General features: G+C 42.9%; 7 protein-coding genes, 1 long non-coding RNA gene, 2 other non-coding genes and 1 pseudogene across 17 annotated transcripts; 6 read left to right on the top strand and 5 right to left on the bottom strand.

Annotated features, from left to right (window-relative positions):
• The first annotated feature begins 6,899 nt into the window (after nucleotides 1-6,899).
• LOC129865297 (phosphate carrier protein, mitochondrial-like) lies at nucleotides 6,900-14,914 on the top strand. Of its 3 annotated transcripts, none has more exons than XM_055937958.1 (8): nucleotides 6,900-7,010; nucleotides 7,423-7,580; nucleotides 9,537-9,667; nucleotides 10,140-10,319; nucleotides 10,580-10,761; nucleotides 11,439-11,611; nucleotides 13,729-13,839; nucleotides 14,388-14,914. In XM_055937958.1, exons 2-8 carry the CDS (start codon nucleotides 7,439-7,441, stop codon nucleotides 14,546-14,548), a joined length of 1,080 nt encoding a protein of 359 aa, XP_055793933.1. In that variant the 5' UTR covers nucleotides 6,900-7,010; nucleotides 7,423-7,438; the 3' UTR covers nucleotides 14,549-14,914. The 3 variants fall into 3 exon arrangements, with proteins under 3 accessions (XP_055793933.1, XP_055793934.1, XP_055793935.1); XM_055937959.1 differs by lacking the exon at nucleotides 9,537-9,667 and adding an exon at nucleotides 8,570-8,694 and having other exon boundaries at nucleotides 6,901-7,010; XM_055937960.1 differs by lacking the exons at nucleotides 6,900-7,010; nucleotides 9,537-9,667 and having other exon boundaries at nucleotides 7,443-7,580.
• Nucleotides 11,009-11,241, top strand: LOC129866122 (small nucleolar RNA SNORA53). The gene has a single exon (XR_008761480.1). It is a non-coding gene; the product is annotated as a small nucleolar RNA SNORA53 (small nucleolar RNA).
• On the top strand, nucleotides 14,006-14,188 carry LOC129866124 (small nucleolar RNA SNORA53). Its single transcript, XR_008761481.1, has one exon. It is a non-coding gene; the product is annotated as a small nucleolar RNA SNORA53 (small nucleolar RNA).
• A 3,890-nt stretch (nucleotides 14,915-18,804) lies between the features above and the next one.
• LOC129865293 (L-lactate dehydrogenase B chain-like) lies at nucleotides 18,805-39,669 on the top strand. 2 transcript variants are annotated; one of them, XM_055937954.1, is made up of 8 exons: nucleotides 18,805-19,201; nucleotides 36,466-36,605; nucleotides 36,894-37,011; nucleotides 37,231-37,404; nucleotides 37,650-37,823; nucleotides 38,150-38,267; nucleotides 38,660-38,783; nucleotides 38,939-39,669. In XM_055937954.1, the coding sequence occupies exons 2-8, from the start codon at nucleotides 36,477-36,479 to the stop codon at nucleotides 39,104-39,106; spliced, it is 1,005 nt and encodes a 334-aa protein (XP_055793929.1). In that variant the 5' UTR covers nucleotides 18,805-19,201; nucleotides 36,466-36,476; the 3' UTR covers nucleotides 39,107-39,669. The 2 variants fall into 2 exon arrangements, with proteins under 2 accessions (XP_055793929.1, XP_055793928.1); XM_055937953.1 differs by lacking the exon at nucleotides 18,805-19,201 and adding an exon at nucleotides 27,354-27,482.
• LOC129865296 (uncharacterized) lies at nucleotides 23,052-27,135 on the bottom strand. The gene is made up of 2 exons (XR_008761348.1): nucleotides 26,849-27,135; nucleotides 23,052-25,640 (listed from the first exon to the last, which is right to left on the bottom strand). It is a non-coding gene; the product is annotated as an uncharacterized LOC129865296 (long non-coding RNA).
• A 2,502-nt stretch (nucleotides 39,670-42,171) lies between the features above and the next one.
• On the top strand, nucleotides 42,172-61,534 carry LOC129865294 (glycogen [starch] synthase, liver-like). Its single transcript, XM_055937956.1, has 10 exons — nucleotides 42,172-46,159; nucleotides 47,388-47,506; nucleotides 50,162-50,268; nucleotides 50,475-50,543; nucleotides 51,184-51,250; nucleotides 55,432-55,545; nucleotides 56,557-56,683; nucleotides 59,920-60,073; nucleotides 60,408-60,482; nucleotides 60,838-61,534. Exons 3-10 carry the CDS (start codon nucleotides 50,201-50,203, stop codon nucleotides 60,860-60,862), a joined length of 699 nt encoding a protein of 232 aa, XP_055793931.1. The 5' UTR covers nucleotides 42,172-46,159; nucleotides 47,388-47,506; nucleotides 50,162-50,200; the 3' UTR covers nucleotides 60,863-61,534.
• Nucleotides 61,343-62,738, bottom strand: LOC129865295 (spexin prohormone 1-like). Its single transcript, XM_055937957.1, has 5 exons — nucleotides 62,632-62,738; nucleotides 62,331-62,469; nucleotides 62,030-62,092; nucleotides 61,770-61,856; nucleotides 61,343-61,599 (listed from the first exon to the last, which is right to left on the bottom strand). Exons 1-5 carry the CDS (start codon nucleotides 62,635-62,637, stop codon nucleotides 61,535-61,537), a joined length of 360 nt encoding a protein of 119 aa, XP_055793932.1. The 5' UTR covers nucleotides 62,638-62,738; the 3' UTR covers nucleotides 61,343-61,534.
• Nucleotides 62,739-66,958: 4,220 nt separating this feature from the next.
• On the bottom strand, nucleotides 66,959-70,539 carry LOC129865292 (vesicle transport protein GOT1B-like). 2 transcript variants are annotated; one of them, XM_055937952.1, is made up of 6 exons: nucleotides 70,389-70,539; nucleotides 69,822-69,913; nucleotides 69,291-69,469; nucleotides 68,954-69,035; nucleotides 68,458-68,494; nucleotides 66,959-68,137 (listed from the first exon to the last, which is right to left on the bottom strand). In XM_055937952.1, the coding sequence occupies exons 1-5, from the start codon at nucleotides 70,411-70,413 to the stop codon at nucleotides 68,486-68,488; spliced, it is 387 nt and encodes a 128-aa protein (XP_055793927.1). In that variant the 5' UTR covers nucleotides 70,414-70,539; the 3' UTR covers nucleotides 66,959-68,137; nucleotides 68,458-68,485. The 2 variants fall into 2 exon arrangements, with proteins under 2 accessions (XP_055793927.1, XP_055793926.1); XM_055937951.1 differs by lacking the exon at nucleotides 68,458-68,494.
• Nucleotides 70,540-70,713: 174 nt separating this feature from the next.
• On the top strand, nucleotides 70,714-90,177 carry LOC129865289 (ATP-dependent DNA helicase Q1-like). Of its 4 annotated transcripts, none has more exons than XM_055937949.1 (15): nucleotides 70,714-70,965; nucleotides 73,147-73,212; nucleotides 73,934-74,155; nucleotides 79,207-79,386; nucleotides 82,869-82,975; nucleotides 83,078-83,276; nucleotides 83,571-83,737; nucleotides 83,913-83,994; nucleotides 84,114-84,380; nucleotides 84,647-84,785; nucleotides 84,911-85,002; nucleotides 85,176-85,392; nucleotides 85,725-85,875; nucleotides 86,871-86,992; nucleotides 88,972-89,061. In XM_055937949.1, the coding sequence occupies exons 2-14, from the start codon at nucleotides 73,191-73,193 to the stop codon at nucleotides 86,964-86,966; spliced, it is 1,941 nt and encodes a 646-aa protein (XP_055793924.1). In that variant the 5' UTR covers nucleotides 70,714-70,965; nucleotides 73,147-73,190; the 3' UTR covers nucleotides 86,967-86,992; nucleotides 88,972-89,061. The 4 variants fall into 4 exon arrangements, with proteins under 4 accessions (XP_055793924.1, XP_055793923.1, XP_055793925.1 ...); XM_055937948.1 differs by lacking the exon at nucleotides 86,871-86,992 and adding an exon at nucleotides 72,329-72,427 and having other exon boundaries at nucleotides 70,715-70,965; nucleotides 85,725-85,854; nucleotides 88,972-90,177; XM_055937950.1 differs by having other exon boundaries at nucleotides 70,716-70,965; nucleotides 85,725-85,854.
• A 310-nt stretch (nucleotides 90,178-90,487) lies between these two features.
• LOC129865290 (pyridine nucleotide-disulfide oxidoreductase domain-containing protein 1-like) lies at nucleotides 90,488-98,842 on the bottom strand (annotated as a pseudogene).
• Nucleotides 98,843-119,270: 20,428 nt separating this feature from the next.
• LOC129864803 (calcitonin gene-related peptide 1-like) lies at nucleotides 119,271-122,010 on the bottom strand. The gene is made up of 4 exons (XM_055937090.1): nucleotides 121,873-122,010; nucleotides 121,450-121,545; nucleotides 120,828-120,962; nucleotides 119,271-119,831 (listed from the first exon to the last, which is right to left on the bottom strand). The coding sequence occupies exons 2-4, from the start codon at nucleotides 121,527-121,529 to the stop codon at nucleotides 119,657-119,659; spliced, it is 390 nt and encodes a 129-aa protein (XP_055793065.1). The 5' UTR covers nucleotides 121,530-121,545; nucleotides 121,873-122,010; the 3' UTR covers nucleotides 119,271-119,656.
• Between the last annotated feature and the right edge of the window lie 583 nt (nucleotides 122,011-122,593).

Below are 122,593 nucleotides of genomic sequence, written 5' to 3'. Positions count from 1 at the left end.
GGGAAAGGGTGGGGTACCAGTCAGTTGTTCAACTGAATGCCTTCAAATGAAATGTCTTCCGCATTTAACCCAACCCCTCTAAATCAGTGAAAGTATTACCAAGTTTATCTCTGAATGACGCAAGTGAAGTTTAGTCTAGTGCTGTAGGTTGGTTATCTTTGAGTGCAGCAGGTAGTCATTCTTTATCATTAATAATGTATTGTTTATATGCCAATTCTGGGGTCAATTTGGCTAATGGTTTATGTTAAGGTAAGTTAAATATTTTCAGCGTTTAGTGTAAATATTTGTTTGTGTAAATGATTTAAGTCTGTTGGTACACTCCACATTAGTGTTCCAAAATGTGTCAATACACTCGGCTGTAATACGTTGACTGCGCAACCGGCAGGACTTCCGGTTTCTACATTTCCAAAAATACAATATCCACATTTCACTATGTTCAGACCACATACTAGGGCAACAATATGTGATTATACAGATCTACTAATAATGATATTTCACATTGTGTGTCTGCATAATTGAAATCTAACATTAATTTGCATTAGACCAAGTCCACTTGATCAATAGTATTACTGTAGTATCCTATGGCGCCACTAGTGCCACCAATTGGTCTGGTGCAGCCGTCTAAGGTTGCAATGACGGTTGCAATGACTTTATATCCGCACAGCTTCTAAGAGATGTATACATGAGGTTTACATACCAAATTTCATTGCCCCATGTCCATCGGTTTAGTTCTTCTAGCCCTGGTGTGATATGCCATCTAGTGCTGCAGCGTGACCGACTATGAATGCAGCAACTAATTCGACTGATGTAATGAGTCTAAATACAAAATCGGGAGTGAATCTGACGTATGGTTCATGAGAAAAAGATGATTGCAGATTTTGAGCATTAGCGTTACATATGCACAGAATGATTCGTTTCCTTGTTTTTTTTTAGATATTAATACCAAATTCGGTGTGGGTCATCTCATTTTTGGGACATCTGTGATAATGATGACAAGTTTCAGATTAAGTCAATTGACAGTGGTTTAAATGGACACGTAAAATCTGTGATTTGTCAATAACTCTGCCACCTTTTTACCAATCCCTTAGCTTTACTCTAACCATGTACCATGGGCTTACATTCCAAATTTGGTGTCATTTGGTCCCATGGTTCATAAGAAGAAACATAGGAGCAAGAATGTTTTGCATATTAGCGTATCCGCTGGTATAGTGTGGCCATCTTTGAATGCATCAATGTTATTTTCTCAAACTGTTTAGGGACTATTGTGATGAGTCGAAAGACCACATTTGGAGTGAATCTGCCTTTTAGTCCATGAGAAGAAGATTTTGTTTGATTACTTAGTGTCACATAGTCAAAGTTAATTATTAATAGATTCCTTTTTTATAAGATATCAATGCCAAATGTAACATGGTTCATCATGGTAATGTCTTTGATGACCCTAAAAAGTTTGACGTTGACAGGCCATTGTGGAGTGGATTTAAATGGACACAAAGTCTGATTTCCTGATTTTATCAATAGCCATCTCTTAACCAGTCTCTTAAGTGGGCCTACATACCGAATTTGGGGTTATTTGGACTGGAATTTTGTGTTATATGGTTCAAAGGTTTTCAAAAAATTTCCAAGATGTAGGAGAATATATCCTGGCGGACCTTATGGGTCTTTGAGGTAAATTTGTTCAGTATGAAGAAAACACATACATACAAAGTTTTAAGTCTCTAGGTCAAACGGGGCGGTGGATATGAGGGTCTAAGTGAGACTACTAATTTGAAATTAAAATATAAATAAAAGCTACTTATTTTAAGCTAGGGCTAAACTCTGGTGGTGCCAGAATAACAACCTATCCCTCAACGTAACCAAGACTAAGGAGATGATTGTGGACTACAGGAAAAGGAGCACCGAGCACGCCCCCATTCTCATCGACGGGGCTATAGTGGAGCATGTTGAGAGCTTCAAGTTCCTTGGTGTCCACATCACCAACAAACTAGAATGGTCCAAACACACCAACACAGTCGTGAAGAGGGCACGACAAAGCCTATTCCCCCTCAGGAAACTAAAAAGATTTGGCATGGGTCCTGAGATCCTCAAAAGGTTCTACAGCTGCAACATCGAGAGCATCCTGACCGGTATGGCAATTGCTCGGCCTCTGACCGCATGGCACTACAGAGTGTAGTGTGTACGGCCCAGTACATCACTGGGGCTAAGCTGCCTGCCAGGACCTCTACAGGAAGGTCTATAGACCAGGACCTCTACAGGAAGAGGTTCAGGACCTCTACAGGAAGAGGAAGGCCCTAAAAATTGTCAAAGACCCCAGCCACCCCAGTCATAGACTCTCTCTACTACTGCATGGCAAGCAATACCGGAGTGCCAAGTCTAGGACAAAAAGTATTCTCAAAAGTTTTTAACCCCAAGCCATAAGACTCCTGAACAGGTAATCAAATGGCTACCCGGACTATTTGCATTGTTCCCCCCCCAACCCCTCTTTTACGCTGCTGCTACTCTCTGTTTATCATATATGCATAGTCACTTTAACTATACATTCATGTACATATGTACATACTACCTCAATTGGCCCGACCAACCAGTGCTCCTGCACATTGGCTAACCGGGCTATCTGCATTGTGTCCCACCACCCGCCAACCCTTTTTACGCTACTGCTACTCTCTGTTCATCATATATGCCTAGTCACTTTAACCATATCTACATGTACATACGACCTCAATCAGCCTGACTAACCGGTGTCTGTATGTAGCCTCGCTACTGTTTTTCACTGTCTTTTTACTGTTGTTTTTATTTCTTTACTTAGCTATTGTTCACCTAATACCTTTTTTTCACTACTGGTTAGAGCCTGTAAGTAAGCATTTCACTGTAAGGTCTACTACACCTGTTGTATTCGGCGCACATGACAAATAAACTTTGATTTGATTTGAACTGAGGGGAAAGCCAGACTGAACAGGTGGAATTTTTGTCTGCTTTTGAAGGTGGTGATTGAGTCAGAGTTGTGGGTTGCTTTGGGGAAGAGAGTTTCAGAATTTGGGTGCAACGGTACTGAATGCCCAGTCCCCCATTCTTGTTTTAGGGATGGTGAGTAGTCCTGAGTCAGGGGAGTGGAGATAGTGGGAAGGCGTGTGTGTATGGAGGAGGTCGGAGAGGTATGAGGGGCAAGGGTATGGAGGGCCTTGTAGGTGAGGACTAAGATCTTGTAGGTAATGCAGAATTTGACTGGGAGCCAGGGAAGGTGGCGCAAAGTGGGGGTGATGTGTTCTGAGGGTCTGGTGTGTGAGAGGACCCTGGCAGCGGAGTTCTGGGCGTACTAGAACAGCAGTAGTCCAGACTAGTGGTCTTCACGGGTACACCCAACCTGAAATTCTCACTTTTTCCTTGGGTCCAGGTCGGGTCCTGTTTGATTGTCATCGGGTCTGGGGTCTACAGTGCATTCGGAAGTTGACTTTTTCCACATTTTGTTACGTTACAGCCTTATTCTAAAATGTATTAAATGAATGTTTCTCCTCATCAATCTACACACAATACCCCATAATGACAAAGCAAAAACAGAAATACCTTATAAACAAAAGTATTCAGACCCTTTAATATGAGACTCAAAATTGAGCTCAGTGGCATCCTGTTTCCATTGATCATCCTTGAGATGTTTCTACAACTTGATTGGAGTCCACCTGTGGTAAATTCAATAGATTGGACATGATTTGGAAAGGCGGACACCTGTCTATATAAGGTCCCACAGTTGACAGTGCATGTCAGAGCAAAAACCAAGCCATGAGGTCGAAGGAATTGTTCGTAGAGCTCTGAGACAGGATTGTGTCGAGACACAGGTCTGTGGAAGGGTACCAAAACATTTCTGTAGCATTGAAGGTTCCCAAGAACACAGAGACCTCCATCATTCTTAAATGGAAGTAGTTTGAAACCACCAAGACTCTTCCAAAAGCTGGCCACCCGGCCAAACTGAGCAATCGTGGGAGAAGGGCCTTGATCAGGGAGATGACCAAGAACCCGATGGTCACTCTGACAGAGCTCCAGAGTGGAGATGGGAGAACCTTCCAGAAGGACAACCATCTCTGCAGCACTCCACCAATCTGGCCTTTAGGGTAGAGTGGCCAGATGGATGCCCCTCCTCAGTAAAAGGCACATGACAGACCGCTTGGAGTTTGCCAAAAGGCACCTAAAGGACTCTCAGACCATGAGAAACAAGATTCTCTGGTCTGATGAAACCAAGATTGAACTCTTTGGCCTGAATGCCAAGCGTCACGTCTGGAGGAAACGTGGCACCATCCGTAAAGTGAAGCATGGTGGTGGCAGCATCATGCTGTGGGAATGTTTTTCAGCGGCAGGGACTGGGAAACTAGTCAGGATTGAGGGAAGGATGAACAGAGCCAAGTACAGAGAGATCCTTGATGAAAACCTGCAAAGGTTCCCCTTCCAACAGGACAACGACCCTAAGTACACAGCCGAGACAATGTAAGAGTGGCTTCGGGACAAGTCTCTGAATGTCCTTGAATGGCCCAGCGACAGCCCGGACTTGAACCCGACCAAACATCCCTGGAGAGACTTGAAAATAGCTGTACAGCGACGCTCTCCATCCAACCTGACAGAGCTTGAGAGGATCTGCAGAGAAGAATGGGAGAAACTCCCCAAATACAGGTGTGCCAAGCTTGTAGCGTCGTATCCAAGAAAACTTGAGGCTGTAATCGCTGCCAAAGGTGCTTCAACAAAGTATTGAGTAAATGGTCGGAATACTTATGTAAATGTGATATTTCCATTTTTGTTTTTTTACATTTGCAAAAATTTCTTAACCTGTTTTTGCTTTGTCATTATGCGGTATTGTGTGTAGATTGATTGGGGGAAAAACTATTTGATCCATTTTAGAATAAGGCTATAACGTTTTTTGTGTTTTTTTTAAGTCAAGGGTCTGAAAACATTCCAAATACACTGTATGTAACCACAGCTCTGCATAGCCTGTAAGATATGCATTTTACACCAATAAGATTAATTTATATATAAAGGTCTGTTTGTCGTCGGGTCCATTCGTGTTCGGGTTTGATTTTTCTCGGGTCCGTTCAGGTCCGGGTCCCCCTTTAAAAAAATGATCAGGTCCATTTGGGTCCAACGTTTTGGGCCCGAGAAGACCTATAGTCCAGACATGATGTAACAAGTGATGGTGGAAGAAGGCGGATTTGGTGATGTATTTTATGTGGGGCTCAAAGGAGAGAGTGGGACACAAGTTTCTGACCGCAGATGGAAGAGCCCTTGATGGACATTATGAGATCTCCTACTTTCTTGAGGAGAGCTTTGGGAGCCACCAGTATGATCTGTTTTATTACTGTTGAGTTTGAGTAGATTGGATATCATCCAGTTCTCATATCTGTGATATTTGATCAGAGACAGGGGAGAGAGATGAAAGGTGGGTTTGGTGTGGATGTAAATCTGGGTGTTATCCACATAGCAGTGGATGTTGAGACCATAGCGGTGGGTGATCTGGCTCGGGGGAAGCATGTAGATAATGAAAGTCAGAGGTTCGAGGACGGAGCCTTGAGGCACTCCTTGGACCAGCCTTTCCAAAATAGCTACAGTATTTTTCTTACAGCAGTACCTTCTAGCTGCAGAGGGGGAGCTGAGCCTGCCCTTACAAAAAAAGATTGTAGTTTTGAAACTGCAGTAGAAGTGCAGAATCTGCAGTCGACTTGTATTTTGGACGGAGTAATTGCAGAATAACTGCAGTGTACTGCACTGTAACTGCAGTTACACTGCAAAATTACTGCGGTAAAAAACACTTCTTTTGGATGCAGTATTTGCAACATATTGCAGTTATAATGGACTCTAACTGCAGTTATACTTCAGTGTACTGCAGTTATACTGCACTCTGACAGCAGTCTTTTTTTGTAAGGGTGTCAATGAAAAAATACAGGCTCCACTGAATACCATCTACTTAGCCCAGAGTGGAAATCAGGAATAGTTTCACCTATTGTACTCATATAGGACCCTGATGCTAATTGTAACTTCACCCAGACACCTACAAACAGTCAGCCAGAAGCAGGATTGAGCTTCCTACTGACTGACCATTGCCAAAGGATTGTTAAATATAGGTTGTAGTAGAGGCATGAAGGCATTTTCTGTGGTTTCTGCTCTCTGATTTGATATTTATTAAACTGGTCCAATCATTCAGAGGTCCACTTGATAAGAGCTTCACATGTTACTCGGGAACTAGGACATTCTGACATTTCTGACTTAACTGGTTGAACGTGACATGTCTATAACTACAACCTTAGCAAGTTGGAAATGTCAGAGTTTCCTAGTTCCGACTAGCACGTGAATGCCGCAAAAGTCAAGACTGCCCTGACACTGATGACCTGCAGGGATGAAGCCTGTCCTGCTCTACAGGCCTAGATTAATACAATGGACAAGAATAGACTGCCAAGGCATAGTAATCTACTTACTCAGACCTCTCTCTCTCTCTCTCTCTCTGTATCACTCTCTCTCTGCCCCCTCTCCCGCTCCCTCTCAATTCAATTCAAAGGACTTTATTTGCCTTCGGAAACATATGTTTACATACCTCTCTCTCTCCCCCTCACTTCCTCGTCTTTACCTGACGCACACACAGCACTCCATCATGTATCAACTAAAGTGGCAGAAATACAAATGTAAAACCCAGCAAAAATCATTTTAACCGTTTCTGAACACAAGAAAGCAACAAGCACAGCAAATGTGTTTAGTCTTCCATGTGGTTGGTGGCACTGTCACTTCTAAAACTCAATTTAAAGAGATTTCTAGCATTGTATTTCTATGATGGCACTGAAGGCCTATTTCGTGATTGGACCCCGCATTTTGATTGATCGAACTGTCATTCCGTATATCGTCCCCGATACGACGGGACGCAGAAGGACTATCCCATTTTTTCCCGTGACGTCAGGGAAGGACAAAATGATTTATCGCGAGGTCGTTTGGCCCCTGTGACCGCCGGTTGAAGTAGAGTGGAGGCTCCATTTTAAGACACGGAGAGAGTGAGTGCAGTACTACGAAATATCTAACATAACAATTCGATTTCACAATGTTAGAGTAGAATAGCTTCTGAAGGCTTGTCTTTACTGTAATGTTTAGAATGTTTTATGTTGCTAGCTTGTCTTGCGCAACCGTTCCACCTTGGGAAAGCTAGCTAATCAGCTAGTAGTGAGCAAGCTAACGTACTTTAGCTAACTAGAGGAATAGCTAGTTCACACCAACAATAACATGATCTAATACTGTTTGCCTTTCCATTCAATGTTGTCTGGATGTCAAATTATAGCTACATCCCCATGTGACATTCGAAACCCCTTCCTAGGCTGTTGTCAGTGTAAGCTGGGCTGTTTTACTGTTGATCGTGTTTCTATAGCAAGGTAGTGAGCTAGCTTGCTAACATTCGCTTTCATTCTACAGACCGGTTTTGGACACCATGTATCCGACCACACTAACGCAGTTGTCCCGGGCTAATCCCTTCAACGCCCCGCTATTCTCCCTCCAAGAAATCGAGGAGCCCAAACAGAGCCTCCCCGCAAATGGACAGAGCCGCAACCTCGCTGCCGCAGCAATTGCTGGTAAACCAAGGTTCTGCATGCTAACAAGTAACGTTACGGTTAGCAAGTAACGTTAGCTAACTAGCGAGCAATTACGCAGTCAACTGAATCAATGAGACGAAATACCAAATTTATTCAACATGTGTATTTTAATATATACGACTTGTGTGTTCGTCAAACGTTCACAGCTATCTAGCCACTGTCATCAAATGTGTAATGTCAAAGACAGGCCTTGTCTATGGAGGACACTGAAGGGCAGATGTAAACTTTGAAATATGCCGCAGGTATTTGAACTGAATTCATGACCCCCCCCCCCCCCCCCCCCAATCGCTGTTCAAAACTAAGGTGAGAGGCCACTGACTCAAACGTGCAAAGTAGAAGTTAGGTCAATGTCTGTATTGCTTTCTAGCACACCAACCAGCTAATGATATGCGTCTGACCCCTAGACGGGGGCATTGCATTTGTTCTCAATTCGGATACATTTGAAATGCTATCCTTTTTGTAACGTAAAGCATGGCCTTCTGCAACCCCTGTTATATTATGACCATTGCAATATTATTGCTGTTTTTTATTGTTTGCTTAAATTTTTCTATTTTTTGTTTTTATGGCTTAGTTCTTATGGTGACATTAGCTATTATTGAACCACTATGTTTGGGTCAGGCTTTTGGTTAGTTTTAGAGCTTGCTGGCCGGTGTCCTTTTTTATAGCCTAAATACTGTGTGCTGGTTGGTTGATTAGTTATATAGCTAGTCTGCTCTGCTGTTACAGGGCCTGTTGCACAACAGTCCGCCCTCACAGGGAGTAAATGTTCTATGTGTGCATGGCTCTATGCACCTGTGATATAGGCCTATGCAGACTACATAGGACAGGACACACACAATTAAACTCCACTTGAATTTGGCCTTTAGCCTAGTGAAGATGCAGTTTGCTCTTACTTATTACCACTTTTCTAATGAACAACATCAACACCAAGTTCCCATTTTGAAAGTATTGCCTGACTCTTTCTTCAGAGGGAGACAGCTGTGAGTTCGGCTCACGGAAGTATTTACTCCTCTGTGGGTTTGGTGGCATCATCAGCTGTGGCACCACACACGCAGCCCTAGTGCCCCTCGATCTGGTCAAATGCAGAATGCAGGTCTGTCTATCCCTGTGGCCTGGAGCTACTTAAAACCCAACACGCTGTGTTTTTGTTGTCTGAAATGCAATTTGCATGGGAGAATGGATGTATCAAGCAGCCCGGTTTTGTGCAGTCGTGGTGGAATCTTTGTCATTGTTGTTCCTCATGTTTTATCCCACTTGATCACCTGATTTTGTTTTCGAATAACCTACATTGCATGGTAAGTGTATGATTCACAATCACCAGTGTTCCTGTAATTGTTTAATGAACCTCCCTGCCTGCTACATTCCCCTTCCCAATCCAAAGCTAAAGGACTTGTAGGTCACTGAAAGGTTGGGAGTGACAATGGGAAAATATGTTCAGAATGTTCACCCTGCTATTTATAACATGATCAAAGTGCAGCTATGCGTTGCTAGAATGTAGCCTATAACTTTATAAGTAGGTTCCAAAGCCCAAGTAATTTACACCTCAATGGAATTATTCCCAGCTTAAAAATGACTAAAGTATAAACGCTTAATATATTTATGTAAGCGATATGTATTACTTTAACTAACTATGCAGCTGATGCTTCAACATATTTTTTTTTTGGTAAAAGTTCAAATTCAGGAAGTTTACTGTAAACTGATTCAAATTCAAAAATGTGATCATAGACAAGCATTGAGATAAATTGGAATGTCAGTTTACTTCCTGAATTTATAAAGGAATTGACCTAAACCCTGATTCACAAGTGTTTGAAATTTGATCTGGCTCATTCCCTGGTGTGTTCTAATGTAATGGTGGCATGTTTGTTGGTGATTATTGTCCTGTGTTGCGTGTGTTGTGACTGCATGTATGGCACGTATTTTTGTTTTTTGCTGCAGACTCTGCAGATGTGAGCTGTGAGTTTGGCTCAACAAAATACTATGCCCTTTGTGGGTTTGGGGGTATCTTGAGCTGCGGCCTCACACACACAGCTGTTGTACCCCTCGACCTTGTCAAGTGCCGCATCCAGGTTTGTGGTACCCCCTGTAGCTGTCTGCTGTGTGAAGGCCTCCATAGCTCCTGTAAGAAAAGGTGCCCAATCCCAAATCTACACCTAAGAAGTTAGTTTCAACTTTATTGTCCCAGGGGGATTGTTCAACAATTGTGGCCTTAAAATCCGTCAAGACCGTGCAGTCCCAAATGTACCCTTAAGGTCCTATGCACTTGAATAGATGAGGAAAAATTTGGGTGGAAAACTTGATTTGGGATTGGGTGGAAGATTCCTGTAGATTAGCAGACATCAGATAAATCACTAGCTATAAGTAGTAATGTTCATCTGGATAACCCCCTAGTTCACAACCTGAAACCTAGCTAGTTTTTTTTTTTTTTTTCATGAACATGGCCTAGAAACCTTAGATAAAATTACCTTGATTTCAGCCCATAGGGCTCTACTCCCATTGTTCCTTTGACTCTCTACTAATTGATTGTTTTTTCTTCCTTAGGTGGACCCTGACAAGTACAAGAGCATTGGCAAAGGCTTCTCCCTCACATTGAAGGAGGATGGAGCCCGAGGGCTGGCTAAGGGTTGGGCCCCTACCTTCATCGGCTACTCCATGCAGGGTCTCTGCAAGTTTGGCTTCTATGAGATGTTCAAGATCTTCTACAGTGATATGCTTGGACAGGTCAGTCAGGGGTCGGAACCAATGTGGGGAGAAACCAACACTGTTGGATTCCCGTGTTTACAGTGTTTTAAAGGAACAGTTCACCCACCAAAAATAATTAATTGCGTGCTAATTAGCAGACGGTTTTATCCAATTACAGTACAGTGAGCACTTACATTTTTTGTGTTTATATGTAATCCCTGTGGCACTTTAAACATATGGCATTGGTTTTGCTAGACCACACAGGACCACAGCTGACTTCGCCCCCTCTCATCTAACAGGAGAACACGTACCTGTGGAGGACATCCCTGTACCTGGCTTCGTCTGCCAGTGCAGAGTTCTTTGCTGACATTGCCCTGGCCCCCATGGAGGCTTGCAAAGTGCGTATCCAGACCTGCCCCGGCTACGCCAACAACCTCAGACAGTGTGCTCCCAAGATGTTTGCAGAGGAGGGAGTATGGGCGTGAGTAGATATTGTGTTTGTGATGTTATTAGGTTTTTGCATTTGTTTTGGAGGATGTATAACCTGTAAAGGTATTCCATTCTTCTCAGGGACAGCTATGAGGTGTATGCTTTTGTTCCTACACTAGGTGAACAAACCTGCTTCAACTTGTGGCCTTTATTAGATTGTGTGTTTCATGGCTGGTATGGAACATAAGCCTGCAAAAGTCATTCTTGCTCCCAATAGCTGATTTGAGAGGTTACCACCAAACACGCTCCTTAGATCCACCTCTGGAGGGCACTCCTGTGCTGATGCTGTTGTCTGAGTGCTGCAGCTCCAGCCTGGAGGCCCTCAGCAGCTTTCTGGCTGTACAGTTGGAGGTGCTTGAGTCATTGGCGTGTGAGAGCAGTCTACCTGCCTCCCAGCACCCCTGCTGCACTGGCAACCCTCAGTTCCACTGATGGGACCCTACCAGTAGAGCTATGCTGGGGGATGGACAAACCCATAGGCCCTAATGGTATTTTCCAGGTTTGCGCCTTGATAGTCTAACGTAGTTTGTTCTCATCTCCTTTACACTCTTTTATGGGGAAAATTGATTGCTGAAAGTCGGTGCCTTGTTAGTGACCACCATATTGCTTTCACCTATGGTTTCTGATCAGAGAGACGAGAACTCTGATCTGTATGTATGGAACTCTCAGGTTCTACAAGGGTGTGGTTCCCTTGTGGATGCGGCAGATCCCCTACACCATGATGAAGTTTGCCTGCTTTGAGAGGACCGTGGAGCTGCTCTACAAACACGTGGTGCCCAAACCACGTGCTGACTGCACCAAGGGCGAACAGCTGATTGTCACCTTCACTGCCGGCTACATCGGTGAGTAGTAGTACCACAGGAAATAGGATGAAGGTGGGTCTAGGAGCTCACCTTGAGTCATGTTTGTGTTGTCCTCGTAATAACTAAGGTACATATTATCTCGACTAACCGATGCCCTCACACTTTGACTCTACCGGTACCCCCCTGTATATAGCCTCGCTATCGTTATTTTACTGCTGCTCTAAGTATTTGTTACTTTTTATTTCTTATTCTTTTTAAACTACATTGTTGGTTAGTGTTTGTAGGTAAGCATTTAACTAAGGTCTACACCTGTTGTATTTGGCGCATGTGACAAATACAATTTGGTTAGGATTTGGGGAAGCGTAATATGATCCTAGATCTGTGACCAATGGCAACTACTTACCCAGAGAGACCTGGGTCGTGTTCATTAGTACACACTAGAGGTCGACCGATTATGATTTTCAACACCGATACCGATTATTGGAGGACTAAAAAAGCCGATGCTGATTTAATAAATAAATAAATACATTTATTGTTTGTAATAATGACAATTACAACAATACTGAATGAACAATTATTTTAACTTAATATAATACATCAATAAAATCAATTTAGCCTTAAATAAATAATGAAACCTGTTCAATTTGGTTTAAATAATGCAAAAACAAAGTGCAATATGTGCCATGTAAGAAAGCTAACGTTTAAGTTCCTTGCTCAGAACATGAGAACATATGAAAGCTGGTGGTTCCTTTTAACATGAGTCTTCAATATTCCCAGGTAAGAAGTTTTAGGTTGTAGTTATTATAGGAATTATAGGACTATTTCTCTCTATACGATTTGTATTTCATATACCTTTGACTATTGGATGTTCTTATAGGCACTTTAGTATTGCCAGTGTAACAGTATAGCTTCCGTCCCTCTCCTCGCTCCTACCTGGATTCGAACCGACAACAGCCACCCTCGAAGCAGCGTTAACCATCGCTCCACAAAAGCCGCAGCCTTTGCAGAGCAAGGGGAACAACCACTCCAAGTCTCAGAGCGAGTGACGTTTGAAACGCTATTAGCACGCACCCCGCTAACTAGCTAGCCATTTCACATCGGTTACACGAGCCTAATCTCGGGAGTTGATAGGCTTGAAGTCATAAACAGCTGCTGGCAAATGCACGAAAGCGCTGTTTGAATGAATGTTTACGAGCCTGCTGGTGCCTACTATCGCTCAGACTGCTCTATCAAATCATAGACTTAGTTATAACATGATAACACACAGAAATACGAGCCTTAGGTCATTAATATGGTCGAATCTGGAAACTATCATTTCGAAAACAAGACGTTTATTATTTCAGTAAAATACGGGACCGTCTGTATTTTATCTAACGGGTGGCATCCATCAGTCTAAATATTCCTGTTACATTGCACAACCTTCAATGTTATGTCATAATTACGTAAAATTCTGGCAAATTAGGCGGCCCAAACTGTTGTGTATATATACTGACTCTGCGTGCAATGAACGCAAGAGAAGTGACACAATTTCACCTGGTTAATATTGCCTGCTAACCTGGATTTCTTTTAGCTAAATATGCAGGTTTAAAAATGTATACTTCTGTGTATTGATTTTAAGAAAGGCATTGATGTTTATGGTTAGGTACACATTGGAGCAATGATATGGACTGCATCGATTATATGCAACGCAGGACACGCTAGATAAATATATAATATCATCAATCATGTGTAGTTAACTATTTGTTTTTTGTAAGATAAGTTTAATGCTAGAAAGCAACTTACCTTGGCTTACTGCATTCGCGTAACAGGCAGTCTCCTCGTGGAGTGCAATGTAATCAGGTGGTTAGAGCGTTGGACTAGTTAACTGTAAGGTTGCAAGATTGAATACCGGAGCTGACAAGGTAAAAATCTGTCGTTCTGCCCCTGAACAAGGCAGTTAACCCACCGTTCCTAGGCCGCCATTGAAAATAAGAATGTGTTCTTAACTGACTTGCCTAGAAGTGTTACTTATTGGACATGTACAGGTAGTTGTCCCTCTCTGTTTCAATCAGTTTTCTTCCATTTGATGACGGACAAAGACTACCCTGGCTTCTGTTTGATGGTATATAGTGGTCCTATATAGGAGTGTGTGCTGATGATTTTTCTGTCCCCTGCAGCTGGTGTGTTCTGTGCCATCGTGTCCCACCCAGCGGACTCAGTGGTGTCTGTACTGAACAAGGAGAGTGGCAGCACCGCCGTCCAAGTGCTCAAGAAGCTGGGACCTAAAGGTGAGTGGACAACCGTAGGGCTTGTGTCATTTAGGAAACACATTCTTCCTCAAAGTTATCACTGGTGTGATTTGGTACCTCAGGGTACTTTATCCAATCAAACCCTCTCAGGTTACTGGGTGAGAATAGGTGGGTCTAAATAAATATTTAATGGCCCAATTCTAACAACACGCTCCTTAGATCCAACTCTGGAGGGTGCTCCTGTGTGCTGGAGCTGTTGTCTCTCTGAGTGCTGCAGCTCCAGCCTGGAGGCCCTCAGCAGCTTTCTGGCTGTACAATTGGAGGTGCTTGAGTCATTGGTGTGTGACAGCAGTCTACCTGTCCCCCAGCCAGGCTGGGGGTGGTTAACACTTGTTTTAGTCCCTTTGGATAGAGTCCTGTAACATTCAATGTTAAGTCATTCTACTGAATACAGACTTTTTAAATCTTGCATGAATGACTGTCCAATATTGAGTGTTTGGCCCACTCAAAGAAACAAAAAAGCAGATGTCATTTATTTATACACTTCTAGCAAACACCTCCCTTCTCCCATTCTCTCCCCCTTTAAGGTGTTTGGAAGGGCCTGGTTGCCCGTATCATCATGATCGGTACTCTGACCGCTCTGCAGTGGTTCATCTACGACTCCGTGAAGGTCTACTTCCGCCTGCCCCGTCCCCCTCCCCCCGAGATGCCAGAGTCCCTCAAGAAGAAGCTGGGGCTCACTGAGTAAAAAAAAAAAAAAAAAAAACATCTCCAGGACCCCCTCTCGACTCACACCTCACCCCCCTGGCTGCAGCACACAGCTCTGTTTTCTATATTTATGTTCCTAAAGCAGCTCCTCTTCTCCAGGCCCAGGGCTGTTCCTCCCATGTATATTTTAGAGAGAGACCGGAAGGAAGGGATCCATGTTTGTCCCCCCTCTGCACTGAGGTACAGGAGAATATACGTACTGTAGAAACATGGTCTGGTTTTATCGAATCATGTCATTAGTAATGTGGAAATTATATAAAAATGTAAATGTTTCCCTCTAAAACATGTCCGGTTGTTTTAATTTCTTTAAGTTTTCCACTGAAAATAAAATAATTATGGTATTGGGGTTAAGTGGTATATTGGTATGCTATACATTTTAAGCTGCCTCCCTTCCAGCATTGGGGATCACCCCCCCCCCCCCTGTCGATTTCTATGGTCACAAGTGCTGTTCGTGACACACTGTACACACCACTCTTGCTGCTAGTGAGAATTTTGCTGGTTTAAAGCTTCCTTAAATTCTACACATTTTGTCATAGGGTTTAAAGAAAATGTTTCAGTTTAAATAACATTTTCATGCAATTATATACATGTCCATGTGGTTTGAGTAACTAAAAATGTACAACTATCTATGGGCAACAAAAAAAAAACTTTAGCTGACATGGTCTAAATAGCTTTCTACGGTATGCAATGACTGACACTTACAAGAGGAACTGATGCTACACTAACCAACGGAGAAATTGCACCTTGTGCATTCCTATACAACTTTCAGGAGTTCCTTTCAAAAAATAGATATAAAAAATGTAACCTTGTAAATCTCTTTAGGACAAGGTGACTTATCAGTATATTCGCCTGTATTTACCCCTCAAAAATGAGATGCTAATGTGGCTATCATAAAGTACTACAAATGCCACGATGATCTGGACGAGACTGGCGAATCAAGGCAAAGGTAAGAATCTCTGGATTTACTGTTAGCTAAGTGTAGTAATTTATTGTCTACATTCCTTTAAATTAACAATTCTGTGTACTGTCTTGTGCAAGTTCTAAGTTGACACAATAACTGTTGGCAAAGGTGTCATCTAGAGATGACTTGCAGGAATTTGTAGTCTTGCATGATGTCTACTTTGATGCTGATTAGGATTTTGGGATCAGAGTAAATAAAGCTGAATAGTTTGCTAAAAGTCACATTGTCCGGGAGAGATTTACATGGTTTTGAAAATATCTCACCATTGTAAGCCTACATGAGACATCAGCCCTTATTGAGTGTTTCTAAAATTCCCTTTGGGAAAAATGATTGGTGGAAAAACAATTGGAACCATTTCCCTGTTTTACTGCTAGGTTTTGTGGATATGACACCCTCTGTGGAGCTCTATACCCATAGAAATAGAAACGGGTGCAGGATTGGTTTCTGTTCTCAAACACTAGAGGGCGCTATATACCATGTACAGCCTGTGTCAGAACAATACATATTAATATTGATTGCATTTGTATTACTCTGTGATATAGAAAAAAAATATGTATTTGGTGATACTCATATCTGATGACTGTCCCTGGAAAGAGGATGACCCCATTTATTAAAAATGCATCCTGTCAGAACATCAAAATTGCCTGCGTCATTCTGCTTTGTAAAATGGAGGCGTGAGCATTGATAGTATGTAATTTGGGTGCAGGGCTAGGAGGTGAGCAGAACTACCTGAGGCTCGGGGGTATCTAATGGACTAGTATATCAAGCATGCGTCACATCAACAGCCTCCCAATGTTAATCGGACCGCATTGTGTTCAGTAACCATGTCATTATAATCCATTTGGCTGCTTTTAATAATGGGTTTTTCACATTTCCGTTCCCTGAAAGCGGCAGACAGAATGGAAGCGATGTTTCCAGGAAAATAGATGTGTTCTCGTACCTGGAGTTCAGGTCTGCGGAATGTTGAGGTTGAGGGGGGTCATGGGAAATGGATTCCCATTTCTTTGTGACCCCTTGGTGACCTCTGCATAATGTGGTAACCATTGAGTGCTTTCAAATAGTAATGACTCAGATGTACTCTACTGCTACTGCGGTTAGAAAAAAAACATATTTTAAAAAGGGGCGATGTTGGTGAGCATGGAAGATATTCCTAAAATGTGTAAGATTCTGAAATTGCTCTACATATATTGATATCATGTTATGATTAATTCAGTCAGTAATTTAGTAATTTCTTAACTATTACTTGTGGTGTTATGTAGCCTAATACATCATATGTATACACTTTTCCTTTCATCAATTAGTACTTGTAATGTACTTCCCAGGACTAACTACCACCTCAAGCAAGTTAACATTCCAGAGATGCTCAGTACTGCTATAGATAACTACCCTTTTAAGTTATATTAGTCATATGTACCAGATACACAATAAATAAAATATATAGCTCAGTAAAATAAAATAAACAACATTTCCTCAAGTTAACATCGTTCTGGGGTGTAAACTCTAAAAGGATAGCTGCTGAGGGGACAAGCTCGGTTTGCTATTTTTACCCTGGTCCCTAATATATCTATGTGGAATACTGAGGTGACGACAGCTGCAGCTCATCAGTGGCAGTTCTCCCAATCCCCAGAGAGACAGGCCTGCCAATGTTTTTCCACTTCTATCTTCAATGTTATTTTAGTACTACAACTGAATATGAAACTGAAGACCCAATGTGGAACTGAAGACTACTATAGCTGAGAGAAGTCCTGAAAAGCTTCAAAAGGTAGTACTATGGAAACACAAGATATTGGAAATAGTCTGAGCCTGCCCTGGTGATATTGGAACTATTTTATATCAGGCACTTATTGCAGTCTCTTCATTATTTGATTGCACCACAGTGGATTGCACACACAGCACAGGAAACAGTTAATATGAATATCCTTCCTCTGTGTGTGCGCATGTGTGAATGTTTGTGCTGTCATGCAGAAGTGTGTGTGTCCACTCCATTGTGTCTCTGCCCTTGTGTTGGTTTTGTGGAGGTCACTCTGAAACAGTAGCCAGTGTTCCTATGTCACGAGCTGGGCCGAGTTAGGGGGTGGGCTGCGCCTGAGTCTTGTGTATCCGAAATGGTACCTCTATAACTTATGTAGTGAACAACCTCCGGCCAACCTCATGGGCCTCTGTCATGTGTAGTATAAAGCAGTAGCTAACTTACTATGTGGGAAACGTGAGGTAAAACTCATGCATCACGTGACTAGTGTTTCTCATTGATCATGGCACTTGATGATATAGTTGTGTGAAACACATTCAGGGATTGTGGCCAAGATAGAGGTCAGTTATCCAGTGTGTGAATGCAAAATAATTGTCCTTCATTACATTGAAAACATCTATATTTACCATACACAGTCAAACTAAAGGAAATTGAATCTGGTTACCGTGCCATCTATTGTGTTTTGAAGGTTAAGTTTTGACTCATGTGTCCTTTAATAGAAGGAACAATGGCTATCATTGGGCAGATTGGATTATGCTGAGCCCTGGGGCACCGGTCTATGGCCGGTTACGTGAACAGGCAAAAGCGGTGAGGGAGGAGCGCCCTTCTCAAATCTAACAGTAATCTGCGCAGCATGGTGCATCGTCCAAAAGCATTCATCTATTTTCTGAAAAAATATGTTAGACTTTTCAAACTAGTTTTCATTGGGAAGGAAGATAAAGCATTTTTAACATACAGAAGTTGGCCTTTTCTGTCATATGACCCGTTCCCATCAAATTCATACCACATATTTTAGGGGATAAATTGAAACCGAATCTCAAGTGCTTCACATTACAAGCTTTGCTACCGCTCATGACCTTGTTAATGGTGGGACAGGACTGTGTGTCATTGTGCCCTGTAGTCACATGTATCCACCGTGTGTGTGATGATAAGGACATCTGACAGGGAGAGAGGGAGTGAGAGAGAAGAGGTGGGAGAGAGGGAGACGTAAAAATAGAGACGTGGGAGGGAGACAAAAAGACAGACAGAGAGAGAAGAATAGAGAGCGAGAGGGAGAGAGCTTGCTGCACCACACTAAACGCCCCCTGCTTGCATGTTCACCAAACAATGCCCTTGTTGCAGCTGACTGGATGTCCTTAACAGGATCAGTGTCCTCTCACCTCATTGGCTGAGAAAGTAGGAGTGACTTAAACCCCATTGGGTGCTGCGGCTTCATGTGTGAGATCCATAGGATTGCAGCAACATCAGGGAGGGAGGGAGAATAGCCATCTAATACAGTATGTGATACATGAGTTTACTCCTCTGTTAAATTTATCTATTGGAGGACAGTGGAATAGACATAGCAGAGTGGAATGGGACACAGTGAAATGGAACACCAAAACCTTAGGCTAGTACAGTGGAAATGTAGTAGATTTACCATATGTCTATGTTAAAACTTCCACAGGATCGGTGCTCCCCCCCACGGGACGGTTGAGCTAACGTGCGCTAGTGTGATTAGCATGACGTTGTAAGTAACAAGAACATTTCCCAGGACATAGACGTCTTATATGGGCAGAAAGCTTAAATTCTTGTTAATATAACTGCACTGTCCAATTTACAGTAGCTATTACAGTGAAAAAAAGACCATGCTATTGTTTGAGAAGACTGCACAACAACAACAAACTTTTATCACAGCAACTGGTTTGATACGTTCACTTCTGAAGGTAAATAATGTACTTACATTCAGTAATCTTGCTCTGATTTGTCATCCTGAGGGTTCCAGAGATAAAATGTAGCATAGTTTTGTTTGATAAAATCCATTTTTATATTAAAATGTAGACACTTGGTGCTACAGTTTGAACCCCTGCTGTGTCTGCCCCCCCCCCCCCCCCCATCTAGATGTGTGAAGGTTAGTGTCTATACTGTAGGGAAGCTAATTATCCATCATTTATGACATTCCTGGGAGTGTGTAAGCTATTTTTTTTTATTACCATATCATTTTTTTTATGTTCTCTATAGTTATGTACTTGAAAATATATGAATTGACCAATTTGGCACATTTGTTCAAATTCTTGATACAACATTTTGAACAGTAATGCAATGGTTCATTGGATCAATCTAAAACTTTGCACATACACTGCTACCATCTAGTGGCCAAAATCTAAATTGCACCTATACTCTTAAGTGATATAATGGCCTTTCTATTGCATTTCAAAGATGATGGAACAAAAAAATAAATAGAAAACGCATGTTTTTTTCTTTGTATTATCTTTTCCCAGATCTAATGTGTTATATTATCCTACATTAATTTCACATTTCCACAAACTTCAAAGTATTTCCTTTCAAATGGTATCAAGAATATGCATATCCTTGCTAAAGGTCCTGAGCTACAGGCAGTTAGATTTGGGTATGTCATTTTAAGCAAAAATTGGGGGGAAAAGGGTCCGATCCTTAAACATCAACGTAAAAATGCGCAACATGATTTAAATAAATGTTTTCCTCCACCTACATAATCTTTCCAAAAACTGGGGAAACTAAAACATGACAAAGGGGAGGACAAACAATGTAGCACTGAGCCAAAGTAAACATCCTAGCGGCAGGGCGATGTCTGTACAGGAGACAGGCAGTGTCTATCGTCTGTCCACTGTCTGGTTTTATTGACATCATCACCCCTCTCTCTCCAGTTGACCGAGTGACTGTTGGACCTGTTGCAGTAGTTACAATAAGAGACCCTTAGACCCTTGTAATATTACATCATCGTACTATACCCTTTACACATCACACTGCGAGGAAATGACACAGGTTGACTGTATGTCACTGTAAAAAAAGTTTGTAACCTGGCTGCCTTAACATTTTTAAGTACAATTTGGATTTCGTGTTGAGTTAACCCAATCTAAAGTTACTTCAACCTAGTAAAGTAAGTGGAACTGACAAGTTGGATTTAATAACTTGTTGAGTGAACTTGATACTTTTAGTCAAATCAATGTGCTCCAACTGATGTTTTTAGTTGTCCTAACAAAGCTATTCAAGTTGTTTTGACAAATTACCATGTGGAGAGGACAAGTATTTGATAGTCAAAACAACTAAAGGTTATGTTTTTCTAACTTACTAACGTTTGTAACTTTGCTGTCTTCAAATGTCAAGTTGTGTCAACTTCCTATACAGTTGAAACAACATCTTAGAAAATAACACATTTCAGTGCTGACTAAATCTTTAGAATGATTTAATAGAGATTTCAAAAAGGAACATTGCGCAACAAAGTGACGTATCCTGTCTCTTGCTCAGATGTGAGCTTTTTCGCCAGTTTCAAAACTGGCAATGCACTCTTTAATGTCAACCAACAGACCACTTTACCTACAACAACATTCTCAATAACGGTTACATAAATGTTTTACTTGTTACTTTTTAGATGTGGTTGTTTAAAACATCAGTTGAAGTCATCTGAACCTGACATTTTAAGTCGACACTACTGTTATGTTGCTTCAGTTGATTTGACTGATTCGTTGAGACCTTCTAAGTTAAGTGAACAACTAGTTCTTAGCTGATTTAATATGATTTCATAAGTTAAGACAATTTGATATATTATAGTTGACTTTACATTTTTTGTCAACACAATTGTTATGTTGCTTCAGTTGATTTGCCTTCATGGTTGTATATTTCTAAGTTGAGTTAATTAACACATTGTTTTTTACAGTTGAAGTCAACTCAACAAAATTGTATTTTGACTTGGCTAGATAAAATAAGTCCTTTTGACTGTATCTCTATTTTTTTTTTTGTATCTTTTTTTTTACATATGTGTCGACTTCATTAATCCACAAAATGTTGATTTTAGAAAATAATGTATGAAAGTGACGTATCCTGTTCCAGTAAGTAGCCTTGTAGTTTTTAACTTTTGTAGGCTTTTTGAATGGTATTCAATGGGTAAAAACGTCATAAAGGACATCTGGTATTCATCTACAAACATGAATATACAGTAGCTAGAAAAAGTATGTGAACCCTTTGGAATTATGTGGATTTCTGCATAAATTGGTCATAAAATTGAATCTGATCTTCATCTCACAACAATAGACAAACACAGTCTGCTTATACTAACAACACACAAACAATACATTTATGTCTTTATTGAACACACTGTGTAAACATTTACAGTGTAGGGTGGGAAAAGTATGTGAACCCTTGGATTTAATAATGGTGTTGACTCTCCTTTAATAAACTCAACCAAACATTTTCTGTAGTTGCGGATCAGACCTACACAACGGTCAGGAGGAATTTTGGAGTCTGGTGTAAACCGCTCTTGAGGTCATGCCACAGCATTTTAAATCAAGGTTGAGGTCAGGACTCTGACTGGGCCACCCCAGAAGGTTTATTTTCTTCTGTTGAAGCCATTCTGTTGTTGATTTACTTCTGTGTTTTGGGTCGTTGTCCTGTTGCATCATTCAACTTCTGTTGAGCTTCAATTGGCAGACAGATAGCCTTACATTCTCCTGCAAAATATCTTGATAAACTTGGGAATTCATTTTTCCATTGATGATAGCAAGCTGTCCAGACCATGAGGCAGAAAAGCAGCCCCAAACCATGATGCTCCCTCCACCATACTTCACAGTTGGGATATGAGGTTTTGATGTTGGTGTGCTGTACCTTTTTTTCTCCACACATAGTGTTGTGTGTTCCTTCCAAACAACTCAACTTTAGTTTAATCTGTCCACAGAATATTTTGTCAGAAGCGCTGTGGAACATCGAGGTACTCTTTTGCGAACTTCAGACATGCAGCAATGTCTTTTTTGGGCAGCAGTAGCTTCTTCCATGGTGTCCTCCCATGAACACCATTCTTGTTTAGTGTTTTACGTATCATAGACTCGTCAACAGAGATGTTAGCATGTTCCCGAGATTTCTGTAAGTCTTTATCTGACACGCTAGGATTCTTCTTAACCTCATTGAGCATTCTGCACTGTGCTCTTGCAGTCATCTTTGCAGGATGGCCACTCCTAGGGAGAGTAGCAACAGTGCTGAACTTTCTCCATTTATAGACAATTTGTCTTACCGTGGACTGATGAATATCAAGGCTTGTAGAGATACTTTTGTAACCCTTTCCAGCTTTATGCAAGTCAACAATTCTTAATCTTAGGTCTTCTGATATCTCTTTTGTTTGAGGCATGGTTCACATCAGGCAATACTTCTTAAGAATTGCAAACTCACATTTTGTGAGTATTTTTTATAGGGCAGGGCAGCTCTACCCAACATCTCCAATCTCATCTCATTGATTGGAGTCCAGGTTAGCTGAGTCCAGGTTAGCTGACTCCTGACTCCAATTAGCTTTTGGAAAAGTCATTAGCCTAGTGGTACGCATACTTTTTCCAACCTACGCTGTGAATGTTTAAATGATGTATTCAATATAGACAAGAAAAATACAATCATTTGTGTGTTATTAGTTTAAGCACACTGTCTATTGTTGTGACTAAGATGAAGATCAGATCAAATTGTATGACTAATTTATGCAGAAAGCCAAGTAATTCCAAAGGGTTCTCATACTTTTTCTTGCCACTGTACAGTACCAGTCAAAAGTTTGAACACACCTACTCATTCAAGGGTTTTTCTTTATTTTTTACTATTTTCTACATTGTAGAATAATAGTGAAGACATCAAACTATGAAATAACACACATGGAATCATGTAGTAACCAAAACAGTGTTAAACAAATCAAAATAAATATATTCTTCAAAGTAGCCACCGTTTGCCTTGATGACAGCTTTGCACACTCTTGGCATTCTCTCAACCTGCTTGATGAGGAATGCTTTTACAACAGTCTTGAAGGAGTTCCCACATATGCTGAGCATTTGTTGGCTGCTTTCCTTCACTCTGCGGTCCAACTTATACCAAACTATCTCAATTGGGTTGAGGTCGAGTGATTGTGGAGGCAAGGTCATCTGATACAGCACTCCATCACTCTCCTTCTTGGTCAAATAGCCCTTACACAGCCTGGAGGTGTGTTGGGTCATTGTCCTGTTGAAAAACAAATGTTAGTCCCACTAAGCATAAACCAGATGGGATGGCGTATTGCTGCAGAATGCTGTGGTAGCCATGCTGGTTAAGTGTGCCTTCAATTCTAAATAAATCACTGACAGTGTCACCAGCAAAGCACAATCCACACCACCTCCATGCTTCATGGTGGGAACCACACATGCGGAGATCATGGAACCAAAAATCTAAAATTTGGACTCATCAAACCAAAGGACAGATTTCCACCCGTCTAATGTCCATTGCTTGTGTTTCATGAACCAAACAATTCTCTTCTTATTATTGGTGTCCTTTACTAGTGGTTTCTTTGCAACAATTTGACCATGAAGGCTTGATTCACACAGTCTTCTCTGAACAGTTGATGTTGAGATGTGTCTGTTACTTGAACTCTGTGAAGCATTTATTTGGGCTGAAATTTCTGAGGCTGCAGCAGAGATAATTCAGGGTCTTCCTTTCCTGTGACGGTCCTCATGAGAGCCAGTTTCATCATAACGCTTGATGGTTTTTGCGACTTTCGTATTGACTGACCTTCATGTCTTAATGTAATGATGGACTGTCATTTCTTTTTGCTTATTTGAGCTGTTTTTTCCATAGTATGGACTTGGTATTTTTCTAAATAGGGCTATCTTCTGTATATCGCCTCCTACTTTATTACAACACAACTGATTGGCTCAAATGCATTAAGAAGGAAATACATTCCACAAATGAACCTTTTAACAAGGAACACCTGTTCATTGAAATGCATTCCAGGTGACTACCTCATGAAGCTGGTTGAGAGAATGCCAAGAGTGTGCAAAGATGTCATCAAGGCAAAGCGTTCCACACTGTTTTTGACAAACCATTTCTGTATGAACCTCACTTTATGCACTAGGGCATTGTCATGCTGAAACAGGAAAGGGCCTTCCCCAAACTGTTGCCACAATGTTGGAAGCACAGAATCTTCTATAATATCATTGTATGCTTTAGTGTTAAGATTTACCTTCACTGGAACTAAGGGGCCTAGCCCGAACCATAAAAACAAGCCCCAGACCATTATCCCACCTCCACCAAACATTACAGTTGGCACTATACATTTGGACAGGTAGCATTCTCCTGGCATCCGCCAAACCCAGATTAGTCCATCGGACTGCCAGAGAAAGCGTTTCCAGTGCTCTAGAGTCCAATGGTGGCGACCTTTACACTACTCCAGTCGACTCTTGGCATTGCGCATGGTGATCTTAGGCTTGTGCTGTGCCATGGAAACCCATTTTATGAAAATTCTGCATTTTGACATGTCCCTCTGTACACCCTCTGTAACTTCTAGGAGGATTTTAACCCATTTAACCCCAACATTTCCACCATAATTGTGAAACCCTAGTTATTTTGTTGCTTTGACAAAGTTATTTGTGAAGAATATTATTTATTTCATGTGATTAGTGATTAATTTACGTCTGTCCCTCATTTTAAGGTCAACCCTGTTATGTGAACTGAACTCTTGTTTTAATATGCTGAAACTAGTCCTTCCAATTTCTTTTTGAAAGAAACATCGAACATCTAATAGTCAAATCATAGTGTAAAAGTAGGTGAGATGGTTCTACCTTCACCCTTACAGGGCACTCCAGTAACTCAGGATCATGATTCCCACCACAATTACAACGTCGTCGTCCTTCTACACACCGTCGTCCTTCTACACACCGTCGTCCTTCTACACACCGTCGTCCTTCTACACACCGTTGTCCTTCTACACACCGTTGTCCTTCTACACACCGTTGTCCTTCTACACACCGTTGTCCTTCTACACACCGTTGTCCTTCTACACACCGTCGTCCTTCTACACACCGTCGTCCTTCTACACACCGTCGTCCTTCTACACACCGTTGTCCTTCTACACACCGTTCTTCAGTATTCTCTGTTCATGCTACATAACCAAGCTTCACATACATAGGTATTTGCACCTTTTCAAAAAAACAACAGACCTTCCTCTTTTTCTCCATTCACCCAGCGGGTCAGACGCCGGGAACCAACCACACCAGGAATTCTCTTCAGGTATTCAACCTGACCATCCGTCGTCACCCCTGAGATGACTCCTTTGACGGGTGCTCTACTCCGAAGTTCAAAACACAAGACTTCTGTTGTCCGGATTCTTTGGAGGCCCGCTGCAATCTTGCTCTGTTCATCAGAAATACAATGAATAAAAATAAGACTAGTCCTGTTCACTCTGACAGACTGCACTCAACAAACGGACATCCTTGCTCAACAAAGTCGCTTGCCCAACAAGAAGCGATTCATTATCATTTACACACGTATCCTCCACTCCAATTTAAGACAATTTCCTTTTTCGATACTACTGTAGTCCATTCAGAACATTAGTCTTCACTAAATTTATTCAATGCGCTGTTTAATTCAAACTCAGCATCCACTTCCGCCATCCATCCTCCTTCGACCGAACCTCTCATCAACTCACCACTTCCCGTAAGAAAATGTGGATTTGTCATAGGGCTACCCTTCTTTATGGAATTATGTGTAGTCTACTCATGATGACCAGACAGAATTTCAAGGAAATGGGCTCAACAGGGAAATAATTTATTGGGTGATGTTTGTGTAGCAAAGCAATAAATAATGTCAACCACAAAAAAAGCTATGAGTGTATCAAGTTCAGACCATGTGTACACCACCATCTTGTCTATTTCAAGTCTTCTCTCATTGATTGAGAAAGGTGTCTGTCAAAATGACATGCAGCACTTTAGGATGGACCCACCTCTCAATTAATGAGAGAGGACTTGAACTAGACAAGATGGCAGTGTACAAATTGTTGGATTACTTCATGGTGCAAAAAACATATTTATTTTAATAAAAGAGCATTTTCTAAAATCAAAACGGAGCCCCTGTAACTGGACAAAGACATTTATGAGACTCCTGTTTCCACGAATCAAGGACGAAGGCAGTACTGCCAAGCTATGGTTGGTCGAAAATTCTCTGTGCTACACCAAACAGTACCTCAACTGTAACTCACAGAATAATTGATAGTCATAGTATCTGGTGTTACAATCTTCAGCTAAGACCATTGCAGCTTGTGAGCTTACTAGGGTTAGGTCTACTTATATTGGAATCACCTGTTGTCAATCACCAGAGGCTTTTAAATTTGCACATGACATATCTCTCTCCCTTTCTGTAGGTGCTTGGAATACGCTTTGCCTACAATTTCCCTTTTAATATTTTAATAAGTCCATTAAACACACCTAGTCTGTGTAATAGGCCTATTATATACCTACACAGTCCAATAATAAAACATAGAATAGATACATGCACATAACGTTTTGTAACAACCAGAGATTGAGTCCTGGGAAGTCGAATGTCATTAATGTATTTATATGTACCCGTTGCTATCGCAGAAGAGCAGCCCTTAATTTCCTCTTTTGTGTGCAAATGTGTCCCCATGCCAGCATGCCAAGGTGAACGTGGTCTAACGGTCATGGCTAGAAGGATACTGCTTAACGTTAAAAGTAGATTTGTTTGCATTTTAGCTAATCCTGACTTTAACCAATTATCCGAACCAGCTACATGAATTATCTTAATCTGCCGGTGTAAATTCTCAATTTAGTACAAAAAGTCAAATCGGACAAAAACGATATACCATCTAGCCAAAACTTGTTCCAACCGTCTGTCGACATATCACAATCTCAATTGCATAACGTTCACGTCCTCTCTCCTCATCCTTGCCTTCTCAAAACCCATTGGATGAAAAAGCCAGAGGTGCCGCTACTCTGACCTTCTCCCCCAATGGGGTTTGAGGACGCGAGGAGGATACAATTGATATTCTCTCCGTGTCAAACTCAGCCAGTGGTGAAGCCCTGCTTTGCATCCTCCTCTTTGGCTAAAAACCCGTTTAACCCCGAACTCCACAAGTGAAGTCATCACGTCCTCTCACTACCTGACTCTCGCCGCTGCTTCAATTGCCTGCCTCTTTGGACCAAAAAGGGATATAACCGATCTTTAAAATATATGCAAAAGGTATGTATGTAGCTACCGCCGGTGTTTGCTTTGACTTTGAGTGAATTGCTATCATAATTTTCGATTCTGTTCTGTCATGTGACGCACGACTGACTCATCACTTCGGTGTATGCTCAAAAATGCACGTAGGCCTACACACAATTTTTGGATATGTTCTGTAGGTTGCAAACTGGTTGCAATAGCCTAAATAATGGTCTTGATATTCCTTCATGGTTTGGTATTTGACATTTGGAATAGACGATGTAGGCTACGCGAAGCCTAATAGCATAACATGCTGTGTTTTAGCGAGGTGGCCTAGCTCCCTATAATAGTCGAGCGGTTGTCGTTAAAGGGGTGGATGTCGCTAATTTTACAGGATATTGAGATTTTCCTCGTTGATCTTCGTGAGCGACTCCGTCTTGAACGTGACACAGTTCTTGTATTACGAAATTTCATTTGAAGACGTGGTTAATGATTGACTGACGACATGAATATTAGTTTGAACTGTGCAGATTGTTAACGTTTGTCTAATTTTATAGATGTTCTGCCACCTTGCAGCCGACCAGTGTAAAACACAAAAAACCATCCGGCCATCAAGGACGATAGGACTATTGCCTCATTGTGATTACAAAAGGGTATTAAACATTGGCCTCCTACAAGGATATAGCTATGTTTTTTTTTGGGGGGGGGGGGGAATTATAATTTACCTATTGTGATATCAGTTATTGCATGTCCGACATCTTGAAGCTTCAATATTTTTAACATGATCAAGCCTATTAGTATTAATAGGCCTCTTTAGGGCGAGTCCATGACAGCAAGGCCCAAACATATATATTTTGGTATCTGACTGTTCAGGCAATTCTCACATACAAACTTCATTGGGAGGAAGAATGTTTGATATTCTTTTTACATTTGTATCATAAACCATTTGAGAAGATCATGAGGCCATTTTAGGCCCTTTTTTTTTTCATATACATGCCTCTTGAAAGACCCTATGATCAGTGAATGATACAGACATCTTGGTGTCATTATACATTTACATTTGAGTAACTTAGCAGACACTTATCTAGAGCGACTAAATAAGTAATGACTGCATACATTTTCCTGTGGCTACAAGTCCCCTATGGGACTCAAACCCAGGCGTTGCAAGCGCACCATGCTCTACCAACTGAGCCACACGGAACCCATTATGGTCCTTAGTGTGCTCTAAAATATGGATGTCTAGATTCTGAAATGCATTATCTCAAGTACCCTTCTTGATTTTGTTGAAATTGTTTAAAACAATGTACTGTACAAGTACATCACATTTCCAGAGTGGGTGATCTTCAACTTTAAAGTTATGATAAATGTTATGAGCACCACCAACACAGGGAATGGGCAAATTGATTTAAAGGGAACTCCCTCTGCTTGTGATTTGCTGAATGTGCATTCCTAAAAGAGGTCTGGGATTGTTTAAAGGAGAAGTTTACTCTTTGAACCAAATTATTATTTTTTGATGTAAACGGCATGTTATAGACTTTTTTAGTTGTTGTTGCTATTTCACTTGTTTTTGAAAAACGTACCCCAACAGCGATATCCTTCCTCATGCTCGTTCAGCAGTAGTTGTAGGGGCACAGAAAACATGAACAAAGGCTCCAAAAACACCCCAATACGTCCTTTAACTTCTTACGGCTGAAATCCTGTTAACTTCTCTGCGCTACGGATCCCTTTAGCGGGATCATTTTCATAAACAACCTCTGAATTGCAGGGCGCAAAATATTAATACAAATATTTATCATGCAATCACAAGTGAAATATACCAAAACACAGCTTAGCTTGTTGTTAATCCACCTAACGTGTCAGATTTTGAAAATATGCTTTGCAGCGAAAGCAATCCAAGCTTTTGTGAGTGTATCAATCAATGCTAGAACAGCTAGCCCCAAATTAGCATGGTCAGAAAAGCAATAAAATGAATCGCTTACCTTTGATAATCTTCGGATGTTTGCACTCACGAGAGTCCCAGTTACACAATAAATGTTCTTTTTGTTCAATAAATATTACTTTTATAACAAAAAAACACCATTTGGGTTGCGCGTTATGTTCAGAAAACTACAGCCTCGTTCCGTTCGACGAAAATTCCAAAAAGTATCCCTAATGTTCGTAGAAACATGTCAAATGTTTTTTATAATCAATCCTCAGGTTGTTTTTAACAAACATAATCGATAATATTTAGACCGTAACCTATTCAATTAAAGAGAGAAAGAAAATGGAGAGCTACCACTTTCGAGCGCAGGAACTAATCAGAGGACACCTGACTAGTTTTGAAAAATCTTGCTCATTTTTTAAAATAAAAGCCTGAAACTGTCTAAAGCCTGGTCACAGCTTGAGGAAGCCATTGGAAAAGGAATCTGGTTGATACCACTTTAAATGGAAGAAAGACTGGCAAGGAAACACAGATTTAAAAAATAAATCACTTCCGGGTTAGATTTCCTCAGGTTTTCGCCTGTAGAATCAGTTTTGTTATACTCACAGACAATATTTTGACAGTTTTGGAAACGTTGGAGTGTTTTCTATCCTAATCTGTAAATTATATGCATATTCTACGATCAGGACCTGAGAAATAGTCAAGAGGTTAACGGGATCGATTTGACAACAGCCAGTGAAAGTGCAGGGCACCAAATTCAAACAACAGAAATCTCATTAAAATTCCTCAAACATACAAGCATTATACACCATTTTAAACAAATTTGTTGTTAATCCCACCACAGTGTCCGATTTCAAAAAGGCTTTACGACGAAAGCATACCATGCGATTATGTTAGGTCAGTGCCTAGTCACAAAAAAACACAGCCATTTTTCCAGCCAAAGAGAGGAGTCACAAAAAGCAGAAATAGAGAAAATGAATCACTAACCTTTGATCTTCATCAGATGGCACTCATAGGACATAATACATGTATGTTTTGTTCGATAAAGTTCATATTTATATCCAAAAATCTCAGTTTACATTGGCGTGTAATGTTCAGTAATGTTTTGCTTTCAAAACATCCAGTGATTTTGCAGAGAGCCACATCAATTTACAGAAATACTCATCATAAATGTTGATATAAATACAAGTGTTATGCATGAAATTAAAGATATACTCCACTGCAACCGCTGTGTCAGATTTCAAAAAAGCTTTACAGCGAAAGCACACCATGGAATAATCTGAGTACAGCGCTCAGCCACCAAAACAAGCCATACAGATACCCACCATGTTGTGAAGTCAGAAATACCATTATAAATATTCACTTTCCTTTGATCTTCATCGGAATGCACTCCCAGGAATCCCAGTTCCACAATAAACGTTTGATAAAATCTATAATTTATGTCCAAATACCTCCGATTAGTTCACAAATTCACAAGGTGCAGGCACTTAGTCCAGACAAAGTCAAAACAGTTCCATTACAGTTCGTAGAAACATGTCAAACGATGTATAGAATCAATCTTTGGGATGTTCCTTTGTCTTTAGAAATGAAAGGGAACGCAGCTCGCTCTCATGGCCGCACGCGTGACTTAGCTCATGGCATTCTGCTAGACCCCTTAGTCAAACAGCTCTTATTTGCTCCCCCTTCACAGTAGAAGCCTGAAACAAGGTTCTAAAGTCTTGACATCTAGTGGAAGCCATAGGAAGTGCAATCCAACCAAATTTACACTATCTTGGATAGGCAATTACTTGAAAATCTACCAACCTCAGATTTCCCACTTCCTGGTTGGATTTTTTTCTCATGTTTTTTCCTGCCATATGAGTTCTGTTATACTCACAGACATCATTCAAACAGTTTTAGAAACTTCAGAGTGTTTTCTATCCAAATCTACTAATAATATGCATATCTTAGCTTCTGGGCCTGAGTAGCAGGCAGTTTACTCTGGGCATGCTTTTCATCCAAATGTGAAAATAGCGCCCCCAGCCATAAGAAGTTAAGAAACATCAACACTCTATTGCCTTGTTCACGTGCTAGTTGGAACTAGGAAACTCAAAAATGTCTGACTTACTAACTGGTTGAACCTGGCACATGTATAACTACAACCAGTTGTGCAGAGCGATTAACTGATATTTGTTATTTTACAGTTTTTAAACAACTAATTTGAAGTGGTTCAATTTTAATTCCATGCGCACATTGCACAGTTTCTCTAGAGATAAATCAGATCAAGCCCGACCTGTGCGACGTAGTGGGGAGTTGTAGTTTCCAACAAGGCCAATATTCGATATAGTTTAACACAGAAAATTTGGTAATTAACTAGAATGACCATAATCTATTGCACGCCTACTTGTCTGTTTCTTTTATGCCGCTACCTATAAGAGACAGAATGCCCGTTTGCGAGCGAGCAGTTGCTTCGAGGTATCTCTACCTGAAAATACATTAAGTAATTAATCGTTGGTATTCAGTAGTCATAAAAGTATGCCTTATTTACTTTGAAGAACTACGAAAATAGTGATTTGTCAACCAGCATAGGCAGCACTCTATAGAGATGAGATAATGACTTGGAATTAAATAATAGTTATCAAATAAAACAAATGTATTATACAACAATTGAAATGTTATTAAAGTAATGTGAAATGATTAATAAGTGATAAGCAGTAATGGGCAGTCACTACCATCATGGGCCTTTTTATTGTTTTATTCTGTGTTACCTTACAGCATTCCACCTACAATGCATAATAGTCCGTTGAATGTTTAAAATTATTATTTTTTTTTAAAGGCCCATGATGCTAATCACTCAGCACTAAGAACCAGTTAGCAAGTTGGACATTTGAGTTTCCTAGTTCCGACTAGCACGTGAACGTGGCATATAACATTGAAAATATTATGTATAAATTCGGTCATGTCTTCAAAAGTAGAGGAGAACCCACTCTGGAAATGTGGCAATATCGTTTAAAAGTTTGGGGTCAGTTAGAAATGTCCTTGTTTTTGAAAGAACAGCATTTTATTTTTTTTAAATGAGATCAAATTGATCAGAAATACAGTGCAGACATTGTTAATGTTGTAAATGACTACTGTAGCTAATTTAAAAAGAAAAAATTATGGAATATCTACAGAGGCCCGTTATCAGCAACCATCACTCCTGAGTTCCAATGGCACGTTGTGTTAGCTAATCCAAGTTTATAATTTTAAAAGGCTAATTGACCAGTAGAAAACCCTTTTGCAATTATGTTAGCACAGCTGAAAACTGTTCTGATTTTAAAGAAGCAATAAAACTGGCATTTAGACTAGTTGAGTATCTGGAGCGTCAGCATTTGTGGGTTCGATTACAGGCTCAAAATGGCCAGAAACAAAGACCTTTCTTCTGAAACTCGTCAGTCTATTCTTGTTCTAAGAAATGAACAGAATAGAAAGAGGAGTGGGAGGCCCCGGTGCACAACTGAGCAAGAGGACAAGTACATCGGAGTGTCTAGTTTGAGAAACAGACGCCTCACAAGTCCTCAACTGACAGCTTCATTAAATACAACCCACAAAACACCAGTCTCAACGTCGACTGCCAGTGGAAGGGAGGACAGTAGCAGGTGACCCAATTGTGGTTTGACTTATGATTTCCCATTGCAGCCAATTCAGTTGCAGTAATTCCGTTACAGATTTTTGGGTAATTCCGTTACTAATTTGTTAACTCGTAATTCCCTTTAACTTAAATCATCAACACAATTGATATCAGTAAAATCACTAACTAGTTGGTAGGTCTACCATTACTTGTTACTTCTGTAAACTTTCATTATTCTCCGTCATGATGGACAGAATTGAGAAAGTATCTTAGATATGTGGGTAACGGAATCACAAGGTACTATTTCTTAAATTTACAGAAGGTAAACCATTTATCTAATTAAACATACATTGTGTTTTTCTGTTACATTGTAATACTTTTTATGGTAGATGCTTTTATGACTCCTTTTCCATCTGTTTATCCAGAAATCAAAGCCTTTACTTATGCCAAATTTTTAAGATGGAAAGTGGTTGAAAAATGTATTTATGCCTTTATTTCCCCCAAAATATAGACTTAGCTGTCATTTGACACCCACTTTTGATAAGCTCCTATGAACTTCACATGTTGGTGATCTTGGTTCCATTTTGATGGCAATGCTTAACTGTTCCAAAAAAATTAAAAATTAAAAAATAAGCTAAATCATCAAGGGTACTTTTGTTCATTCATATTTTTCATTTTTAATGTGAACATCTTTATTTCAGAATCTAGAAATACTCCATATTTTAGAGCTTTCTATAAGGAGTATAATGACACCAAGATGTTGTCTGTATTATGTGTGGTTCACGGATCATGGGATCTTACAAGAGGCATGTATGGGCCTAAAATGGAAACTTTCATTATGATTTTCAAAAAAATGGCTTGTGATTAAAATTAAAGCATATTAATTGACCTTCCTCCCAATGCATTTTCTATGTGATAATTGCCAGAACAAACTGAGATCTACATTTTTATTCTGGTCTTCCTGGTGTGGAATCGCCCTATAGGCCTCTATGGTAAGCTACTAGAACATCACGTATTTGAAATGCTATGTTATAGCTACACAACACAATGTCTCTTGGACTTGTCCTTTCACAGTACACTGTGAATAGGCAGCCTCTGACACCAGCCATAGTGCCGTTATCCACCCATTTTGTCAAGTATTTTATCTAATTTCTATAGTATTGTTCTGTGATTGACTGACAAGGTGAACACATTGCGCCTAATGGACAAGCCTCTGATTCCCTCTCTCGCCGTGTCTAGACTTGACCGTTCATGCAGCTTTAGTATTCTGATCATAGTTCTGCACATGGAATTCTGACCGCGTCTACGTCTACATTTAAATGTCCACTGTGACCAGAGTGTGTCCGGATTCCCTTTTCGCACGCTATGTTCAAATGCCGGTATGCATTCTACAAACGGTAGAATAGGCAAAATATTATAACACAACAGCTGATGGCAGTAGACCAGATCTGAACACAATCAGACCAGAAGTGACGTTTGTGTATCTAGACCCATCTTTTCAATGTGTTCTTCGTATTTTGATAGCAGAAGTTGCATGCAAGTGACAAGTGTAGACATGGCCTCTATCTTCCATGTCCTGTCGACCTTGTTCAGATATGGGTGATTCCTCACAAAATAGCTTTATTTTTTTTAAATGTCCGAAATGTAATTCATAGAAGGGTCTTTTGGAGGAAGGATGTTGACACATATTAACATTTGTATCTTAAGGCATAATTGAGAAATAATTTAATTGAAGTTGGAATATTTACAGGCATATCAAGGTTCCAGAGTGGGATCTCGGATACTTTTAGTTATGATCCAATTTGTAAGCATTACCAACAGAGTGAATGTGAAAATGGATTCAAAATGTTTGTTTAAGACCCATGTGACATTAATATTTGAATTGTTTGCCAACTGTAGTAACTGCCTCTCACATGGACATGCAATAGGCTAGAGATTTGCGATTATGTGAACAGAGCAACTCCCACTGACGCCACTTATCGCGCAAGTTTTTGCACGCAGCAGCAGATGGAGGGGGCAGTGTGTTTTGTGCATTATAATTTTGGCTCGGGTCTATAGATGAGGGAGGATTAGGGTGACCTCAAAGGTGCGTGTTTGTTGGACCCTTTTTTTGTGGGGGGGAGGCAGGTTACTGTGTATTCTCTGGTCCAGGAGGACCTCAGGGGGACCTTCTGGTTGGACAAGGGGGGGAAATCTGGGGCTGTGGAAGTAGGATGGCTCCCTGCTGCCTTTGATCTGTGGTAGACCTTGCATTTCCAGACAAAGCAAGTATCCTGTTTGATCAAGATTGTTAGTTTGATAACCAGGCAATGTCCGGTCATTGTTATTGCCTTATGAAATCACCCTGGCTTAGTTGTTGCTTTATATTGTTCCGTATGTCTAGCCAGGATATTCTAGTGAAAGGACGAAGGGACATAATTATTGTCCTTGGGTTTGATAGTGAACTTATTACTCGTGTGTTTACTTGGTAGGGACTGCTCAGTAAGGAAGGTTGTAATGGTAGGATGTCCAGGCTTTTGATTCCAAAGATCCTCTCCTATAAATGTTTGAAGCTGTATTGTACTGTTGGTCTCCTGCTGAGGTTTAAACTGTGTGTGGGTGTAGGCCTCCATGCTGCGGGTTAGTGAGTTTTGCAGTTGGTTGCGTGCCAAAGTAGCAGGACTTAAGTTGACAAATAATGGTTTGAAGCAATGCCAGTTTACTAGTCTTAAATTGGGCTACAGTATATCTAGCAATATACACTAACTGCACTGGAGTAGCTATGGGAAACAATAGCAGAACATTTTAGAAACGTGACCTTTAACCCACTATGCAAAATGGTTTCCAAATGGTTACGAAATGCGTGTCTAAACAAGACCTTTGGCCCTTGGCCTCAAACACTAGGGACAGACCTAGGTTAAGATAATATTTAGTGTAGGCTATTTCAATTACTTTCAAGGACATTTCGAAGCAAGTATTTGGATATGTTTTCTTTGAAAATAGGCTACACGTAGTTGAATATTCAGAATGCATTTTCAAATATTGAAATACTTTATGCATTTGAACCCAGGTCTGTTTGGTCTTAGGTGTATTTGAAATAATGTATTAGGAAGTCCGTAGTTTAGGCTATCTATCAGAAGTTTATTTGAAAATATTTTCAAAATTTTCAAAAGTAGCTGATTTGACCACATTTAAAAAATAAAAAACTTAAATATCCATTTATTTGAACCCAAGTTTGACTAGGATATTGGTTTTGACTCAGTCTGGAGTAAATCAATTAAATACAGCAGTGTTTATTTGATTGGCTTAAGAAATGCATTCCTTTTGGCTAGATCCCCAGACACAGATTAAGCCTATGCCTAGACTAAAGACCGTGCTCAATGTTGAGGCAAAAGCATGATTACCTCACACAAAATTCACACACTGTGATCTTGGACCAGGTTTCCCTTTGAATATTTATTTTCTCTCACTAGACTAACCTTGATAACTAGACTAAAGGTTAAACTATCTCCTTCCTTCTCTCCCTCCTCCAGCGTCGTGGATCATGTCGTCTGTGATGCAGAAGTTGATCACCCCCATGGCCAGCGGCCCTGCTGAGCCCCCCAGGAACAAGGTGACCGTGGTGGGGGTGGGCATGGTGGGCATGGCCTGTGCCGTCAGCATCCTCCTCAGGGTAAGTATGACTATATCACTGTCTTACTGTTACTTTACAACTGCATTACTACTCTTACTACTGTGTTATTAGTACTTTACAAGTACATTAGTCCTAATTTACTTTACCTCTGAATTACTACTATTATTGTGATACCAACAAATAGTTACTACTCAGTTATTATGTAGGCTGGTTGTAAATGTGGATTTTACCATATCATTTCTAAGTAAATACCAGGTATTCATGACCAAACTATCCTTCTGGCCCTTCTTTCCACCCCTACCTTCTCTCTCCTCCTCCTTCCTGTAGGACTTGGCTGATGAGCTGGCTCTGGTTGATGTGATGGAGGATAAGCTGAAGGGAGAGATGATGGACCTGCAGCACGGCAGCCTCTTCCTAAAGACATCTAAGATAGTCGCCGACAAAGGTAAGATAATCCCCCTTGTGTGTATTTCACTGGAGAGCAAAAAAAGCGGAATATGTATGTATTTTGCCATTAAAAGTGTAATGCAGCTTGTTTTGAAACCAGTTTAAGGTTGCTTGCGTCTCATTGATTGCCATTTAGACTCCCCCCCCCCCCCCCCCCCCCCCTGCTAAATGGGAAAAGTCTACGTAATTCAACTGCTCTTTCCCTATCTCTGTCCAGACTATGCCGTGACTGCAAACTCCCGCATCGTGGTTGTGACCGCTGGCGTGCGTCAGCAGGAGGGAGAGAGCAGGCTCAACCTGGTCCAGAGGAACGTCAACATCTTCAAACACATCATCCCCCAGATCGTCAAACACTCTCCCAACTGCACCCTTATCGTGGTGTCCAACCCAGGTACACACACACTGACAATTTAAATCTTGGACGCAAGGTAAATTGTTTCCGGCATTATCCCCTAGATTGCATTGGCCAACCCTGTTCCAACATTCCACCCTTACCAACAGTATCACACCACTCCACAATTCAAGATAAGAGAGAGGGCACTGTGACAACAGTGGGTGGCAGGGATGGGCAGTCAATCATTAACGTTGTCAAGGGTGTGTGTGTTTGACCATATCCCTGTCTCTCCCTACCTCTAGTGGATGTGCTGACCTATGTGACATGGAAGTTGAGCGGCCTGCCCAAACACCGTGTTATCGGCAGCGGCACCAACCTGGACTCCGCCCGTTTCCGTTTTCTGATGGCTGAGCGCCTGGGCATCCATGCCACCAGCTTCAACGGATGGGTGCTGGGAGAACACGGCGATACCAGCGGTGGGTAGGGATGATGATGGTGATTGGTCCTGGTAGAGCACAGAGACCCCATCGGTGGGGATGATGTCAGTGGAGTGCATACTTTAGTGGGAATCTGAGCGCATGTGTGAACTTCTTTTCACACCCAGTTGGCAGCTTTAACAGCTTTTAAAACAAAAGTACTTGTTTTGGCATTGTTACATCACTCTGCACATCCAGTTATCTCTGTCAGAAATAATGCGTGAGTTGAGTCTGCTTGTTTTATGAGTGAGTTGAGTCTGCTTTTTTTTTAAAGAAGGAAATCTGAATATTTTCTGTGTAAAATAATAAATATCTGTGTGTGTTAGTCCCTGTGTGGAGCGGTGTCAGCGTAGCTGGAGTTAACCTGCAGAAGCTGAACCCAGAGTTTGGCCTTGACGGAGACAAGGAGAACTGGAAGGCCACCCATAAGGAAGTGGTCGACAGGTAAATAGCCTAAACCTATCCCCAGCTCCATCCAGAGTCTAAATATGTACCTCTGACTCCACCTAGCGCTCGTAGTACAGCTAGAGTTTACACCGTACTGGTCACCACCTTCTGATTCATTCATATCTACTGGAGCTGTCAAGGTGTAAGGGCTAAAATAAGGATGAGATCAGGCTGGGCTAATATTTGGTATCATTAATATAACTAGTTCTACTGACATTGTATACTAGAATAAGTATCAAAGCCCGCCCTCACATTTTATTTTGCATTAACCTTTTATTTGAGTTAACGTTCATGCAGGTTCACCTCATTGAGAGCGTTTTACCTGTTCAAGATGGCAACAGTTGGATGTAGATGCTGACTGACAGTGATTGTTTTGTGTGCTCCTCCAGTGCCTATGAGGTGATCAAGCTGAAGGGGTATACCAACTGGGCCATCGGCCTGAGTGTGGCTGATCTCACTGAGAGCATCATCAAGAACATGAGCAGGATCCACCCTGTCTCCACCATGGTCAAGGTGACGGGATAACACAGACGCATGCGTGCAGACACGCGCACAGTTACACGCACATTATGTGCATGTAAACACACACACACAAAGAGCGAGAGAGGGATTCAAACACACACATTTCTATGTGATAATGACTGACAGCTGTGTTTTGTTTCCCCCAGGACATGTATGGTATTGGCGAGGAGGTGTTCCTGTCCCTGCCATGCGTGCTGAACAGCAATGGAGTGGGCAGTGTGATCAACATGACCCTGACTGCTGCTGAGGTGGGCCAGCTGAAGAAAAGTGCAGACACACTCTGGGGCATCCAGAAGGACCTCAAGGACATCTAGAGACACGCATCTACCCTTCCTCCCTCCGTTTCCGATGCAGTCAATCCCAGACCTAGTTTCACCTGTTCTCCGATCTACTGTATCCACCTTAATCTACTGGTATACATTCTTTCTTTCACCCCCCCCCCCCCCCCCCCCCCCCCCCCCCCCCACTTTCCTTTTGTAGGATGAGGTTACTGTGTTTCCGTGCTAGGTACTGTGTGAACCAGTATGACTATGTACCCTCATTGGATTCATGTGTTGAAGCTGTTGTACTACGATCAAAAAGTGTTGGCTTTATCCTCCATTTGCACCTTCTTGAAGCACTGTTCACTTCCTGTCGGGAGCGCAGAAACAAAGACCCTATAACTGGGTCTCCTCCTGTCGGGGAGCAGTGGTGTTGGTTATTGTGCGAGATGTTCAGTCTGACATTGATTGCCAGAAAGAAACAAAAGGGGGGGGGGTCAGAGGTGGAATCAGTCGGAACGGGCTACTTTAGTTTTATTTTTTACTTACTGTAACACCCATGTTTGTGTAATGAATGACGACAACCAATGAGTAACTTAATAAATACTTTAACCTTATGAAGCATGTTATTGTGTCCAATGACATAAACGTTCCTCAATAAACGAGGCTACACAATGCCTCCCTGCTGTTAGATATTGCTACTAAGTAATCTGACATTTAAAAAATGATGAGTGACATGTAGAAGGAAATCCAGGTCCCTTGTCATACTTTTATTCACATACACCGTCAAATAAATTTGGACAATATTTTCAGTAAAGGAACATTCTGTTACGTAGCCAAAAGTACTGCATGTTAACATCGCTTTACTTCCCCAACCAACAAAATAAGGCCCTGTCCACTGTTTAGTGGTTGCTGAAATTAGTCTAGCTGATTCAAGACATTTACACTATATGGCCAAATGTATGTGGACACCCCTTCAAATTAGTGGCTTTGGCTATTTCAGCTACACCTGTCAACAAAGATGTCTGTCCTCGGTTACTATACTCACTACCGAGTTCCAAACTGCCTTTGGAGGCAACGTCAGCACAGTAACTGTTCGTCGGGCGCTTCGTGAAATGGGTTTCCATGGCCGAGCAGCCGCACACAAGCCTCAGATCCCCATGCTCAATGCCAAGTGTCGGCTGGAGTGGTGTAAAGCTTGCAGCCACTGGACTCTGGAGCAGTAGAAATTAGTTCTCTGGAGTGATGAATCCCGCTTCACCATCTGGCAGTTCGAAGGACGAATCTGGGTATGGCGGATGGCAGGAGAACGCTACCTGCCCGACTGCATAGTGCCAACTAAAGTTTGGTGATGGAAAAATAATGGTCTGGGGTGGTTTTCATGGTTCGGGCTAGGCCCCTTAGTTCCAGTGAAGGGAAATCTTAATGCTACAGCATTCTAGACAATTCTGTGCTTCCAACTTTGTGGCAACAGTTTTGGGAAGGCTCTTTCCTCTTTCCGCATGACAATGCGAGGTCCATACAGAAATGGTTTGTTGAGATCGGTGTGGAAGAACTTTACTGGCCTGCACAGAGCCCTGACCTCAACCCCATAAGACACCTTTGGGATGAATAGGAACGCCAGGCCTAATCGCCCAACATCAGTGCCTAACCTCACTAATGCTCTTGTGGCTGAATGGAAGCAAGTCCCTGCAGCAATGTTCCAACATCTAGTGGAAAGCCTTCCCAGAAGAGTGGAGGCTGTTATAGCATCAAAGGAGGGACCAAATACATATCAGTGCCCATGACTTTGGAATGAGATGTTCGACGAGCAGGTATCCACATACTTTTGGTCATGTAGTGTACTTTTGGCGATTGAGTGTATTTTCCTTATTGTCATTACAAGGTGTAATAATAATAATAATTACATCATACAAGACATGTACAAAACTTTTATTCAGCAGACTTGCATTTCCCAAACCCACCTTATAAGTAGACAATATGACACAAACTCTTTACCTCATGAGTGAATGGTTATAAAGATGCTGCTCTAACTGCTACAACATAAGCAATTGACCATCTCCATTGTTTAAACATTGGTTCCTTCTTGGCAATTTAGGCAGGAACATCTAGTTCTCTGAAGTAGAGTAGAATAGGCAACAGTTTGCTTGTCCTGGATCTTATAAGGTTGGCCTTGGATGGGTTAAATATGTTGCGCTTTCCAAATCGGAGCCCAAACGGGTTGAAGTTGAATTTGCTTGTCCGAGTTAAACGATGTTTGCAGATAATTTGTTGCTGGTCTTCATCACCCTCTTTCAAAAGGTAACAAAGGTTCGCATCGTCAGGTAAATTCGGACTGACAACCTTGCTTCTCATCACAACAGAGTGCCCCTCTTGCGCCTTAGCAGGTGTATGTCCTGAGAAAAGAGAGCATCGAATTATAAAATCGAATTTTCTTTTATTACTTTTGGATATTAAAAAGTTTGGCTCAGGACATTATGAGAAGGAAATGAACCTATAAGAAATGAAAAAGTCATTAGAATATATCAAAGCAAGAAATTACCTGGGATATCCGTCCACCCAAATCCTGGAGTTGGAGTCCCCCATGTTCCATACTGGCGAATTATCGCACAAACCAGGAAAAATGCCAGCATTCTCATTATGTCAAAATCCAAGTGATCAGACTTCGCATCCAAACAGTGCAGCAAGAAACTAATGTGGTCATCTACACTAAGCTCTTTCTTTGATGCATGACGTGTATTCTCTGCCTTTTATATTTCCGTCTGTATGCACCGGATTGTTAGGAGCGAGATGACAGCGGGTGAGTTGCGTTCGCGGCGCTGACCACTGCTTAGTGGTGCTGAAATGAATAATTCATTATATTCTAGGAAATGTTGACAATCCGCGCCAAGGGATGACTTTTCTCTGAAAATTTGACTGTCAGATGTGGTCATTGTTGAATTGATGCAGTTTGCTAGAGTGCATGAGAGGTTTGAGGGATATGGGAAGATTTTGGGCAGCAGACACTAGCCAAATATCAATTATGCGTTTGGTTGACATCCATATAAATTACTTCACCCATGATTGATTCTTGTAATATTGGGCCATCAGAAGTGGATGCATTTTATTTGACCAACATTCAACCCCATGTTTAAAACACAACTCATTTAGGATGCATTGGGGGTGCCAAGTGTTTGCATAGCCAACACAACATATGGGGGACTATTTCTGGGAGTGAAACCCAGATTATTTAATGAGAAATGATGCCATATACCACCAATATGCCTACCTATAGGCTAAACCACCTATAGGCTAGGCAATATTGAGAAATAGGACTATGGAGTGCCAAGCAAAAATTAAAGCAGGAAGCACCAGTGACTCGGTCTATAAAAAAGTGATCAAATGAAGCAGATGCTAAACTACAGGACTGTTTTGCTAGCACAGACTGGATTATATTCCGGGATTCTTCCGATGGCATTGAGGAGTATACCACATCAGTCACTGGCTTTATCAATAAATGCATTGAGGACATTGTACGTACATACCCCAACCAGAAGCCATGGATTACAGGCAACATTCGCATTGAGCTAAAGGGTAGAGCTGCCGCTTTCAAGGAGAGGTACTCTAACCCAGAAGCTTATAAGAAATCCCGCTATGCCTTCCGAAGAACCATCAAACAGGCAAAGTGTACTCCGACGCTCGTCGGATGTGGCAGGGCTTGCAAACTATTACAGACTACAAAGGGAAGCACAGCCGAGAGCTGCCCAGTGACACGAGCCTACCAGACGAGCTAAATAACTTGCTCGCTTCGAGGCAAGTAACACTGAAACATGCATGAGAGCATCAGATGTTCCTGGCGACTGTGTGAATAAGCTCGCAGCAGCTGATGTGAGTAAGACCTTTAAACAGGTCAACATTCACAAGGTCGCTGGACCAGGCGGTTTACCAGGACGTGTAGTCCGAGCATGCGCTGACCAACTGGCAAGTGTCTTCACTGACATGTTCAACCTTTCCCTGTCTGAGTCTGTAATACCAACATGTTTCAAGCAGACCACCATAGTCCCTGTTCCCAAGAACACTAAGGTATCCTGCCTAAATGACTACTGACCCGAAGCACTCAAGTCTGTAGCCATGAAATGTTTTGAAAAGCTGGTCATTGCTCACACCATTATCCCAGAAACCCTAGACCCACTCCAATTTGCGTACCGCACCAACAGATCCACAGATGATGCAATCTCTATTACATGCCACACTGCCATTTCCCACCTGGACAAAAGGAACACCTATTTGAGAATGCTTTTCATGGACTGCAGTTCAGCGTTCAACACCATAGTTCCCTCAAAGCTCATCACAAAGCTAAGGACCCTGTGACTAAACACCTCCCTCTGCAACTATATCCTGGACTTCCTGACGGGCTGCCCCCAAGTGGTAAGGGTAGGTAACAACACATCCGCCACGCTAAAACTCAACACGGGGGTCCCTCAGGGGTGCGTCCTCAGTCTCCTCCTGTATTCCCTGTTCACTTATGACTGTAACGGCCAGGTACGACTCCAACACTATTGTTAATTTTGCTGATGACACAACAGTGGTAGGCCTGATCACCGACAACGATGTGACAGCCTATAGGGAGGAGGTCAGAGACCTGACCGTGTGGTGCCAGGACAACAACCTCTCCCTCAACGTGATCAAGACAAAGGAGATGATTGTGGACAACAAGAAAAGGAGGACCGAGCATGCCCCCATTCTCATCGACGGCGCTGTAGTGGAGCAGGTTGAGAGCTTCAAGTTTCTTGGCGTCCACATCACCAACAAACTATCATGGTCCAAGCACACCAAGACAGTTGTGAAGAGGGCACGACAAAACCTATTCCACCTCAGGAGACTGAAAAGATTTGGCATGGGTCCTCAGATCCTCAAAGGTTTTAAAGCTGCACCATCGAGAGTGGTATGGCAACTGCTCTGCCTCCGACCGCAAGGCACTACAGAGGGTAGTGCGTACGGCCCAGTACATCACCGGGGCCAAGCTTCCTGCCATCCAGGACCTCTATACCAGGCGGTGTCAGAGGAAGGCCCTAAAAATTGTCAAAGACTCCAGCCACTCTAGTCATAGACTGTTCTCTCTGCTACCGCACGGCAAGCGGTACCAGAGCGCCAAGTCTAGGTCCAAGAGGCTTCTAAACAGCTTCTACCCCAAGCCATAAGACTGCTGAACAATTACTCGAATGGCCACCCAGACTATTTGCATTGACCCCCCTTTTGTTTTTACACTGCTGCTACTCGCTGTTTATTATCTATGCATAGTCACTTGACCCCTTCCTACATGTACAAATTACCTCAACTAACCTGTACCCCCGCACACTGACTCTGTACCGGTACCCCCTGTATATAGCCTCAATCTTGTTATTTTATTGTGTTACTTTTTTTTTTTTTTTTACTTTAGTTTATTTAGTAAATACTTTCTTAACTGTATTTTCTTAAAAAGTAGTTTGGACTTAGTGAACTGTTTTTTCAAAGTGAATTTTAGTTAAGTAAAGTATATTGTTCTTAAGGGTTGCTTTTGTCGAGCTTAAATTATTCCAGAGTGAAGTAATTGGTAGCTTGGTAAACTATATTTCAAGAGTAGCTTCCCCAACACTGCTTATCATGTATCTGTATTTGGCATCAGGGAAACGTCTTATGCGCCTATCATGGTGTGCAAACGTAGTAGAGGGGTTTCTGATTGTTGATGGTCCTCTTCACAAATATTTGACCGTAGCTTATCTTTTACGCAGCATTTTCACATTTCTTTTGTTATTTATATCATGGTCTTTGTTTTTGTTCATTCCAGACTATTAATCGTGCAAAATACACAATATCATGCAGAACTATATCTTAATATGTGGACACACTCACCTCCGCTCATGTGTGTCACAACATGTCACAAGTTAGAAAGTTTGAATCTCATGTATGTTATATATTTTTCCTCCAGTTGGTGGGATCTACACAGTGATCCAGACCAAGGCCAAGATAACAGTGGATGAAATGGGGGGGGGGGACTTATTCATGATGGGGCCGTTTTACGAACACAATTTCAAGACCCAGGTGGAGCAGTGTAAGCCCCCAAACCCAGCCATCAAGAAAGCTACGGACGCCCTTATTGACAACGGCTGCCTGGCACTCTACTACGGATGTATTATATTATCTTATGTTCTATTCTATAGGTGTGACATGCAAATGGAGAATACACAATCCTGTAATAGTACTTTCTGTCCAGAAGAGGGCAGACATGCACTTCTACAGAAGTAGGCCTACACTGTAAACGCCAATGGAGTTAGATAGAGATGATGAATCCACAAGTTGGCAGACAAACACCATCTCCAGGATCAGAGACAAACAAATACATCAGCAGCTTCAGAAACTATTATTTTGTAGTATTTCAGCTTTGCCCCATGTGTTTGATACTGTGATTGTGGGTCTCGTGTTGGTTGGTACTGTCTTCTAGAACCACACATATCTATCTTTCCCTTATGTTGGGATTATACTGTATGTTTTAGATGTACTTTTGGCAGTTCCTATGTGATCCTATTTGACACGGGGTCAGCAGCCTGGAACCTGGACCGATGGAAGGGGGATCTGTGGGACACCTGTGGTATCGGAATGCCCGCCCATTACAGTGAGGCAAACGTTTTTGGGTCCATGGTTGCCTGGTTCTTTAAAGAAGTAATTTGTCAGCTTGTTAAGGATGCTGTGAAAAATACTCTGAAAGAGGTTTAAAGATTGCTGTATATGGGTTTGTTTTTTGAAGTCAAGAATATCTGCTTGATGTGAATACCTTAATGTCAGATACCTTTAAAAAATAAATGATACAGTAGCCTACTTCTTTTTACTCAAAACATATTCACCCTCTTGGGTAATATGAGATTATTGAGCTAATCATCAGTAATTCGTTGCTTTCATTCCTAGTTAACCGAACAGCTTGGAGACTCGCCCAATGTCCTCGACCATTTCCATGAGTGGCAGGCAGGGGGAGGACTTATTCTCTGTCGCTCGCGGAAGATTCCCTTGGCAACCATCTTCACAACCCATTCCACTCTGTTGGGACAATACCTCTGTGCCGGAAATGTGGTCTTCTACAACAAATTGGACAAGGTAAAGAGGCCACACACACACACACACAAACCTGTAAACTTTCGTTATTGAAATTCCTCACTAACTTTTTCAGCTTTAACAATGTTGGGGTAATAATACTGTAACGACCCGGTATTGTGTTCTGTGTTTGTGGGTGTGTTATGGTTCTCATGGCTACTAGCAGGGGTTAAATATGTCAGGACAGATGGAAAGGTTGGGGGGGTATGATGGGTAATCCCGCAGGGTTTGGAAATGCATAAATAGGGATTACTGTCTCATCTCTCTCTCTTCTGTTCGGGCCTTGATCTGTTCCTATGAGAGTGACCCTTAACTCGACATGGTATAATTGTGTACGTTCGGCATTTAGCGGCGTGGGCTGTGGCCTGAACAATAGCCCAGTTTAGGAATAAACCTGTGTTCTGACCTGCACACCTAGAGTCCGTCTCTTTTCTCTTTGTGACCCAGCCGGGTCATTACAATACATTAAGCATTGTTTGAGTTAGTTTGAGTTTCGTTTTTCCCAATATCTCTCCCGTGCGTCAGTGAGCTATAGGTCTGTGGCTTTGTTATTCAAATGCCTCACAAAACATTTTGCTTATCACAGATTCAGGTGTTTTTGTTAGATTTAGAGTTTCTCCCAGTGTCTCCCCTGTGTGTCAGTAAGCTATGGGTCTGTGTTGTGTTTGCGCTGGTGTATGGTACTGTAATTGGCTCTCAGGCTAAATGTAAAAAGGTCATTGTGGGCCTAAAGGTCATTCACTGGGCAGGCTGGGTAATTGACAGCAGCTTCTCATTATGAAGAGGAAGAGGAAGCCTCCTCCTCGCTGGCAGACAGGAGACTCAAGGGAGATCCTACTTCAAACATTTGTCAAACTCGAAATGAACCCCATAGCCCCAATAATAGTTAGTGTAGAACATTTGAAAGAGTTTTATTCACAGGTTTCATTCACTATTTAACTGATATTTACTTAGAATGTCCATGACAATTGGTAATTACACAATAGTTATCTCTTAATAGTGACCTATTAATGACTCTTGTGTTGATTTCTGATGTTCCCCTGTCAGTTCAACATAGACCAGGAGGCTGGTGAGAGGCAGATCTACCATTGCTACTGTCTGGAGAGAGCTGCTGTCCACTGTGCCCATGTCTTTGCAACTGTACTTTACAACTGTACTATTGAACATAAAGTGACAGAGCGGGGATATTTGATATTGAAGTAGGCTGGGTTTCTCTCTGTCTACTGTACAGATATGGTGATGCCGAACGGATTGAACATCAAGAAGTTCTCAGCCATGCACGAGTTCCCAGAACCTTCACTCCACTAACCAGGGTCGGATTCAGGAATTTATCAGGGGACACTTCGATGGGTAAGAATTAAGTCCTTATTATGTTTTCAAGTTTGTTATCCAATATACTGCTAACTACAGTACCAGTCAAAAGTTTAGAAACACCTACTCATTCAAGGGTTTTTCTTTATTTGACTATTTTCTACATTGCAGAATCATAGTGAAGATATCAAAACTATGAAATAACGCATATGGAATCATATAGTAACCAAAAAAAGTGTTAAACAAATCAAAATATATTTTTTATTTGAGATTCTTTAAAGTAGCCACCCTTTGCCTTGATGATAGCTTGCACACTCTTGGCATTCTCTCAACCAGCTTCACCTGTAATGCTTTTCCAACAGTCTTTAAGGAGTTCCCACATATGCTGAGCACTTGTTGGCTGCTTTTCCTTCACTCTGCCATCAACTCATCCCAAACCATCTCAATTGGGTTGAAGTCAGGTGATTTTGGAGGCCAGGTCATCCGATGCAGCACTCCATCACTCCTTCTTGGTGAAATAGCCCTTACACAGCCTGGATGTGTGTTTTGGGTCATTGTCCTGTTGACGTATTGCTGCAGAATGCTGCGGTAGCCATGCTGGTTAAGTGTGCCTTGAATTCTAAATAAATCACTGACAGTGTCACCAGTAAAGCAACCCCACACCATCACTCCTCCTCCTCCATACTTCATTGTGGGAACCACACATGCGGAGATCATCCGTTAACCTACTCTGCGTCTCACAAAGACACGGCGGTTGGAACCAAAACTCTCAAATTTGGACTCATCAGACCAAAGGACAGATTTACACCGGTCTGATGTCCATTGCTCGTGTTTCTTGGCCCAAGCAAATTTCTTCTTCTTATTGGTGTCCTTTAGTAGTGGTTTCTTTGCAGAAATTTGTCTGTGAGATTCTTGGCCGGCAGGTAGCCTAGTGGTTAGTGTTGGTGTCACGCCCTGACCTTAGAGATCCTTTTTATGTCTCTATTTTGGTTGGTCAGGGCGTGAGTTTGGGTGGGCATTCTATGTCTGGTGTTCTATGTTGTTCTATGTTTTGTGTTTATATGTGTTTGGCCTGGTATGGTTCCCAATCAGAGGCAGCTGTCTATCGTTGTCTCTGATTGAGAACCATAATTAGGTAGCCTGTTCCCACCTGTGTTTGTGGATAGTTATTTTTCTGTTTAGTGTTTGTATCACCTGTCAGAACTGTTTCGGTTATTATTCCTTTTGTTATTTTGTATTTAGTGTTCAGTTTCAATTAAATAATATGAACAAGCCTCCCGGGTGGCGCAGGGGTCTAGGGCACTGCATCGCAGTGCTAACTGCGCCACCAGAGTCTCTGGGTTCTCGCCCAGGCTCTGTCGCAGCTGGCCACGACCGGGAGGTCCGTGGGGCGACGCACAATTGGCATAGCGTCGTCTGGGTTAGGGAGGGTTTGGCCGGTAGGGATATCCTTGTCTCATCACGCTCCAGCGACTCCTGTGGCGGGCCGGGCGCAGTGCGCGCTAACCAAGGGGGCCAGGTACACGGTGTTTCCTCCGACACATTGGTGCGGCTGGCTTCCGGGTTGGAGGCGCGCTGTGTTAAGAAGCAGTGCGGCTTGGTTGGGTTGTGCTTCGGAGGACGCATGGCTTTCGTCTCTCCAGAGCCCGTACTGGAGTTGTAGCGATGAGACAAGATAGTAATTACTAGCGATTGGATACCACGAAAATTGGGGAGAAAATGGGATAAAAATTATTTTAAAATAAATAAATAATAATATGAACACGTATCACGCTGCACCTTGGTCCTCACCTTCTTCTTCTGAATGCCGTAATAGTTGGACTAGTAACCGAAGGGTTGTAAAATCAAATCTCCGAGCTGACACGGTAAAAAAATCTGTCGTTCTGCCCCTGAACAAGGCAGTTAACCCACTGTTCCTAGGCTGTCATTGAAAATAACAATAGCATTCTCTTCTGAACAGTTGATGTTGACATGTGTCTGTTACTTTCACTCTGTGAAGCATTTACTTGGGTTGTAACTCTAATGAACTTATCCTCTGCAGCAGAGGTAACTCTGGGTCTTCCTTTCCTGTGGCGGTCCTCATGAGAGCCACTTTCATCATAGCGCTTGATGGTTTTTTGCGACTGCACTTGAAGAAACGTTCAAAGTTCTTGACATTTTCCGTATTGAATGACCTTCATGTCAAAGTAATGATGGACTGTCATTTCTCTTTGCTTATTTGAGCTGTTCTTGCCATAATATGGACTTGGTCTTTTAGCAAATCTATTTTCTGTATATCACCCCTACCTTGTCACAACACAACTGATTGGCTCAAGCATTAAGAAGAAAATAAATTCCACAAATTAACTTTTTACTTTTAACACCTGTTAATTGAAATGCATTCTGGATGACTACCTCATGAAGCTGGCTGAGAGAATGCCAAGAGTGTGCAAAGCTGTCATCAAGGCAAAGGGTGGCTACTTTGAAGAATCTCAAATATAACACATATTTTGATTTGCTTAACACATTTTTGGTTACTACATGATCCCATGTGTTATTTCATAGTTTTGATGTCCTCACTATTATTCTACAATGTAATTAAAAATAATAATAATGGGCCTCTAATCAATACTGCACATCTACTGGTCTGACAGGTTAATGACAGGTTAATCCTTAATTCTTCATCTCATTTAAGCTTTTTTCTTTCTCTCCCAGGTGCATAAGAATAACGTCACAGTGGGGATTTTCTTCATCATGCCAGCCAAGACCAACAACTTTAACGTGGAGATGCTGAAGGGACAGGCGGTGCGCAAACAGCTCTGGTACGTCTCTGTAACCCGCAATGGTGCACCTCATGGACTTCTGTAAAATGTCTGCAATATTAGCACCAAACATTTCATGAAAATAACGTTCTAATTTGCATTCTTCTTAGAATTTTGCCTTGGAACTCGTGTTGCCAACATGGTTCCTATTAACATGTTAAATCTAAAACAGTTTGCTCATTATCTACTGTATGTATCTCTCTCAGGGACGCTGTGAAAGACAGGGACGCTGTGAAAGACAAGTTTGGCAAGAGGCTTTACGAGGCTTTGTTAAAGTAAGTCAATTAAAAACAATAAAAAAATATATAGAGGCTCTCTTCCACCAGTGTATTCACCAGACCTGTACTGTATGTCATATCAGTGTAACACCCCTCTATTTGATAACCCTGCCATTTAGCCTTTTGTTATGAATGAACTAAGGCTGCACTTCAAATCAAATCAAATCAAATGCTATTTGTCACATGCGCCGAATACAACAAGTGTAGACCTTACCGTGAAATGCTTACTTACAAGCCCTTCACCAAAACAGTGCAGTTCAAGAAGAGTTAAGAAAATATTTACCAAATAAAATAAAAAATTATAAAAAGTAACACAATAACATAACAATAACGAGTCTATATACAGGGGGTACCGGTACCGAGTCAGTGTGTGGGGGTACAGGTTAGTTGAGGTCATTTGTACATGTAGGTAGGGGTGAAGTAACCATGCATAGATAATAAACAGCGAGTAGCAGCAGTGTATAAAACAAATGGGGGGGGGTCAATTCATGCGGATGGTGTGTGACCTTTGGGTCTTCCACGTTACCAAAGTGTGGAACGAGCTTCCGTGTTAATGAAGGGCTTGTCCATGCGGGTTCTAATGTGATTACTTGAGTGTTGCTTTTCTGACCTGCTGATGACCTCATGATGTCTTCAGAGGAGACATCCCTGATATGGACACCATCCTGGACACCATCATGAAGAGAGCCATCTATGCCACACAGGTAGGAGTCGAAGAGAGATAATGTATGAAATATACTGAGGTAAAGGTTATAGAATAGAATAGTTGTAAGAAGTGCATTATACACAGCGATAAAGCCAATAAGTGTTAGGTTGTTGAGAATGCTGACAGTCTCCATATTGTAGATTGGGTCAGGTCTATGTTATGATTAAAAGACCGGTGTATAGACAATTGTATGATGAACATCAAATAAAACAGAGTTGGGGTGTGAGACAACCAGAGTGGTAGAAAGACCGAGAAAACTGGGCAACAAGGTAATATGGTGCAGAGAATCCCCATACATTGTACCCTGATGTTATATGAATGGAGTAACTAAACATCGACATGGTAGAATGGGCCTATAGGGTCAATATGAGGTATGACCCTGTAAGGTGATCAATTCAGAATGGGACTGGGGGATACCTGGTGCTAAAACCATGAATGAATGGACCCTGCAGTTATACAGCCCAGTGTGAATCATTGAACCTCCATAACACCAGGCCATGGGTCAATAGATTGGATGGTGTTGCAGTATTTAATAGCAAAGTGCCAATAACAATGGCATTGTCACTTCGATTTATTCATGTCACATGTGTTTAGGCGTAAAAGGAGGACACAAGTGTTTGATTGGCGGACAGATTGTGGCCGTCGTTACTCTCACTGCCATTTGTGTTGACCCTGGGATGTACCAGTACAGAATGACTTGTCTGTCTGCACTTTTGCTGCATTCTGTAAAGGCAGTCATTGTTGTTCTCCCCCTTAGACGAGAAGGAGCATGGATAGGACCAAGATGCGGATTGAGGGAAATAAGCCATCTTTTAATGACAACAGCAAACAAGACACTACAAAACAACAAATGTGACTAACCTTCAACCGTCCTGTGAGGGACACAGGAACAAACACCCACAAAACCCCAGTGAAACCCTGGCTGCCTTAGTATGACTCTCAATTAGAGACAAACGATACACACCTGTCTCTAATTGAGAATCATACCAGGCCGAACACAAAAACCAACCTAGAAATACAAAACATAGACTGCCCACCCAAAACACACGCCCTGACCATAAACACATACAAAAACAACATAAAACAGGTCAGGACCGTTACAGAACCCCCCCCTCAAGGTGCGAACGCCGGGCGCACCAGCACAAAGTCCAGGGGAGGGTCTGGGTGGGCAGTTGACCACGGTGGTGGCTCAGGCTGAGGGCGAGGTCCCCACCCCACCATAATCAATCCCCGCTTCTTTATCCCCCTCCCAATGACCACCCTCCCACTAACACCACCTAAATGAAGGGGCAGCACCGGGATAAGGGGCAGCACCGGGATAAGGGGCAGCACCGGGATAAGGGGCAGCACCGGGATAAGGGGCAGCACCGGGATAAGGGGCAGCACCGGGATAAGGGGCGGCAGGTCCTGGCTGAGGGACTCCGGCAGGTCCTGGCTGAGGGACTCCGGCAGGTCCTGGCTGAGGGACTCCGGCAGGTCCTGGCTGAGGGACTCCGGCAGGTCCTGGCTGAGGGACTCCGGCAGGTCCTGGCTGAGGGACTCCGGCAGGTCCTGGCTGAGGGACTCCGGCAGGTCCTGGCTGAGGGACTCCGGCAGGTCCTGGCTGAGGGACTCCGGCAGGTCCTGGCTGAGGGACTCCGGCAGGTCCTGGCTGAGGGACTCCGGCAGGTCCTGGCTGAGGGACTCCGGCAGGTCCTGGCTGAGGGACTCCGGCAGGTCCTGGCTGAGGGACTCCGGCAGGTCCTGGCTGAGGGACTCCGGCAGGTCCTGGCTGAGGGACTCCGGCAGGTCCTGGCTGAGGGACTCCGGCAGGGCCGGGCTGAGGGACTCCGGCAGGGCCGGGCTGAGGGACTCCGGCAGGGCCGGGCTGAGGGACTCCGGCAGGGCCGGGCTGAGGGACTCCGGCAGGGCCGGGCTGAGGGACTCCGGCAGGGCCGGGCTGAGGGACTCCGGCAGGGCCGGGCTGAGGGACTCCGGCAGGTCCGGGCTGAGGGACTCCGGCAGGTCCGGGCTGAGGGACTCCGGCAGGTCCGGGCTGAGGGACTCCGGCAGGTCCGGGCTGAGGGACTCCGACCGGTCCGGGCGTAGGGACTCCGACCGGTCCTGGCTGAGGGACTCCGACCGGTCCTGGCTGAGGGACTCCGGCAGGTCCTGGCTGAGGGACTCCGGCAGGTCATGGCAGGACGGCTCCGGCTGGTCATGGCAGGACGGCTCCGGCTGGTCATGGCAGGACGGCTCTGGCTGGTCATGGCAGGACGGCTCTGGCTGGTCATGGCAGGACGGCTCTGGCTGGTCATGGCAGGACGGCTCTGGCTGGTCATGGCAGGACGGCTCTGGCTGGTCATGGCAGGAAGGCTCTGGCTGGTCATGGCAGGACGGCTCTGGCGCTAGGCAGACGGCAGACTCTGGCCGGCTGAGACGCACTATAGGCCTGGTGCGTGGTACCGGAACTGGAGGTACCGGGCTGAGGGCACGCACCTCAGGGCGAGTGCGGGGAACAGGAACTGGGCACACTGGACTCTCGTGGCGCACTCTAGGCCTGGTGCGTGGTACCGGAACTGGAGGTACCGGGCTGGAGACACGCACCATAGGGAGAGTGCGTGGAAGAGGAACAGGGCTCTGGAGATGCACTGGAAGCCTGGTGCGTGGTGTAGGCACTGGTGGTACTGAGCTGGGGTGGGAAGGTGGCGCCGGATATACCGGACCGTGAAGGAGGACACGTGCTCTTGAGCACCGAGCCTCCCCAACCTTACCAGGTTGAATGGTCCCCGTAGCCCTGCCAGTGCGGCGAGGTGGAATAGCCCGCACTGGGCTATGCAGGCGAACCGGGGACACCACCTGTAAGGCTGGTGCCATGTACGCCGGCCCGAGGAGACGTACTGGAGACCAGATACGTTGGGCCGGCTTCATGGCACTCGGCTCGATGCCCAACCTAGCCCTCCCAGTGCGGCAAGGTGGAATAGCCCGCACTGGGCTAAGCACGCGTACTGGGGACACCGTGCGCTTTACCGCATAACACGGTGTCTGACCAGTACGACGCCCTCTTACTCCACGGCAAGCCCGGGGAGTTGGCTCAGGTATCCAACCCGGCTTCGCCACACTCCCCTTTAGCCCCCCCCCCCCCCCCCCCCCCCCAAGAAATTTTTGGGTGAGCCTCTCGGGCTTCCAGCCGCTCTGCCTTGCTTTTGCCTCATAAAACCTCCTCTCCGCTTTTGCTGCCTCCAGCTCCGCTTTGGGGCGGCGACACTCCTCTGGCTCTGCCCAGGGTCCTTCTCCGTCCAGAATCTCCTCCCAAGTCCATTCCTCTTTTCCCCATTGCTGTAGTTCCTTTTCTCTCTCCTCAATCCGCTTGGTCCTGTTGTGGTGGGTGTTTCTGTAAAGGCCGTCATTGTTGTTCTCCCCCTTAGACGAGAAGGAGCATGGATAGGACCAAGATGCGGATTGAGGGAAATAAGACATCTTTTAATGACAACAGCAAACAAGACACTACAAAACAACAAATGTGACTAACCTTCAACCGTCCTGTGAGGGACACAGGAACAAACACCCACAAAACCCCAGTGAAACCCTGGCTGCCTTAGTATGACTCTCAATTAGAGACAAACGATACACACCTGTCTCTAATTGAGAATCATACCAGGCCGAACACAAAAACCAACCTAGAAATACAAAACATAGACTGCCCACCCAAAACACACGCCCTGACCATAAACACATACAAAAACAACATAAAACAGGTCAGGACCGTTACACATTCACACAGTGGTTAGGGTGACAAATGGCTTTGCGTGTCTGCTAAGTTCTTACGCCTCAAAGCTGACGTGCGATGTAGCAGCCTGTTCACCTGTGACATGTTTTTAGCATCGCTGTCTGTTCAGCAACTCTTTCACATGCAAGTTCATATCTTCTTGGGAGAAAGGCTTTTGAGGGTAATCCCAAGAGAAGAGAATCATTAAATATCATTAGGCCAATGGATAGATATTCTTCTTCAGATCCATATTCCTGATGTCTACACGTAAAGGTGATTAGTCATGGATCAGTGACTTATAGATGTTGATACGCGCCATGTTTACTGCTCAAGGCACGTGCACAGTGATGACGCAGTCACAACACATGCACATGCATGCAAGTACACAGACACACACACACACTGTACTCTGTCTGTCTCTCTCTCTGCAGAGACACGCCCTTCCTCCAGTGACCACTCACAGCATGCGGGATGACACCTCTGACCCTATCCTGGCCAACGTGAGACGCGTCGGCCTCTTCAGCGCTTGCACTGTCCGAGTCAAGGTATGCAGGATGTTCGTTTGATGTCCATGTTTGTTTATGATAATGTTTTGCCTCGTTTATTGTGTTAAACCAGTTGAAGAATTGTCTGGAGAAGGTCTGGCAGCCGAGACGTTGACAATATTAAAGATATCATAAAGGCTCATATGCGCATATGATAAGTAATACCTGTTGCTTTTATGTAAAGTACTATCAAAGTGTTATTTTTTCCATTAGAGCAGTGGTTCCCAAACTGTTGGTCGGGATGACATTGACCCCCCCCCCATATAGAATAACGCTTTCATTGTACTTAAAGGACTCAAATCAAATAGAAAATATGTGGAAAAGATAATGGCATATACATTTTTCTATAATAACTTAGAATTGTTGAGAATTTACAATCAACAAAATAAAAGCTAGACAATTAGGCCCCCATTGATTTTGTTATAATGTCTGAGCATAAGAACACAGCATTAGCCATGTCAAAATGCGTAGAATTGTAGAAAATTAGCTTTAAAACTACTAAATGTTCTCTAACCTCCATGGCAAACTGTATAGAATTTCAGGAAATTGGCTTTAAAATTGCAACATTTTCTTTCAGCTCTATGGCAGGATGTGTGGAATTGCAGGAGATTAGCGTTGAAATTTTCTCTCCGCTGCCACGATAATATATTTTACTTATTCTTTGGTCAGTGTATGTCTTTTCACCTCACAACACTTATGGTGGGTTGTGGCTCAAAAGACAGTTCAATTGGTGGGTCACAAACAAAAAAAGTTTGGGAACCCCTGCATTAGAGTATACAGTATATGCCATTTAGCAGACACTTTTATCCTAAGTGACTTACAGTTATGCGTGCATAGATTTTATGTACGGTTGGTCCTGGATATCGAGCCCACTATCCTCGTGTTTCTAGCTCCATGCTCTACTAACTGAGTTACAGAGGACCCTTAGAGCATACAGTATAGCCAGTGTAGTGCTGATCTCTATATTTTATTCTAAATGGTACTAACAGACATGTTTCCTGATACTATCAGATAGTGTTCCACCCAGAGTTCCTGTCATCCACCAGCCCCCTGCTTCCTATTGACAATGAGGAGTTTGTACGAGGCTGTCGCCTGGGGGTCTTTCCTTCTTACTATGAGCCCTGGGGATACACACCAGGTGACCTGTCACACTTACACAGCCTGCAAACATAAACTCCATCACTTTGGTTTTCTCTGGCAAATGTTTATATCACTGTTTTTGTGTATTCCTTCATATGTGTGGAGTGTTGTATGATGTGTGGGTGCACTATTATGTTGTAGTTGTTATTGTTCCCCAGCTGAGTCAGTCAGCTGTATAAGGAAATAAGCAAACAGGAAACCACTCACCCAGTGGCGGTGATCCTAGTGGCAGGAGACTTTAATGCAGGGAAACTTAAATCAGTTCGACCAAATCTCTATCAACATGTTAAATGTGCAACCAGAGGGAGAAAAATTCTAGATCACCTGTACTCCACACACAGAGACGCGTACAAAGCTCTCCCTCGCCCTCCACTTGGTAAATCCGACCACAACTCTATCCTCCTGATTCCTGCTTACAAGCAAAAATTAAAGCAGGAAGCACCAGTGACTCGGTATATAAAAAAGTGGTCAGATGAAGCAGATGCTAAACTACAGGACTGTTTTGCTATCACAGACTGGAACATGCTCTGGGATTCTTCCGATGACATTGAGGAATACACCACATCAGTCACTGGCTTTATCAATAAGTGCGTCGAGGACGTCATCCCCACAGTGACTGTACGTACATACCCCAACCAGAAGCCATGGATTACAGGCAACATTCGCACTGAGCTAAAGGGTAGAGCTGCCGCTTTCAAGGTGTGGGACTCTAACCTGGAAGCTTATAAGAAATCCCGCTATGCCCTGAGACGAACCATCAAACAGGCAAAGCGTCAATACAGGGCTAAAATTGAATCATACTACACCGGCTCCGACGCTCGTCGGATGTGGCAGGGCTTGCAAACTATTACAGACTACAAAGGGAAGCACAGCCGCGAGCTGCCCAGTGACATGAGCCTACCAGACAAGCTAAATCACTTCTATGCTCGCTTCGAGGCAAGCAACACTGAGGCATGCATGAGAGCATCAGCTGTTCCGGATGACTGTGTGATCACGCTCTCCGTAGCTGACGTGAGTAAGACCTTTAAACAGGTCAACATACACAAGGCTGCGGTGCCAGACAGATTACCAGGACGTGTGCTCCGTGCATGTGCTGACCAATGTCAGTGTCTTCACTGACATTTTCAACATGTCCCTGATTGAGTCTGTAATACCAACATGTTTCAAGCAGACCACCATAGTCCCTGTGCCCAAGAACACAAAGGAAACCTGCCTAAATGACTACAGACCCGTAGCACTCACGTCCGTAGCCATGAAGTGCTTTGAAAGGCTGGTAATGGCTCACATCAATACCATTATCCCAGAAACCCTAGACCCACTCCAATTTGCATACCACCCAAACAGATCCACAGATGATGCAATCTCTATTGCACTCCACACTGGCCTGGACAAAAGGAACACCTATGTGAGAATGCTATTGATTGACTACAGCTCAGCGTTCAACACCATAGTACCCTTAAAGCTCATCACAAAGCTAAGGAGCCTGGGACTAAACACCTCCCTCTGCAACTGGATCCTGGACTTCCTGACGGGCCGCCCCCAGGTGGTGAGGGTAGGTAGCAACACATCTGCCACGCTGATCTTCAACACTGGAGCACCCTAGGGGTGCGTGCTCAGTCCCCTCCTGTACACACTGTTCACCCACGACTGCATGGCCAGGCACGACTCCAACACCATCATTAAGTTTGCAGACGACACAACAGTGGCAGGCCTGATCACCGACAACGATGAGACAGCCTATGGTGAGGAGGTCAGAGACCTGGCCGGGTGGTGCCAGAATAACAACCTATCCCTCAACGTAACCAAGGCTAAGGAGATCATTGTGGACTACAGGAAAAGGAGCACCGAGCACGCCCCCATTCTCATCGACAGGGCTGTAGTAGAGCATGTTGAGAGCTTCAAGTTCCTTGGTGTCCACATCAACTACAAACTAGAATGGTCCAAACACATCAAGACAGTCGTGAAGAGGGCACGACAAAGCCTATTCACCCTCAGGAAACTAAAAAGATTTGGCATGGGTCCTGAGATCCTCAAAAGGTTCTACAGCTGCAACACCGAGAGCATCCTGACCGGTTGCATCACTGCCTGGTACGGCAATTGCTCGGCCTCCGACCTCAAGGCACTTCAGAGGGTAGTGTGTATGGCCCAGTACATCACTGGGGCAAAGCTGCCTGCCATCCAGGACCTCTACACCAGGCGGTGTCAGAGGAAGGCCCTAAAATTTGTCAAAGACCCCAGCCACCCCAGTCATAGACTGTTCTCTCTACTACCGCATGGCAAGCGGTACCAGAGTGCCAAGTCTAGGACAAAAAGGCTTCTCAACAGTTTTTACCCCCAAGCTATAAGACTCCTGAACAGGTAACCAAATGGCTACCTGGACTATTTGCATTGTGTGCCACCCCCCCCCAACCCCTCTTTTACGCTGCTGCTACTCTCTGTTTATCTTATATGCATAGTCACTTTAACTATACATTCATGTACATACTACCTCAATTTGTCCGACCAACCAGTGCTCCCGCACATTGGCTAACCGGGCTATCTGCATTGTGTCCCACCACCCGCCAACCCCTCTTTTTACGCTACTGCTACTCTCTGTTCATCATATATGCATAGTCACTTTAACCATACCTACATGTACATATTACCTCAATAAGCCTAACTAACCAGTGTCTGTATATAGCCTTGCTATTTTTATTTTCAAATGTCTTTTTACTGTTGTTTTATTTCTTTACTTACCTACACACGCACACACACACACACACACACACACACACACACACACACACACACACACACACACACACACACACACACACACACACACACACACACACACACACACACACACACACACACACACACACACACACACACACACACACACACACCTTTTTTTCGCACTGTTGTTTAGAGCCTGTAAGTAGGCATTTCACTGTAAGGTCTACACCCGTTGTATTCGGCGCACGTGACAAATGCACTTGATTTGATTTGAGTGTACTGTGATGGGGGATACCCAGTGTGACCACCAACCTGTTTGGCTTCGGCTGGAACATGTGTCATATACTTTGGGAGTTCCCCGAAACCCAGAAGAACAGAGTGACTCTCTTTTTATCAGTGAAATTCAAGACCCTACTTCAGTCAGCAGTTTAGAATAGAATAAGTTCTCTATTTATAATAGAATGGAATACTTTATTCCTGCGTCTCACTGGTCCGTATCTGTCCCGCTCCTCTCAGGGATCTACATAGTGGACCGGCGGTTCCATTCGGCAGATGACTCGTGTAACCAGCTAACCCAGTTCATGTTCGGGTTCTGCCAGCAATCCAGACGACAGCGCATCATCCAGAGGAACCGCACAGAGAGGTTGTCGGACCTGCTGGACTGGGACGGGTGAGTCGCTATGGGTCCATGTCCCTGTTTACCTAATGGTTTGAAAGGCAGGTGGATCTCACAATGCAACAAAGTTTAGAAAACAAAATACGATGACCACCATTGCGGCATACTGAAACTAATTCCACTGAATTGCGTGCTTTTGGTGCTAACTTCATTGTTATGCTTTGTTATTTGTACGATTTCCTTTTGTAACATGTAATGTAAACAATGTCCCTTCTTTCTTTGGAGAATTATTTTATTGTTCCTTGTTCAGACTAGTTCAGTTGATTCGGGATTAGTTCAGTTGTGTTTTAGTTGTGGTTCAATCGATTCAGTTGATTTATGTTTGCAGTTCTTCATGCACACCCGGAGCCTGGCTCTCAGCAGGGCTTTCCCTGACAAGATGGAGCCGCTGGCCCCTCAACAGGTGAGAGGAGAGTCTGTCTTCCTCTGGCTCTATTGATTGACACTATAGATGCGTCAGAGATTCAGAGTTCATCCATTCCCTGAGCTTGAATTGACAACCTAACATTTTAGTAAATGACAAGACATCCTTTTGTATTTGTCCAATCTGTTACTACTGTTTTCTGAGCACTTCCTTCTTGAGTAAAACAACCTCTCCCTGTTTCTCTCTCTCTCTCTGCTCATGTGTTCACGGTTTGTATGTTGTATGTATTGTACAGGTGCAGTTGCACTGTGGTTTTTCCAGAGACGTGAATAATTTGTCTCTCCTCTCTCTCTCTCTCTCTCTCTCTCTGTGCCCCCCTCCCCCTCGGCGTCAGTGCACTCTACCCCCCACCACAGTGATGAGGAGGATGATGATGAAGAGCCATATGATGAAGATAAGGAGTCAGAGCGGGACAGGCAGAACATCAAAGCCCCCTTCACTCTGTGTGTCACGCCCGAGGGCAAGAAGACACACCCAGGAGAGACTGCCAACAGAGATCTCTCGCTACTAGCCTGGTATGGCCAACCCTGGTCCTTGATAGCTGCAGTATGTGCAGTGTTTTGTTCCAGCCCTGAACGTACAATATTAGATCTGTTGTAGGGACACTGAGCCTTAAGCAGCTGTTACACATACTACCTTTGTATAATTTCTAAGAGAAAATACCTATTATTTTGATGATAAAAGTCCCCTCACGCCCATAGCAAATGAAACATGAATAGTTTAATCAATAGTTATATATCAGGAATTGCATTGAGAGGTCTCTCTCTCTCTATAGGCTGGGATGGCCAACCCTAGTCCTGAACACATTACTTCTATGATCAGATACCCTTAGACAAGTGTTGCTATGAATTCAAAATAATTTTATTAAACATTGTATTAAATAACACATTCAAACATTTTCAGTGTAGCCGTACTTAGAGTCCAGTGTTTTTCTCACATTGCATTAAATAGTCTACATCCAACAACAAGAGATCAACAGATGCAATAGATTAGGATGTTATCAACAATAATAAATACATTATAAAAATACATCAGAAGTACTCTCTTTTCCATGCCGGCAAGTCTTGAAAGTACAGCTGTTCAGGATTTTCTTCTCCTGAAACGAAAAAAGATAAGTGCAATTAACTTTATGGCAATTTCAAACCTATAGCTTGGATGTAGTTAAGGGAACCCGATGCCTGAATTAGCGCCTATTGAGGTGGGCTTCCTGGCTAGCTTGGATGTATCCTTAACCATTACTGTAGGCTGCAATATGACCCAACTCACCATCCTCCTTGGCTTGCTGCAGGAAATTGAGCAGGACTGTGGCTGCCTGGTTCACACTGAGTTTCTCTGTGTTTTGACTCCGAGTCTCTGAAAAGAGGATGTCATAACAGAGTAATGATAGGTCAAAGTAAAAGATGATGTTAAAATCTCAAATCACCCTATTCCCCATACAGTGCACTACTTTACAGAGCCATACAGTAGCAGAGTCATACAAAATAAGAATATGTGCATACTGCCAAATACAAGTGTATTGTATTTACCTAAATGTAATGTGTCATATACGTCTCCCTCTTTTCTGTCCTCGCTGATAAACCGTCGTCCCTCTGTAATAGCAACATACACACAGTTATGAAGTGCAATATATTTGAGTTGCATTCATAAATAAACATACATGATAAGGAAATAATAGACAACTTCAGATTTAAATGATAATGTTAATTCCCTTACAGTGCATATTATTTCCAATTATTCTCTGTGGAGGACATAAATGCAGAAATACATTTAAAAGGTATGTCAAAGGAATGCAAAGTATGATTAGACTAATGTAGGTAGTATACATACGAGTGCCCTTGAGGTACAGCATTGCCTGAGGTGACCAATTTCTCCTCTGGAAACTGCCTTTCGGTGCGCTCCACGAATGGGAGACGAGCGTTACCAGAAGTAAAAGAGCAAGTGCATAAGCTGTAATAGTCCTCACACCCTGAAACAGTTAAAAGTAGAGTTATGCTGTATGAACAAGCAGACAATGTAAAACAAATATGCGTTCCAAATAAATGACAAGAAGTTCATAATTTGCATGTGCCATGCTCATCTCCATTCATAAAAACGAAAAGATCAAAATGTACCTCAACAGGCAACTTACCTTCATTGCGACGGAGGATATTAGATCCCTGTAATGCCAGTAGAAGTCCGGGCAGAAGTTGTGTGCCTTGGCAAATGTGATCCCTGTATTTATATTGGACTGGTGAGTGAGACCTCGTAGCCCACAGCGCAATGCGTTATGGATGTCAACAGCAATAGGTCATGTCAATTTGATGAAAGAGAGGTGGACTCCAAGCGCAGAGAGGGAATGCAGAGAGGAACCAATCAAATCAATTACTCACATTTTAATGTACACATTACACATTTTATGTATACAATTAGCTACCAATGCAATCATAGATCTACAGTGCCTTCAGAAAGTATTCACACCCCTTGACTTTTTACACATTTATTGTGTTACAAGGTGGGATTACAATGGATTTAATTGTCATTTTTTGTTAATGATCTACACAAAATACCCTGTAATGACAAAGTTGAAAAAAAATCTAAAGTTTGTAAAAAATGTATGAAAAATTAAACAGTAATACAGTATATCTTCATTACATAAGTATTCGACCCACTGAGTCAGTACGTGTTAGTAATTACAGCTGTGAGTCTTTCTGGGTCTCTAAGAGCTTTCAATACCTGGATTGTACAATATTTGCATATTAACATCTTTAAATTCTTCAAGCTCTGTCAAGTTTGTTGTTGATCATTGTTAGACAGCCATTTTCAAGTCTTGCCATTTATTTTCAAGATGATTTAAGTCAAAACAGTAGGAACATTAGATGTTGTCTTGGTAAGCAACTCCAGTGTATATTTGGCCTTGTGTTTTAGGTTATTTTCTTGCTGAAAGGTGAATTTGTCTCACAGTGTCTGTTGGAAAGCAGACTGAACCAGGTTTTCCTCTAGGATTTTGCTGGTGCTTCGCTCTATTACATATATTTTTGTCCCCCCAAAAAACCTAGTCCTTGCCGATGACAAGGATACCCATAACATTCAGCCACCACCGTGCTTGAAAATATGAATAGTGGTACTCAGTGAGTTAGGAAGGACGCCTTAATCTTTGTAGTGATTGGGTATATTGATCCACCATTCAAAGTGTAATGAATAACTTCACCATGCTCAAAGGGATATTCAATGTCTGCTTTTATGAGAAAAAAAATCCCATCTAAAATGTCTGTCTAACAAAGATCAACAACCAACTTTCTTAGAGAAAGCTTCCTGGTCTTTGTGGTTGTATCTGTGTTTAAAATTCACTGCCCGACTGAGGGACCTTACAGATAATGAATTGTATGTGTGGGGTACAGAGATGAGGTACTCATTCAAAAATAATGTACAAAATCTATTATTGCAAACAGAGTGAGTCCATGCAACTTAATATGTGACTTGTTAGGCACATTTTTACTCCTGAACTTAATTAGACTTGCCATAACAAAGAGGTTGAATACTTATTGATTCAAGACATTTCAGCTTTTCTTTTTTAATTAATTTGTAAAAATTTCTAAAAACATACAGCACCAGTCAAAAGTTTGGACACACCTACTCATTGAAGGGTTTTTCTATATTTTTACTATTTTCTACATTGTAGAATAATAGTTAAGACATCACACCTATGAAATAACACATATGGAATCATGAAGTAACCAAAAAAGTGTTTTCTACAAATCAAAATATATTTTATATTTGAGATTCTTTAAAGTAGCCACCCTTTGCCTTGATGACAGCTTTGCACACTCTTGGCATCCTCTCAGCCAGCTTCATGAGGTAGTCACCTGGAATGCATTTCAATTAACAGGTGTGCCTTGTTAAAAGATAATTTGTGGAATTTCTTTCCTTCTTAATGTGTTTGAGCCAATCAGTTGTGTTGTGACAAGGTAGGGGTGGTATAAAGAAGATAGCTCTATTTGGTAAAAGACCAAGTCCATATTATGGCAGGCGCTATGATGAAACTGGCTCTCATGAGGACCGCCACAGGAAAGTAAGATCCAACCCAAATAAATTATTCACGGAGTTGAAGTAACAGACACATCTCAACATCAACTGTTCATGCCTTCAAGGTCAAATTGCTGCAAAGAAACCACTACTAAAGGACACCAGTAAGAAGAAGAGACTTGCTTGGGCCAATGAACACGCGCAATGGACATTAGACCGGTGGAAATCTGTTATTTGGTCTGATGAGTCAAAATTTGAGATTTTTGGTTCCAACCGCCATGTCTTTGTGAGACGCAGAGTAGGTGAACTAATGATCTCCGTATGTGTGGTTCCTACCGTGAAGCATGGAAGAGGAGGTGTGGGGGAGCTTTGTTGGTTACACTGTCTGTGATTTATTTAGAATTGAAGCTACACTTAACCAGCATGGCTACTACAGCATTCTGAAGCTATACGCGATCCCATCTGGTTTGCGCTTAGTAGTACTATCATTTGTTTTTCAACAGGACAATGACCCAAAACACACCTCCAGGCTGTATAAGGGCAATTTGACAAAGAAGGAGAGTGATGGAGTGCTGCATCAGATGACCTGGCCTCCACAATAACCCAACCTCAACCCAAGTGAGATGGTTTGGGATGAGTTGGACTGCAGAGTGAAGGAAATGCAGCTAACAAGTGCTCAGCATATGTGGGAACTCCTTCAAAACAGTTGGAAAAGCATTCCTCATGAAGCTGGTTGAGAGAATGCCAAGAGTGTGCAAAGGGTGGCTAATTTGAAGAATCTCAAATATAAAATATTTTGATTTGTTTAACACTTTTTTGGTTACTACATGATTCCATATGTGTTATTTCATAGTTTTGAGTTCTTCATTATTATTCTACAATGTAGAATAGTAAAAATAAAGAAAAACCCTTGAATGAGACACACCGACTTATTGGGTATTGTATGTAGTCCAGTGACAATTTTTTCTTCTTCTATTTAATAACTTTTAAATTCAGGCTGTAACACAACAACATTTGGAAAAAGTCAAGGGGTGTGACTATTATCTAAAGGCACTGTATAAGGTAATATTTTATCAAAAGTAAAGAAAGAAGCCATTTAATGCAAAATGCTGAGACACTATCAGTATTCTTACTGTTGTAAAAAATGAAAGTAATTGCTTTGGAAATATTGATATGTTTACTTCTTGTGCAGTGAAGCGGTTCATGGATAGCTGCCTGGTCGTTTTTATGAATGAACAGCTGACAGTCTCCCAATGAATGTAGGAGTGTTTGATTGGGATAGACTCAGGGAAGCTGGAGGTGATGGGTTCCCTGGGATTCTCATTGACATTACCATCAATTATTATATCTAGCCTAATGCTGGTAAACAATCCACAACTAAAACTAAACAATTGCAGAGAAGTGGAGCAGTAGGCCTAGCATATGCCTACAGTGTAATGTGTATTGAGACAAAGAATACATTCTTCCAAAAGTTATTCATACATTAAAAATGAACAAAATGATAATAGGACCATCTGGACTTGTGATAGTTAAATAAAAGTTAAATCAAACAATACAAAGAAAAGCACTACAATCTTACAATTTATGTGGATAAATGTTGGGATAAAAAGGCCTGCCATTATAATGTGTTCCATTTTCATTTTTGGGGGTCCCGAGTGGCGCTCTGGTTCGAATCCAGGCCATGATTGGGAGTCCCATAGGGCGGCGCACAATTGGCCCAGCGTCCAGGTTTGCCGGTGTAGGCCGTTATTGAAAAATAAGAATTTGCTCTTAACTGAAAAATAAGAATTTGCTCTTAACTGACTTGCCTAGTTAAGTAAAGGTTAAATAAAAAAGTCCATTCATGTGAGTAGTGATGTCATGTTTTTGACCCTGTGAGACTACACTCACTGGGGAGCCAGCCCCAGCCAATCAGAATGAGTTTTTCCCCACAAAAGGGATTTATTAGAGACAGAAATACTCAGTTTTATCAGCTGTTCGGGTGGCTGGTCTCAGACGATCCCGCAGGTGAAGAAGCCGGACGAGGAGGTCCTAGGCTGGCGTGGTCTGAGTTAGGGTTAGGGTTGGTCTGCGGTTGTGAGGCCGGTTGGACGTACTGCCAAATTCATTGAAACAACATTGGAGGCGGCTTATGGTAGGGAAATTAACATTCAATTATCTGGCAACAGCTCTGGTGGACATTCCTGCAGTCAGCATACCAATTGCACACTCCCTCAAAACTTGAGACATCTGTGGCATTGTGTTGTGTGACAAAACTGCACATTTTAAAGTGGTCTTTTATTGTCCCCCGCACAAGGTGCACCTGTGTAATGATCATGCTGTTTAATTAGTTTCTTGATATGCCACATCTGTCAGGTGGATGGATTATCTTGGCAAATTAGAAATATTGAATAACAGGGATGTAAACAAATGTGTGCACATAATTTGAGAGAAATAAGATTTGTGCTCGTATGGAACATTTCTGGGATCTTTTATTTCAGCTCATGAAACATGGGACCAACACTTAAGATGTTGCTTTTATGTTTTTGTTCAGTATATTTGCAATTTGTCACAATCAAAACACAATGAATGACAGACAACGGCACAACACAAGTTTAAAAAAAAGAAAAGTGTAATTACAAAAGTGTCAGACAAAACATTGTCAAACCATTGTCATTTCACATGTAATCATTCCATTCAGTTCCCTCCATTCCTATAGTTTAGATTGATACAATTCCAACTCAAATGTTGCTCTTTAATTAAAAAAAAAAAATCTACAGAAGTTCTCATCCAGTCATACACAGAAATTACAGAAATATAAGGGGAAAATATGCAACTGCCAGATCTGGTACTCATAACAGGCGTGAGAGAAAAGGAAAGTAAAGCTATTTTCTTCCACAGGACTCAAGTTTTAGTCCAGTGAGAGAAAGCACAGGCACCATAAGTAGGACCAGGAGTCTTTCCAATACCTGACCAGGAAACCACCTATAACTATGGCTTTGAGCTTTCCCTGGTCATATGGTCAGGAAACCCTAATATGGTCTAAGATCTGTTTGTGCCATCTTGCTAACTCCTAGTTCATTTTTGGCAAGACGGCACAGCACTAGGAAAACCCCCTGGCCCCATCTACAATGTAACAATGGGACCAGCTCTACCTCTTCTGAGGTTGTCCAGAGGCTATCTTCAGAGGAGATGACATGGTGAGTTTGTCTGCACATTCAATAGTAGAGTAAGAGAGCCAAAATGCTTCTCTTCAGTCCGTTAGAGGGACTCTCCTCCTCGTGGGGAGTTCTCCAGTAGAGGAGAGCAGCATTCAACAACGACATGTAAAACATTCTGGGGTAGCCATCGTAACCAACTCCAGATTCATTAGTAACAGTTGCCCGTAGCAACCAGGACTGGTACGGACCTTAAAATTGCAGAATCAAGATACAAAAAGCAGACCGTTTTCCCTTTAAAATGGGAAGAGGTCTTCATATACAAAGTCTCATGAAAATGACCTAGCTAACTGTTGGAAGTAAGCAATTGACCAATGGGGGTTAAGTGGCTTTATCAGAACTACTGTATCATAAATATAATAGAGATTTATTTTCTTCATAAACAAAAAGTCACTGTTATACCATGGTGTTGCTCTCTCCCACTTTGTCCACAAACTGAAAGAGAGAGAAAAAATATATATAAGTCAACAGTCTACCGTCCCCTTTGCAAAGTAGAGCAAAATAGATGACATATACAAGCTTCACTAAAATGTTTAGTGCATAGTTGTACACGGGCAATGAGATGTTTGCTTGACGTGACTGAGTAGACTATACAAAACGGTGTGAAGGATAAATGCTGTTGCTGGTGTCCTAGTATAAATTATTTCCAATGGTTCCCTACTCTGGTCAGGCATAAGGCAACATTACAGTATAACATACATTATAAACAGATGTGAATCATGCTCACATGCAAGGGAAAATCTGCAGTGACTGACCAAGACTGCGGATTGTCCTCAGAGTTAATTACGAAGGCTTTAAAGAGACAGAGACACATTCTCCTCAAAACAAGTGACTCCACGAACATACACACACACACACACACACACACACACACACGCTCAATTTGTAAGTCGCTCTGGATAAGAGCGTCTGCTAAATGACTTAAATGTAAATGTAAATGTCTTAAATGAGAAGATTGAGTGACACTGTATGAGACACTACAGCCTTCCAGAACCACTGTCAGAAGCCAAGTGGACCCTGTGTTGTCTTTAGTGTAACCACCTCAGCCCACACAGCACCCACTGCATTGCAGCTCCTGTTCCCTTACCCTTACTCACCCAGTGGTGTAGTGGAGGGTAAACGCAAGTAAACCCAGTTTACCCACCGGGGAAAATACATTGAAACTATAGGAGCGTTACTTTTTCGCCACGACCGGCGATCAGAATTTACCCAACTATTTTTTTATCACTACATCTACATCACTGTACTCACCCCACTGATGAATGGGAGGTTTAGCAGGGAGCCCAGGATGGGTATCCTTCTGATGAAGCCTACTGCCACTGGGAAGAAACCCCTGGAGAAGATAAAGAGAAAGAGAGAGAGGGGGCAGAGAAAGAGAGTTAGTTGACAACAGCAAGCACATGACGACGGACTACGGCTCTTTACACGCAGTAAGCCCTTGCATTAAATGGGGGCTGCACTCAACAAGGGGTGGGGGCGAGACACAGTTGAGAGGAAAAAAAATAAGTTTGGCTTGATTCCCTCCAGACTAGATCTTATTCTAAAGATAAGCTTAGCGAACTGAGCCTGGTGCCTGTACTGTACCCACCTGAATAAAAGGAAAAAGCCATAGACCTCCAGGACCACTCCCACAATGGGCCAGCCTATAAGAACAATCAACACTCCTCCCAGGAAGAAGCTGGTGGCCTTCATCTTGTGTTTCTGGAAGAAGAAGCGGAATGTCCTCTCCAGACCGATCACAAACGACAGGCCAGCCACAAACAAGATCTATAGAGAGAGAGATAGAAGGGACAGGCCACGGACAATGTCAATGTTTATTCACAATGACAGAGTACTTCACTACTCGATAAGGTGGTGATTGTTCTCAGTTGAGAGAGAGAGAGAGGGAGAGAGAGACAGAAAGGCACACACTGATAGAGGGTTAACAACCGTTCCCCCTCAAGCAAGGAGCTCTGACTCTGCAGCTGTGTGTTTCTCAGTGTCACTCAAAGATAATGGAACTGCAGATCACACCAACATCCAATACATATAGCAAAACGTAAGCCTCATGTATGTAGCTGCAGAAGGTAGGCAAACATTCTGAATATGAACTGTGGATGGTGATGATGAAATCACTCACATTTCCTATTGCAAGGAGGGCTTTGTCAAAAAACAGGATCATTCCAAAGAAGAGGAAAAACACACCGAAGCCTGTAAGTCCCATTCCAATCTCTGCAAGAAAGAGGAATCACATTATTTCAAGTCTCCAAGCACACTAACCTTAATACGTTTCAATCACTGGAGGCTGCTGAGGGGAGGACGGCTCATAATAATGGCCAGGACGGAGCGAATGGATGGCATCCAACATACCATTCCACGAGCCTGTCCTCCCCAATTAGGTTCCACCAACCTCCTGTGGTTTCAATTGACGTCCTCGCTCCCTAGCCAGCCATCTGGCTCAGAATGAATGTCATTAATTAGCTAGCTAACGTCAATAGCTGTCAATGGTCACTCTATCTAGCAAAACATACTATTTATTTAGCTAGCTAGCTAGCTATTTCTAGCTGGTTTCCTCACATAAAAGAATAGCCTAGCTTATTTTAGCTAGTAATGTAGCTGAGAGAGGCTAGCTTGCTAACGTTAGCTAGAGAGCTGGAACAAGTTGGCCAGCAGCAACAACCTTTAGATAAAATAGAAATCGCCTTACTCTGTGAGTCCGTTAGAGAGATCATTTTGGCAATGAATCAACAACTTGTAAAATGTACAAGTTGACACTGTTAATTGTATTGTACTAAAATCCAAGTACTATTACAACAGCTGCCACTGTAGCACTAGCCACGTCTTCCGGAAACACGCCTTCTTGGTTACGTTAGAAATATTATTCTTCCGGACAAAACCAGGGGTGCATTCAACATTCTAAAGGGTTGTATCAAAACGTTGGTGAAAAGGTTAAGGAGAGCACTTCTCTGCTGAATATAACCAGGTAGTTGTTCGAAAATGTCTGCCCTGCCTACATACACTTGTCCATTTTCTGGATAGAAAATGTTTTCTAGGTTGTATTGTAAAATAAAGGTTAAATAAAATAAAACATTGATTCAGCATTGATTGCAGTTTGTTTGTTGAATGTACCCCATACCGTGGAGAAAGTGAAAGCAACCGCAATTTGATTGGTCTCCACAACATTATTTTTTTCACTGGCGGGAGCTGTCTAGCAACCATCAAGAAAAAAGGGAGTGCAAATAAACAGTGTAAACTCAAGAAGTGGGGCGAGTGAATGGTCAACGGTGAGTGTTGCTTTGCTTTGTTCTTTCAATTTCTCTTTCCTTCCTTTTCCATAATTTCGTTACACACGTTAGTATCATTAATGGCTAGACAAATATGTAGCTGTCAAAAAGTTGAAGTATAATTTGCTAGCTGGTCAGCTAGGTTGGCTAACATTAACGTTAGTTGTTTGGAGCAGGTGGCTGATTCCCGATGGAGGCTTGTTAACGTACTGCTAGGGTGGTTGATTATTGGTAATCTATTAGCTATCTAACTATCATTGGTTAGCTATCTAATGTGATGAAGAAAATTATAAGACAAAGAGTAAAGCCACATGGAGAAAGAGGACGGTGTGGTGGCTTTCCCGGTTCACACAAATGTCTGTTTACTTTACACAATAAATGTTTACATTCCGGCCTGCTTGTCAAAGCTCAAGGAAACAGCTTGTCCATGTATGGATAGATTCAAAGTGTATTTTATGCATGGTATATGGTATATCAGACCATATACCACGGGTATGACAACCCATTTAGTTTTTCTACTCTAATTACATTGGTAACTAACTCGTTTATAATAGCAATAAGGCTCCTCGGGGGTTTGTGATGGCATTTCATTCTAGCGTGCAAATATACTGTGCATTATTTAAGCAATAAGGCCCGAAAAGATGTATATGGCCAATATACCAAGGCTACTCCGCGTTGCGTCGTGCTGTGGTAAGACCATACCTTAGTCATGCTTAAGAACAGCCTTTAGCCGTGGTATATTGGCCATATACCACATATTTTCGGGACTTATTGCTTAAATAATGCACAGTATATTTGCACGCTAGAATTCAATGGCAATAGTTCATTATTACATGTTCTATGTTTGAGCTGCTTTAGCAATAGTCGAATTGAAAACATTATTGGCATTGTTGAATTCCATTTTCATAATGGAAAGCTAGGACTGATGGTTTGGTTAGCTAAACTAGCAGGTCTGTTTGTTTGGTAACCATAGCAGCTACTGTAGCTATCTAGTAAGCTTGCTAGCTACTAAAGTGAATGTTGAACACATTTCTAGCGGAAAATGTGTTAAATTATAGCCATGGTATAAAAGGGATATTCAACCCGGGACTCGTTATACTTTCTGAAGGCACTGTAAATAACATGTAAATAACATTGCATACGTAAGGGATAATCAACGAGGGGCTATGCGTTCTCTGTGCCTTCAGAAAGTATTAACACCCCTTGACCTTTTCCACATTTTGTTGTTACAAGTTGAGATTAAAATGGATTTTAATTGTCATTTTTTGTCAAATATCTACACAAAATACTGTAATATCTACTGTAGGGTTAAAATAGATTTTGGGGATCTTCTAAAGATGTCTGAATGTGTTTTTGTGTCCAGATGTCTTATTTTGCTGGACCAAACCTCAAATGCAAATAGTGAGTTGAAACCGCTTGTCAGAGAGGAAGATGTGATCTCTCAACTTTGTTGGCGTGAGAGGTAAACCATAGAGGAAGAGACGAAGCGAGAGGTTTGACTTTCGCTAAAATCTGTCAAAAAATAAGGCCAGTGTGTTTGTATGGGCTTATTTTGGACCTAATCTTGTGTACTACCTTCCCGCTTTTGGGACAATGACTCCCATTGTTAGGGTGGAGATGTGCATCTCATCATTATATACAGATCTGTGGTGTAAATGGGAAGGTGCACAGAGGAACGAAGCAGATGAGACCATCTACTGATAGGTGCCCTTCTTTGAGAGGCGTTGGAAAACCTCCCTGGTCTTTGGGGTTGAATCTGTTTTTGAAATTCACTTCTCGACTGCAGGGACCTTACAGATAATTGTTTGTGTGGGGTACAGAGATGAGGTAGCCATTCAAAAGATCATGTTAAACACTATAATTGCACACAGTGAGTCCATGCAACTTATTATGTGACTTGATAAACACATTTTTACTTCTGAACTTATTGCAAAGGGTTTGAATACTTATTGACAAGACATTTCAGCTTTTAATAATTTCTAAAAACATAATTCCACTTTGACATTCTAGGGTATTGTGTGTAGGCCAGTGACACCCAATCTCATTTTATTCCATTTTAAATTCAGGCTGCTTGTAACACAACAAAATCAGGAAAAACTTAAGGGGTGGGAATTCTTTCTGAAGGCACTATCTTCCTAGCTACATTGCATAACACTGACATTTTCCCCTCTTATTCAACAGTGTGATAAGTCTGCAAGGTGGTTGATTGCAGATTTGCCTTGGAAATGGACAGTGACAGTGCCAATGGTAAGTGACTGTGATCTCACATTTCTATCCCCCTTTCTCAAAAGTATGGTACAAACCCCACAGAGAAACAGACAGAGCTGAGCTTGGATCTCATCATCCAAGGTATTGGATATGTTATTGTTTTTGAGAACTGAGCTGAGCAGCTGAGTCCACAGGGACAGGTGCTACTCTATCCTCCCCCAGAGGGTGTAGTGGTGACTGTGAGAGACTGATGTGTCTGACATCATTAGCGCCCTACCTGTGAAACATAGGTCATTAGTGACTTGGAGGTGTCAGACTTGATAGTCTCCTTGTGTAGGATCACATGACATTGGTCCCAGAGGAAGGCTAACTAGGGCAGATTGTGCCAAACTTTGAAATGGATTGATTTTAGGCCCTGGCAAACATATATTTACGGTGTTTATCTACAAGGATTTAGCATAGCATTTAAAAGAGAGGTGCGCTTGCTGTTTTCCGTTTCTAATTCATGGTACTCTTGTCTTTGCACATGTGTGTTCAATGCATATTCTATATTATTTATATGTAGGGCCTAGATACCGTAGAGAACTTTGACTGCAGTTGATGGAAAAAGTTATTAAAAGATAAAATGATGATTAGCATGTTGTTCTCCTCCCTACCAGAGGGGCATGTGTGTTACATTATTGCTCTGTCGTAAGCATATCAAAAAAATCTTTGTTAAATAATTATGGTTTTATTTTTTTGTTAATATTCTCCTCCCCAGATGTGCAGGCAGAGCTGGACTCTGTGGAGGCAGAGCTGGAGGTGGTAGAGCTGCAGATAGCTGAGCTGCTGGAGAAGCAGGCTAGGCTGACCTCCAGGAGGAAACGGCTGCTCCGCAAGCTGGAGGAGGCATGTGACTCCGCCCAGCCCTCTGGATCCTCCTCAGGCTCTGGATCTGGACCTGCAATGACCAAGCAGGAGCTGCTGCGCTATGAGAATGATGGTACAGTAGAGGCTATAATGTATAGGATGTGGCACATGTGTAGAAAACATTAAGAACACCTTCCTAATATTGAGTTGCACTTTTGCCCTCAGAACAGCCTCAAATTGTCAGGGCATGGACTCTGTAAGGTGTCTAAAGCATTCAACAGGGATGCTGGCGAATGTTGTCAAGTTTTCTGAATGTCCTTTGGTTGGTGGACCAATCTTGATACACACGGGAAACTTGAGTGTGAAAAACCCAGCAGCGTTGCATTTCTTGACACACTCAAACCTGTGTGCCTGGCATCTACTAATATTCACCCTCTGAATGGCACACATGCACTATCCATGCCTCAATTGTCTCAAGGTTTAAAAATCCTTCTTTAACCTGTCTACTCCCCTTCATCTACAATGTTTGAAGTGGATTTAACAAGTGACATCAATAAGAGATGATAGCGTTTTCCTTGGATTCACCTGGTCAGTCTATGTTATGGATTTCTTTGTGGGGCCGCACAGCCCTCCATGTGCTCGCCAGATGTAGCCTGACTGCCATTAGGTACCGAGATGAGATCCTCAGAGCCCTTGTGAGACCATATGCTGACACATGCACATTTGTGGCCTGCTGGAGGTCATTTTGCAGGGCTCTGGCAGTGCCCCTCCTTGCACAAAGGCGGAGGTAGCGGTCCTGCTGCTGGGTTGTTGCCCTCCTACGGCCTCCTCCACGTCTCCTGATGTACTGGCCTGTCTCCTGGTAGCGCCTCCATGCTCTGGACACTACGCTGACAGACACAGCAAACCTTGCACAGCTCGCATTGATGTGCCATCCTGCATGAGCTGCACTACCTGAGCCACTTGTGTGGGTTGTAGACTCCGTCTCATGCTACCACTAGAGTGAGAGCACCGCCAGCATTCAAAAGTGACCAAAACATCAGCCAGGAAGCATAGGAACTGAGAAGTGGTCTGTGGTCACCACCTGCAGAATCACTCCTTTATTGGGGGTGTCTTGCTAATTGCCTATAATTTCCACTTTTTGTCTATTCCATTTGCACAACAGCATGTGAAATTTATTGTCAATCAGTGTTGCTTCCTAAGTGGACAGTTTGATTTCACAGAAGTGTGATTGACTTGGAGTTACATTGTGTTGTTTAAGTGTTCCCTTTATTTTTTTGAGCAGTGTATTATCACTGGGGGAAATATGTTTTTGTCTTATGTACAGTTGAAGTCAGAAGTTTACATACACTTAGGTTGGAGTTGTTAACTCATTTTCAAGCACTCCACAAATTTCTTGTTAACAAACTATAGTTTTGGCAAGTTGGTTAGGACATCTACTTTGTGCATGACACAAGTAATTTTTCCAACAATTGTTTACAGACAGATTATTTCACTTATAATTCACTGTATCACAATTCCAGTGGGTCAGAAGTTTACATACACAAAGTTGACTGTGCCTTTAAACAGCTTGGGAAATTCCAGAAAATGTCATGGATTTAGAAGCATCTGATTGGCTAATTGACATCATTTGAGTCAATTGGAGGTGTACCTGTGGATGTATTTCAAGGACTACCTTCAAACTCAGTGCCTCTTTGCTTAACGACATGGGAAAATCAAAAGAAATCAGCCAAGACATCAAGAAAAAAAATTGTAGACCTCCACAAGTCTGGTTCGTCCTTGGGAGCAATTTCCAAATGCCTGAAGGTGCCACGTTAATCTGTACAAACAATAGTACGCAAGTATAAACACCATGGGACCACGCAACCGCCATACTGCTCAGGAAGGAGACGCGTTCTGTCTCCTAGAGATGAACGTACTTTGGTGCGAAAAGTGCAAATCAATCCCAGAACAACAGCAAAGGACCTTGTGAAGATGCTGGAGGAAACAGGTACAAAGTATCTATAGCCACAGTAAAACGAGTCCTATATCGACATAACCTGAAAGGCCGCTCAGCAAAGAAGAAGCCACTGCTCCAAAACCGCCATAGAAAACCCAGACTACGGTTTGCAACTGCACATGGGGACAAAGATCGTACTTTTTGGAGAAATGTCCTCTGGTCTGATGAAACAAAAATAGAACTGTTTGACCATAATGACCATAGTTATGTTTGGAGGAAAAAGGGGGAGGCTTGCAAGCCGAAGAACACCATCCAAACCGTGAAGCACGTGGATGGCAGCATCATGTTGTGGGGGTGCTTTGCTGAAGGAGGGACTGGTGGACTTCACAAAATAGATGGCATCATGAGGGAGGAAAAGTATGTGGATATATTGAAGCAACATCTCAAGACAATTGTCAGGAAGTTAAAGCTTGGTCGCAAATGGGTCTTCCAACTGAACAATGATCCCAAGCATATTTCCAAAGTTGTGGCAAAGTGGCTTAAGGACAACAAAGTCAAGGTATTGGAGTGGCCAACACAAAGCCCTGACCTAAATCCTATAGAACATTTGTGGGCAGAACTGAAAAAGCGTGTGCGAGCAAGGAGGCTTAGTTACACCAGCTCTGTCAGGAGGAATGGGACAAAATTCACCCAACTTATTGTGGGAAGCTTGTGGAAGGCTACCCAAAACGTTTGAACCAAGTTAAACAATTTAAAGGCAATGCTACCAAATACTAATTGAGTGCATGTAAACTTCTGACCCACTGGGAATGTGATGAAAGAAATACAAGCTGAAATAAATAATTCTCTACTATTATTCTGACATTTCACATTCTTAAAATAAAGTGGTGATCCTAACTGACCTAAGAAAGGGAATTTTTACTAGGATTAAATGTCAGGAATTGTCAAACTGAGTTTAAATGTATTTGGCTAAGGTGTATGTAAACTTCCGACTTCAACTGTACATACAGTGGGGAGAACAAGTATTTGATACACTGCCGATTTTGCAGGTTTTCCTACTTACAAAGCATGTAGAGGTCTATAATTTTTTATCATAGGTACACTTCAACTGTGAGAGACGGAATCTAAAACAAAAATCTAGAAAATCACATTGTATGATTTTTAAGTAATTAATTAGCATTTTATTGCATGACATAAGTATTTGATACATCGGAAAAGCAGAACTTAATATTTGGTACAGAAACCTTTGTTTGCAATTACAGAGATCATACATTTCCTGTAGTTCTTGACCAGGTTTGCACACACTGCAGCAGGGATTTTGGTCCTCCATACAGACCTTCTCCAGATCCTTCAGGTTTCGGGGCTGTCGCTGGGCAATACGGACTTTCAGCTCCCTCCAAAGATTTTCTGTTGGGTTCAGGTCTGGAGACTGGCTAGGCCACTCCAGGATCTTAAAATGCTTCTTATGGAGCCACTCCTTAGTTGCCCTGGCTGTGTGTTTCGGGTCGTTGTCATGCTGGAAGACCCAGCCACGACCCATCTTCAATGCTCTTACTGAGGGAAGGAGGTTGTTGGCCAAGATCTCGCGATACATGGCCCCATCCATCCTTCCCTCAATACGGTGCAGTCGTCCTGTCCCCTTTGCAGAAAAGCATCCACAAAGAATGATGTTTCCACCTCCATGCTTCACGGTTGGGATGGTGTTCTTGGGGTTGTACTCATCCTTCTTCTTCCTCCAAACACGGCGAGTGGAGTTTAGACCATAAAGCTCTATTTTTGTCTCATCAGACCACATGACCTTCTCCCATTCCTCCTCTGGATCATCCAGATGGTCATTGGCAAACTTCAGATGGACCTGGACATGCGCTGGCTTGAGCAGGGGGACCTTGCGTGCGCTGCAGGATTTAAATCCATGACGGCGTAGTGTGTTACTAATGGTTTTCTTTGAGACTGTGGTCCCAGCTCTCTTCAGGTCATTGACCAGGTCCTGCCGTGGAGTTCTGGGCTGATCCCTCACCTTCCTCATGATCATTGATGCCCCACAAGGTGAGATCTTGCATGGAGCCCCAGACCGAGGGTGATTGACCGTCATCTTGAACTTCTTCCATTTTCGAATAATTGTGCCAACAGTTGTTGCCTTCACCAAGCTGCTTGCCTATTGTCCTGTAGCCCATCCCAGCCTTGTGCAGGTCTACAATTTTACACCTGATGTCCTTACACAGCTCTCTGGTCTTGGCCATTGTGGGGAGGTTTGAGTCTGTTTGATTGAGTGTGTGGACAGGTGTCTTTTATACAGGTAACGAGTTCAAACAGGTGCAGTTAATACAGGTAATGAGTGGAGAACAGGAGGGCTTCTTAAAGAAAAACTAACAGGTCTGTGAGAGCCGGAATTCTTACTGGTTGGTAGGTAGGTGATCAAATACTTATGTCATGCAATAAAATGCAAATGAATTACTTAAATTATACAATGTGATTTTTTTGGATTGTTGTTTTAGATTCCGTCTCTCACAGTTGAAGTGTACCTATGATTAAAAACTACAGACCTCTACATGCTTTGTAAGTAGGAAAACCTGCAAAATCGGCAGTGTATCAAATACTTGTTCTCCCCACTATGTATATGTTTGTTTGTTTGCTTGTTAGTTAGTTAGTTAGTTAGTTAGTTAAATTAATTTAGAAGCACAACCACACTGCTGTGTGCGTAATATGTTCCAGACCTGGGTTCAAATACCATTTTAAAAGTCTCAACCTCTTTCACATACATTTCTAGGTAGGTATTCAGATATTTTATTTTTTGAAAAGACAAGTAGTTGAATATTGGTATGTATTTGACAACACTCATACATTGACTCAAATACACTCCCATTCATTGAAATAAGGTATTTAGAAAAAGTATTTGAAAAATATTTTCAAATATAAGGCTATTTATAGGAAATTAAAGTACTTCCAATAGAAGCAGTTGATTCCGGCTACATTTATTTGAAAATGCACAAATACATAGAAAATACATTTTTCTATAACAAATAATCAAGTACACATGTATTTTAACTCAGGTCTGATATGTTCACATCCAATAAGATAGGTTATCTTTCAAAGAGCTGAATTGAGCAAACATTTAAATTAAAAAATAAATAAATATGTAGGTTGTGTCCAAAGTGCTATTTTATTAGGTAGGCTATAATCTTGAAGGCTGAATATATTGCTGTACTGTATTTTGACATGCTTGAATGTTTTCTTTCCAAACCTAGATTTCTCGTGGTCTACAGAGCTGGAGCAGAATCTGAAGGATGCGTTCCAGCTCTCTAAGTTTCGTCCTCTACAGCTGAAGGCCATCAACCTTAGTATGTCTGGTAAAGACCTCTTCCTAGTGATGCCCACTGGACGAGGGAAAAGCCTCTGCTATCAGCTACCTGCAGTCTGCTCTGAGGGTAAGGGGAGAATGCACAAACGCGCACACACACAAAATTCACTTATGCGTAGATACAGACACACACACACATCCACACCAGGTGACGTGCATATACTGAAAAGCCTAATGTTACAGTTCATTGAATAATTGTGTGTTGTGACTTTTTACTTTCATTATTTATTTAATCCACTAACTATGTTTGTTTAATTGTTACCCTATTTTAAATTAATAGTGTAACAATTAACTCATTAGGTTTTGGTACACCACGGAAGAAGTTGTTTACAGAGTTACCATCTCCCAAATTAAACTCTATAAGGTCTTTACCTATAACATCGATAAACAAACATCTTGTTAATCACTACCTCTTATCAAATACTCATTCTGAACGATCGTAACCTTCTTGGATCTGCAAAAACCCCAGCATTATTCACTACTACACAGTACTACACAAATTGGTTGAATCATTTATTTACTAGCTAACTAAATAATAACGCAGAATACACACACACTTACTGTTGAAGTCGGAAGTTTACATACACCTTAGCCAAATACATTTAAACTCAGTTTTTCACAATCCCTGACATTTAATCCAAGTAAAAATTCCCTTTCTTTAGTCAATTAGGATCACCACTTTATTGTAAGAATGTGAAATGTCAGAATAATAGTAGAGAGAATGATTTATTTCAGCTTTTATTTCTTTCATCATATTCCCAGTGGGTCAGAAGTTTACATACACTTAATTAGTATTTGGTAGCATTGCCTTTAAATTGTTTAACTTGGGTAAACCTTTCGGGTAGCCCTCCACAAGCTTCCCACAATAAGTTCGGTGAATTTTGTCCCATTCCCCCTGACAGAGCTGGTGTAACTAAGCCTCCTTGCTCGCACACGCTTTTTCAGTTCTGCCCACAAATTTTCTATAGGCTCGAGGTCAGGGCTTTGTGATGGCCACTCCAATACCTTGACTTTGTTGTCCTTAAGCCACTTTGCCACAACTTTGGAAATATGCTTGGGATCATTGTTCAGTTGGAAGACCCATTTGCGACCAAGCTTCAACTTTCTGACTGATGTCTTGAGATGTTGCTTCAATATATCCACATACTTTTCCTCCCTCATGATGCCATCTATTTTGTGAAGTCCACCAGTCCCTCCTGCAGGAAAGCCCCCCCACAACATGATGCTGCCACCCCCGTGCTTCACGGTTGGGATGGTGTTCTTCGGCATGCAAGCCTCCCCCTTTTTTCCTACAAACATAACGATGGTCATTATGGCCAAACAGTTTGATTTTTGTTTCATCAGACCAGAGGACATTTCTCCAAAAAGTACGATCTTTGTCCCCATGTGCAGTTGCAAACAGTGGTCTGGCTTTCTTATGGAGATTTTGGAGCAGTGGCTTCTTTGCTGAGCGGCCTTTCAGGTTATGTCGATATAGGACTCGTTTTACTGTGGATATAGATACTTTGTACCTGTTTCCTCCAGCATCTTCACAAGGTCCTTTGCTGTTGTTCTGGGATTGATTTGCACTTTTCGCACCGAAGTACGTTTATCTCTAGGAGACAGAACACGTCTCCTTCCTGAGCGGTATGACGGCTGCTTGGTCCCATGGTGTTTATACTTGCGTACTATTGTTTGTACAGAAGAATGTGATACCTTCAGGCATTTGGAAATTGCTCCCAAGGATGAACCAGACTTGTACACATTTTCTTATGAGGTCTTGGCTGATTTCTTTCGATTTTTCCCATCATGTCAAGCAAAGAGGCACTGAGTTTGAAGGTAGTCCTTGAAATAAATCCACAGGTACACCTTCAATTGACTCAAATTGTGTAAATTAGCCTATCAGAAGCTTCTAAAGCCATAACATTTTCTGGAATTTTCCAAGCTGTTTTAAAGGCACAGTCAACTTTGTGTATGTAAACTTCTGACCCACTGGAATTGTGATACAGTGAAATAATCTGTCTGTAAACAATTGTTGGAAAAATGACTTGTGTCATGCACAAAGTAGATGTCCTAATTGTCTTGCTAAAACTATAGTTTGTTAACAAGACATTTTTGGAGTGGTTGAAAAACGAGTTTTATTGATTCCAACCTAAGTGTATGTAAACTTCTGACTTCAACTGTACATGAGACAAAGGTCCCTAGTGGACTGACAAGATGAGACGGCTTGTTACAACATAGATGGAGAGTGGTGGAGAGGAAAAAGGCACACTTATCTTCGACATTTCAGAACGATTCTCACAGCAACGCTAATCATATAGTTTGCTCACGAACCGCCGCCTGTTTGGAGTAAGAAATCATGAATGTATTTGTGTGAAATGCCATTGTTCGTTGTTTATCTCGTGTCTGAACCAAGCCTTCTTGGAAAGGGTTGGGTGGGCCTTTCCTGTGGGCAACTTGTACATGCTCTGATTGTCCCCCGGAGGTCACACTGTCCTTCTTAGTTGTCCAGTCTCCATGGGGTGTTTCCTCAGAACTTCCTCTTAGCTGTACCAGTTTCTGTCTGGGAGGGGAGTTCTCTCTCCACCTCGGGTAGATGGTCAAAGTTTCAAATCACTTTACACACGCAGGTGCAGATTGGCGGTGTCCTGGTCAACCATTTCAAACATGTAGCTCTCCGCCTCATGTTTCCTGGTCTAAAGGTTGACTCCTCTTCCAAGCCTTTATGCACTCTTGGTAAAAAGGGGTATTCTGTCATGCTGACAAGCTCTTTGACCTCCCTCGGGGCGTGGCTACTTAAAGTGCAAAGGATATGATTAGACGTTCTATGACAACTCCTAAAATCACATTCCGATCTCAACAAAAATACTTTCATATTATCTGTATATAATTCCCACAACGTATTGGAGGGAAACTTGACAGATAAAGGGGTATCCTTTCCAAGTTACAGTATTTGGTCCATACAGTTTTTAATAACATCACAATATGACATTCGTCTTCTACATCTACCCACTGACCATTCCCCAAGTGTCTGCGAACAAAGTCATTCTTTTGGTTGATACTGAAGGGTAGAGAGAGACTTCTCTCCTGCTTAAATTTATGACGAGGTGTCAGCTAGCTAGCCAATGAGGTAAACAAATGTTTAACGACACGCAAATAGCTTTAGAACGGCCCATGACGTGGTTCATGAATGTAAAATGCGGTCCCGGTCATCCGCTATAGGAAAGTAAAAATGTTGCACTGGTAATATGGGTCATATCTTTTGACCTAGTTGTTCTAGAAGTAAGCCATTTTCGCTGTAGTAATGGAGCAACCATGATGCTAACGAATCTGCGCTCCCTTTTTCTCTAGGGAATTTGGAAACAACGGTGCAGCCTTTAATACAACTATTATCAGGGAGGTTTTTTCCCCTAGGCGCACTGTGCTCCCAAAATAAAACTCCTGGTCGCACAGCAAAATATTTGGTCACATATGCGACTAAATTGGTCTGACTTTAAAAGCTCTGATCGCAAATGGTTGCAGCCATTACTCACTGCAGTGTTATTTTAACGTGTGTTTGTGTGCCTCCAGGTTTCACTCTGGTCGTATGTCCCCTAGTTTCTCTGATGGAGGATCAGCTCATGTACTTAAAGTCCATTGACGTTGAAGCCGTGTCTCTCAACGCATCCAGCAGTAAGGTAATAACCAACACATTTTCGACACATTATTGATACTTGGCTGGTATTGATTATACCTTTTTTAGGATTTGTGTTTTATTAGACTTCTGCTATGTACCTAAGGAACATGCTAAAATGGTCCTAGCGGGGATGACGGACACCAAATCGCTTTTCAAGCTGCTGTATGTGACCCCAGAGAAGATAGCGAAGAGCAAGCTGCTGATGTCGAGGCTGGAGAAGGCCTACAACGCAGGAAGGCTTAGCCATATTGCTGTGGACGAGGTGCATTGCTGCAGCCAGTGGGGACACGACTTCAGACCTGGTGAGAGACCGTACAACTGTACTGTATATTGGCTATTTACTTTTTATTAGTCTCCTTACTTTGTTGTGGAAGGTAAAGGGCTACTCTATCAAATCACTCAAAGTAAAATTCTAATAACTCTGTTTTACATTACAATACCCAAACAAGGATATCCCCATATAATTAAACAGAACACGTCAATGTATCTCTATGCATACCACTTAGAATGCATGCCCAATAGATTGCTTCATTCTAAGTAGTATGCTGTGATGTTTGTCTGGGGCTGATAGCCAACTACCCCTCCTCTCCCGCCAGACTACAAGCTCCTGGGGATCCTGAAGAGGCAATTCCCAAAGGTTCCGTTGTTAGGGCTAACGGCCACAGCAACCAGCAGTGTTCTAAAGGACTGTCAAAAGATCCTGTGTGTCCCTGAGCCAGTCACACTCACTGCCTCCTTCAACCGCACCAACCTCTACTACGAGGTGGGCGTCATGGCAACCATACACACCTGGCCACCACCTGCTTGGCAAACACCTGTTGTTCTTTTGACCTTTAAAAATACACACACTTGTTTTACTAAAGGGGATGCTTGTTAAGATTCCTGCTGTGTCTCTGCACTGAAGTATTGAGGATCTGTACTGTTTTTGTATCTCTCAGGTACTTCTTAAAGACCCAAACAGTGATGATTCAATCAGTGACATCTCAGCACTGATCAAGGAGAGATATAAGGACCAGTCAGGTACTTTGAAAGGAAAAACGAAGAATAGTTCAAAATTCAGTTTGTCACATTTTCGAAATGTGACAAACATCAGCAGCTTGTTATCCAGACTTGAGGTATTATGCTTCTGCTTTTGGCAGGGATAGTGTACGTGTTTTCCCAGAAAGATGCAGAGACTGTGTCGGCAGACCTACAGAAGAAAGGCATCAATGCATATCCATACCACGCTAACATGAATCCAGAGGACAAGTCACGGGTTCACCGCAAATGGGCCAACAACAAGATCCAGGTGGTGGTAGCTACTGTGGCGTTCGGGATGGGGATTGACAAGCCTGACGTCAGATTTGTCATCCATCACACCATCAGCAAGTCCATAGAGAACTACTATCAGGAGAGCGGACGAGCAGGTAGACAACTTTTTTTTTTATTATAAAAAAAGAATGTAAAAAATCTCCCCACTCAAAAATGTGATAATTTAGGAACAACACCTGATCCCTTGACTTCAGAAAAAGAGGAGTACTATTTCTACATTTTAAAGTATTTTTTCCCCCCTCTGATTTTCCAATTGCACTTCTACTTCGACCGCAGCCAGTTTTTTTTAAAACTCTTTTCCTCTTAACTCCTAACTTATTTTTCCCTTATCATTAACATGGTCCTCTCTCCATTCCTCCAGGCAGAGACGATAAGCCGGCTGACTGCATTGTGTACTTTGGCTTCAACGACATCTTCAGGATCAGCACCATGGTTGTCATGGAGAATGTAGGACAACAGAAGCTGCTGACCATGGTCGACTACTGTCAGAACATAGACAGGTACTGAGCTGGACCAATCACAACTCTCATTGACATCACTAGATTACTTGTGACAATTTCAGTTGTGTAGATAGCTGTTTGAGGATCTCAAGGGTACAGTACGTGTGTATCTCTATTGTTTTAAGGTGTCGGCGCTCAGTGATCGCTGTTCACTTTGATGAGGTTTGGGACAATGAAGGATGCAACAAGATGTGTGATGTCTGTCGCCGTGGCAATGGTATGAGTACAATATGGTGAACATACCACTTTTCAAATCGAACATACATGGCATGCTAGGGGCATATGGGTAGATTTGGAATTGGGCATATGAGTCACTCTCCCATCTAATCGAAAGAGCTAGCATAATTTATGTTGAGTCTTCATACCTAGTATACCTGTGTTTCCATCCAGACTACATCACGGTGGACATCACGCAGCATGCTAAAGATGTGGTCCAGATTTTGGAGCTGGCGGGCTCTCTGGACGAGAAGCTGACCCCCCTGAAGGTGACCGAGGCGTGGATGGGGAAGGGTCCGGCCAAACGCAGGAAGATGATCCAGACCACCACCCTGTCTCGCCTGGAGGTGGAGGCCGTCATCACAAGCCTATTGCTGCAGGGATATCTCAGGTACTGACTGACTTAACTTTAAACCCCTTTCCAGCTCAATATGCTTACTGCTGCAGGGCTACCTCAGGTAGGCCTATGACCTAGGGCATGTTCAGTGGGGCACATCATAGGAAAAACTTTTGCATAAAAAAATTGTTTTTATTTCAGGCAGTACCTCCCTAAAGAACACATCCTTGTCTTAAACCAGGTACTGACTAAGGACAAATAGGGTTGTCAAGAGTGCAGGCTGGAGAGAATTGTGAGCAGGTCATAATGGACTTGTACTAGTGCACAGCTGGTTGCTTTTAGAATGTTGATCTTTGTTTACCCCCTTCTTAAAATGGTCTCCACAGTGAAGACTTCAGTTTCACTCCGTACACCACCTACTTCTACCTGAAGCTGGGTCGTAAGGCCCCAATGCTGAAGAACCAGAGTCACTCCATCACCATGAAGACGAGGAGGACAGGCCTGGAAGCAAACACGGTCAGTACTACACAGCAAACGGTACAGAAATCATTCAGGAAAGCCTTTGGGTGCATCTCAATAGACTAAAGTGGCCTCCTCCAGCTGCACGGAATCGATATGATAGTTGACTACCCGGTATTAACTTTTTTTGGGGGAAATTTGTTCTAGTCCGTGCAGACTAAGGCTAGGAAGCCACTTTTGTCTGAAATGCATCATCCTGGGATGTCTTATCTTTTCTGCTTATCACATTTTATTTTTCTATTTCTACTTCTGACTGAAATGTTTCAGTGTAACGTAATTATTTCCCCGTTTAAAGTAGTACTTTACTCAACCTGTTTCTCACCGTCTCAATCCTCTTCTCCTTGTATGTCTTTGCCCCATCTTCTATGCTCTTTCAATCTGTTTTTGTCTTCTCTGTATCTGCTCTGAATACCTCTATTGTTTACTTGTCTACTTACCAGCAGGTAAGTGAACTATGTTGTCAGTTTCCTTTCCTTTCAGGCCATCGGATAAAGATCTGGATTTTGTTTCTTTGTCATTTTGAACAAAATCAGAGCGTTTCCCTTTTATCAATGTTAATTATGATTTTAAATATTGAGTAGAATCATTCTTATCACCCTTGATTGTCATTAGCACACTTACTGTAAACAAAACACAGATTTCCCTAATCACTGTATATGTAAATCACTGTAGTTCTAATGCTGTAGGTTTTCTAAACAATGTAGTGTTGCGTAATACCAGACAGGCACCGATACCAGGGCTCCAAGTGCAGTACAACAGCTGTGGTTTTGGGTGTTGCTGAGATCTTATCTAATCCATGTTGATATTTGCTAAATGTGACCAAGGTGCCGGCAATGGTTGATAACAATCAATCCTAACACCTTCATATGGGAATGATTCATGTTTCTGGTTCTCATGTCACTTCTTAAACTCTTCTCTGCTTACGTTATTATCCACACCTAGCTTAGCTTAGCTTAGGTTTGTGTGTGTGTGAGAGAGACAGGCAGGTTAAAGCTGTTGTTGATGACCTACAGGTAAAAGTGTCCCAGGTAAAGACCAAAGAAGGAAAGAGATCTGGTGACAATGCTACAAACTCCTCTGTCAGGAAGAAAGTCAAGAAAGACCTCTAGTGCCCCCTGAAGATACCAAAGAAAAAGTACAGTTCCCTGATTCTCTATTCAACCCACTGCATCTATGGCATGGCACTGGGCAACCATGTATATGTCAATTAGGTTAAAGACATGTGTAATGTTTGGTCCTGAATGATATCCTTACAGAATGCATAATTATTCCTAAAATAATTAAATATGCATGATGTCATACAGTATCAGTCAAAAGTTTGGACACACCTACTCATTCCAGGTTTTTTCTTTATTTTTACTATTTTCTACATTGTAGAATAATAGTGAAGACATCAAAACTATGAAATAACACATGTAATCATGTAGTAACCAAAAAAGTGTTAAATGAAAATATATTTTATATTTGAGAATCTTCAAAGTAACCACCCTTTGTCTTGATGACAGCTTTGCACATGCTTGGCATTCTCTCAACCAACTTCATGAGGTAGTCACCTGGAATGCATTTCAATTAACAGCTGTGCCTTGTCTAAAGTTAATTTGTGGAATTTCTTTCCTTAATGTGTTTGAGCCGATCAGTTGTGTTGTGACAAGGAAGGGTTGGTATACATAACAGCCCTATTTGGTAAAAGACCAAGTCCATATTATGTCAAGAACAGCTCAAATACGCAAAGAGAAACGACAGTCCATCATTACTTTAAGACAGGAAGGTCAGTGAATGCGGAAACTTTCTTCCAGTGCTGTCGCAAAAACAATCAAGCGCTCTCATGAGGACCGCTACAGGAAAGGAAGACCCAGAGTTACCTCTGCTGCAGAGGATAAGTTCATTAGAGTGAACTGCACCTCAGATTGCAGCCCAAATAAATGTTTCAGAGTTCAAGTAACAGACACATCTCAACATCAACTGTTCAGAGGAGGCTGCGTGAATCAGGCCTTCATGGTCGAAATGCTGCAAAGGAACCACTACTAAAGGACACCAGTACGAAGAAGAGACTTTCTTGGGCCAAGAAACACGAGCAATGGACATTAGACTGGTGGAAATCTGTCCTTTTGGTCCAATGAGTCCAAATGTTTGATTTTTGGTTCCAACCGCCTTGTCTTTGAGATGCAGAGTAGGTGAACTGATGAACATCGCATGTGTGGTTCCCCCTGTGAAACATGGAGGTGGTGTGGGGGTGCTTTGCTGGTTACACTGTCAGTGATTAATTTAGAATTCAAGGCACACTTAACCAGCATGGCTACCACAGCTTTCTGCAGCAATACGCCATCCCATCTGGTTTGCGCTTAGTAGGACTATCATTTGTTTTTCAACAGGACAATGACCCAAAACACACCTCTAGGTTGTGTAAGGGCTATTTGACCAAGGAGGAGAGTGATGGAGTGCTGCATCAGATGACCTGGCCTCCACAATCATCCGACCTCAACCCAATTGACATGGTTTGGGATGAGTTGGACCGTAGAGTGAAGGAAAAGCAGCTAACAAGTGCTCAGCATATGTGGGAAGTCCTTCAAGACTATTGGAAAAGCATTCCTCATGAAGCTGGTTGAGAGAATGCCAAGAGTGTGCAAAGCTGTCATCCAAGGCAAAGGGTGGCTACTTTGAAAAATATAAAATAGATTTTGATTTGTTTAACACTTTTTTTTTTCTTTTTTGGTTACTACAGTACATGATTCCATGTGTGTTATTTCATAGGTTGTCCTCACTATTAATCTACAATGTAGAAAATAGTAAAAATAAAGAAACCCTTGAATGAGTCGGTGTGTCTCAACTTTTGACTGGTACTGTATTTCTGTAAACACTCAACCATTGTTACAGCTTTCATGGTTTGCGTCGTAACTCAGCCCTGTGTGTATGTCTTGTCAATGTATACACACATGGCTGTAGATTCATTATGGAGCATGCTTTCACTAACTCACACTATGCTACACTAACATTGGGGTTCACGAACATGGTTCTGTATAACAGCATGCCCAGTCCCAAGTCAACCATCTTCGATTTATGATTGGTTCTTCAGTTAAGTCAAGGGTCACTGACACTTCCCTTTGTCTCCCACAGGAGGACCAATTAGCTGGTGGAGCTAAAGAGGTGGTGGTGACCTCCCAGTCCCCTCCTCCCGTTGCCCCCAACGACAGCAGCACTCCCCCTCCCAGATGCAACAAACTGTATAAGATGCATAAAGAGCAGCAGAATCTGGTCAGGAAACAAGACAAGGACCATGACCAGACAGAAAGCCAGACACGGGAGGACCAGAATGACCCTACTGCTGCCCAGCCCACTGCCATTGAAGTAGACGTAGAGATCCATATTATAGAGAAAGTTAATGACAGCGAATCCCCATTACCGCCATTAAAACGAAATTCTAAACCTAAATCAACAACCCCCCAAAAGAAGCGAAGGAAACCCTGTACTGCTGCTCTTGCTGCAGTCCTAGCTCCCTCAGAAGCTGCGGTTACAGACTCTGAACACCAGAGGCCAGCATTGGTCAACTCTCCCTCCCAGGTCTCCATCATCTCCGAGGCTGCAGTGGAGGAGCTCTGTGACCTGAGGAACTACTACAGCAAACAGCTGAGGCAGATAAACGACATTTCCCATGAGTACTTGCAGAATCAGGGGTGCTCAGACCCAGGGGTGCTGGCCTGTATCAGAGAGCCACTAAAGAGCCTGCACCTCCCCCGTGGCTCAACCATCGCCCGGACAGCACGCAACCTGTGGAACAGAGTCAGCTCCAGAAGGAAACTCATGCAAAGATAACGATTGACCTTCCCTGGGACAGTTGACGTTCAGATGTGGACACTACTGTATCTCTCTTTTTTACAGGTCTTACGTTGCCAGAGCTAGAGCCCTGGGGCAGACAAGTCTACTTTTTTTGTAACACCTGTTCTATTTTTCTGGAATGGCTTTGACTGAGAGAATATCCCCATCCAAGTTAGTTTGAGATTGTAATATTTTACTGTTGGATCAATACCACTGGTTAGCCTAAGATAAAGAATGAAGAGCTGGTTTGTTTTGGATAAACTACCACACATGAACTGAAAGGTTTGTTGAACTGAAGAATGTTTTCACAATGTATAATTTGTAACTTTTTTTTTTTTTTTTAATATTCGAGCATTCCCTAATCTAACAGCCACAATGTGCACGCTAGTGAGTTTGATTCGCTCGAATACGTTTTATAATACTGCAGCTTTGAGAAGGTCCATTCACATTTGTGAAGCACAGTATAATATTTGGCTATCATTAATAAACATTGATTTAAAATTGAAATGTTCACATGAAACATTTCTATCTTTTGGTTGTAAAGTTAGTTTTTATGCATCCTATTCTGGTATATTTTCTAATAATGCCTTTTGAGTTCCACTAACCCCCCAAAAACACAGTAAGAGCACGTACCAGGAAAATAATTCAATTAACAATAATATTGAATCTACATACGCTGTAAAAAATGTGATGAATCTGCGTAAACAAATTAAGGCATCAATTTACACAATATTATTGAGTAGATACAATTGCCTTTTGTTTTTGAATTAAAAACACTTCAATAAGTTATTCAAATGTACACAGCCTAGGGAAATAAGAATAGCTGTAATATGAATGAGATTTACTTTGGCAGGCATTGTTAAGTGCCCAATCTACCTGCAGTAACTGGAGGGAGAATTGCAAGCATTACAATGTGCTGGATTTGTCATTTAGGGTGCTGATGGTGGAAATGTGTGGTCTCACCATTAAGTCAATTTGTCTGACTGTTTTGATATCCGTTCATCATGATCCATTACACCACATGGCACAACAAGCTGCTTAATCCTAATAAATATAATTTTCTTTCTTCAAACATGTACACAACACTGTAAAAAAGTCTACAAATGTTTAATTACCCACAATCCTCTAGAAACAGCCACGTGGCAAGTTGTTGCAATAATTTAAAATATTAAATTTAAGTAAATGAAAAACTCTTTGGTTATCCTCAAAATATACTTACATTTCATGCAACATTGAGTTGGATTTATTCTTAACTTGTTTGGTAAAATGACCTGCATTGATTTTTATTAAGTATATTTTGGTTCAATTCACCCCAGATGTTTATTTTACAGTGTACAGCAGATGAATCATAATAACCCTTGGCTTGTAAACAATGTTAACTTGGGGCTTGATATTGATACGCAAATCTGTTCTTAGCCCTGCAGGATTCAGTCAAGAGCCCCGTTTATACCTGGTGCTAACACACGTCCTAATATTTTCCAAATTTTTAGACGATTAAAACAACAGAATTGTGATCAGATTTTCCGGACTGTTTCCAGAGGTAGTCGGGGATGAATTGATTGGTTGGATGAAAGCTCGATGGACCGGTCAAAGGGTGAAGTTTACAGGTGAGAGTAAATAAAGAATAGCCGCTTTTCGGGAGGTTGGGATGCAACACACAAGGTTGCCAGTTCGAATGCCAATGCAGCTTTTGTTTTCCAACCTTACTAATTACAATTCTACCTAACTGAACAGCTTTATATAGGTAAAAAATGTGTTGTGCCCTCCCAATTGCTTGCGCAGTAGACTAGGCACTGGGATAGGGACCAGAACGACACAGGTTCTAAACTTGCCAATGCCCTTTCTCAACAAAGGTATATTTATAGCCCTGGTTACACCTTTCATTAACATGTGGTTTTCGTTATCAAACACATGGATCACACACAAGCGGGTTGACTCATAACCCGCAATCTGCTGTTATATCCGGGTTCAGGGTCATGAAATAGTGTGCATGATTGGGGGAGTGGGTTGCGTGATGGTTGAATAAAGAGAAAACGGTGCATAATAAAAATCCATAAATTGATCATTATTGTGCAATTCATATCTATAGGCTACATTGCGATTAAAAAAATATATATATATATTTATATCTGGCATTAGTGTGTAGGCCGAAGCTTTAGGGCCTAACTGTATGCGCGTGTCAAATGTTTTTGGGGAAAAGTTAACATCAAAAAAACAACATCCTCCATCAATTGTGCATCTGTAAAAGTTTGAGGGTTTTAGGTAACAAGCCAAATTTCTACAGCCTCCTGAGGTTGAAGAGGGGCTGTTGCGCCTTCTTCACCCCACACTGTCTGTGGGTAGACCATTTCAGTTTGCCCGGGATGTGTACGCTGAGGAACTTAACTTTCCACCTTCTCCACTACTGTCCCGTTGACGTGGATAGGGGGGTGCTCCCTCTGCTGTTTCCTGAAGTCCACGATCATCTCCTATGTTTTGTTTTCCTGACACCACACTCCAAGTGCCCTCACCTCCTCCCTGTAGGCTGTCTCATCGTTGTTGGTAAACAAGCCCACTACTGTTGTGTCATCTGCAAACTTGATGATTGAGTTGGAGGCGTGCATGGCCACGCAGTCATTGGTGAACAGGGAGTACAGGAGGGGGCTGAGCATGCACCCATGTGGGGCCCCAGTGTTGGGGGTCAGTAAAGTGGAGATGATGTTTCATACCTTCACCACCTGTGGGCGGCCCGTCAGAAAGTCCAGGACCCAATTTCACAGGGCAGGGTTGAGACCCAGGGCCTCAAGCTTAATGATGAGCTTGGATGGTACTATGGTGTTGAATGCTGAGCTGTAGTCAATAAACAGCATTCTTAAATAGGTATTCCTCTTGTCCAGATGGGATAGGGCAGTGTGTAGTGTGATGGCGATTGAATCGTCTGTGGACCTGTTGGGGGGGTATGCCAACTGAAGTGGGTCTAGGGTGGCAGGTAAGGTGGAGGTGATATGATCCTTGACTAGTCTCTCAAAGCACTTCATGATGACAGAAGTGAGTGCTATGGAGCAATAGTCATTTAGTTCAGTTATCTTGCCTTCTTGGGTACAGGAACAATGGTGGCCATCTTGAAGCATGTGGGGACAGCAGACTGGGATAGGGAGCGATTGAATATGTCCAGCCAGCTGATCTGCGCATGCTCTGAGGACGCGGCTAGGGATGCCATCTGGGCCAGCAGCCTGTGAGGGTTAGCACGTTTAAATGTCTTACTCACGTCAGCCACGGAGAAGGAGAGGGGGGGCCCGCAGTCCTTGGTAGCGGGCCGCGTCGGTGGCACTGTATTATCCTCAAAGAAAGTGTTTAGTTTGTCTGTAAGCAAGACATCGTTGTCCGTGACGTGGACGGTTTTCTTTTAGTATTCCGTAATTGCCTGTAGACCCTGCCACATACGTCTCATGTCTGAGCCGTGGAATTGCGACTCCAATTTGTCCCTATACCGACATTTCGCTTGTTTGATTGCCTCGTGGAGGGAATAACTACACTGTTTATATTTGGCCATATTCTTCGTCATCTTTCCATGGTTAAATGCTGTGGTCTGTGCTTTCAGTTTTGCGCAAATGCAGCCATCTATCTACAGTTTCTGGTTAGGGTAGGTTTTAATAGTCACAATGGGTATAACATCTCCAATGCACTTCCTTAAAAACTCACACAGAGTCAGTGTACAGATCGGTGTCATTTTCTGTGGCTTCCCAGAATATTTCCCGGTCTGTGTGATCAAAACAATCGTGAAGCGAGGATTCCAATTGGTCAGACCAGCGTTGAATGGTTCTAGTCACGGGGTACATCCTGTTTGAGTTTCTGCCTGTAGGACGGTAGGAGCAAAATGGAGTCCTGGTCGGATTTGCCGAATGGAGGGCAGGGGAGGGCCTTGTATGCTTCGCGGTAGTTAGAGTAGCAGTGGTCCAGTGTATTGCCCGCGCTACATACAGTCAATGTGTTGATAGAATTTAGGTAGCCTTGTACTCAAATTTAGCTTTGTTAAAATCCCCAGCTACAATAATTGCAGCCTCAGGATATATGGTTTCCAGGATAGTTCACCACAAAATCCAAAGGCCTCATACCCAAAGGAATAGTCAGACGCAGCATAACGTCATTAGAAGAGATTCAGTGTGGTTTGTGTACCTGCTGCCAGAGGTGGCTTGGCTCCGAGCCTGCTGTACCTACGTCTCCAGCAGAGTAAATGTCTGGTTCTGTCATCATGTGGTCGTCCACTCTCCGCCCAGAGTCCTCAGCCAACGCAAACTGAACAGAATATGTATAGACAAATATTGGTAAATACTGCTTCTGTGTAGAAGTGGCATGAGTTGTCATGAAGTAATGGATTATATGAAACATCTAGCATCTGTTTTACTTATTTTACTTATGTTGTTTCCATGGAGAAAAGGTTCGGTGTTTGGCACGACTCCTGTGGCACTGACGAGGAAGTCTCAGCCAAACGTCTTCCGATTGGTCAGCTGAGAGTACACTGGCCAAGAGCCTATAGTTGGGGAAAACAGCACAGTGGATGAAAAGATAAATCAACTAAACGAACAAAAACATGAACGCAACATGTAAAGTGTTGGTCCCATGTTTCATGAGCTAAAATAAAAAATCCCGGAAATGTTCCATATGCACAAAATGCTTATTTCTCTCAAATTTTTGGCACAAATTTGTTTACATCCCTGTTAGTGAGAATTTCTCCTTTGCCAAGATAATCCATCGACCTGACAGGTGTGGCATATCAAGAAGCTGATTAAACAGCATGATCATTACCCAGGTGCACCTTGTGCTGGGGACAAAACACCACTCTAAAATGTGCAGTTTTGTCACACAACACAATGCCACAGATGTCTCAAGTTTTGACTGCAAAAATGTCTACTAGAGCTGTTGCCAGAGAATTGAATTTGTCAGTACATCCGCAGACCAAGTGTATGGCGTTGTGTGGTCGAGCGGTTTGCTGATGTCAACGTTGTGAACAGAGTGCCCCAGTCTATGGACAGCGAACACAATTGCATTTTATCGATGGCAATTTGAATGTACAGATACCGTGACGGGATCCTTGTCAAGCCATTCATCTGCTGCCATCACCTCATGTTTCAGCATGATAATGCATGGCCCCATGTCGCAAGGATCTGTACACAATTCCTGGAAGCTGAAAATGTCCCAGTTCTTCCATGGCCTACATACTCACCAGACATGTCACCCATTGTGTATGTTTGAGATTCTCTGGATCGTCGTGTACGACAGCGTGTTCCAGTTCCTGCCAATATCCAACAACTTCGCACAGCCATTGAAGAGGAGTGGGACATAACATTCCACAGGCCACAATCAATAGCCTGATCAACTCTATGCTAAGGATGTGGTTCTGATCCACACCCCTACCTTTTTTTAAGGTATCTGTGGCCAAAAGATGCATATCTGTCAAGTCCTGACCATAGAGAGCCCTTATTTTCTATGGTAGAGTAGGTCAGGGCGTGACTGGGGGCTAGTCTAGTTTTGTTTTCTATGTTGGTGTTTGGTATGATTCCCAATTAGAGGCAGCTGGCTATCGTTGTCTCTAATTGGGGATCATATTTAAGTAGCATTTTTCCACCTGTGTTTTGTGGGATATTGTTTATGTGTAGTTGCATGTTAGCTCTCCATTGTCGTTTTGTTTTAGTCTTTATTGTTTTGTTGTGTGGTTCACTTATTTCTAATAAAAGATGTGGAACCCAGATCACGCTGCGCCTTGGTCCGTCTCTACACACGGGCGTGACAATATCTGCAATCATATGTGAAATCAGTAGACTAGAGCCTAATGATTTTATTTCAATTTACTGATTTTCTTATATGACCTGTAACTCAGTAAAATCTTTGAAATTGTTGCATTCATATTTTTGTTCAGTATATTTAATTAATGGAAATTAACACATTTTCAGCACATCATATTCAGTCACTTATTTCCATCTCTTTCACACTGTCATAGGTTCCTCTCACCAGTGGCTACTGTCTGTGAGGTGAGTGGTGACGCAGGAAGTCCTGGTGAGTGTAGATCTGTTTCACCTCAGACTGGTACTCCACTGACAACCTGTGAGACACCTGGCCACAACAAGAGTTAAAACAACTTAGGTTACTATGAATTACTACTCCAGGCTGACCTTTCTTTCCTCGTTCCAGACAAATTCCCATCTCTGGATGGATACATTCCAACCAATGTGTTATCTTTTTATAACAGATTTATAAACCATCTATAAACTAATAAAATTGCTTTACTAAAACAATATAATATTAACGTTGTATTCTATAATTGTGAACACAAAGAGGCACACTTATCTCCTCTGCTCCTCTCAGACATGCCTTCATGCCAGTAAGGTCGCAGGGCACTGCCTGGCTCTTCCAACCCTCTACTCTGGCCTTGTCTGTCGCCACCTACTGTACAACAAGGCCCTGCGTAGCTGCAGGCCCCTCTATGGTGTAGCGAGCCCTCTTACAGGTAGCAGCTCTCTCTGGTTTGTCTGTGTCCAGGGACGGATGAGGAACTGGTTGGCTCCCGCGTCAAAGAAGGTCTTTCCTATAGCCTTGTCTTTCACTGCCAAGATCCCCTCACAACCTCCCACCTCATACCTAAACACAAAATATACAGTACATTTAACTATAATACATACACATTTGAGATTTTAGAACAAGACCAATTCAGACAAAAGAATGGCAGAATGGCGATATACTCACACTAGTTTCAAGGCAATCCCTCCGTTTCCAACGACTACAATTTGCTTGGCTTTGGATAACCGCTTCTAAAACTCCTGCCAGCACAAAATGCATCATGAGTACTAGATTAACTGCTAAACAAGAACATCTGTACTAGGAAGCCATTGTCAAGTACCTGGGCAGTTTGTGTCTCGTATCCCCAGCACATAGGGATTATCCTGGGTAAGGAGTTTGGGTCTGCCCCCACTACAGATACACAGTTTCTCATAGTGCATCCCCAGACCATCCACTATGTGCAGAGTTTGAGAGAAGGAATATCCCATTATGCTTGCATTTTAATAGCACATACTGTACTGTATGCATGCTCTGTATGACAACAGGTGACATAGTAATTCATGAAAAGAATACCACAAGGATAAAAATCGTTTGTTCCAACACTCAGTTCCAAACTGCCTCTGGAAGTAACATCAGCAGAAAAACTGTTCGTCGGGACCTTCATGAAATGGGTTTCCATGGCCGAGCAGCCACACATGCCTAAGATTACCATGTGCAATGTCAAGCATCGGCTAGAGTGGTGTAAAGCTCGCCGCCATTGGACTCTGGAGCAGTGGAAATGCGCTCTCTGGAGTGATGAATCACACTGCACCATCTGGCAGTCCGACGGACCAATATGGGTTTGGTGGATGCCAGGAGAAACGCTACCTGCCCGAATGCATAGTGCCAACTGTAAAGTTTGGTGGAGTAGGAATAATGGTCTGGGGCTGTGTTTCATGGTTCGGCCTAGGCCCCTTAGTTCCAGTGAAGGTAAATCTTAACGCTACAGCATACAATGACATTCTAGACGATTCTTCGCTACCAACTTTGTGGCAACAGTTTCGGGAAGGTCCTTTCCTGTTTCAGCATGACAATGCCCCCGTGCTCAAAGTGAGGTCCATACAGAAATGGTTTGTCGAGATCGGTCTGGAAGAACTTGACTGGCCTGCACAGAGCCCTGACCTCAACTCACTAATGCTCTTGTGGCCGAATGGAAACAAGTCCCCGCAACAATGTTTCAACATCTAGTGGAAAGCCTTCCCAGAAAAGTGGAGGCTGTTATAGCAGCAAAGAGGGGACCAACTCCATATTTATGCCCATGATTTTGGAATGAGATGTTCGACGACCAGGTGTTCACATACTTTTGGTCATGTGGTGTACATTAATACATTTGAAAGGTTAAATTAATATAGATAACTATAATATAACTGTATACATTATTATAAATATACCATGTATTAGCCTAATCTAATGCATTTCAGCCTGTGTGTGTTTACTATGTTGTTGTGCATGAAGGGCCTTCACTGCAGACTGGATTTTTATTTATTTTATTTATTTCACCTTTATTTAACCAGGTAGGCAAATTGAGAACACGTTCTCATTTACAATTGCGACCTGGGATGACTCTCAGGTTAGGGCACTTTTTCTCTAGAACACTGGAGTGCCTCTCCTCCACAGCAAACTCCTCCAGCGTTTTAGATACCTGGCCAGTGAGGGGAGTACATTTTCACCCATCACTGTTCAGCTAAACTAGCAAGTTAGCTAGCTAGCATGCCTGCATTGACAGAAGTTCTCGCGCAATGTCCTTAACCCATAATAATCAATTTCATTGTATCAGTTTCTACTGGACTGCATTGTATGCATCCAAATTGTTTTATGTAAAATAAACTAGAAATACAGTGTTTAAATGCATTACATTCACTAATTTGTTGCTCTGAATTTTCAACGTAATATACTTCCTTGTTTGTGACCAAACTATGGCAAGCTGCTGGGTCCAAAGTACATTTCATTATGCAGAGAGAAACCTGTAAATACTGGATCATAAAGGACAGAATATGGATTTTCTCCTTTGCAAATTGAAAAAGAAACCTCTACTAGCAAAAGCATGCATCTTTTACAACCCCCTTGGGTTGTGCCGTGGCAGAGATCTTTGTGGGCTATACTTGGCCTTGTCTCAGGATGGTAAGTTGGTGGTTGAAGATATCCCTCTAGTGGTGTGGGGGCTGTGCTTTGGCAAAGTGGGTGGGGTTATATCCTTCCTGTTTGGCCCTGTTCGGGGGGATCATCGGATGGGGCCACAGTGTCTCCTGACCCCTCCTGTCTCAGCCTCCAGTATTTATGCTGCAGTAGTTTATGTGTCGGGGGGCTAGGGTCAGTTTGTTATATCTGGAGTACTTCTCCTGTCTTATCCGGTGTCCTGCGTAAATTTAAGTATGCTAATTCTCTCTTTCTCTCTTTCTTTCTCTCTCTCGGAGGATCTGAGCACTAGGACCATGCCTCAGGACTACCTGGCATGATGACTCCTTGCTGTCCCCAGTCCACCTGGCCGTGCTGCTGCTCCAGTTTCAACTGTCCTGCCTGCGGCTATGGAACCCTGACCTGTTCACCGGACGTGCTACCTGTCCCAGACCTGCTGTTTTCAACTCTCTAGAGACCGCAGGAGCGGCAGAGATACTCTTAATGGTCGGCTATGAAAAGCCAACTGAAATTTACTCCTGAGTTGCTGACTTGCTGCACCCTCGACAACTACTGTGATTATTATTATTTGACCATGCTGGTCATTTATGAACATTTGAACATCTTGGCCATGTTCTGTTATAATCTCCACCCGGCACAGCCAGAAGAGGACTGGCCACCCCTCATAGCCTGGTTCCTCTCTAGGTTTCTTCCTAGGTTTTGGTCTTTCTAGGGAGTTTTTCCTAGCCACCGTGCTTCTACACCTGCATTGCTTGCTGTTTGGGGTTTTAGGCTGGGTTTCTGTACAGCACTTTGAGATATCAGCTGATGTAAGAAGGGCTATATAAATAGATTTGATTTGAATATTTTTCATGATATTCAAACTATATGTTTATTATTTTCAAAACACAAAATTGCTGTGGACTTTTTATTGGGACAGTTTAATCAATGGCTCTCTCTCCTTTAGCCAAACAGTGATGTCACCAGCATGCCTCACCGGTTATATAAATAGAGAGTGGAGGCATCCAGACAGAAATAAAACCTTCAGAATGAGAAAAACGACTTTGGAAAAAGAAAACATTGTAGAAACAGTGATAAGGAATGCCCTAGTTTTCCCCCATCAATATAGGGAGAGTGTCTGGGCAATCTGTCAAGCATACAAACCAACATTACCATCACCCTGACAGTTTCAATTTCAGCCCCTCCGATTGAACGCCCTCTCAACATAGCCTCTTGGGCCACACTGGCCTTTGTAGGGGGCTATGTGAAAACCCAGGTGTTAAATGTCATTGAGAATATTTTACTTTAAAAGGCATAATTGACATACATTTTATTTTGTGAATGCAGCCATACACACATTTTACTCATTTAGCAGACACTCTTATCCAGAGCATCTTACAGTAGTGAGTGCATACATTTTCATACTTTTTCCCCATACTGGTTCCCCGTGGGAATCAAACCCACTACCCTGGCATTGCAATCACCATGTTCTACCAACTGATCCACAGGGGACCTGTATTACCAAAATAATGCAAACTAAATGCTAAAACTAGTAGCCTAGTTATTCATGCATGCAAACAAAAATATTGAATTTTGGCTTAGAATACTGACAAAACTGCAAATGCAAATGAATGAATGCGAACAGATGTGGCGGATGAATCAGAATTAGTTGGGTAACATAGATAAGATGTTTTATTCACATAATATGCTTGTGTGAGATACTTGTCATTAGAATGTATCCCTTTGGGCTATAGTGTTGGCAGCTGCACTTTTCTCTTCTCAGCTAGGGCTCAGTCACTTGGGGCCCAGAGAGGGGAGAGGTCAGGCTTGTCTTTCACATGTTCCTGGTGCTATGCAGAATATCAGAAAGGGAAGAGGACAGAATGGAACATTGTTTTCATATGTGAATGTGTCTTTACCTATTCTTTAACCATGTGAAGGGATGGCGTATTTAATGGGAAACCAATTACTTGTCTCCACAATGTCTGTGCGCCAGTCACTCCCTTTTTTTCCCATTGGGGGGAGGTGTATGGCAGTGTCTGGAACCATTGTCCCCTCTGATGTTGCACTTATCTTGAGATAGTGTATGACCTAGAGGCTTACTCCCCTCAGTGAGCTTGTCCAGGAGTGGGGTCAAGAGGGGGTTTACTTGAGATGGGAGTATCTAGAGTTGACAATTGATATATGCCATTGGATGAGTTGGTGTTTTTGTACTATGAAGTACCAGGAATGAGATTAGAACCTCGTCTTAGAGACCAAACTGAACGATAATTTATAGCGAATGCTGTCTGGCTATGGGATACTCCTCTCTCAAGTAAAAGTCTTTCTTTGTGAACAGTTCCTATTATCTGTGGCTTGTCATGTTGACTAGGGGGGTGGATCTTTGCTATAAAAGATCTCAGTTGCCATTATGTTGGGGCTCTCAAAATTCATTATAGATAGTGAATTGTTGAAAGTCAAAGGCTAAAGCTTAAAGCTCATTAAAGATGAAGTTTAAGTATAGCTCTGACTGGTGTGTAGTTTGTAACTCTCCTCATTTGGTAATACAGGAAAATGCCACCACACAGAACAAAACAGTGGTACCAAATATGCCTAGTAAACAAAATATCAGATCAATAAAGGCATGGCACAATCTATATTTAGGCTAGTTACATTAACAGTAAATAAACGTAGTAAACAAAGGGTGAATAGATATCCAAATAACCAAAACATAGCCTACTACAGTGAGATGCAGCTATGCACAACTGTCTTATCCAAAAATATGCCTATAGGCCCGCTTCAAACATGGAAAATCATGCTGCTCATGAGTACAGGAACACGTTGTGATATGGCACAATATAGTGAGCTCCAAAAGTACCGGGACAGTGACACATTGTTACACACCTTTTTTGACAAGGATATAAGGCCATCTCTCGTCCTCCTTCCGGCAAATCTGACTACAACTCCATTTTGCTCCTCCCCGCCTATAAACAAAGACTCATTAGGGAAGTTCCGGTGGTCAGATCTGTACAACGCAGGAATCATAATCTATGCTCAAAGACTGTTTTGATCACGTGGACTATGGTGTGTATGATGTCATTTATAATAATTTGGCTGCTCTAAATTATTTTGACCAGCAGGTGCCACTAGTGTACAATGTGTTGATTAAAGCCTTGAGTAATGAACCTATTTTTGACACAATTGGCTGGAAATGCTCAATGCATAAGGAAGCTTAATTTCCACATCACTACTGAATAGCCACCATTAGGCAGATGTTCCACTCCTGCCCCGGACTTCCTATTCAGAAAACTCACATGCTATAGTTTGGTACCTTGTAGTTATAATGGGATAATTTTCCACCCAATATTTTTAATATAAGGTACGATCATCGCTGCGCTTTGGTAGGTGGGGGCAATTTACTGGTGGGGCTATTAGCATATTTGGGGCGTGGTCAATTATATGTGTATTTGTGCCAACTGTCAGTGGAAGTGTTGTAGCAGTTTAAGTGTTTGATGGTTATGCCAATATAAGTTGAGCGCCTCCTTTATTGCCGTCTGGTCTGCAAATGTTTTAAGAGGATGTGTCACTGGTGCGCTGTATTTTAAAGATTTTCCAGTAATTCAATGGCAACTTGTTGCCAGAAGTTAGTGTGAATTAGTCAATTCTTAACTGGAAACCATTTACTGACAAAATGTTTCCAGTAATTTACAGGCAACTTTCTGCCACTAGCAATACATGCCAGTAACCTATCGCTTTCACTGACTCTTCTGTTGACAACATGCATACTATGGCAGCTATACACTGAGTGCACATACACATACATCCGGCGCCGACAGAGATGGCCGCCTCGCTTCGCTTTCCTAGGAAACTATGCAGTATTTCGTTTTTTTATGTGTTATTTCTTACATTGTTACCCCAGGAAATCTTAAGTTTTATTACATACAGTCGGGAGGAACTATTGGATATAAGAGCAACGTCAACTCACCAACATTACGACCAGGAATACGACTTTCCCGAAGCGGATCCTCTGCTTGGCCCACCCCCCAGGACAATGGATCGGATCTCAGCCGGCGACCCAAAACAACGGCGCCGCAGAAGGGGCAGACGGAGTGGTCTTCTGGTCATGCTCCGTAGACGGGCACATCGCGCACCGCTCCCGAGCATACTACTCGCCAATGTCCAGTCTCTTGACAACAAGGTAGACAAAATCCGAGCAAGGGTTGCCTTCCAGAGAGACATCAGAGACTGTAACGTTAATTGTTTCACGGAAACATGGCTCACTCGAGACACGCTATCGGAGTCGGTACAGCCACCTGGTTTCTTCACGCATCGCGCCGAAAGAAACAAGCATCTCTCTGGTAAGAAGAAGGGCAGGGGTGTATGCCTTATGATTAACGAGACGTGGTGTGATCATAACAACATACAGAAACTCAAGTCCTTTTGTTCACCTGACTTAGAATTGCTCACAATCAAATGCCGACCGCATTATCTACCAAGAGAATTCTCTTCAATCATAATCACAGTCGTGTATATTCTCCCCCAAGCAGACACATCGACGGCCCTGAACAAACTTTATTTGACTCTATGTAAACTGGAAACCACATATCCTGAGGCTACATTTATTGTAGCTGGGGATTTTAACAAGGCTAATCTGAAAACAAGGCTCCCTAAATTGTATTAGCATATCAATTGCGCGACCCGGGCTGGCAAAACACTGGATCATTGTTATTCTAACTTCCGCGACGCATATAAAGTCCTCTCCCGCCCTCCTTTCAGAAAATCTGACCACGACTCCATTTTGTTGCTCCCAGCCTATAGACAGAAACTAAAACAGGAAGCACCCGTGTTCAGGTCTGTTCAACGCTGGTCCGACCAATCGGATTCCAAACTTCAAGATTGCTTCGATCACGTGGACTGGGATATGTTCCGCATAGCGTCGAACAACAACATTGATGAATACGCTGATTCGGTGAGCAAAGTGCATCGGTGATGTTGTACCTACAGCGTCTATTAAAACATTCCCCAACCAGAAACCGTGGATTGATGGCAGCGCGAACCACTGCTTTTAATCAGGGCATGGTGACCGGAAACAAGACCGAATACAAACAGTGTAGCTATTCCCTCAAACAAGCTAAGCTTCAGTATAGAGACAAAGTAGAGTCGCAATTCAACGGCTCAGACACGAGAGGTATGTGGCAGGGTCTACAGTCATTCATGGACTACAAAAGAAAAAACAGCCCCGTCGCGGACCACGATGTCTTGCTCCCAGACAAACTAAACAACTTCTTTGCTCGCTTTGAGGACAATACAGGGCCACTGACACAGCCAGCTACCAAAACCTGCAGGCTCTCCTTCACTGCAGCCAACGTGAGTAAAACATTTAAACGTGTTAACCCTCGCAAGGCTGCAGGCCCAAACGGCTTCCCCAGCCGTGTCCTCAGAGTATGCGCAGACCAGCTGGCTGGTGTGTTTATGGACATATTCAATCCATCCTTATCCCAGTCTGCTGTTCCCACATGCTTCAAGAGGGCCACCATTGTTCCCGTTCCCAATATCCCCTCCACCCTACCTGACACCCTAGACCCACTCCAATTTGCTTACCGCCCCAATAGGTCCACAGACAACGCAATCGCAATCACACTGCACACTGCCCTAACCCATCTGGACAAGAGGAATACCTATGTGAGAATGCTGTTCATCGACTACAGCTCAGCATTTAACACCATAGTACCCTCCAAACTTGTCATTAAGCTTGAGACCCTGGGTCTCGACCCCGCCCTGTGCAACCAGGTCCTGGACTTCCTGATGGGCCGCCCCCAGGTGGTGAGGGTAGGTAACAACATCTCCACCCCACTGATCCTCAACACTGGTGCCCCACAAGGGTGCGTTCTCAGCCCATTCCTGTACTCCCTGTTCACCCATGACTGCGTGGCCACACCCGCCTCCAACTCAATCATCAAGTTTGCAGACGATACTACAGTGGTAGGCTTGATTACCAACAACGACGAGAAGACCTACAGGGAGGAGGTGAGGGCCCTCGAAGTGTGGTGTCAGGAAAATAACCTCAACACTCAATGTCAACAAAACAAAGATGATGATCGTGGATTTCAGGAAACAGCAGAGGGAGCAGCCCCCTATCCACATCGACGGGACAGTAGTGGAGAGGGTGGAAAGTTTTAAGTTCCTCAGCGTACACATCACGGACAAACTGAAATGGTCCACCCACACAGACAGCGTGGTGAAGAAGGCGCAGCAGCGCCTCTTCAACCTCAGGAGGCTGAAGAAATTTGGCTTGTCACCAAAAACACTCACAAACTTTTACAGATGCACAATCGAGAGCATCCTGTCGGGCTGTATCACCGCCTGGTACGGCAACTGCTCCGCCCACAACCGTAAGGCTCTCCAGAGGGTAGTGAGGTCTGCACAACACATCACCGTGGGCAAACTACCTGCCCTCCAGGACACCTACACCACCCGATGTCACAGGAAGGCCAAAAAGATCATCAAGGACAACAACCACCCGAGCCACTGCCTGTTCACCCCGTTATCATCCAGAAGGCGAGGTCAGTACAGGTGCATCAAAGCGGGGACAGAGAGACTGAAAGATAGCTTCTATCTCAAGGCCATCAGACTGTTTAACAGCCATCACTAACATTGAGTGATCTGCTAACCATGTGTATGTGACAAATATAATTGGATTTTATTTTATTTTAGTGATGGGCTTTTACCAAATTGTGGCGGAATAAGGTTTATTACTCTGAGCTTTTACCACAATGCACATTAGTGACATCTGCTGGTCAGCAATGAAAAGCAGTTGACGTTCATAAAGAAGTATATTACACCATATATCAAATCTCCGAGACGCAGTGGATAATCGTGGGTCTTAGTAGCCTACTATCTGTTACAGGTTTTTCAACTTCCGTGATGTGTCCCTTTTTTGCCATGAATCCCAATCCCCAGTTTTTTTGCTATAAATGACCTGTGAATCTATGTCAATATTTAGGATAGAAGCTTATACTTTACTAAATAAAACAAGTTTTTTGAACAATAATGTGCAGTAAGTGTGGTGTCACAACTATTTTTCTAAATAATATGCCTTCACCAGGATCCGACACCTTTCCCTGTCGTCTGTGAGTGTTCTGGTCCCCAAAACCCTGACTCTACCTGCTGAGCTACAATTCAGATGACTGCATAAAAAAGTCCTAACTATACATTGTAATTACAGTGTCAAGTAGAGGTCGGTGTTTGAAACAAACTTGGAATCGAAGCACCGCAAAGGCTGTTTTTTTGTGAGGCATACTTAAATTTAACACTCCAACTAAGCCACGCCTCCAATAGTCTCCCAGTGTGCCTTTTCGATTTAATTGTAGAGTTACCACCCATGACTCTGTTTGCTAGTGACAAAGATATTCTTGAATTCATTCATTTTCAAGCCTGTGGCCTCTTAAAGTGAGTTCCTAGGTGAATATTATCATTATATATATCATAAGGCTACATATGAAGGCCAAAAAGATCATCAAGGACAACAACCACCCGAACCACCACTGCTGTTCAACCCGCTATCATCCAGAAGGCGAGGTCAGTACAGGTGCATCAAAGCTGGGACCGAGAGACTGAAAAACAGCTTCTGTCTCAAGGCCATCAGACTGTTAACAGCCATCACTAACACCGAGAGGCTGCTGTCAACATACAGACTCAAATCTCTGGCCACTTTAATAAATGGACTTGATAAAGGTATCACTAGTCACCTTAAATAACGGCACTTTATTAATGTTTACATATCCTACATTACTCAACTCATATGTGTATACTGTTCTACACCATCTACTGCATATTGCCTATGCCTGTCATTAGTCACTTTAAATAACGCCACTTTAATAATGTTTACATATCCTACATCACTCATCTCAAATGTATATACTGCTCCATGCCATCTACTGCATCTTGCCTATGCCGCACGGCCATCGCTCATCCATATATTTATATGTACATATTCTTATTCATCCCTTACATTTGTGTGTATAAGGTAGTTGTTGTGAATTTGTTAGATTACTTGTTAGATATTACTGCATTGTCGGAACGAGAAGCACATGCATTTCGCTACACTCGCATTAACATCTGCTAACCATGTGTATGTGACCAATACGATTTTCTTTGATTTGGAACAACCATTTCAGTAACGGGTGCAGGAATTCAATGATTGGATTAGTTTAGAAAACTATTATTTATCTTTGTGTAGCATAACATTCAATCACACAATCACTCAATGTACATGCAAAAACACAGATATGAAAAACGATTCCTAAAAAATCTACCCGCGGTAGAGTTCAAAGTACCTTGGGAATTACAGAGTACCAGCAACAGCCCATCAGAAGATTGCAGGTGTGGCTTATTAAAATGGCATTCAGCTGTCTCTTTTTGGTCTCCCATGAGAGGGAATTTTGTCCCAGTTAGTCTGCTCTGTTGTATTCTGTTCATGAACATTAAGCTTGAACATGGTTAGTTCTCCAGCCTTGTTAAAGGCTGACATAAGTGCATGTGATACCAAAGACCCATACAATATTTCATTTATAGATTGTTACCATGTCATTGTTATAACCACTTCTCGGCTACACCATCAGGTCAGTGTAGCTACAGTAAATTACTGTGAATTATACAATAACACACATGTAACTATTAGAAAATAAGTTATTGAAAACTAAACATTACATTTGTGTGTACCAGCTGCCATTAATCTACAGGAAAATGCATAGTCAATTCTTAACAGTGCAACTCTGGATTGTCACCAAGTACTTAAACCAATTGAAGAACTGTCAAAAGATGTGCTCAACTTTCATCAACATAACGATACACCCGTTAAACTGGTACAACATTTCCACTGATAGATGGCACAAACATGTTTTAGACAAAAATGCTAATGAGCCCCACCAGTACATTGCCCCCACCTACATTTCAAAGTGCAGAAATGATTGTACCTTATATCGAATATATTGGGTAGAAAATGGACCTTTATACTAGATTATCTGCACATGTACCCTTAATGGTACTGACCAAGTGGCACAGTGCTGAGATGCCACTACAGCCTGGGTCACAGCTGACCGGAATCTCTGTAGGAAGGCACACAATTGTGCCGTCCGGTTTAGGGGAGGGTTTGGCATATGTGCTCTTGCTAGTCCTTGTGGCAGGCCATGTGCCTGTAAGCTGACGTCAGTTGAACGCCGTTTCCTCAGACTTTTCCTGCTACTTTTTCATTGGTGTTGTCAGATAATCACACAATTATTGACTTGATTCTAGGTAACCTTTAGCAGTGCAGAAATGTATTCTTGCCAATAAATCTGTGGCCGATCTCTGTCATGGCCACAGACCTGGTGGTGTGGTAGGAAATTCAGGTTGCTAGTATCCCCTTCACGTCAAAAACAAGATTTCACGTGGAAAATCACAAGATTTCACATGTGAAATGTCACATATGAAGTGCCACGTGTGAACTGTTCAAAAACATGTTTTCACATGAAATGTCACACGTGAAAAGTTCAAAAAAGTTTTAATGACCACTCACTTGGTGGCGTAGCAAGAATTTCAGGTTGCAAGAAATTCATCCCCCTTATGGAAAAAACATGTGAAATCATGTGAAAACGTGTTTTTGGAACACTTCACATGTGACATTTCAAATGTGGAAACATGTGTTTTGAAACTCTTCACGTGACATTTTTGAATGTTACATGCCATGGCTGGCTGACAGTACAGTGAAATGCCTTTCTTCCAAGCTCTCCAAATGTAACGGCTTTCCTCCTCCTCTTCATCCGAAGAGGAGGAGCAGGGATTCGACCAAAACGCAGCGTTTGAATATGACATGATGTTTAATTAAACAAAACAGAAAACACGAACGAACACTTGAAGTTACAAAACAAATAAACGATATAGACAGACCTGAACAACGAACTCACATGAAACACGAAGAACGCATGAACACGAAAACTGCCTACATAAAACGAACGAACAAACAAAACCGGAACAGTCCCATGTGGCGCAACGACATACACAGACACAGGAGACAACCACCCACAACAAACAATGTGAAACAACCTACCTTAATATGACTCTCAATTAGAGGAAACGCCAAACACCTGCCTCTAATTGAGAGCCATACCAGGCAACCCTTAAACAAACATAGAAACAGAAAACATAGACTCCCCACCCAAACTCACGTCCTGACCAACTAACACATACAAAAACTAACAGAAACAGGTCAGGAACGTGACATAACCCCCCCCCTTAAGGTGCGAACTCCGGGTGCACCAGCACAAAGTTTAGGGGAGGGTCTGGGTGGGCATCTGACCACGGTGGTGGCTCAGGCTCTGGGCGAGGTCCCCACCCCACCATAGTCAATCCCAGCTTACGTTTCCCCCTACGACTGACCACCCTCCTATTCCACCCACTTAATTTCTTGGGTAACATCGATACAAGGGGCAGCACCAGGATAGAGAGGTAGCTCAGGACAGAGGGATAGCTCAGGACAGAGGGATAGCTCAGGACAGAGGGATAGCTCAGGATAGAGAGGTAGCTCAGGATAGAGAGGTAGCTCAGGATAGAGGGGCAACTCCGGACTGAAGGGCAGCTCCGGACTGAGAGACAGCTCTGGACTGAGGGGCAGTTCTGGATAAATAGCCACTCTGGGCTGAGGGACAGCTCATGACTGGCTGACGGCTCTGGACGCTCATGGCTGGCTGACGGCTCTGGACGCTCATGGCTGGCTGACGGCTCTGGACGCTCATGGCTGTCTGACGGCTCTGGACGCTCATGGCTGGCTGACGGCTCTGGACGCTCATGGCTGGCTGACGGCTCTGGACGCTCATGGCTGGCTGACGGCTCTGGACGCTCATGGCTGGTTGGCGGCTCTGGCAGATCCTGTCTGGTTGGCGGCTCTGGCAGATCCTGTCTGGTTGGCGGCTCTGGCAGATCCTGTCTGGTTGGCGGCTCTGGCAGATCCTGTCTGGTTGGCGGCTCTGGCAGATCCTGTCTGGTTGGCGGCTCTGGCAGATCCTGTCTGGTTGGCGGCTCCGGCAGATCCTGACTGACAAATGGCTCTAGCGGCTCCTGACTGACTAACGGCTCTAACGGCTCGGGACAGACGGGCGGCTCTAATGGCTCGGGACAGACGGATGGCTCAGACGGCACTGGGCAGACGGATGGCTCAGACGGCGCTGGGGAGACGGATGGCTCAGATGGCGCTGGGGAGACGGATGGCTCTGGCCGGATGAGGCGCACTGTAGCCCTGGTGCGTGGTGCCGGAACTGGAGGCACCAGGCTAAGGACACGCACCTTCAGGCTAGTGCGGGGAACAACAACAGGGCACACTGGACTCTCAATGCGCACTATAGGCCTGGTGCGTGGTACCGGAACTGGAGGTACCGGGCTGAGGGCACGCACATCAGGGCGAGTGCGGGGAGAAGGAACAGTGCGTACAGGGCTCTGGAGACGCACAGGTGGCTTATTGCGTGGTGCCGGAACTGGAGGCACTGGGCTGGAGACACGCACCATGGGGAGAGTGCGTGGAGGAGGAACAGGGCTCTGGAAACACACTGGAAGCCTGGTGCGTGGTGTAGGCACTGGTGGTACTGGGCTGGGACAGGAAGGTGGCGCCGGATATACCGGACCGTGTAGGCGTACTGGCTCCCTTGAGCATTGAGCCTGCCCAACCTTACCTGGTTGAATGCTCCCCGTTGCCCGACCAGTGCGGGGAGGTGGAATAACCCGCACCGGGCTATGTAGGCGAACCGGGGACACCATGCGTAAGGCTGGTGCCATGTAAGCCGGCCCGAGGAGATGCACTGTTGGCCAGATATGTAGGGCCGGCTTCATGACATCCGGCTCAATACTCAATCTAGCCCTGCCAGTGCGGGGAGGTGGAATAACCCGCACCGGGCTATGCACACGTACAGGAGACACCGTGCGCTCTACTGCGTAACAAGGTGTCTGCCCGTACTCTCGCTCTCCACGGTAAGTACAGGGAGTAGGCGCAGGTTTCCTAACTGACTTCGCCACTCTCCCTTTAAGCCCCCCCCCCCCCAGAAATTTTTGGGGTTTTCTCACAGGCTTCCTACCGCTTCGTCGTGCTGCCTCCATACGCCGGTATCCCTCCTCGCACTGCGCCAGAGAATCCCAGGCGGGCTCCGGCACTCGCCCTGGGTTGATCGCCCACCTGTCGATCTCCTCCCACGTAGTGTAGCCCAGATCCTTTTCCTGCCTCCGAGCTAGCTCCTCATATCGCCGCCTCTCTGCTTTCGCTGCCTCCAGCTCAGCTTTGGGGCGGCGATATTCTCCTGGTTGAGCCCAGGGTCCCTTACCATCCAATATCTCCTCCCATGTCCACGAGTCCTGGTTCTTTTGTTGCGCTCCCCCAAGCTGCTTGGTCGTATATTGGTGGGTGGTTCTGTAACGGCTTTCCTCCTCCTCTTCATCCGAAGAGGAGGAGCAGGGATTCGACCAAAACGCAGCGTTTGAATATGACATGATGTTTAATTAAACAAAACAGAAAACACGAACGAACACTTGAAGTTACAAAACAAATAAACGATGTAGACAGACCTGAACGACGAACTCACATGAAACACGAAGAACGCATGAACACGAAAACTGCCTACATAAAACGAACAAACAAACAAAACCGAAACAGTCCCATGTGGCGCAACGACATACACAGACACAGGAGACAACCACCCACAACAAACAATGTGAAACAACCTACCTTAATATGACTCTCAATTAGAGGAAACGCCAAACGGGTGAACAGGAAGGACAGGAGGGGACTAAGCACACACCTCTGTGGGGCCCCTGTGTTGAGGGTCAACATGGCGGTGGTAATCTTGCCTACCCTCACCACCTGGGGTCGGCCCGTCAGGAAGTCCAGGATCCAGTTGCCGAAGGAGGTGTTCAGGGTGCTATGCTTTGTGTCGAGCTTGGAGGGGACAATGGTGCTGAATACTGAGCTGTAGTCAATGAACAGCATTCTCACATAGGTATTCCTCTTATTGTCTATGGATCTGTTGGGGTGGTATGCAAATTGGAGTGGGTCTAGGGTGTCTGGGATGATGGAGTGGATGTGTGCCATAACCAGCCTCTCAAAGCACTTCATGATTACAGATGTGAGTGCTAAAGGGTGGTAGTCATTGTGGCATGAAGCCTTAGATTTCTTGGGAACAGCAATGATGGTGGTCATCTTAAAACATGTAGGGATTACAGACTGGGAAAAGGAGAGGTTGAAATTTACTGTAAATATAACTGCCTGTTCTGCGCATGTTCTGAGAATACAATCTTGCCCCTGGAATACAATCGTGCCCCGCAGCCTTGCGGGTATTGCCCTGATTAAAGACTCATGTCGGCCTCTAAGAGTGAGATCACCCAATCTTCTTGGTCGGTGGCGGCCCTCACAACCGTCATGATGTTGTTATTATCAAAGCGTGCATCGTTGGGCAGATCACAGCTGTGTTGTCCTTTGTAATCCATAATGGACTGCCCTTGCCATATGCGGTGGGCGGCGGAGCCTGTGTAATATGGTTCCACCTTATTCCTATATTGTGCTTTTGCTCGCTGTGGAGGTCATAGCGGGACTTTTGTACTAGTTCCTGTCCTCAGCTGTAGCCTCAGGGTTGTCTGCGATAGCCCTGTGTGCGGTAGCCCTATCCTTTAGTTTAGCACCAACTTCAGTGGTAATCCAGGGGTTTTGATTGAGGAAGCAGCAAACCTTAACTGTGGGGACAACGTCGCCAATGCATTTCCTAATGAAGCCGGTGAGGGAGGTGGTTAGCTTGTTGTCTGTCGATGTTATCAGCAGAGGACCGAAACAGCACTAGCAAAGCAGTTCTGTAGCATAATCTCTCATTCTGGAGACAATTTCTCAATGGAGCGACTCATGGGTAATTCCTGTTTGAGCTTCTGCTTGTAAATAGGAAGCAGGAGTACAGAGTATGCTTGCTCGTGGGTGGAAAAACAGTGGTCTAGGACTTTATCACCCCTAGTGGCGAGAGAGACGTGTTGACGGCAGTTGGGCATTACGTGTCTTAATGACGTGGAATTAATATCGTAGGCAATCAGAAAAGCAGCCTCTGGATGTAAGTTTTCCTACTTGGCTTTAGCCTCATGCAGTTTGTTAAGTGCCAGCTTGTTATTTTTCTTGTCTTGCGTTGGAATGTATAGAACAGTCACAGCTGAAAACCGTGGCAGGTGAAAGGGTCGTGCATTTGACTATTCCAAGATGGGTGAACAATGGGTCGACACTTCCACTGCACTTGAGTCAGCACACCAGTTGTAGTTGATGAAGAGGCAAACCCCTCTACCCTCGATTTCCTCGACTCCTCTGTCCTGTCTGCGCAGTGATTCAAATTGAACAGCCATGGAGGTATCTTATCCGAAAGACGTGTTTCAGAAAATCAGAGAATGTTGCAGTTTCGAAAGTCCTGTTGATAGCAAATCCGCAATCGGAGATCATCCATCTTATTATCAAGTGACTGGCCAGTAGAATGGAGGGAAGAGGTGGCCGGTTGTCCCTTTGCCTTAATCTCACCAGGATCCCCCCCTCTCTTGCCTTTGTAACATCTGCGTTTCCTCTTGGGCTGCCCCAAAATTGGGTCGGAATTATAGAAAGAGCAGATGAGTCGAAGTTGAAGCTGGAATAACTGGAAACTATGAAATAACACATATGGAATCATGTAATAACCAAAAAAGTGTTAAACAAATCAAAATATATTTGATATTTGATATTCTTCAAAGTAGCCACCCTTTGCCTTGATGACAGCTTTGCACACTCTTGGCATTCTCTTAAACAGCTTCATGAGGTAGTCACCTGGAATGCGTTTCAATTAACAGGTGTGCCTTGTTAAAGGTTAATTTGTGGAATTTCTTTCTTTCTTAATGCGTTTGAGCCGATCAGTTGTGTTGTGACCAGATAGGGGTGGTATACAGAAGATTATGGCAAGAACAGCTCAAATGAGCAAAGAGAAACGACAGTCCATCATTACTTTAAGACATGAAGGTCAGTCAATACGGAAAATTTCAAGAACTTTGAATGTTTCTTCAAGTATATGAAATGTTTTTCTTGTCCCTGGAAACAATTACAGAGTTCAGACAGAAAGAAACATCTCACCAGATGTCATCACCAATCAGACATCATACTCTTATTTGTGTGCCCGTGTGTCAATTAGTGATACTAATCAGAGTTAAACATACTTACGTTTCTACATCCAGACAGAGTAGAATCGACTTAATGTGCCGAGCATGTTAATTACCCTGTGACAAGGGACCATAACCTCTGACCCTCCTGATATGCAATTGTGTAGACACTCACGCCAGGGTGAGAGATAAATAAAAGTGTGTGAGATATAATAGCCAGCCAGATATCCATGACTGCTGTTACATGTTCGATTAAGGGCTAATGTCAGAGTCTGGGGTGTTGTTTAAATGCTGGGATTATTAAAAGAGAAGTGATCTGACATTAGATGGGAAAACACATTTCCATTAGCTGTCTGGTATAATTACGCTGTGGGAGTATATCACAGGTGAAGTGCTACTGATGTGACATTATAATGAACGGGCCTCTCCTCTCTGCTCCATCCTAACTATTTTTAGAACAAAGTTATGCAGCATTATTAAAGATATGATCAATAAAGATATAGTTCCTGTTCTGTTTGTAAATGCTCTGGTAGGTTATAATAGCTCTATCCATCTAATAGCTCTATCCTGTCAGGGTTTACCAAAATTGGACCCAGAAGCAGACCAGGACAAGGTGAGTATGAAGATGGTGAGTATTTATTAATAAAGGAGAACGTGGAGGTAGATAGTTCCAGGTGGTGGAGCGGGCAGCGGAGGTGTTATGATGGGATTGGATAGGCAGATCCAAGGGATAAACAAAAACTGGCGACGAGCAGACAGGGATGGGATATGGGTTCCGGGTGAATGGCTGTAGACAGAACAAACGGAGGTAAGTTAAAGGCAAGCAAGACGTACAAAACAACAAAACAAAATAAACCAAACTCTATCAACTGGAGGCTGGTTCGTGGGCACAACATACTGTTCATGGCTAACGATCCGGCAGGGAATGGATGTCAGGTCCGGGCTTAAGAAGAGGAGAGATGATGATCAGGACCAGGTGTGCAGATAGCTGATGGGATACAGGTGCGGGTAATCAGAACTCTCCCAACTGGCTACATTGCCAGGCAACCAGACAGGGTGCGTTCCAGGACGCCGGAAAAAACACTCCAGGACAGAACACAGGCAAAAAACAGACTCAGGAAACGGGATTCGTGACATATTCAGCATCTATAATAGCTCTATCCAGCATATCGGACTGCTGGGATATGCTTAACACCCCGGCCGTCCTACAATCTAAACTAGATGCCCTCAATCTCACACAAATTATCAAGGAACCTACCAGGTACAACCCCAAATCCATGATAGATATCATCCTGACCAACTTGCTCTCTAAATACACCTCTGCTGTTTTCAACCAGGATCTCAGCGATCACTGCCTCATTGCCTGTGTCCGTTATGGGTCTGCGGTCAAACGACGACCCCTCATCACTGTCAAACGCTCCCTAAAACACTTCTGCGAGCAGGCATTTCTAATCGACCTGACCCGGGTATCCTGGAAGGATATTGACCTCATCCCATCAGTAGAGGATGCAAGGTTGTTCTTCAAAAGTGCTTTCCTCACCATCTTAAATAAGCATGTCCTTTTCAAAAAATGTAAAACTAAGAACAGATATAGCCCTTGGTTCACTCCAGACTTAACTGCCCTTGACCAGCACAAAAACATCCTGTGGCGCACTGCACTAGTTTCGAATAGTCCCTGCGACATGCAACTTCTCAGGGAAGTCAGGAACCAATATACACAGTCAGTTAGAGAAGCAAAGGTTAGCTTTTTCAAACAGAAATGTGCATCCTGCAGCACTAATTCCAAAAAGTTTTGGGACACTGTAAAGTCCATGGAGAATAATAGCATAATAGCAGCTGCCCACTGCACTGAGACTAGTGTCACCACCGATAAATCCACAATAATCGAGAATTTCAGTAAGTATTTCTCTACGGCTGGCCATGCTTTCCCCCTGGCTACCCCGGCCAACAGCTCTGCACCCCCCACAGCAACTGGCCCAAGCCCCCCCCCCCCCCCCCCCCCGCTTCTCCTTCACCCAAATCCAGACAGCTGACGTCCTGAAAGAGCTGCACAATCTGGATGCCTACAAATCATCTGGGCTAGGCCATATAATCTGGACCCTCTCTTTCTAAAATTATCTGCCACCATTGTCGCAACCCCTATTACTAGTCTGTTCAACCTCTCTTTCGTATCGTCTGAGATTCCCAAAGATTGGAAAGCGGCCTCGCTCATCCCCCTCTTCATAGGGGGAGACACTCTAGACCCAAACTGTTATAGACCTATATCCATCCTGCCCTGCCTTTCTAAAGTCTTTGAAAGCCAAGTGAACAAACAGATCACCGAACATCACAAATCCCACCGTACCTTCTCCGCTATGCAATCTGGTTTCCGAGCTGGTCACAGGTGCACCTCAGCCATGGTCAAGGTCCTAAACGATATCATAACCAAGATTGATAAAAGACAGTACTGTTCAGCCATCTTCATCGACCTGGCCAAGGCTTTCGTCTCTGTCAATCACTGTATTCTTATCGGCAGACTCAACAGCCTTAGTTTCTCTAATGACTGCCTCGCCTTGTTCACTAACTACTTCTCAGACAGAGTTCAGTGTGTCAAATCGGAGGGCCTGTTGTCCAGACCTCTGGCAGTCTCTATGGGGCAGTCTGCCACAGGGTTCAATTCTTGGGCCGACTCTTTTCTCTGTATATATCAATGATGTCACTCTTGCTGTGGGTGATTCTTTGATCCACCTCTACGCAGACGACACCATTCTGTATACATCTGCAGTCTATCACAGTGCCATCCGTTTTGTCACCAAAGCCCAATATACTACCCACCATTGCGACCTGTATGCTCTTGTTGGCTGGTCCTCGCTCCATATTCGTCGCCAAACCCACAGGCTCCAGGTCATCTATAAGTCTTTGCTAGGTAAAGCTCCGCCATATCTCAGCTCACTGATCACCATAGCAACACCCACCCGTAGCACGCGCTCCAGCAGGTATATCTCACTGGTCATCCCAAAAGCCAACACCTCTTTGGCCGCCTTTCCTCCCAGTTCTCTGCTGCCAATGACTGGAACGAATTGCAAAAATCACTGAAGTTGGAGACTTATATCTCCCTCATTAACTTCAAGCATTGGCTGTAAGAGCAGCTTACCGATTGCTGTTGCTGTACACAGCCCATCTGTAAATAGCCCATCCATCCAACTACCTTCCTCATCCCCATATTTGTTTTTTGTTTTTTTTCTGCTCTTTTGCACACCAGTATTTCTACTTGCACATCCTCATCTGCACATCTATTGCTCCAGTGTCAATTGCTAAATTGTAATTACTTCGCCACTATGGCCTATTTATTGCCTTACCTCCTTACTTCATTTGCACACACTGTATACAGATTTTCTATTGTGTTATTGACTGTATGTTTGTTTATTCCATGTGTAACTCTGTGTTGTTGTTTTTGTCGCACTGCTTTGCTTTATCTTGGCCAGGTTGCAGTTGTAAATGAGAACTTGAACTGTTCTACCTGGTTAAATAAAGGTGAAATATATATATTTTTTTTTCTAAAAAAAATGGAGTAATAGGCTACACTATCAACAGTATTGATGGAATTAGCTCAAACAATCCATGGAGATAAAGATTTTATCAATCTACCAGTGTGTTTACAAAAAGTACAGAACTACATCATACAAGTGTTTTGATCATATCTTTACTAATGCTGCAGAACTTTGTTCTAAAGCTGTATCCACACTAATTTGATGTAGTGACCATAATATAGTGGCTATATCCAGAAAATCCAAGGTTCCAAATGCTGAGCCTAAAATATTGTATAAAGATCATTAACAAGGTTTTCCTATGTTGAATGTAAGTAAGATTTGGTAGCCTGATGTGTCTAATGAGGAGCATCCCGACACACTGCACTTGATGCATTTATGAAAATCTTACTTTCAGTTATCAATAAGCATGCACCTATTAGGAAACTGACTGTTAAAGGCCCCCTGGATTGATAAGGTATTTGAAAACTGTATGGTTGAGAGAAATATTGTAAATTGAGAAATTAGGGGACTAAACTGAACGTTTTATTATGAAACTAAGATAAATTATATAAAATATGATGGAAAATAGCTTTGGAGTACTTTAAATGAAGTTATGGTCAGAAAGACTAATTCAACTTAATCTTTCATTGCATCTGAGGGCTCATTCATTACAAAACCTTTTGATATTGCCACTTTTTTTACGACTATTTCATTGGCAAAGTTGGCAAATTTAGGCATGAAATGTCAACAACACACTGTGACATCAACATTGCATTTGGCACAAATCGCTTTCTAGGTACTGGACCTCAGCTGAATCTGGTTATGAATAATGTGGCTGTAGAGCAAGTAGAAGAGACTAAACTTCTTGGTGTTACCTTAGATTGTAAACTGTCATGGTTAAGGCATATTGATTATATTGTTGTAAAGATGGGGAGAGGTTTGTCTGTGCTGAAGAGATGCTCTGCTTTTTTAACATCATATGCAACCAAACAAGTCCTGTAAGCTCTGATTTTATCGCAAAAAAAGACCTAGAAAAGCTTCAGCTGGCCCAGAACAGAGCAGCACATCTCAACTTGAATTGCCTGTATATTAAATGGCCATTGAGGCAAATGACCGAAGATGGCCTGAAAAGCATCTCTCTACTTATGGTTATATTTTACAAACGTATGCTCAACCTGTGGTGCCTGAAGGTGTTATAGCCACACTGAATTGGTTATTTCACTCATGCATACTATATCCCTCCCTGCTGTGATATTGATGTGTTTTCATTCATTTCTGGACCTCATACCTATTTACAACATTTCTATGAGCTGTTCAGAAGGGCCTATTAGATAGATAGATAGATAGATAGATAGATAGAGAGAGAGAGAGAGAGAGAGAGAGAGAGAGAGAGAGAGAGAGAGAGAGAGAGAGAGAGAGAGAGAGAGAGAGAGAGAGAGAGAGAGAGAGAGAGAGAGAGAGAGAGAGAGAGAGAGAGAGAGAGAGAGAGAGAGAGAGAGAGAGAGAGAGAGAGAGAGAGAGAGAGAGAGAGAGAGAGAGAGAGAGAGAGAGAGAGAGAGAGAGAGAGAGAGAGAGAGAGAGAGAGAGAGAGAGAGAGAGAGAGAGAGAGAGAGAGAGAGAGAGGTTCAAAGTGTCATCTGGGATATTGTCACAGATAGATGACTCTCATCGGAAATCAGTATTGCTGTGCGTCAACAACATCTCCATGATGTGAATTACCCTTGTCTAATTGACTACTCTTGATGTACATTATCCTAGAGGTAGGCTATATGCTTGTTATTCATATGAATAGCTTGACACACCTCTGACCCCTATCCCACAGTGTCAGCCATGTTTGGGGGCTTAATGGCTGGTCTGTGTATGGCATCATCAGCTAAATTAACTTTTTTTATATCCTCTCATGTCTGGGTTAAAAAGCAGTGGAATACAGGTGTAATTTTCTGCTCCCACTGGGAATGGCATTAATCAAACACAGGTTAATGTAGTGCGTCACACCTTTCCCCTCCAATACCTGAAAGTACATGTATCTGTTGAGTAACTCATGTACTATACTGTATGCCTGCGTGTAATGCCTCATTGAGTCTACATGTTGCCTTTCATTCATGAGCACACCATTTAATTATAATTTATAAAGCATTTATGAGTATTCATAAGCATACTGGTTTGTACATCATAAGTTAATGCTTCATTTAAGTTATAAAAGAGCTCAACATTGTATCTGCATGGCTGAAACTATTAATGACGTGCAGTGAAACCAGCGACTTTTAAAAATCTTTCAACTTTATTACAAAAACAAATAACCTACACAACAGTCAAACAGAAGGACAAAACTTGTATTTTATATGCCTTATGCACCCGTTTACCTTTGACTTGTTTTTAATTTACATGCCATGGTGGGGTTAGTGTTGAGTTGAACCAGTTGGGCTCGCAGAACAGAGACTAGTATCTCATCAGCCTCTAGTTTGATTTGTGTAACACATACTTCTTTATTATTCTATACCAAAAGGCACTGTTTTTTTTCTGAAGTTCATAAAAGAAACAAAAACTCAAGTTAATGATACATAACCATCCTTGTTGTTTACATGGTGGTGTGGTCATTTCAGCTGAGCATATCCTACATCAGTGGGCTTTGAACCCATGCGTCACTAGAGAGGCATATAGCTGGGAGGCTGCAGTAGATCCCGTTTCCCGTAGGCGCTGGAGCCTACGTTGGTGGGGGCGTACACCGTGCCGATGGTGTTGCTGGAGCGGGTCAGGAAGTCGGCCAGTCGCTGGGTTACACAGGTAGCCGTGTTGCACTTCCTTTTCTCTATGTGGTGGCTGATGGGATATCGGAGGACAGCAAGAAATGAATCCAATATGTCGAACAAATTATGCATTACTTATCGAAACATTTATAGAGTGGTATAGATCAGGAAAATGTAGCAAAGTTATTGGCCTACCAGACATACTGTATATTAAGTGGATAAAAATAGCCACCATATGATACTAATATGATAATATCACTGCTGCAGCTACTAGTAACAATAATAGTAATAGCAATAAACTATTATTATTATTAAGATCACTATTATTTTATTTTATTTATAATATTATTATCACTATAAATTGAAATATTAGGTGATTCCCCCCACAAATTTCAACTGATCCACATGAATCTTCACTATGAAAAATAATGATTTAGAAACTGGTTCCACAGCCTTTTGTTTTGTTTACTGAACTTTCAGTCAAAGTGTTACCTAAACTAAAAAAAATGAGATTGCCCAAACTGAGCTCTAACTTGAGAAAAAATGTGGTTAGGGACACCCTCACACACAATGCTTTTAACGTACAATGTTTTTAACCTACATATTTCACACATACATGATGGCATTGTGCATGTTCATTTATAGATGGCGGCATAGCAGGAAGATAGGAATTCTGTGAACCAAGAGGTTGTAAGTTCAAATCCCAGCTGAGGACATGTTGAATAATAATTACTGTATGAACATGCACAATGTAATTAAGTGTATGTTAATGTGTGTCAAATATGTAGGTTGAAAACATTGCATGTTAAAAGCTCTATTTGAATGTGTGGGTGTCCCTAACCTAGATTTTTCTTAAATCAACATTAAATTGGGCCAACTAACAATGTTCAGTTCAGATAATATTTCAGCATATTTTGACTGACGAGTTGAGTTAATTAAAAAAAGGCTGTGGATCCATTTACTAAATAATAATTAGTTTAATCAACTCGATTATTTTACATTGTTTTGTCCGCAAAATTATCAACAATTGCACTCAATCAACAAATCAATAAATAAGGTGCAACCTTACCTGTTGACAGATGTGAGCCCTCTCTGGAGCCGCGCGCCAATGAGGCCGAGGTAGTGGTTGGAGACGATCCCGGGCACGAGCCAGCCTTCTCTGTCCGGTAGCGCGCTTTCTTGCTCCCTAGATGAGGTGAAGTACCTGAATCAGGATGAGGAAAGAGCCAAACCGTCACTCCGACCGGTGACTGATGCCCACTTTAAAACATCAGCTCAATTCTCGAGGGCGCAATGGAGTGGCCACTAGTCCCCCTCCAGTGCGAACTTGATCACTTTTACGCGATTCACATATTCCTGTCTCTGCCTTGGCAGGACAAAACCCGACCTCTCGGATGTCACGATTGCAATGGATATTCGTCTCAATGATCTCATCAATGTCATTAGCCGGTTGTAGAGTTAGATTACGCACGTCGTTAATTGATTTCTTACGGTTCAAGATGGATGTGCCAAATTACGTACAACTTAAAACCGGTGCTATATCAGTTGAGTGATTAATTCACATGCCAAATTAAACCCACTTCCTAGTGACAATTGAACTTTGGGCGACACTGCACGACACTTGTAATTGTACATCACAGAAGTGACACTCAGAAATAACGGAAATAACTGAGGCAGCTTTGCGCTCTCACCTGTTGCTAGGGAGGGTGGCGACACATGGCAGCAGCACGAGAGGCACGAGAAGGAACACGGGCAGCTTCAGGTAATACATCGTGCACACGGGATCCCTGCACGAAAACAAAACATGGTAAGTCAATAATCACACACGCTGTTGAAAGTAGAGGGATGCACATGCCTGTGAATAATGTAACCCACACCCATCAAATATTCAGTCTATGCTACTAGAACACTTTAGAATAGAATGACAGCAGAAACAGTAAAAGTTCTGTAGAACAGCGTACCATGCAAAACAAAGACCACCAAACAGACAAGCCACTCAACAGTCTACCCTCAACCACACAGGGAAAAGAGAGAAAAAGACTTGGGATAGTATAGTGTCCTGGTCTCCATGTCTCTCAGATCAAATATGCATCCTAATAGTCTGGTTAACTCACCCTCAGTAGTTAAACCCAATCGTCAGTGGTTCCAAAGACAGACACTGCTACTGTCAGTGGTTTCTTAGACTGTCACACACACACTCTCACACAGATATAGGCTTCACCGTCAACCACTTGTGACATCACCCCTCCAAATATAGTCCTGCGTTTCCATTATCAGGGATGAGGTTCACTTAAAGAAACTCGAATCCACAGCAAGAGTCACCTACTCCACACACGCACACACACACACACGACATCATCTTCGTCATTCTCATCATCAGCATCATCGAACTGTGGTTGGACTGGTCTGCTGTAACTCACACTGGGGGAGACAACACATACATTTTACATCAAAATATTGCATTAAGTTCTTAGGGCAGAAAGTTAGACTCTGTGTATTTTTAGGTGGCTCCAATAATGGAGGGAATCACTTGGGGGAAATTATGGGATAACAACTACAATATTGCGGATAAAACATCTGAAGTGTTGGTCCCATGTTTCATGAGCTGAAATTAAAGATCACAGAAATTGTCCATGGACACAAACAGCTTATTTCTCTGTTAGCATTTCTCCATTGCCAAGATAATCCATCCACCTGAGAGGTGTGGCATATCAAGAAGCTGATTAAACAGCATTATCATTACACAGGTGCACCTTGTGCTAGGGACAATAAAAGGCCACTCTAAAATGTGCAGTTTAGTCACACAACACAATGCCACAGATGCCTCAAGTCTTG

The sequence above is a fragment of the Salvelinus fontinalis genome, chromosome 11 (genome assembly GCF_029448725.1).
Source record: "Salvelinus fontinalis isolate EN_2023a chromosome 11, ASM2944872v1, whole genome shotgun sequence".
Classification (NCBI taxonomy): Eukaryota; Metazoa; Chordata; class Actinopteri; order Salmoniformes; family Salmonidae; genus Salvelinus; species Salvelinus fontinalis.
The sequence above is the reverse complement of the archived record's forward strand: the minus strand, read 5'-3'. Positions and strand labels throughout refer to the sequence as shown.

Coding starts and splice junctions, on each gene's coding strand:
- LOC129865297 (XM_055937958.1), top strand. CDS start 7,439: ATGTATCCGACCACACTAACGCAGTTGTCCCGGGCTAATCCCTTCAAC. Junction 10,762..11,438: donor GCAGAGGAGGGAGTATGGGC/GTGAGTAGATAT, acceptor TGGAACTCTCAG/GTTCTACAAGGGTGTGGTTC. Junction 13,840..14,387: donor CAAGAAGCTGGGACCTAAAG/GTGAGTGGACAA, acceptor TCCCCCTTTAAG/GTGTTTGGAAGGGCCTGGTT.
- LOC129865293 (XM_055937954.1), top strand. CDS start 36,477: ATGTCGTCTGTGATGCAGAAGTTGATCACCCCCATGGCCAGCGGCCCT. Junction 36,606..36,893: donor CCGTCAGCATCCTCCTCAGG/GTAAGTATGACT, acceptor TCCTTCCTGTAG/GACTTGGCTGATGAGCTGGC. Junction 37,824..38,149: donor AGAACACGGCGATACCAGCG/GTGGGTAGGGAT, acceptor TGTGTGTGTTAG/TCCCTGTGTGGAGCGGTGTC.
- LOC129865294 (XM_055937956.1), top strand. CDS start 50,201: ATGCCAGCCAAGACCAACAACTTTAACGTGGAGATGCTGAAGGGACAG. Junction 50,269..50,474: donor GCGGTGCGCAAACAGCTCTG/GTACGTCTCTGT, acceptor TATCTCTCTCAG/GGACGCTGTGAAAGACAGGG. Junction 56,684..59,919: donor GCCCTGGGGATACACACCAG/GTGACCTGTCAC, acceptor CGCTCCTCTCAG/GGATCTACATAGTGGACCGG.
- LOC129865295 (XM_055937957.1), bottom strand. Junction 62,093..62,330: donor GCTGTACCTCAAGGGCACTC/GTATGTATACTA, acceptor TTGCTATTACAG/AGGGACGACGGTTTATCAGC. Junction 61,600..61,769: donor GCAGCAAGCCAAGGAGGATG/GTGAGTTGGGTC, acceptor TTTTCGTTTCAG/GAGAAGAAAATCCTGAACAG.
- LOC129865292 (XM_055937951.1), bottom strand. CDS start 70,413: ATGATCTCTCTAACGGACTCACAGA. Junction 69,914..70,388: donor CTCTCTAACGGACTCACAGA/GTAAGGCGATTT, acceptor TCTTTCTTGCAG/AGATTGGAATGGGACTTACA. Junction 69,470..69,821: donor CCCTCCTTGCAATAGGAAAT/GTGAGTGATTTC, acceptor CTCTCTCTATAG/ATCTTGTTTGTGGCTGGCCT.
- LOC129865289 (XM_055937948.1), top strand. CDS start 73,191: ATGGACAGTGACAGTGCCAATG. Junction 74,156..79,206: donor GCTGCGCTATGAGAATGATG/GTACAGTAGAGG, acceptor TTCCAAACCTAG/ATTTCTCGTGGTCTACAGAG. Junction 85,003..85,175: donor TGTCTGTCGCCGTGGCAATG/GTATGAGTACAA, acceptor GTTTCCATCCAG/ACTACATCACGGTGGACATC.
- LOC129864803 (XM_055937090.1), bottom strand. CDS start 121,529: ATGTATTACCTGAAGCTGCCCGTGTTCCTTCTCGTGCCTCTCGTGCTG. Junction 120,963..121,449: donor GCCACCCTCCCTAGCAACAG/GTGAGAGCGCAA, acceptor ATCCTGATTCAG/GTACTTCACCTCATCTAGGG. Junction 119,832..120,827: donor GGGCTCACATCTGTCAACAG/GTAAGGTTGCAC, acceptor ATATCCCATCAG/CCACCACATAGAGAAAAGGA.